General features: G+C 44.8%; 1 protein-coding gene across 1 annotated transcript; it reads right to left on the reverse strand.

The window, feature by feature from the left end:
* Positions 1-15,614: 15,614 nt before the first annotated feature.
* LOC116862527 (PDZ domain-containing protein 2-like) lies at positions 15,615-107,371 on the reverse strand. The gene is made up of 23 exons (XM_032849855.1): positions 106,871-107,371; positions 97,692-97,834; positions 94,625-94,757; positions 88,730-88,885; positions 64,443-64,554; positions 58,507-58,652; positions 55,369-55,488; positions 54,106-54,220; positions 51,538-51,611; positions 51,168-51,393; positions 49,903-50,020; positions 48,158-48,290; positions 43,657-43,738; positions 42,136-42,170; positions 41,243-41,399; positions 38,888-39,684; positions 34,477-34,621; positions 28,065-32,109; positions 27,207-27,324; positions 23,791-23,892; positions 22,871-23,132; positions 19,908-20,042; positions 15,615-18,601 (listed from the first exon to the last, which is right to left on the reverse strand). Exons 1-23 carry the CDS (start codon positions 107,324-107,326, stop codon positions 18,435-18,437), a joined length of 7,977 nt encoding a protein of 2,658 aa, XP_032705746.1. The 5' UTR covers positions 107,327-107,371; the 3' UTR covers positions 15,615-18,434.
* Positions 107,372-144,179: the final 36,808 nt, after the last annotated feature.

A 144,179-nucleotide genomic window follows, 5' to 3' on the forward strand; every position in this document is an offset into this window, starting at 1 on the left:
CTCTTTATCCTATTAAAAAATGCTACTGCATGTAGGCCTCTTTAAAGGAGAAATGGTAGGACCTCATGGAAGTAATTGTGCTGTGTTGCAGGAGCAGTTCTTTCACAGGTTTATGCCACTTCGATCCAAGAATCAGGCAGTGAATTTTAATATAATAAAACTTACATGAAAGCCTGTTGTGTAAAGAATCTGGTCTTTAAATTCTTCATATATTGTTTAATTGTTGAGTGTTCCTTAAAGTAACCTGATCTTTAACAATGTTCTAACCTGATCTAGAACCATGCTTCAATAGAAAGGAGAAAGGGAACTTAACTTACACTCTGTGTCTAGTCAAGTAGTCTATACCTTGTTTTGACCTCCCCAAATTACAATTACTGTTTTCATTTAATGAAGAATAAGATTGGAAAGGATGACCTGCCCATTCTCATATTACCTGGTAAGTGTTTGAACTTTTAACCCTGAGTGATTGAATAGTAGTTGTGGCATTCAACTACAATTTTTCCTTTCTTGTTTTGGCACTAGGAGGGGACTTCTTTTCTCTAATAGAGACAAAAATAGAATAGCAGGCATGTGAAGAATTCTCATGGTGGTACAGAATTCAATGAAAAAGGTATCTTTGCCTTCTTCTAATATCTTGGTCTAACGTCTATAAATTTTCTTTTGGGGATGAGAAAGTGGGTCAATTGTATATGTTCTTAGAAGAAAGAAACATTGTGAGATGTTGGCCAAGAAAGCACCTGACTTGTTGAAGTAGGTCTCAATGCCCAGTGGTCTCAGGCACGTTCCATCTTTCAGTTTTTCCTGTTTGTAAACAGATGGATGCACCTCTGAATTTGGTCAACACCCAAAGTAAAGTGAAAGGGGCTGGTGTTTTGGTTCAGTGGCAGTCTAGGACCAGTAAGTAATGACATTCAGCCTGATGATGACAAGGGTCCATGACTGCCAAACGTGGCTATCCTTGCCGCAGGAACATGGAAACCAGTAGTCACAAGTGTGTGTGAGGTATTTACCTTATGAAGTTTAATCCCAACTTTATGGCCTCCATCTTGTATTAATGTGTTAAATATATTTACAGATAGTGTTGCTCCATTTCACTTTCATCCAGATCAAGATGACTGACAGCCTGAGAAAATTTCCTATTTATTGTAGCCCACTGAGTCCTGAGACAACATCCTGGCTCTTGTGAATTTTGCACAAATTTCCTGTATTCTTTAACAACACCAGTAAGGTAGTGGTATTAATGTCATAACCTTGCAGGCAACCTTTAAAAGGGTCTGGATGGTAATATAGTTAAACTGATACACATACCTTCTCAGTCCAGTGTTAGAATGAGCATCATATGGTAATAGACAACTTTGTTTTTCCATTTACATTGTGGAGAGCTTTCAGAATAAGCACACATCATTCTTAGCATTTTTGGCTTCATTGTATAACTTTTCCCATTAATGAACATTTGGATTATTCTCGTATTTGTTATTATTACAAACAGTATTGTATGTTTTGGTACATATGTCTTTATATTTGATTTCCATAGGAAGAATTCATAAAAGTGAATTTGCTCAAAGAGCATGCCTTTGAAAATGTAAAAGATAAAACCAGTTTGATTTCTAAGGTTCATATTAACTTACACTTCCACCAGTAAAGTGAAGCTGGTTACTTTATACTTTAGCCAGTAATGTAGAAGGTATCACCAATTCTGGTCTTTGCCAACCAAGCTAATAGAGGAGAAGGATCAAATTATTTTAATTACTGCGGGGTTATCGTTTACTATCTTTATTGGTAATTTTTTTTCCCGGTGAGTTACTTATTCATGTTCTTCCTTCTTTTTCTAATGGGCATTGACCTGTTTTTTGTACTGATTCATCAGGACTTTCATATATTATGGATATTAACCCTGTGTCTGTGGTTCAGTTGGTTTTCCCCCAGCTTTGGAGTTGGTATATTGTAAGCCCTTTTTTTTTTTTTTTTTTAATAGTTTGGGAAAATGTATAGTGCAGTGCTCAGACATGGAATGTGTGTAGACCTTAAATGTCCTACTAAAGAGATCTTCCTGGTATCAGATTGGGATATGTATATATCATAAGAATTTGGGGGATATGACTACAATATCTAAAAATCACATAAATACATAATTTGTGAATGTGTATTATGTAAACATTTAATTTTCATGATTAAAATACAAATGGAAAATCACATAAGCAAATGTATAGGCTAATAAATTATTATTTTTTAAAGATTTTATTTTTGTTTATTTAACAGAGAGCCATCACAAGTAGGCAGAGAGGCAGGCAGAGACAGAAGGGGAAGCAGGCTCCCTGCTGAGCAGAGCGCCTGTTGCAGGGCTCAATTCCAGAACCCCAAGATCATGACCTGAGCCAAAGGCAGAGGCTTAACCCACTGAGCCACCCAGGTGCCCCAATATTTTTTTAGTATATATATATATATTTTTAAGATTTTTGTTTTTAAGGAAACTTTATACCCAATGTGGGGCTCAAACTAACAACCCTGAGATCAAGAGTCATGCGTTCTATTGACTGAGCCAGCTGGGTACCCCTACATTAATTATTTTAAGGCACATACACTTGGAACCATCACCTAGGTCCGGAGCTAGATCCTTGCCAGCTATCCAGAATCTAAGGCTTCCTCCCAATTACGATCCCTAACCTTTGAGAGCGATCACTGTTTGACCCAGAATGCTTCTCTAATAACTTGTCCCGTTTCATTTTTCATTTGATGTCATTTTAAGTCTCTTAATTTATAGCACCCCCCTCCCCGTTTTATCCCTTGCAAAATATTTGTTGATGAAATTGGGTCACTTATCCTGTAGACTTCTCTGAAGTTTGGATTTTGCTGATTGTATCTGCATGGTGTAGTTTAATGTGGTTTTCTGACTTCTGTACTTCCCAGGTATTGGTAGTTGATCTAGAGGCTGTCAGATCCAGGTTTATTTGGGCAGCACTGTTTCACAGGTGGTGGTGTGCTTCCATCAGGAAGCTCAGATGTCTTTCATTTTGTGATGTTAGTAACCTTTTAATTATTTTTTAAGATTCTTGGTGTATTCATTTGAGAAAGAGAGAGAGCACACTAGCGGGGGGAGAGGCAGAGGGAGAAACAGACCCTCTGTTGAGCAGAGATCACAGGCAGGGCTGTATCCCAGGACCTGGAGGTCGTGACCTGAGCCGAAGGCAGATGGTTAACCATCTAAGCCACCCAGGCGTAGATGTTATCTCCCTGATGTTAGTAACCTTCTTGGTCAGTTCTTACATCTTATGATTTATTGGGATTGCACAGTGGTGATATTTTAATTCTTAACCATTTGTTTATTATCTGGAGAATTTGTATAAAGAAGAATTTCACCTTAGATCATTAATACCATTATTAATATAGTTCATGGAGGAAGGGTAGGATCAATTCTGTTTTATTTATCAATTTTCAAAATAGAGTTGGTTCCTTAACGTTCTCCAAAGGTAACTGATTAGTTTAAGTATTGTGAACTTGCGGAAATAAACACTCTTATCATCATCATTTTCCTTGATGAGAGCCGTGATTCTTGATAAGAATGGAAAAGTTGGAGGTACAGCATTAAGGCAGAGGCAGAAAAAAAACCTTGGAGTTCTACGTTTAAATGGGAAGTATCAGTGTAAACTTAATGAGATACTTTCTTCCTTTTGTATTGTGGTAAAATGCAAAATTTACCATTTGAACCATTTTTAAGTGTACAGTTCAGTGCCCCGTTTTGTGTAGCTGAGCTGTGTCTGCACTGTGAGAACACCATTATATGCTGCAGTCTGCCTTTTAACTCTTACTTAGTCTGAACTCCTCAGGGAAATGCATATTCAATACTCATTACCATTCCTTATGTCATTGTCTGTCATTTTGGTTGTCTTGCTCATTTGCTCATAGATCATTCAGAAAGGGCTTGTGAGGGTAATAGTCCCTGAGTGAGTGATGACAGTTTATTGGCAGCCCTTCATTTGAAAGTCCATTTGGATAAAATTCTAGGTCATATCTTGTTTTTTAGTGTGTTTAAGTATCTTCTTTTTGGCATAAAGCATTACTGTCAATGTCTGATTGTAACATGGTTTTCTTTCCCTCATGAATGCCTTGTTCTCTTTGTCTGGAGCCTATGGGATTTTCCCCCCCAATTTTTCTTCAGCGTCACCACACTGTGTTTGGGTGTTGGTTGTTCTGGATCAGTATTCCCAAGTACGTGGTGTGTTTCTTTAGTATGTAGTGTAAGATCTTTTCTTATTCTCAGTTTCAGGAAAATTAAAGTTTTAGTGTTCTGTCCCTTTGGGTTTTTTCCTTTGGAGACTATGTTTTTATAGCTCTTCACATCTATCACTTCTGCTTGGGTTCTTCTCTCTCTTTATGTTTGATCTTTAAACCTCTCACGCTTTTTTTTTTTTTTTTAAATCTTCTTTCTCTTAAGATGTTATATTTACTCACTAGGAATTCTTGTTCTAATTTAGTTTTTTTCTGAAATTGCTTTTTCTGAGTTTTAATAACCAATTTCTGAATATTTTTCTAATTTCAGTTTTAAATTTTTTTTATTTTTTTATATTTTTATAAGTATATAATGTATTTTTAGCCCCAAGGGTACAGGTCTGTGAATCGCCAGGTTTACACACTTCACAGCACTCACCATAGCACATACCCTCCCCAGTGTCCATAACCCAATGACCCTCTCTTGACCCCCTGTCCCCCCAGCAACCCTCAGTTTGTTTTGTGAGATTGAGTCTCTGATGGTTTGTCTCCCTCCTGATCCCATCTTGTTTCATTTATTCTTTTCCTACCCCCCCAAACACCCCACATTGCATCTCCACTACCTCATATCAGGGAGATCATATGATCGTTGTCTTTCTCCCATTGACTTATTTCGCTAAGCATAATACCCTCTAGTTCCATCCACGTCGTCGCAAATGGCAAGATTTCATTTCTTTTGATGGCTGCATAGTATTCTAGTGTGTGTGTGTGTGTGTGTGTGTGTGTGTGTGTGTGTGTGTGTATACCATATCTTCTTTATCCATTCATCTGTTGATGGATGTCTAGGTTCTTTCCATAGTTTGGCTATTGTGGACATTGCTGCTATAAACATTTGGGTGCATGTACCCCTTCGGATCACTATGTTTGTATCTTCAGGGTAAATACCCAGTAGTGCAATTGCTGGGTCATAAAGTAGCTCTATTTTCAACTTTTTGAGGAACCTCCCTGCTGTTTTCCAGAGTGGTTGCACCAGCTTGCATTCCCACCAACAGTGTAGGAGGGTTCCCCTTTCTCGACATCCTCACCAGCATCTGTCATTTCCTGTCTTGTTAATTTTAGCCATTCTGATTGGTGTGAGGTCGTATCTCATTGTGGTTTTGATTTGTATTTCCCTGATGCCGAGTGATGTGGAGCATTTTTTCATGTGTCTATTGGCCATCTGGATGTCTTTGCAGAAATGTCTGTTCATGTCCTCTGCCCATTTCTTGATTGGATTATTTGTTCTTTGGGTGTTGAGTTTGCTAAGCTCTTTATATATTTTGGATACTAGTCCTTTATCTGGTATGTCGTTTGCAAATTTCTTCTCCCATTCTGTCAGTTGTCTTTTGGTTTTGTTAACTGTTTCCTTTGCTGTGCAAAAGCTTTTGATCTTGATGAAGTCCCAATAGTTCATTTTTGTCCTTGCTTCCCTTGCCTTTGGCGATGTTCCTAGGAAGAAGTTGCTGCGGCTGAGGTCAAAGAGGTTGCTGCCTGTGTTCTCCTTAAGGATTTTGATGGATTCCTTTCTCACATTGAGGTCCTTCATCCATTTTGAGTCTATTTTCGTGTGTGGTGTAAGGAAATGGTCCAATTTCATTTTTCTGCATGTGGCTGTCCAATTTTCCCAACACCATTTATTGAAGAGGCTGTCTTTTTTCCATTGGACATTCTTTCCTCTTTGTCAAAGATTAGTTGACCGTAGAGTTGAGGGTCTATTTCTGGGCTCTCTATTCTATTCCATTGATCTATGTGTCTGTTTTTGTGCCAGTACCATCCTGTCTTGATGATGACAGCTTTGTAATAGAGCTTGAAGTCCGGAATTGTGATGCCACCAACTTCGGCTTTCTTTTTCAATATTCCTTCGCTATTCGAGGTCTTTTCTGGGTCCATATAAATTTTAGGATTATTTGTTCCATTTCTTTGAAAAAAATGGATGGGATTTTGATAGGGATTGCATTAAATGCGTAGATTGCTTTAGGTAGCATAGACATTTTCACAATGTTTGTTCTTCCAATCCAGGAGCATGGAACATTTTTCCATTTCTTTGACTCTTCCTCAGTTTCTTTCATGAGTACTTTATAGTTTTCTGAGTATAGATTCTTTGCCTCTTTGGTTAGGTTTATTCCTAGGTATCTTATGGTTTTGGGTGCAACTGCAAATGGGATTGACTCCTTAATTTCTCTTTGTTCTGTCTTGTTGTTGGTGTATAGAAATGCAACTGATTTCTGTGCATTGATTTTTATATCCTGACACTTTACTGAATTCCTGTACAAGTTCTAGCAGTTTTGGAGTGTAGTCTTCTGGGTTTTCCACATACAGTATCCTATCATCTGCAAAGAATGATAGTTTGACTACTTCTTTGCCGATTTGGATGCCTTTAATTTCGTTTTGTTGTCTGATTGCTGAGGCTAGGACTTCTATCTAGTACTATGTTGAATAGCAGTTGTGATAATGGACATCCCTGCTGCATCCCTGACCTTTGAGGAAAAGCTTTCAGTTTTTCTCCATTGAGAATGGTATTTGCGGTGGGTTTTTCATAGATGGCTTTGATGATATTGAGGTATGTGCCCTCTATCCCTACACTTTGAAGAGTTTTGATCAGGAAGGGATGCTGTACTTTGTCATATGCTTTTTCAGCATCTATTGAGAGTATCATATGGTTCTTGTTCTTTATTTTTTTTTAAGATTTTATTTATTTATTTGAGAGAGAATGAGTGAGAGAGGGCATGAGAGAGGAGAAGGTCAGAGGGAGAAGCAGACTCCCCAAGGAGCTGGGATCCCAGTGCAGGACTCGATCCTGGAAGTCTGGGATCATGACCTTAGTCGAAGGCAGTCGCTCAATCAACTGAGCCACCCAGACGCCCTGTTCTTTCTTTTATTAATGTATTGTATCACATTGGTTGATTTGTGGATGTTGAACCAACCTTGCAGCCCTGGAATAAATCCCACTTGGTCGTGGTGAATAATCCTTTTAATGTACTGTTGGATCCTGTTGGCTAGTATTTTGGTGAGAATTTTCGCATCTGTGCTCATCAAGGATATTGGTCTGTAATTCTCTTTTTTGATGGGATCCTTGTCTGGTTTTGGGATCAAGGTGATGCTGGCCTCATAAAATGAGTTTGGAAGTTTTCCTTCCATTTCTATTTTTTGGAACAGTTTCAGGAGAATAGGAATTAGTTCTTCTTTAAATGGTTGGTAGAATTCCCCTGGGAAGCTGTCTGGCCCTGGGCTTTTGTTTGTTTGGAGATTTTTGATGACTGTTTCAATCTCCTTACTGGTTATGGGTCTGTTCAGGCTTTCTATTTCTTCCTGGTTCAGTTGTGGTAGTTTATATGTCTCTAGGAATGCGTCCATTTCTTCCAGATTGTCACATTTGTTGGCATAGAGTTGTTCATAGTATGTTCTTATGATTGTTTGTATTTCTTTGGTGTTGGTTGTGATCTCTCCTCTTTCATTCCTGATTTTATTTATTTGGGTCCTTTCTCTTTTCTTTTTGATAAGTCTGGCCAGGGGTTTATCAATCTTATTAATTCTTTCAAAGAACCAGCTCCTAGTTTCGTTGATTTGTTCTATTGTTTTTTTGGTTTCTATTTCATTGATTTCTGCTCTGATCTTTATGATTTCTCTTCTCCTGCTGGGTTTAGGCTTTCTTTGTTGTTCTTTCTCCAGCTCCTTTAGGTGTAGGGTTAGGTTGTGTATTTGAGGCCCTTGTTTCTTGAGAAAGGCTTGTACCACTATATATTTTCCTCTCAGGACTGCCTTTGCTGTGTCCCACAGATTTTGAACCGTTGTGTTTTCATCATCATTTGTTTCCATGAATTTTTAAAATTCTTCTTTAATTTCCTGGTTGACCCATTCATTCTTTAGGAGAATGTTGTTTAGTCTCCATGTATTTGGGTTCTTTCCAAAGTTCCTCTTGTGATTGAGTTCTAGCTTCAGAGCATTATGGTCTGAAAATATGCAGGGAATGATCCCAGTCTTTTGATACCGGTTGAGACCTGATTTATGACCCAGGATGTGATCTATTCTGGAGAATGTTCCATGTGCACTAGAGAAGAATGTGTATTCTGTTGCTTTGGGATGGAATGTTCTGAATATATCTGTGATGCCCATCTGGTTCAGTGTGTCATTTAAGGCCTTTATTTCCTTGTTGATCTTTTGCTTGGATGATCTGTCCATTTCACCGAGAGTGTTAAAGTCCCCTACTATTATTGTATTATTGTTGTGTTTTTTTGATTTTGTTATTAATTGGTTTATAAAGTTGGCTGCTCCCATGTTAGGGGCATAAAATATTTAAACTTGTTAGTCTTCTTGTTGGACAGACCCTTTGAGTATGATATAGTGTCCTTCCTCATCTCTTATTATAGTCTTTGGCTTAAAATCTAATTGATCTGATATAAGGATTGCCACCCCAGCTTTCTTCTGATGTCCATTAGCATGGTAAATTGTTTTCCACTCCCTCACTTTAAATCTGGAGGTGTCTTCGGGTCTAAAATGAGTTTCTTGTAGGCAGCATATTGATGGGTTTTGTTTTTTTTATCCATTCTGATACCCTGTGTCTTTTTTTTTTTTTTAAGATTTTATTTATTTATTTGACAGAGAGAGATCACAAGTAGGCAGAGAGGCAGGCAGAGAGAGAGGAAGGGAAGCAGGCTCCCTGCTGAGCAGAGAGCCCGATGCGGGACTCGATCCCAGGACCCCGAGATCATGACCTGAGCCGAAGGCAGCGGCTTAACCCACTGAGCCACCCAGGCGCCCCTCTGTGTCTTTTGATTGGAGCATTTAGCCCATTTACATTCAGGGTAACTATTGAGAGATACGAATTTAGTGCCATTGTATTGCCTGTACAGTGACTGTTACTTTATATGGTCTCTGTTCCTTTCTGATCTACTACTTTTAGGGTCTCTCTTTGCTTAGGGGACCCCTTTCACTATTTCCTGTAGAGATGGTTTGGTGTTTGCAAATTCTTTTAGCTTTTGTTTGTCCTGGAAGCTTTTTCTCTCTCCTTTTTTCAATGATAGCCTAGCTGGATATAGTATTCTTGGCTGCATGTTTTTCTCGTTTAGTGCTTTGAATATATCATGCCAGCTCTTTCTGGCCTGCCAGGTCTCTGTGGATAAGTCTGCTGCCAATCTAATATTTTTACCATTGTATGTTACAGACTTCTTTTCCCGGGCTGCTTTCAGGATTTTCTCTTTGTCACTAAAACTTGTAAATTTTACCTGTTCTTATTGATTTTGAGGGGGGTTCTCTGCACCTCCTGGATTTTGATGCTTGTTCCCTTTGCTGTATTAGGGAAATTCTCTCCAATAATTCTCTCCAATATACCTTCTGCTCCCCTCTGTCTTTCTTCTTCTTCTGGAATGCCAATTATTCTAATGTTTCATCTTTTGGTGTCACTTATCTCTCAAATTATCCCCTCGTGGTCCAGTATTTGTCTCTCTTTTGCTCAGCTTCTTTATTCTCTGTCATTTGGTCTTCTATATCACTAATTCTTTCTTCTGCCTCATTTATCCTAGCAGTAAGAGTGTCCATTTTTGATTGCACCTCATTAATAGCTTTTTTGATTTCAACTTGGTTAGATTTTAGTCCTTTTATTTCTCCAGAAAGGGCTTTTATCTCTCCAGAGAGGGTTTCTCTAATATCTTCCATGCCTTTTTCAAGCCCGACTAGAACCTTGAGAATCGTCATTCTGAACTCTAGATCTGACATATTACCAATGTCCATATTGATTAGGTCCCCAGCCTTCAGTACTGCCTCTTGTTCTTTTTTTTTTGTGGTGAGTTTTTCCACTTTGCCATTTTGTCCAGATAAGAATATATGAAGGAGCAAATAAAATAACTAAAAGGGTGGCAAAGACCCCAGGAAAATGTGCTTTAACCAAATCAGAAGAGATCCCAAATCGTGGGAGGGAGAAAGGGGATAAAAAGAAGTTCAGGGAAAAAAAAAAAATTAAAAAAGGAAACAAATAAAGAAAAATATAAAAAAGAAAAAAAATATATATATATTAGACTGTTGACTAGAACAGGGTCACCCACTTAATTTTGGGAGTATTTTGGTCTCTTAGAAGGAACTACCTCCCAAAATTTTAAATAATGAAAAACATATATAAGGGTAAACACAATGAAGGGATGGAGTATACCTATAAAGATGAAAAAAGAATTTTTTTAATTTCTAAAAAAGGATTTGATAAAGTAAATTGGTTGGGAACATAAAGAAAAAGTGGAGAGAATTTGTGCGGGCTGGAGACTAGAACAAGCCCAGAGCTAGATTTAGGGAATATTTTGATCTATTAGAAGAAGTTGTACCCCAAATTTTTTAGAAGAAAAAGTCCTATGTGTATATAAAAAACAAAGTTAGATATAATGGATAAAATATGACTATAATAATAAGTTTCAAAAAAGATTATTTTTTTTAATGAAAGGTATTATTAAGATAAACTAGTTAAAAGAGGAAAGGGTAAAAGTTTAAAAAAAAATTAGCAGAAAAAAATTAAAAAAAAAATTAATTAACTGCAAGACTAAAGGATCATGGGGAGAAAGCCATGAATTCCATGCTTTGCTTTCTCTTCCTCTGGAAATCCGCTGTTCTCCTTGGTAAGTGAACTTGGTCTTGGCTGGATTTCTTGTTGATCTTCTGGGGGAAGGGCCTGTTGTAGTGATTCTCAAGTGTCTTTGCCTGAGGCAGAATTGCACCGCCCTTACCAGGGGCCTGGGTAAGTAATCAGCTGGGGTTTGCGCTCGCTCGGGTTTGCTTTCGGGAGCTTTTGTTCCCTGAGCGCTATCCGTAGAGTCCGGAGGACGGAAATGAGAATGGCGGCTTCCTAGTCTCCGGCCCGGAGGAGCCCAGAGCCCGGGGCCCCACTCCTCAGTGCGCCCTCAGAGAACAGCGCCCAATTGCTCCCGTCACCCTGGCCTCCGGCCGTGCTCCGAGCTGACCGAGCCTGAGACCGGTTCAAGGTAACCCGCGTTTAGAGCTCACTCCTCGGCTCTGTCTCTGTAGCCGGCTTCCCCGTTCTAATACCTGTAAGCTCTGCGACTCTCAGACACCCCCGATCCTTCTGTGACCCTGCGGGACCTGAGGCCACGCTGACCCCGCGTGCGCTTCACCCCGGTTAAGCCTCTGGAGCGATGTCCCTCAGCGGAACAGACATTTAAAAGTCCTGATTTTGTGCTCCGTTGCTCCGCCGCTTGCCGGGAGCCGGCCCCTCCCCCCGCGGTCTATCTTCCGGTCGCTTTGGATTCACTTCTCCACTAGTCCTACCTTTCAGAAAGTGGTTGGTTTTCTGTTTCTAGAATTGTTGCTCTTTTTCTCTTCCATCTCCTGTTGGATTTGTAGGTGTTCGCAATGGGTTGATAAGCTATCTAGCTGATCTCCCGCTACCTGATGTCGTCTCAGCCTGCTACTTCTCCGCCATCTTCTAATTTCATTTTTTTTTAAGATTTTATTTGAGACACAGGTAGTGAGAGAGTGCAAGTGGAGTGAGGGGCAGGGGGAAAAGCAGGCTCCCCACTGAGCAGGGAGCCCCATGCGGGGCTCGATCCCAGGACCTGAGATGAATCATGAGATGAGATCATGACCTGAGCCGAAGGCAGACGCTTAACAGACTGAGCCACCCAGGTATTCCTTCTAATTTAATTTGAACATATTTTATGTCACTTTCTTGATGTATTCTAATTTGTTTCGAGGTATTCAGTTACACTTTTCACTGGTTTTCTGAGCATATCTCTCTGGTATGCTTTGTTGTCTGTAGGGATTGTATTTGCTACTCAGGCGCTTTTTCCTTATAATAATGTTGTATGGGATTTTATATAGATTATCTTCTCTTGCCTATTTTTTCTTTTAAAGATTTTATGTATTTATTCGACAGATAGAGATCACAAGTAGGCAGAGAAGCAGAGAGAGAGAGAGGAGGAAGCAGGTCCCCCGCCAAGCAGAGAGCCTGATGTGGGGCTTGATCCTAGGACCCTGGGATCATGACCCGAGTTGAAGGCAGAGGCTTTAACCCACTGAGCCACCCAGGTGCCCCTTCTCTTGCCTATTTTTTTTTTTCCTCTTGCCTATTTTTATATGAAATTACTTTTGCTGTTTTTTTACAAGGGATGTGGGTCAGGGCAGCTTTTCTAACTGTATTTATTCTCTATACCTTCTTCTTCTCTTTTGGGTGGAGTCTAAAGAAACAGGGCAGCTTACTTTCTGAGATCTGGTTCTGCTCCCCTATTGCTGATGCTGATTATGGCGGGGTATCCTTGGCAATCAGATGCCCTGTTGCTTCCTCTGCTTCCCTTGCACAGATCCCAATACCAAATTGATCTTGTTGTTAGTTTGTCCCTGCCTGTTTGTGTATTATGGGGTTTGGTGGGGGGTACTTTCATACGTGGTTTGTTTGTAGATGTTTACCTTGGTTTTTCTGTGCTGGTTGCTATGTTTGTGTATGGTGGTAGCAGGGAGAAGAGAATGGGTGGGATATGAAGAGACTGAAAAATTATCATTGTTCTGCCATCTTGCCTGAATCTGCTGGATAGCCACTGGTTTTTAGTTTGGATGTAGTCTGGGTTAAATTATGAGTCTGTTGTTTTATAGCTTCTGAATTTAGCCTCCTGTTCATTGTATGATTAAAAAAACAATTACGATACACACTTTAAAAATGTGTTTATTGATGTCTTTCATAATACTTTTTCTTTTGGGTCCTAACTTAATGAATAATATTCTTAAAGATTTTTTTTTTAAGGAGTTTATTTATTTACAAGAAAGAGAGCATGAGCAAGCATGAGCAGTGGGGAGGGGCAGGGAGAGAGGGACAAACTGATTGCCTGCTGAGCACAGAGCCCAATGGTGGGGCTCAATCCCAGGACCCTGAGATCGTGACCTGATTTCTTAATTTTCTACCATTCATGTACTAGAATTAATATCACTTAGACTTGATATTTTCTTTAATGTATTGCTGGAGTCTACTGTCTAACAGTTCATCAGGATTTTTATTTTATTGATGAATATGCTTTGCCCATTTTCATTGTATTCTAAACATTTTTCAAGTTCATCTTCAATGCCATTGACTTGGGTTTCTGCAGTTTGATTTGACTTGATGCGTCTGATATGGCTTTAGTTTGGTAAGGTGGGCTCTTCAGTTTCTGTTCTTAGTTCTACCAGATCCATATTAATCTCACCTGATTTTATTTCTTCTTTAATCTTATGTTTCTTAGAAGCTACATTCTCTTTAATTATATTGAGAATACGAAACAGTTTGTGTGTTAATTTTCTTTTGATGCCCAAGGTAGCCCTCCACGTTATATTTTTTTATCTGCCTTTTGCATAATCTCTTTCAGCATCATCCCCCCACCTTTGCCAATTCTGCCTTCATGAGGGGGACTCTTGCTGAACAAATTGGGAGAGGTGAGGGTTCCATCTAAGCCTGCTGTTTGCCTGGAATTGGTCAGTCGTGGATATATTAGATCTCTTGCTTACGTATGTTCAGTTCCTCCCTTAGCACGAGAGAGGAAAGTTGGATAGCAGCCAATATTAAGATTTTATTTATTTTAGAGCAGAGAAAGTGCGAGTACGAGGAGGGAGGAGCAGAGGGAGAGGGACAAGCAGACTCTGGGCTGAGCATGAGCCTGATGCGGGGCTGGATGTCAGGGTCCTGAGATCAAGGGGCTGAACCAGAATCAAGAGGTGGCTGCTTCACTGACCGTGCCCCCAGCGTCTCACTTTCGTCTTGCTTCAGATAGAGGTTTTCGGAGGATTGGGAGGAGAGCATGTGGAGTGGTACTCACTGTAGCCTTTATGGGGTGGCTGAGTTGTGGCAGCTAAACTCTTACTGAATTAGTTGATCCCTTTTGTGGTAGGGGCCTGTCTGGCAGGGATTCCTCTCAGCCCAGACCATTCCTTGTGTGTTACGCTTCTGCCTGCCTAGGTTGACCCACGTACCTGGAAAAAGTAAAACAATCCCCCGTCTTCAACCTCACCCTTACTGTCATTCTGAGGAGAGTTAATGGCTCCAATTATGAGTGCTTCCTGCTTCTTCTGGGGCCCACTTTCTCCTGTAATCCCCTTTCTCCAGGTTAAGAATTGGTGGCGTTCTTCAGAACTCTCATTTTATACCTCCTTTGCTTTCTCTCACTTAGAATTGTATCCCATTTCATTGTTCTTCGGTTTCGTCTTGGGTCTTACTGTACCTGGTATATAGCCTCCAACGTTCATAGAATGGGTGGTTTCTATATTGTATTAAAACACAAATTTCCCTCTTTGTATTTGTTTGGGTTTTAGAGAGAAGAGTTATGTGAACAAGTAAGTGCGCCCTCTCCCAGAAGTAGTTCTACCCAAGTAGGAGTGAGCCAGTCAGAATCTTACTTTTGGGGTATATATGGAAAAAAAAAATCAGGCAGGCAGCAGCTGGTATGTCCTGAGAAATTCTGTGATAGAGGCCAAAATTATGACAACAACATTCATAAGGTTTCTAAGAAAAGGTATGAAGAGTTGGAGGATAAGGTCACCAGCTGGTGGAGGGAGAAGTGGGTCTACAGAAACAGACCCACATAAAGCAGGGGAGTCTTATCAGCGGAGGGCACTGAGTGACCCACGAACCCCACTGTTCCTCCAGTCTCAGAGGCCTGGTCACATGCCGAGTCCCAGTCTTAGATTTCAATGAGATGCCATCTTGTCTTCTTCCTTCGGCCACTCTAGGTTGGTGACTGCATCTTAAAATCAAGAGAGCCTAAGGAAACTAGATGCTTTTAATTTTACTCTGGGAAGGAAGATCCCAGGCCACCCATGCATGTGGTGGGGGGAGGTGAGTAGATCGCGGTTTTGAGAAAAATGAGGAATTGCAGTCATCATAAAGAAGTGAGAGAAAAAACTGACAAGGAACAATTGCTGAGTAGCATGGGGAGTCCAGCTGTGGTTGGGAACCATGAATTTCTAGTAGTAGTATTCTGTGTGGTCGTTGGATTTTCTCCAGGAATAGGACTGTAGGAACCAACAAGCTGGGTAGCTGGAAGGAAGGATCATGGACTAGGTGGGACGAGGGTGCGGAGTCTGGGCTGGGTGGGGCTGGTGCTCTATCATGGGTCTAGTCTGAACAGAGTAGAAATGAAAGGGTGGGGATTCTGATGGGGAGAAAACAGATAGTGGTCGGGGATTAGAGGGCTTGCTGAAACGGAAGACTTAAGTAGTAATGAGAGGAGGGCGTGGGTAAGATCCAGGAGGTGAGGAAGTTGCAAAGGCATATGGGATATGTAAGATTGAAGGAAGTGGAAGGGCTTTAGATTGGGCCCATCCTCAGTGTGGCCCTGTAAGAACTGTTGATTTTCTGTTGCATTTGGACCGCTCACTCAATGATGTAATAATTAAGGTAATAATAAACACTTCTCAAGATTTTACAAGGTTACTTTATAGATGGCAGAATTAAAAAAAAAAAGTAGTAAGCAGAGTGTTTATTTTTTTAAAATTACTTAAAAAAGGTTGTTTACAGAGATGTGGATTTACATAACTTGGCGACAACATTTTAAAAATGTACAGGCTATTTCATATTATTGCACTTACTCTTCCATAATATATAAGGCATTTTATTTTACATAAATAAAGGATAATGTAGAATATCATACAACAGGTGTGGTGCCAATTAAGTCAACCATAAAATTAAATGAGATGTGTTTCGGAGGACAGAAATGCAATCCAACTTATTTCAATCTTCACAGAATATCCTTGCAACTACAGTTTACTTGTTACAACACGTATTTACCCTCATAGCTTATTGTGGATGACTGATGCATTAGAAAACTGAAACAATGAAAGTTTTAGTAGGATAATAGAATACCATTAGTGCTCACTTCAGGAAGTGTGGGGATTAGACTCATTAGAAATACTAGTCATGCCTTGAACACTGAAGACAAATAAGTAGCTTTCGATCTGAGGGTCAGAGATAGTTTAGCCTTTTGCTTTCTCCCTTAAGTTCCAACTGTTGGCCAGGGAAACCCTTCTGGCAAGATATACTAGAAGTGATGACTTTAGCCTACTTCAGTGAGTGAAAGGTCCACCCTTGTCCTTTTCAGAGAAGATGATCAGAGACTCGGAAGGAGACTGTTCCATTGCGCTGAACTGCTCTAGAAATTCCGGTCTGTTCACATAGGACTGTGAATTTCTTACTAGGAGGCACAGCTGGAAGAGTGGAGGCAAATATTCTTACCACTTAGGCAAGAAAGCAGAAACCACACCCCTGACCCCAGAGACTTAAAAACAATCTAGCATGCACCTTGCACTGACTGCCTACAGAATCCTACCAGGAAGTGTAGTGAAAAGTAGAAGTTACATGAGTCATGTCTTTCTAGCTAACTCTTGTACTACATTCTCTTCTGTATAACCTGTTTAAAAAAAATGAGAAGTCTGGGCTCACACCAGCCAGATACTTCATTCTCATCCGAGAGACCCCTGTGGGCCAACTCGGCAGAGGTTTTATGGTAAGGGAGGAGTCCCTCGGAAAACGATGTACAAAGGTGACAGCGCGAGCATCTCCGTGATGGGGGCAGGGGCGGGTGTACAGTGACCTCACTTCTGTTCTCTAAGCCACAGATCCAGGCTGCAGGTTACTGAAGGAAGCGTCCAGCACAAAACCTGGGCGGCGTCCCGCACGCAGTTTGGCGTCCTCACCCGTAGTCCCAGGACTGGAGCAGCTGGTCTGGGTCCCTCTCGGGTCGGGGTTGTGCAACACAGTTCTGTTTCTTTACCTTGAAAGAGTGACTCACCCGCATTCCCCGTTGTCTTCTTTTTACATTTTGGTAAGTGAAGCTGACGGAGGTTTGGAATTTAAGAAAAGAAGGTGCAGTACGAAGGAGAGGAGCCAGTTTTGGGACCGGGAGCAAGAGCATATTGACTGGGAGCGGCTACGGGGAGAAGTCATGCTTTGACAGGAGAGCAGCCGGGACCAGCTTCACGGGCAGTGTGAGTCACGCCAGTCTTCTGCAGGGAACAGTTTGGGCCAAAGGAAGAATTTGCAAAACAGGAAAACACCAGCAGCAAGCAGTCCCTGCAGGGGCGTCGTCACAGCCAGGTCAGGAAGGTGGGCTGGTGCTTAGAAAGGGGCCGTTTCTTAAGCTTGTTGGCCAGGGGGAAAACCAACCAACCAAAGTCCCAAAAGGATGATTTTTAAGCTCTGCCCTTTGGATTGTAAATGTAATGCCTATGTTTATAAATCCAAGGATGCTAAAAAGATTACTAAAAATTTAGCTCAGTGTTGGGAGTGCATGAAATATAGAAATGGAAACCCAGTGACTATAGTATTTCTGCCCACTCCTGTGTTGACTGGTCTTGAATTCAAGCACTTACTCAAGACAAGTTCCGAACCATGTGCAAGGTGCTTTCAGAGCTGGAACCCGCTGCTCGTTCTAAGCAGCAGAGTTCATGGCTAGTTAGTACGGTTTATCAGAACAGCGTTTCTGTAAAATAGCCTTACGACTTACACTTTCAGATCACGATCAACACTTCATGATGATCAGTAACCCACGGAGTGAACCCTGCAGCCACACAGTGCACAGGACACTCACTAAAAAAATACCACTTTCCGGATTTTGCTTTTTCATTTTTGGATAATTCCTGAGCTCAGCTTAACTGTTAGGTCAGAACTGATTTTTTTAAGTCTCACTTTCTTTTCACCATAATGTACAGACCTACAGCTCCTTCCACTGAATGTGCCTGAAAGCATTCTCTTACTTACAAAATTATATAAAACTGTAGTCCTTTATTTGTGACATTCGCGTCGCCCCTCAGACTTGGTTGGCTCCCTCACTACCAGGATTAGGTCTGCTGAGCGAGGAGGCAGGAAGGACGCGAAGGTCTTAAGTAAATATTTTGAATGAAGAAGGGCATGCCACATCTTGTGTCCCCATCAATAAACACAAAAAGGGAGGGAAGAGGCACCGGAAAAAAAGGATCCCTCCTGGCCTCGGTCATCCGGGTAGAAGGCTTCCAGAGGTCAGCGCCATTGCCGTCGCACACACAAGAGGTCAGCTCCACAAAGATGTAAAAACCTGGAGATTTCTGTTGTCCTTGCCTATACCAAGGTTCCTGTGCTGTTTTAGGAACCCAGTGTTGAAAGAAGTTGTTCTGATTTGCTAAAGTAAGGGAACTGAGAAAAGGAGGTGGTTGTTAAAAAATGTAACAAGCCCCACTCGTGAGCGTCACTCCTGGTGCCTGTTTCAGGAAGAATTCCTGTGCTTCCGAATCAGCAACTGCACGGGTCCCTCCGGGACTGACTTCATAATAGTCCAGGCATCAAAGTGCATGAGCCCCACCAGGGGTTTCCCGTTAATGGCAAGAATTTCATCTCCGGCTTCGATTGTTCCCGCTTGTTCGGCTGCTCCACCTGTGAGAATAAACAGACAGCAATGCCGGGGCAACCTCGCAGGATTTCAGGTAAATTCTGGGCGAGCTAAAAACTCAAATGAGAAAAATCTCTGAACGACACGCCCATGATTCTTAGGAAAGGGAAACAGTCCTTAAAACACACAGAGCGTATACCCATGAAAAGAAATTTAGCTATGTAAAAATACTCAAATTCCCTCAAACACGCTATGGACTAGGAGAAGGCAAATTTCAACATATATAATCAAAATCCAGACGGACAGTTGACGCAGGAAAACAGGTTCCGCCTCTATCCGGTATACTGTGACGGCCCCCCGGTGCCTATGGAGAATACTTACACGGCCCTACGTACTTCCCCATCACCGCTGTCTGTACGACAAGCTTGTGGGTGTGCTACATATACCACATATGGATACTCTTAATACTATGACATTACATAGAATATGACATACAGTAGATTTTTCTATGTACTGGTATTAGTATAATAATACTTTTTAGAAAATTGTTTAGAATTAGCATGTGTGAGAGCTGGGGGGTGAGCGGCAGAGGGGGAGAGAGAATTTGCAAGCTGACTCCCTGCTGAGCGTGGACCCCCCCCCCCCCCACAGGGGGCTCCATCTCAGGACCCTGAGATTAGGAACTGAGCCGAAATCAAGAGTCAACTGCTTAACCAGCTGAGCCACCTAGGCATCCCCAGGATAATTATACTTTTAATATAATTGTTTAGCTTGAGAACCTGAAGAGATTTGTGAGAACTGTCCAAGATCATAAAATGACTGATCAAGTTCATAAAGAGACCTCTTATCTACCACATGTTTCAATCATCTTTACTGCTCTCAGCATCCTTTCCTGAAGTCCTGTAATTGAAGTCTAGTATTCGAAACGAATACTATCTCGGTCCATGGTAATTACCCTGACAGGCAATTCTTGATGGCACTGGCTTGGTATGTTTACATCAGTCCCAGCTAACATTAGTTACGAACATGGAGTTTGGGCTCTGGTGTAGAGGTTAGGGATGCTGACCCTGGCGCCTGACTGCCTAGGTCCAAGCCTCGTTTTGCCCCTTCTGTCCGTGTGACCTTCGGTGCTTGTGTAATTCCCCCGTGGCACACACCGTCTTTTGTGAAACAGGGATAATCGTACCTATTTGATAGGATTATTGGGGGGGGGCAACAGGAGTTCAAACACGTAAAATACAACAGGGTTGACATACAGTACACCCTGTATGTGACAGAATGCAAACGTTTTCTAAATGGAAGGCACAGGCACACACAGGAGAGAGCCGCCTGGCTTTTCCAGGGCATTACCTTTGTATACTCTCTTAATGAACAGGGGCCCGTCTCCCGCCGTTGAGGATTTCCCTCCGTCCAGACTCAATCCCAGCCCAGCGGAGGTCTTCAGCACTTCGACACACAGCGCATCGTGTGAAGGAAGGCTTCTCCCTGCAGCAACGACATTTGGAAGGATGGAAATGACAAGGACACTCATCACCTCCTCTCCCATCCCCCAAGTGTCTTACCCTAGCACCCGAGTCCCATCTACCTCTGAAACCAGCGTGAGGATGGGTCTCTCAGATTTGGAGCTGACCTCGTGGCTGTGTTCCTGCTGTACCTGCACCATTTGCTCTTCGAGGCATTTTCTTTAAAGATTTATGTATTTATTTGAAAGAGCACGTGCACATGAGCAGGGGAAGGGCCAGGGAGAGAGGGAGAGATGCAGACTCCCCGCTGTGCTCAGAGCCCCACGCGGGGCTCGATTCCAGGACCCCAGGATCGTGACCTGAGATGAAATCAAGAGCCGGATGCTCCACGGACTGAGCCATGCAGGCTCCCCTCAGCACTTTCTGGAAGCATGGAGGTGGCTCTGGTGCCCAAGGAGAAACCCTCAAAGGCCAGACTGCTCATGGCAAGCTCCACGCGCTGTGGTGGTGTGTCTCGGTGAAGCCACGCTTGGGGAATCAGATCCGATCTCCTGCCGTGTGTCACAGGCCAGGACTGATAGCCTGCAACACCCTCACAGGAGACTGATTGTGGACCCCAGAGCTCCGCGCCTTCCCCCTTCGGCCGTGCATGCTTATCATGCACCAGCGGCCCTCGCCTCTCTCCATGGCAGGGTGCAGAGTGTGGGAGGCACGTTTCCATGGCGGTGGGTCCTCCACTGCAACCAAAGTGTGCCCGCTCTGTGTGCTGGTTTGGAGAGGCCCGGCTGGGATCCATCCTGAGATCTGAGTAGCGATGGTGAGCTTGCCTCTTACTCCTCTTCCTGACACACTGCGCTGGTGAAGGATTTGAAGAGGTGAGTGGAAAGGCATGCCGAGCTCTCTGGGAGGCAGGGGAGGGACCACAGATTGAACTGCCCCCTTGGGGCTTGAGGCCAAGGTAGCCAGCATCCCTGCCTTTGAACAGAAAGGTCAGTCCATTAGTGTGGCTTAGAGAAGGTCACTCCATGTTCTGCGGGGTCTGAAGGCAATGTGTAGACAGGAGCAGCATGGTTTTCAGTAGGTCAGTCGCTTGCTGGTAAACAGAACAGGCCTATTACAGTAGCTCTCAGCTCTGGCCCGGTTCTATTGAAACCCCTAGGCACCTTAGAAAGCTAGTGACTCAGGACCCCGGCCTCCGCCCTCACCCTTCAGGGTTTCTGATTTCATTGAGCCGGTGAATTTGCTGGGCAGGAGGATGGCCCTGTGCAACCTCCTGCCTCCGTCTCCAAGTGGGATACTCTCAGGGCACGTGAAAGGATAGTTCCTTGGGTTCAGGTGGAGCCCTGGGCAGGGGAATTTTAAGGAATAGGAATATGAAAAAATAAAGTTTAAGTCCTGAAAGTGCTTATGATTTGGTGACTCTGTAGAATCTGGTTCAAGACCAGATGTTCTGAAGGTGTCCCAGGAATACTTAATGATTATAAATAACAGGATAGCCTTCTGTATCCTGAGTACATGAGTCTTAAACATTCTGGAAGTTGCTGGGATTAAGCGCCAAGTGGTTTCCTGTGACGTTAAGTTTCTCGGATCCACTGAGAACATACGAAGTAATGGAGACAGCGCTGGGGCAAAGGTGAGCGTGACACGGTCTGATGACTTAAGGTGTTTACCAATACTGGGAAGGGTTTCAGTCTTCAAGCAGCGCAAAAGCAAGACAACAGAGGAGAAGGGTGAGAATCCTCCAGGCCCGTGGAGGCATCTGGACAAGAAGAGTTTCCCACCTGTTTGGCAGAAATGAGTGCTGTTTTCAGCAAAGCAATCATGGATGGCCCAGGCCACCATGAGGCCAAGTTGAAGAGAGGAATTCAGCTTCCCTTGACTTTATTAGGGAGAGATGTTGAGAAGAAACCAAAGGCCTCCTCAGAAGGAGGAGCTGAAGCCTGAGCTTCCACAGGTTCTTCTTGCTTTCAGGACTGAAGACATTGCTCCTGAACTCCAAGAGAGAAACCACCACAGAGGTCTGAAGTAGTTCTCTTGAAGGCCGCATTCAGCCCAGTGCTTCAGAAATAGAAGTGGTACTTAGTTCTGAGCAAATAGCTCATATGCCTTCCCAGTGAGCCTTGTGATAACAGGATGGACAGCGCTTAGGAAATCCACTTCTGAACCTCTTTATAAGTTCTGTTGGTTAAGGCTAGAGTCTGTTTTCAAACATCTGTGCCTCCTCATTTCCTTATGTTCTTCTAAAACCGGAAAGAATATAAACCCTGGTGTTTTCAAGGACAAACGGTAGTTCTGCAATTTCTGCATACTCTCCATGATTCCCCTTATCACAAGAGTTTTGTGTTTTACCTACTGGCCACTTAAGTCCTAAGAAGATATAGCTGTGAAAGGGCTTCCCTTTCCCTCACAGGCGGAGAAACCGTCAAACAGTCGTTAAGTCTTCAACAGTATGGCTTTCACTACAGGGGGCAGTGGTTTCTAACTTACTAGGAACACTTTTTTCAAGAAGCATCCACAAACATTAGACTTTACTACATTTGATTTCTTATTTCTTCTTTTTTTGAGGGGGGGATGATTTGGGGGGCAGTGGGAAGAGCAGAGGGAGAGAAAGAATCCCAAGTAGGGTCCAAGCCCGGTGTGGAGCCTGATGCAGGGCTCAATCTCACAACTCTGAGATTTTTTTGACCTGAGTCAAAATCAAGAGTCCAATGCTTAACTAACTGAGCCACCCAGGGGCCCCTCCATTTGATTTTGCAGACCCCGAGAGCAGTAGTTAAGTTCCTTTTTGTCCAGCCAGGATCTACTCTGCCGGCTGCCCACTCCCTGCCAGCTGTTGAGCTGGTGTCTTACCTAAACCGGGCTCCAGGGTGCTGGTCTTTCTGGAGAGCGAGCCCTTCCCGTTGGCTTCCTGCCTACTGGAGGGTCTGGGCTGATCGTTCCCTTTCTTGATGACCACGAGGACATCTCTGTGCAGCTGTGCTTGGTGCAGAATCTTGAGGACGTCCCCATGGGCTAAGCCAGCCAGTGAGGCGCCATTGACGGACAGAAGGAAATCCCCTCGGTTCACAGTCCCTTCCTGAGAAGCAGCCCCCTGAGAACACACCCTGTGCACCTGGAGCGAGGAAAGACAAAAGCCAAAGTATTTGGAACCTTCAGTAAAAGCAAGAGGGCCGATGCAAATCTGTAGTAGAGAACTTTCTACAGGCAAGTTTGCAAAATCCTACAAACGTTCACTGAAAGCCTATATGCAGTGAGGGATGGAATTACAAATGTCAGTGCCGGCATCTGAATACAATACATTTTCCCCTCAACTTCTCGCTAGCGTCTAATCTGTGTGTGGCGCTTCGTGGGGCAGAAAGGTCACAAAAACAAACAGGACCTGGTCTGGTCTCACGGGTAATCTCAGAGGCCTTCGAGTGATCTAAAATTGGAGGTGGTTCTTGAGAAGGAAGTAATTTCAGAAGCATATGCAGATCTGGTCAGTTAATTCTAGTGTTTTCCAGTGCTTAAACAAAATGTTCAGGTAAATATGAGGAAACTCCAGAAAACTGTGGTTATATATATTGGCATCGAATAGGTCACTCTGTGGTAAATGTGTGTTATCTTTGCCAGTGACTAGTAATGTCTGTCCCCTACTTTTCCATTTTTGCTCTATTAGGAGGAAACAAACACCAGCGTTCTTAGAACACACGGACAGGATTTTGTCCTCGTCACCTCTGAGGCTGCATCAGGAGTGACCTCCCAGAGAGCATCTTGATGTGGTCACTTACCACAATTGATTTTGGCTCCACGTCTGTCCCTCCTGCCACAGTGAATCCCAGACCTGAGCCTTCTTTTTTATTCAAGACTATGAAGCAAACATCTTCTTTATTCTAGTAAAGAGAAACAGAAAAAAGTCCAGCTGGCCTCTGAATAACCCGGGGGGCGGCTCACCGACCTCTGCTCCATCAAATCTGCAGAGAATGCTGACCCTAAAACTTAACCACTAATAACCTGCCATTGGCTGGAAGCCTTACTCAGAACAGAAACAGCTGGTTAATGCATGTTATACATGTTCTCTGTGTTGTATAAAGCTAGAGAAAAAGGTGATTAAGAAAATCATAAGGAAGGGGCGCCTGGGTGGCTCAGTGGGTTAAGCGTCTGCCTTCGGTTCAGCTCATCATCCTGGGGTCCTGGGATCGAGCCCACATCGGGCTCTCTGCTCAGTGAGGAGTCTGCTTCTCCCTCTGCTTGCCGTTCCCCCTGCTTGTGATTGATCTCTCTCTCTGGCAAATACAAATAAAATCTTAAAAAAAAGGAAAATCATAGAAGAATGCATTTATAATTCTGTAAAAATCTGGTGCATAAGTGGACCTGTGCTATTCAAGAGTCGGCTGTCTGTCCCTCGTGCCAAGGGTTAGGAAGCTCTGATGCAAGTGAGTCCTGGTGCAGGGCCGTCGAGCTGCTCAGCACAAACCCGGTGGTTACTCGGGAGCTTTCGCACAACACTGGAATGGGAAGAGCTTCGTCTCAAGCGTCCTGCACCCCTCCTGGGTGGTGCTGACAGGAAGGCGTTTTGAGGGACACCCTGTAGCTGCAGGTCCGCAGGGTGGACATGAACCAGGACGCAGCAGGGGCAGCGGACAATTTAGGAGCTCTTCCAGGCACCAGAGAATGCCTTCCCAAATCTGAGCAGAGCACATCATCTGATAACGAAGGGGATTCTTTATTGCACAGCTGTGTACGTCTACAGTCGAGCCAAGCCAGTGTCAACAAGAACAGAGAGAAGTAGTGCCAAGAGGAGGCAGGATGAGAGACACTGAGGCCACTGATTTATGTCCCTGTCCTGTCATGTTCAGTTCACTGGATTTCAGGTGCAGGTAAGGAACTATCATAAAATACAAAATATGTTAAAACATATAAACTACCTTAAAACTGTCAACTCTTATCGAGACTAGAACATTCCTAGTAGTGTCCTAGGGTTAAGTAGCAAAAGACTGTCCTATGTTTCAAGCACCAAACAAAAGATATTTTGAAATAAAATACTTCAGATAACTGAGTTGGGCTAATTATTCTGAATGGTGACTTCCTTCGCTCCCACACTATCTGATGGAGCACCATCTTAAAGGTCTGCATTGCTAGGTTCCCCACGGAGTGATATACAATCTGTCAGTTCAAGGTGTTCCCAGCCCAGCAAGAGAAAAGAATCTAGTAAGAATAACCCTTCAGTGTTGCTTTGATGAGAAAGAGTGAAAACACTAAACAGAGAGAACCATCTCCGTAGTGTGCTAGGGAGGGAACCCAGTATTTAAAAGAAAAAGAGTTCAGTCCTATTAGTGTGTGCTAAAGCGCAACCCCAAGCATTTTACACCTCCCGAAAGACGTTCATTCAACCCAAATCCCCACAGGCCGACACTAGAATATCGCGCAGACTGACGGTCAAGTCCAGCCGTTTCCGCAGTCAGACCCTGCTTGGTGCAGGGAATGAGGACCAGGCTTTCTCAGTGAAAATGGGAGCATGTGGTCTGGTCAATGACTTCTGTGTAGCTTCTGGGAGGTGATGCCTGATACTAAAATAGTACTTCTCAGAGACTTAAATGCCTTTATGGGAGCAAAGACAATATTTGAAAATGGAATTCTCTTGCATTCCAGGATACAACACCAAAATTTTAATTTACTCAAATTTATTTTCTACTCCTGTTTAAAGATACGAGTGTCAGGCCAAATCTCATCTCTAAGTAGCTCAGCACAGCATCAGGGAAGCTACATGCACTGAGAGCTCCCCAAGGTTTGGGTGTGCTGGGGTCAGAGGGGCCCAACTGATTTTTCTGCCTCTGATCTCTCACAGCGCCTCCATCAGGAAGCCGTGGGAATTGCCGTGCACAGTTCCATTTTTAGCGTCCCCACAAACCACACTCACTACAAAAGCAGGCAGGAAACTTCTGGGGTTGGTGGCATGAGCACATCTCTGCTCACGTGAAAGCAAGTGAAGACTGCAGGATTATAAGGGGGAAAGCCTCGTTCTGATCCAGGCAGGAATGCCCTTCCACAGTAAAACATAGTATGGTCTCGTGCAAAGTGTGGAACCAGAGCCAGGTGAGAGGGGAGGTGGGAGGCCCGAGAGGATGCCCCCCACCTCTCCTGGTGGCACTTGGCATTCTGTCCACATAAAGAGTCTCCCCTTTTGTTTGTGGTCCCTGAAAATGGCATCCCGTTTGTGAGCTGGTTGAGACCTTTTGATTTTCTCCTCCATTTTCTCTAACACTGTAATTTAGTCTGGAGGAAAAGGGACCCGGTGAACCGTGATCCCACCGTGCCACCTGGATTGGAGATGCCAGAACAAGACTTGCAGGAGGGCGACGCTTGCTTATTGTCACAGGTTGAAGGAAGAAGGGAGATGACAGACTAGTCCCTTTTACTAAAAGTGAAAATACTGGATGTCTCGAGGTTCACCGCACAGACCCAAACCAGTGGGCTGAGGACCAGAGGGAGTATAAGCTAAGGGCCACTGTCTCTTCCCCATCCTGGTTCACTCCTCAGTAGATGCCAACAGCACAGCCCTCCTGGGTAATATGAGAATTTCTGGAACAGTGTTCTCGGACTTACTAGTCGAGAAGATTTGTTCATAGTTCCTTCGTTTCTCTAAACAACTATTAGGGTTCAAATCTCTATGGGTAGTCCTGAGAAATTAATGTTCTTCAGCGACACATTCTAGATATGAACCCATGGCTTCAGTTTGTTGAAGGACCTCATCTGTAAGGACCACCGTGTCTCGAACCTCAGGCTTCAGAAGCTCCTGGGCTGCGGGCCCCGGCAGGGCTACACAGACGCGCTAACCCGCGTCCCCAGCAGGTGGCTCCCTTGACAAGTAGTTGAGGTCCAGGGATGCGCTTGTGGTCCTTCCCTCCCATCTCCAAGCCCCGACTTCCGTTCTGAGGACCCTCGGGGGACACACTCCAGACGTGGGGGGTGAGGAAGGCAGCTCGTCACTACTGGGGAGTCACACCAGCAGCTGCGCCTGGATTCCACAAGGCCTACCTAGCTCGAGGAGCGAGCCGCGGAGTGAGACCGCAGTCAGACCCCGCTGAAGAGCTCCCCGCACGGGACCCACTGCAGGTCCCGGGGCTCTCTGGGCTCGGGGGCCCAGTCTGAGTGCGCATGCGCGCGGCCGCTGCTCCCTCGCCCCCACTTGTCCGGTTTCGCTCACCTCCGATTGTGCTTTCGCTTCCTGAATGAGAGTGAGGACGGTAGATGGGGACCCCACTGATGACAGAACAGACTGCACTCTTTGCTGGTCCCCCGCTGAGATGAGAAGCTGATCCAAACTAAAAAATATAAATATATTTGAAGAACATTAAAGAAAAAAAGCGATTTTTCCATTTCATAAGGACATATTTTAAAAGATCTCCTTTCTACCAAATCATGCTCTCTTTCGTTCCTAACAACTCTCCATGCAAACCAAGGGGAATCCTGAGAGCTCTAATAGGAACTTATTCGCTGCCAACAGCTCGGGGAAGGACTATGGCTTCTGGGATCCCTCCAGAATGTTAGGGAACCAATCCTGGAGCTTAAAAGAAAATTTCTGACCCACTAAAAAATATTCTTTAAAATATGTTAGAAATTTTCTGCTGAACTCTGGTCACCTTCAAAGGCCCAGGTTCTCCCCCGAGGTGCATGGTAGGTGCCAAATCCCTTCCAGGCTCCTCTCCTGGGCTACAATCTAGCAAAGACTTTCTCTGCAGGCACTGTATGTTCTAGTATTGACATTAGAAACAAAGGGGCTAAACGTAATGTGGCATCCTGGAAGAGAAAAAGGGGGTTAGTGAAATTTGTTCGGTGAAATCAGAATGAAGTCTGTAGTTTAGTTCATCGTGTTCTGCCAGTGTTAACTCCTTTTGCCAACTGAACCATGAATACGTCCGATGTTCACATCGGGAGGCGCTGGGTGAGGGGTTCTTCACAGGAGCTCTCTGCGTTCTCTCTGCAACTTCCCATAAACCTAAAGCTAGTTCCTACTTCTTTTTGAAACGTTTATTTGAATAAAAGGGGAGAGGCAGATACTTACTTGACTGACCAGCCTTTTCCAGAAGGCAGATCCCGGGTGGTTTCACCCACATGATGGGCCGCACTGGGTCCCCCAGGCTCACTGGCTTTAGGGCTGCTTCTTCCTGGACAGGCCCCATCCCCTGGCTTCATGGGGCATGGAAGGGCGGTGGATCCACCGAGGCCTCCAGCGGGAGAGCCGAGTGACCTCCTGGGGACGATTTCCAGCTCGGTTTTGAAGAGCCCGGCAGTGGGCCTTGCCGGGAAATCCTCGCTGCAGAGCTTGTCCAGGTCTGGCATGCTCAGGGCACGCAGCTCCTGGAGCTTGGAGCGGGACAGGGGCGACGGCTGGGTGTGGCGCACGGAGGACTTGTTCCTCTTGCTGGGAGAGGCTGGAGTCACAGTGGGGGTGGGAATTCCAGAAGATTTCTTTGGGTCCAGGTCGGGGCCCTTGTTCCCAGCCTCTGCTGGGTTCTGCCGGGAGACTGTCAGCGTCGTGCTGGACGGGGACTTGCTCATTTGGGGGATGAGGGTGCTGGCTTCACTTTGGCTTTCGCTGCAGGAACTCAGGCTGCGTCTCAGTAACCTTGCTGTCACGTCAACAGGGTGGCTGAGGCCCCCCGAAACAATGCTGCCAGATGACCGTCTCCCGATGGGAGGCTTGGAGCTTACTGACAAAAAGGGGGACGCCCCAGACTTGGCCACCAGCCGGTCCGAATTGGCCAGGTTCTCAAAAGACTTGATCCTCTGCTTCACAGAGAAAAATGAGGTAGATTCATAGTTCTGCTCAGGGTAGTAATGTCTTCTGGTGACTTTGATTTTGTCTGTGACTAGACAGCTCCTTTCTTGCACTGAAAGGACATCCCCTTCATCTGTGGTCGGAAGGTTCCTCGATGTCTCCAGAAGGGGCTTTACGCTATATACGCCCTGTCCATTAGCCAGGCCAAGGACACTGCCTCTGGTTGCCTTGGCCTCAGGGAGGCCCCCACTTGTTGCAAGGATCTGGCTGTCCCGATGCGAGCGACCTGGGCTGGGCAGGCCATGCCCCTCCCGGCCAAAGTGGCTTGAAAACTGGGCAGGCATGGAGTAGGTCCTGGTCGCCGGCCTTGGTGTGAAGTATGGATGGTCATCTAGTGCTGGGCCCCCTGCTGCACCATTCCTGGGCATCCCTAGGGAGCCTGACGCCTGGCTTGCCTTCGGCTGGGAAGAATCGGCCTTTTTCGCAGGGAGTTGTGGGGAGGAGGAGGAAGAGGCCAGTTTTGCCACGCCGAAAGGTCGCTGGCTTTCCGGCTCCACCTGGGAGGCACGAGATGGGAGCGATGATGGCTGATGTGGGGTCGGCTCCAGGTACTGGTGACAGGGTCTGATTTCACTCTTGTCCTGACAGTTGCTCTGGGCCCAGAACCCTCCTAGTCTGTCACCCTCAGCGGGCTTGTCACCGCAGCCATTCTTTGGCATTCTCTCACAAGAGATTTCCACTATTTTCAGCTGGTTGGTTCTCTCTAGGGGATCGCCAGCAACTATTTTGCTTCCTCTGTCGCAAGTCACCCCTGGTTGGGCTGCCTGCAGTGCCGGATCCGTCTGGCTGGACCCGCGCCTCGCGCTTGGCCCTGGAGATGGGACGTCCTGCCCGCGGGCGGCTGGGGACGCGCTGCTCCCCGAAGCTGCAGGGGGCGCCCTGCTCTCTGGGCTGCACCGCGGAGACGCGGGGGCGGCTGCGTAAGGGCCGTCAGGCTCCGGGTGGAAAGCCGCCTGCGATCTACGGCATGCGCCTTGCTCAGGAAGGGTCCTGGGGGAGGTGTGGGGCGAAACGGAGGCTGGGATGCTCGTCTCGGACGCGGGGGGCTTCGGCGACCCCGAGGCAGCAGGCGGCCGGCTCTCCAGCACGCACTGCGGGGGCCTGGGGGCTGCTGTGGCGCTCTTCTCCGGCTCCTCGGGCTCGGCAGTGTGGAACCGGGGGGCTGCTCCCTTGGGAAGCGCTCTGTGGGAGGCCTGGGGCGAAATGAGGGGTTTCCTGGGGTCCATCCCACCGGCCTTGGCCGCAGGAGCCGCAGGGGCCTCGGCAGTGACCTTGCTCTTGCTTTTGATGCTCAGTCTCTTCAGCTTAGGGCCGGACTTGGGTTTCTGACCGTTATTTAACAGTGTTTCCACGGAACCTTTTTTAGGTGGGTCTTTATTTTCCAGGCTCACTTTCAGCTGTGGGGGGCTCTGAAGCCCAGCAACCCCCTTTTTGTGGCTGGAACTCGACCCCTGACTTTTGGAGTCAGGACTCCTGGCGGGCACCACGGGCTGCTCCTTTTCCGTTTTGCCCTGCGCGGCCGAGCCGTGGTTATTTTTGTTTATTTCTTTAAACCAGGCCATGATGGGCCTCCGGGAGATCATTTTTGGTTTCTGGAGCGGGTCATCCACGCCCTGACTTTCGGAGACGTGCAGGCTCGTCAAAACGGATTCTCCATTCTTAGGGACATCCGCGCTGAAGGGGGACGGATTTTCAGTGGCATTGACGTTTGTGTCTTGTTTTTTATTGGGCGTTTTGTCACCGAGCAGGTCATGTTCTAGACCGTTTACCACGTTCAGACTGCGGAGAGTGACCGGAAGGCTGTGGAAATGCCCGGCGGCCTTAGGGGGCCGGCCGCTCTCCACAGCGGAGCCCGCGCGGGGGGCTTGCAGGGTTTCTTCTTCACACGGGAGCCTGGGGTTCCGTGACGGCCTTCGGTCTGCATGAAGCTCCTGCTCCCGAGAGCTTGTATCCAAGGGAGAAAACGGCTGCGAAGAGTCTGGAATCGAAGGGCAGGAGGTGCTAGGGACAAAGGACGCTCTCTGGCGCGGGTTTCCCACCACCTGACTGAGCGCGCTGTGCTTCAGCGGCAGCACTCTGGCCGGCACCGGGCAGGGTGCAGGCTGGGCGGGGGCGGGAGCAGTAGCTGAGCGGGGGTTGGGGGAACCATCTGGAGAACAAATCTCGATTTGCTCCTCCTCAGACTCCGTAGTGTTTTCCTTGTGAGAAGACCGGCGAGAATGAGGGGGTGACCAGTTGTCCCCGCTGGAAGCTCGTGGGGCTTCGCTGAGTGATTCCGGGTCAGAAGACGAGTCCTCTGCATCACCATACATGGATGAGAGGGATGGCTCTGTGCTGTCGCCGAGGCCTGACAGGGACATGCTGTCTTCGTGAAAACTGCTGAAATTTCTAGAGTAGTTGCTCAGGAAGTTTTTGTTCACAGTAAAATGTTTGTCAGGATTAATGGAATCCAAAACGGAAGGCTGGGAGGCCCAGTGTGGGTGAGGGGGCTGGCCAGCAGCTGCCCAGGTCCTCCTCGGGGTGGGGGTCTGGCTCCCCAGGACTGGCTCGGCAGGGCGGGAACCTCCGCTTCCAGCTCCTGCTGGAGGCTGGCCCTGAGAATGTCCCTCTTGAGTCAGCTGGTCCCCTCTGTGAGGAGACCGGAGTCTTGGTTCTGACGCATCCAGCTCCTTGAGGAGTTTGTCGATGTCGGTCACCGGACTGCCCCCGCGTTCCCTGGTGCAGCAGTGGCCCGAGACACTGCCACACACCCCATCAGCCTTGTCAGCAGGTGATGGCAGGGTGGGGCTGGCCTGCGGGGCCCTCTCAGACCCAGAGTCCGTTCCCTTGAGCAGAGCAGAGCCCCGGGAGTTTTCGGGTACGAGGACTGCTGTTGTCTGTGGAGCCTTGCTGTGGTTACCGGGAACTTTCGGTCTCTCCTCCTGGGACGTGAGGTCTCGAGACAGGGCGGTACCAGCTGGAGATGCTCGCTCTGCCTCAGGTCCTCCCCCGTGGGCAGCTGCCTTCCTGGGCGAGCTGGCTTCTGGGGCTGCTGGAGTGTTGCTGAAGTCATGCCGAGCCGCTGCCGTCTTCCTGGGGGATGAGCTGCGCTCCAGGCCGAGTCCCACTTGACATCTGTCCTCAGACTCAGGACCCCTGGGTGCCACTGGCTCTCTGGGGTCCTCAGGCCGCCTGGCTTGCCCTATGTCCATGGAGGTCTCGCTGGGGTCAGGATGAGCTGTCCCCTTCTGCCCTGGGGTAGGGACGAGGTCTGGGGGGCCATCCAGCCCTGGGTTGAGAATATAAATGAAAGGTGGGGTGAGAATATAAACAAGAGGTGGGGTGATAGGGGAGAGACAGGGGAAAATGTGAGAAAATAGAAAAACTGGTAATTAAAAAAAAAAAAAAGGAAAATTTAATCTGTGTGTGTTTTTTTTTTCCAGAAAGACCTTCTACAACCTAAATGTAGCCTTCCCGTCGTTCTGTTCTTGCCTCTAAAATTACAGAGCACTCACATCTAACAAATTCCACCCTGCTCTCGATGCGCTGAAACCCCTCAGACTGGCTGGCAGGATAAATCTCTGTTTCTGCCCCTTTCTCCCTTGGTAATTTTTAAGGATGGGGACATCAGAAATCCTTCACTGGGTCTCTTGACACCATCTGCTCTGATGGCAAAAGCCTCAGGAGTCAGGCTCGTTCATCCCTTCACTTTGTGGTTCATTCTGCGGAGGTCTGGGGTCTCCGGTAGCGCTTGTCGTGGGTTTGGCCTCAGGGTTTGGGTCGTAAGCCGTGCAGTGTTGCACAGTCAGGCGCGGACCTTGGGGGACTTACGGCTCAGTGCGGGAGAGGAGAGAGGAGGCAGATTTGGGAAGACACAGGGGAGCCGCAGAAGGATGCAAGCTGGACCCATGCCTGGACTGTGTCTTGAGTGTGTTCAGAGGCCCGCGAGTACTGCAAGGCCACGTGACCTGGGAAGTGGGGACAGAGGGGTGGTGACCTGACGGGGGTTCCGGGGGAAGAGGTGGCCACACGGAGATGAGGAGGAAGATGAAGAAAATGGAATGAGAGCAGGGAAGAAAGAGCATGTGATGGGAAGGGTGCAGGGAAAGGTGTCAATGCCAGGGACGGCATGACATGGTCATTCCAGGAGGTGGGTCCCAGAGAGCCTCTGTCCTGGGGGTACCTCCTTGTAAGGCCCTGCACACCCTCAGGCTAATCTGTGCGCCTCTGGCCCATGGCATCGGATAATCAGGGGAAACTGGCATAGAAGAGAACAGTAGATTTGCTATTTTCTTAGGAACCAGGGGTTATAGTGACACAGTCACAATGAAAGCACCTGCTTTGAGAAGACTGTCTACCCAAATGTTACACTCCTTCCTCATCTCCCACGCAAATCATCTTAATTGCATATGCCTTTCCCCTCCTGAAGTCCCTGTGTCAACAATGAAGGACTAATTATTAGCACTGTGCTACGAGTTCCTCATGCACTTAGTTTTCCTCCCAACACCATGAGGTGGGTCTGGTCTCCATCTGCTTTGGAACAGTAGGGAACTGAGGCACAGCGTGGCTTAGCAATGGGTGCAGGACCACAGAGTGTACAGCCAGGGGTCACCTGGGAAGTCAGTCCCATAGCCTACCCCATTCTCTAAACCCTGACTGCATGACCTCTGTGTAGACAGCACCTGGCCACAGCAAGGTCGGCCCATCAAGACCTCGTGGAGACTGTATGTAACTTCCCCAGGCCGCCACGAAAGGCGAGGGATATGCCAAGACTTGACTCCGTGGGCTCCTGTCCTTCTCTGCTCAACCTTTTGAATTCGCTTCAGAATGACTTTCCTGCTTCTGCTGGTGCCAGCCATGGGGAACAGTCACAACGAGACAAAAGGAGGGGACGTGAAGGTTATTCTCTAGCTTCGGATCCACTTGCTGAGCAAACCCTAAATTTTTATTAACAATCTGACTTTATTGCAAAGTGTGTAACTGAAGAGCATTTTTGAGGGAGGTTAAGTGACACAGAGGCAGTTCTTGATGTCACCCCCTTCCCCAATCACATCATGGGAAGGACGATGACTCAATTATGGCACACGATGGGGAAGAGGGCCCGGCAGGCTTTGCAAACGATGTTGCAGGTACGGAAGGCCACGGCAGACGTGGGTGCAGTTTCCTAGCTAGAGTCGGTCACAGAGGTGCTGAGGCAGACGCATTAGTGCTCAGGACGGCTGGCCGGGCCCAGCACCAGTCACCCAGGCCAAAAGCATCTTACTGACCTCAGTATGCTGCTCAAACATTATATTCTGCGGATGCAGGAAGTAAAAAAATATTTCTCCATGCATTTGATTTCACGTGAGCCAAGTATTGAAATTCTGAAGGGCAGGAACTCCTCTATGTCATCTCATGTCTCATTCATGAAGGCACCCATCACAAAATAGTAAGGAGTGTCAAGTGGCTGGAAATGGACCACTCTGATGTGGAATTAAAACTATGAGTTCAGGCATGATGATCTAGTAAAGTTAAACGCAGGCAGCTTGTAAATATCACTAATCTGTGGAAGAGGTTTTTATCCCGCCCCCCTCAAATTTCTCCACATATAACATTTTTATTAGGGTAAGGTCTGCTCTCCCATCTTGAAGCTTAACAAGCAATGAAATAATCTTACCTGTCCTGGGTTGTTGACCCTGCTCTGGTGCAGCTTCGAGCAGGTTCTCTGGGCAGAGGCCGGCATCTGGGTGGGGCGGGGCAGCGGCAGGCTCCCAGTTGGCAGGGACATGCCCATCGCCGACAGTCAGCTTCCCCAGAGATTCCTGGCACAATGACAACCACGAGTCACTCTTGACAGCTTTCAGGTTTTCTGTGCCCTAACACATCACACATGAAAGCTCTGCTTTAGGAAATTTCAGAGAGCCCTGGACTAGGAGCCACAGGATCCAGATTCTGGGGTTAAGGCCGCTAGAAATTACATGGTCTTGTCACTCTGCCTAAGCCTCAGTTTTCTCAACTTTGAAATGAGGGTGATCAGGGAAATGCAAATCAGAATCACGTGGAGAATCACCCGCAAGGGTGGCTGTGACCCAAAACGGAAATAACAGGTGTTGGCGGGGATGGAGACGAATGGGAACTGTGCGCATTGCTGGCAGGAATGGGAAATGGTACAGCCACTACGGAAAACAGTATGGACGTTCCTCAAAAAAATAAAAATAGAAATACCATACGATCCAGATACCACATTTCTGGGTATAGACCCAGAAGAATCGAAAGCAGGTTCTCTAAGAGATATGTGTACTCCCGTGTTGATGGCAGCACTGTCTGCAATAGCTAAAATGTGGAAGCAGTTCAAGCATCCATTGAGAGATGAATGGATAAGCAAAATATGGAACAGACCTATGATGGAATATTACTCAGCTTTAGAAAGGAAGGAAGTTCTGACACGTGTTACAGTCGGGATGAGCCTGGAGGACATTATGGGAAGTGAAGTAAGCCAGTCACAGAAAGACACAGACTGTCTGATTCCATTTAGATGAGGTACTGGGAGTTGCTGACATCAGGGAGACAGTGGAGTGGTGGTTTCTGGGGGCTGGTGGGAGGGGATGGAGAGTTACTGTAGGACGGGCACAGAGTTTTCTGGAGATGGCAGTGATATTGCACATTATGAATGTTTGCCCCTGAACTGCATGCTTTTGTAATGTGTATTTTACCACAGTCAAAAAACTGGGGACAGGGGTGCCTGGGTGGCTCAGTGGGTTAAAGCCTCTGCCTTTGGCTCAGGTCATGGTCTGAGGGTCCTGGGATCAAGCCCCCCATTGGGCTCTCTGCTCAGCAGGGAACCTACTTCCTCCTCTCTCTGCCTGCCTCTCTGCCTACTTGTGATCTGTCAAATAAATAAATAAAAAATCTTTAAAAAACTGGGGACAAAATGGAGATAAGACTTGCTCTGTCTACATGAAAAAGTGCTCAACATCACTCGGCATCAGGAAAATACAAATCAAAACCACAGTGAGATACCACCTCACACCAGTCAGAATGACTACAATTAACAAGTCAGGGAACAACAGATGTTCTCACAGATGCGAAGAAAGGGGAATCCTCCTACACTGTTGGTGGGAATGCAAGCTGGTGCAGCCACTCTGGAAAACAGCATGGAGGTTCCTCAAAAAGTTGAAAGTAGAGCTACCCTACAACCCAGCAATCGCACTACTGGGTATTTACCCTAAACATACAAATGTAGTGATCCTAAGGGGCATGTGGACCCAAATATTCATAGCAGCAATATCCATAATTGCTAAACTATGGAAAGAGCCTAGATGTGCATCAACAGATGAATGGATAAAGAAGATGTGGTACATATATACAATGGAATACTATGCAGCCATCAAAAATGAAATCTTGCCCTTTGCAATGATGTGGATGGAACTACAGGGTATTATGCTAAATGAAATAAGTCAGAGAAAGACAATTATCATATGATCTCTCTGATATGAGGAATTTTGGAGGCAGAGTGGGGGGTTGCAGGAGGCAGGGAGAGAAAAAATGAAACAAGATGGGATCGGGAGGGAGACAAACCATAAGAGACTCTTAATCTCAAGAAACAAATTGAGCATTGCTCGGGGTGGCGGGGGAGGGATAGGGTGGTTGGGTTATGGACAGTGGGGAGGGTATATGCTATGGTAAGTGCTGTCAATTGTGTAAGAGTGACGATCCACAGACCTGTACCCCTGAAGCAAATAATACATTATATGTTAAAAAAAAAGACTTGCCCTGTTTAACTCATAGCGTTTCATTTTATTTAACTTTTTTTTTTTGAGAAAGAAAGAGAGAGCACACGTACAGTGGGGGAGGGGTGGAGGGAGACAGAGACTCTTAAGCAGGCTCCACGAGCAGCACAGGGCCTGACCCGGGGTTTGATCCAACGATCCTGAGATCATGACCTGAGCCAAAATCAAGAGTCGGACATTAACCAACTGAGCCACCCAGGCACCCCTCATAGAGTTTTAAATAAAAGAGGATTAAGTGAACCATTATAGAAACCAAATGCAGCCCACAAAAGGCTTTCTAGGTGTAAGACATTATTGTCTTTATACTTGCATAATGATATCCAAGACTGTAAGATCAGCTCCTCAGTTTGGCACTTAGGGTTAGGACTTATCAGAATAAATGAAATTCACATTTACTATTTCAAAATTTCACTTTAGCCAAGTGTCAATTACTTTATCTTCCTTTCTTCTATCTAAAACCTACTATAAAATAAGAAAAGTCACTACGAAGTTATATCAGCTTTATTTAAAATTCGCCCTCTGAGTTAAGTAGTCAGAAAGTGGCCCAAAGGTGGCAGCAGAGGAGAGAGCTGAACTGTATTTTAAAATGTTTAATCTTGTTATATGATGTTGGTCTCCATTTAAAAAGTATTAAATAAAAACAGTAGAAGACAACGAAGAAGAGTTAAACTTCTGTGCAAAAGTTTTAAATGCATCTCAAAATTCTTATTGGGAATACTCATTCACAATGACAAAAGCTCTATATAAGTTATCATGAATAAAACCCGTGGTTTATATAGATATCCAAAACGGGCTGAGGATACTTTTTGAAAGAAGGGCTTAACCTATTAACTTTGCATTTTATTTTATTTTATTTTTTTAAAGATTTTATTTATTTATTTGACAGACAGAGATCACAAGTAGGCAGAGAGGCAGGCAGAGAGAGAGGAAGAAGCAGGCTCCCCGCCGAGCAGAGAGCCAGATGCGGGGCTCGATCCCAGGACCCTGGGACCACGACCTGAGCCGAAGGCAGAGGCTTTAACCCACTGAGCCACCCAGGCGCCCCTTAACTTTTCATTTTAAAACACATATGGTAAGGGGGCCTGGGTGGCTCAGTTGGTTAACCTCTGACTTCAGCTCAGGTCATGACCCGAGGGTCCTGGGATTGAGCCCCTCATCAGGCTCCCTGCTTAGCGGGAGACCTGCTTCTGCCTCTGCCCCTCCCCCTGCTTGTGCTCTCCCCCTCTCTCAAATAAATAAACAAAATCTTAAAAAAAAAAAAAAAAAGAACATATGCTAGTTGGAACCAATAACATTTTTTAGGAGGATGAAAAAAGATGGATGTTTCTATTTTTTCTATACAGTTAACAAAAATCCCTTCTGCCTAATACAGTTTTTATGACTTCATATTTTCTGGGTCTGTTTACACGTATGTTTGTATAAAGCACTTGAACACGCATCTTTATAAACACGGCCTTACAATCACCTCAGAGAGAAACTATTTATGTTGAGATCGTAAACAACATTCATTTCTCTTACACTCTCCTTGCTTAAGTGGAAGTTTACTGATTACAAATGAGCAATTTGACAATTCTACATCGTTGTAGCATATGTGCAATAAAGCTGTAACATAAATAATATTGACTTGCATCTAAAGTGGTGTGTTGTAAGTTTCTTTTTTTAAGATTTTATATTTAAGTAATCTCTACACCCAATATGGGGCTCACACTTAAAACCCCGAGATTGAGAGTCACATGCTCCCGACTGAGCCAGCCAGGCGGCCCAGCGTGTGATCAGTTTCTAGCGTGCCCATTATTTCATGTGATTCTCACAACGAGGGTATGAGTAGCTTTCATTCCACATAATCACCAAAGTCTGGAAGAGATAAGGGTCGCTCAGAACCTCATCGACTTGAGGGAAGCACTGTTAGGCTATGTTTGATGGTCAGCCCGGGTCTGGGAGACGATCTGGGTCCATAACTTGCCTCCGTGGTCCCCCACCTGCCAGCGGAGCAGACCCGGTGCTCTTCGCCAGTCTCCCGCCACCCTTCCCTCATCCATCATGGCCCCGTGTCCAGGCAAGAGAGTGATTTCATCATCCGGCAGGCTGATCGATGACCGGATCCCTGGGCACGGGCCCCCACCTGCCTGCTGATACGCAGGCAGGCTCCCGAGCAGCCCGTGGACGGCAATGGATGACCACTGCAAGAGAAGCGGCCAGCCACTGACCCTCTTCCAGGCGGGTTACGCACTCACACACCCCATCCTCACTCACAGGGTAGTGACTCAGGTCCCAAGTTATGAAGAGGAGATCAGTTACCTTTTCCGCAGTTCCCCCTGGATGAAAACCAGTCCTGGTCTCTTTGCTGGCAGTGGCCCGGACACAGGGGATGTTGGCTCCAGCGGTCAGGTGCACTGTCTCCGAGGTGCTGGGCCTGGCGTCAGCCTCGGGCCTTTTGTGATGTGGGCTGACTCTGGCCACTGGTTTGTGCCTGGACCCCAGGCTGTCATTCTTCTGCTGGGTGGACCTGGGGGGATCTGTGTTTCCCAGACTCTGGGTGCCTGTGTCAGCTTTGTATTCCAATTTGGGGGAACTCTTCGATCCAGAGAGCTCCTTCCTCCCTGAGCAGCCAGGGCCACCCCTGGAGGCTCCTGCAGAGGACAGCAGGTTGGCTGCTCGGGAAGAAGTGTCCCCCACACCCTCTGGGACACTCTCCTCTAAGTCCAGTGAGCGGCCAAGGAGAGGCACCGAGGAGGCCTTGCTGACCACGGTTTTCCGGGGCTGTTCCCCCCGGCTATTGATACCCATGACCTTGGAAGAGGTCATCAGGATGTGCCTTGAGTCGTCCTCTGTCAGAGGCCTGCTGGGACCGGGAAGGGTCCCCGGGAGAGAAATGCAGTCCCCTTCGCCATCAAACTCTTCCTCATCGCTAGCATCGTCTGTGTCATAGCAGCCCACCCTCCTCTGGCGGAGGAGCGGGTTCCGGGGGGGCTGCGGGCTTCCAGGAAGACTGGCTTGTCTGGCAACCGTCACCTGCTTGTGGAAGAGCCCAGAGGACCGCTGGCTTCCTAGTGTCACAAGGCTGTTGGCTCGGGGTTTTCCTGGCTCCTTGTGAGCTGGTGGGGATGGGGAAAGAAACAGTCAAATGAATAGGGTTTCCTGTCTGACCTCGTTTTATAAATCCCCCCCTCATTACACAGGAGCATTCGCACCCTCAAAACTGCTGGCCATTCAGCCTCTGGCCACTGATCACCCAGATTCAAGGATGTGGCCTCCTGGGATTTGCACCCAGTGGACAGCCGGCTTCTCCCTCTCCTTTTCCTAATGGCCTCCATTTTTGTTTGCTTAGTTTTATTTTACTTATTTTCTTAACCTCAACCTCTGGATTGTATGCTGCCTAGAGACAGAAATGTTTAATTCAATGTCCAGGATGCCTAACACACTGCTGGGGTTCAAACCAGATGCTGTTGCTGGGAAGTCCTCTTTGGGACGATGCCCGGAGACCAACCAGCCCCACACCCCTGCACCTTCTGATCACAAGAGGCCCTTCTTCATTTGCAGAGACGGCTGGGGGCGGGGAGGGGTGTGTGGCACATAGAAGCTCCTAGAGCACGGTACAGGGAAGCCTGAGATTATTATCTATGTAAGTTCCAAGCAGGGACAGGGAAAGCCCGTGCTGCTCAGCAAATCCTCCAGAGCTTGCTAAATGTACGGAGAATTACACCTGCCTTCCACCGTGTGATAGAAATGCTTCTATCAGGGGTGCCTGGGTGGCTCAGTGGGTTAAAGCCTCTGCCTTCAGCTCAGGTCATGATCCTAGGGCCATCGGGCTCTCTGCTCGGCAGGGAGCCTGCTTTCCTTCCTCTCTCTCTGCCTGCCACTCTGACTACTTGTGATCTCTGTCTATCAAATAAATAAACAAAATCTTAAATTAAAAAAAAAAAAAAAAGAAATGCCTCTATCAGAGACAAGAGTAAGCTTGTCAGCTGTTCCAAATGAGAGCCAGAGCTGTCAAGCCTGCCTATCCTAAGACAGGGATGTTCTGGTGCACACAGTAGAAACAAACAAACAAACGAACGAACGAACAAAAGAAAAGAAAAGGGAAAAAAAAAAAAAAAGCGAACCACACCAGTAGAAGCCGGAGGAATCAGTACGGTTCGCATCAGATCATTCTCTCATAGTATAGTGAGAGCGTGATCAAGGGGATTTAGAAGCAAACAACTGTTTGACAACATTGATCTCTTAGGAGTTCTGAATCTTTCACTCAACTGCCTTATTAAAACAATTCAGTTTGGGCCTGGTGAGGGAAGGGACCTGGGATTTGGCTAGGAATCCCTAAAACAGAAGGCTGTTAGGTGGTCACGCTGATTTCATGCCATAAATGTCAAGATGATGCTACATACGTAGGATCTGAACACTGACCAGGTGAGCCACCTCCAACGCTTGGGTACAGAACGTGCGCCCGGACCCTTTGACCCAGAACCAAGGGGCCAGTCGGTGGGGGGACGGGGGCTGCATTTTCCAAAAATAAATTCAGAATTTAGTCAGGGTAAAAAGTCGGCTTCTAGGCGACCAAAGCCATGGTTTCCAGGTCCCCGTTACATGTCCCCAGGACATTATACTGTCCTGCTACATAAACTAAAGGGACCCGAGTCGGAGAATAGCATTGTTTACTGGAGGTTTTGGCTGGGGGGCCACCGTCCTCAGAGGTGCTGCCGCCGCTACCCGGAGGGTCCTCATCCTCAGAAGCAGCCACCACGACGTCTGACAGGGAGCCTGGGACACTGTGGGCAAAGTATGGGGAGGCTTCGGCTTCAGAAGTCAGGGTGTCCTGTTGGAGGAGACGGAGCGGGATGAGGAGGAAGGCACGCCAGAAGGCGGTTACCTAAAACAGTAATTCCTGGCTTTCCAAGAACACTCTGTTCTCACCCATGGCCGTGTGCAGCAGTGGTGAGAGCAGACGCCCACTCCCGTGGACCCTAGGACGGCTAAAGTAAACAACTAATGAAAAAGGCAACAGTTGCTGCCAGACAATGTTTTTAAGAGACTTTTTTTGGCCAAATGTTTAGCGATGACCAGAAAAGCCACAGAAGCAATATATCAACCAACCCAGGAAAAACACTGGGGGAAGAGACAGGAAAATGGGACGCCATTCCAAGCCACTGGTTCAGCCTAGTGATGGAACAGAAAAGAGGGGAGTCTGAGTCCTGTGCTCTGATCCACTGGGACTGAGGCATCCCCAGCTGGGAAAGATTCCAAGTCTCCTTAAAGTCACAGGTCCCCCCAAAACCAACTGGGGACCCCTTTATCGTGGAGCAGTTTGAAAACTGCTTCTTAAATTGCAGCTCAGTTCTTTTATTGTTTCTCTATTCTTTCCTTAGTTGAGTATTTAATAAAAGAAACACCCATTTTTGTATCTTCTCAAATTAGCGGTGTTGTCATCATCTGTGAAGTAGCCAAAATGACTCCTGGACAAAGGCATGGGCTGGGCCCTCAGGGCTGACTTATGGGCTCCAGGAATTGGTTCATGATCCAGCGGAGTGGCGCAGCAGTGTGCCTTGACTCACCTTTTTTGCAAGAGAGGGACTCTTCAAGGGGGTACCTGTTGGAGAGAAAATTCACCAGAATGTCAAAACAGCAAAGCTCACATCCTTACAAATATTTTACATTCTTATCCACAAAAGACGGAGCCAAACACATTAATCCCCCTTTGCTTTACTGACACTGATGGGCCAGGTGCATATGTATAGACAGCCGTGTTCTTGACCTGGGTACCCGATCCCTACTCCATGCCACCTCCCATTTTCAGCTCCTGATGATGGGATGATCCCAGTCAGAAGTAACTTCTGAATCTTGAAAGTCTTTTGTATTGCCATTTCCATACACACAGTATAACTTAATTATAAGTGGATGCCCCTCATCTCCCTTCCTCAACTATGAAATGCTGAGACCTTTACTGATCTGACCCCACAGTGCTCAGCACTACACCTGGATCTGGGGAGTATTCAGTGCTATCTGTTGAGTGAACCTAAGGATCAACGAACAGAGAAACAACACACAGGAAACTCACGAAGGAACTCGGAGGAGGGCTGAGTACCTATTTTGGTTTTCAGTAGAAGGATGAAAAGATTTGGCATCGAAACTTTAAATTATGTGCCATGAGCAAAAAGATCTTGCGCATGAATTTCACAGCTTAATAAAATTTCATGAATGATGGCAGGGGTATGCCACGGTTATGAGGGGACAGCTCGCAGGCAGGTCAGGAGAAGGAGCCGGCCGAATAAAGAGCCCATTATGGCTGTGGCCACTCTAAATATATTAATTACAGATGTAAATAATCAGGGTATTACATGGCTGCCAAAAAATCCTATGCCTTCCTTTTCCTCTGACAACCAGTAACTCATATCTCAGTTCCTTTTTCTCCTGACATCAATCTTGACATCGGCAATATCTTGAGTTGAGACATGTTTGCAGAGTCCCTTTGGATTTCCATTCTACGGAAACATTACTTTTAAAACTTGATGCAATGTTTCCCATTTGAAATTCATAGGAAATTCTTACTATCTCAATCCTTCTCTGCCTGAACTTTTCCACTTAAGAAGGCGGAAATCATGATTTGGGGAGCTTCTATGGTTACCCCTCCTAAGTTGAAACCTAAAAAAATATCTACTTATTACTGAAGGAAGGTTGCCTTACTGGGTGGAAATCTTTAATTCACGTAAAGAAACCCCAGGCTTTGGGATAGAGAACACTCTGTGTCTACCAAACAACCGATATTTTGGTATTACTTTTCCTCCTCGGCTATTTCAGATGAATTACACATAAACGCGTGAAATGCTGTTAACTCACTTTTGCAAATCATCTCATAGTGTAAGAAGCATGCATGATTAGAACTTTAATAAAGCACATTAAGTAACAACAGAAATAAAAAACAGCAGCTGGGAGAAAGCATAGGATCTGCTTGACAATGACTTCTGGCAAACCCGATGATGACAAAGAATCCAGTAACCCGGCATGGGGCAGGGCCCCCAGGGGAGCTTCCTGAGAAGCTCTGCTGAACACTGAATGAAGACGTGCTATTATAGTACCTGAGCCAGGAGAGGAGCTGGCCTCCTTGCTCTCCTGATAAGTGCTGCGTGCGATCACTGCATCCATTTCCTGCTCGGAAATCTGATTTTCAGCAGAAAGCACAAATTAGATGGTTTTATTTATTTATTTCCCCCCAATAAAAGTAGCTAGGACCTGAGTCAGAGGCTGAGTGCAGATAAGGAGGGAAACCATAAAGCCCATGATTATGCCCACCCTCGGAAGCAATGACTCAGGGCATATAAGGACACCAGGTTAGCCAGTCGCTTCCGATGGTGTGTTTGGAACAAGGTCTTCGGCTGCTTCCCAGCGTCGTTAATGCTCAGGTGCCACAGTTACCAACCATGGGCCGAAACCTGCCTTTCTCTAGAACTTTCACTTCTAAATCTTTTTTCCTCTAGATTTTATTTAAACAATTGCCAACCTACCTAAAGCTTGTAAGAGTAGTGCAAAAAGAGGGTACTCTTCGTGGTTGTTGGTTTTAAACATTCTGCCACATTTACACTCATGCTCTTTTTTAAGACTGATTTGATATATATATATATATATATATATATATATATATAGTTTATTTATTTGACAGAGAGAGAAAGAGGGAGGGAGAGAGAAGGCACAGGAGGGGAGGGAAAGCAGAGGAAGAGGGAGGGATAATCTGAGCACAGAGCCTGATGCAGGGCTCGATCTCATGAATGCGGGACTATGACCTGAGCCAAAACCAGCAGTCGGAGGCTTAACCAATTGAGCCACCCAGGTGCCCCACTCATGCTCTTTCTTCACACACACACACACACACACACACACACGCACACTGCTTCACTTTTTACCAAACCATCTGGAAGTTAGCTGCAGACATCAGGAACCTTCACCCAGAAATATTTTAGCATGTGTCTCCTCAAAACAAGAACATTCTCTTCAATAACCCTGGCACTATTGCCATTCTAGGAAATGTAACACTGATACAAATGACCATCTAGTTTACATATCTTATTCCAATTTAGCCAAGTGTCCTAACACTATCCTTCAGAAATGTCTGTAGATGGAAGTAGTTCCTAAGAAGTTTGATGCCAGCTTGCAACGAGACAGGTTTTTCCTCCAGAATGCTTTCCAACACTCAGTTTTTCACCACCAGTGTGTTGCTGGGCAAAAGTGTCCCCTGAACTGAGCAGTGTACATCGTGATGTAACTGATTTGCATTCTGGTACAAGCTTGTTATCTCATGGATCTTAGTAGACCGTCACCAGCCAACACCCTTGCGTAGTAATGCTTCAGAGAAATTTCATTTTTGGCAATCTGGAATTCAATTCAGGGTCTGGTTGCCATGTCTTTTTAGACTCCTTTAAGCCAGAACATTGCTGAGCCTTTCTTTGTCACAATGCTGATATTTTGGAAGAAACTCAGGCCAATCAAACCCTTGGTTAGGATTTGTGTGATAGCGTCTTCATGCTGAGATTTAGATGATGCACTGTTTTTTTGGGCAGAAAAACTACAAAAACTGTTTCCTTCTCAGGCTTCAGGGAGGCATTTGGGGTCAATGACTCATGTTTCATGACTGGAGATAACTTTGACCACTCGGTTAGGATGGAGTTCACCAGATCTTTCCACTGGGTTTTTTTTTTTTTTTTTTTTGGTCATCAGTGAGTGATCTGCGAGGAAACAGCTTGCAACAACATCCATATCATGCTCCCAGTATGTTTTTACTCAATGGTTTTAACATTATTGATCATTTTTACTTGGATCAATTTTTACAATGAACTTTTCAAAATAGTCATTTTCTAACTTTTTTTCTTTCTATATTTACTGTTATCATGGTAGATTCATGGATTTTCTCCCCATCAATTGTTACCCATAATTGTCCTTATTCATAGAAAAGATTTTTAAAAAGCCTGAGGTATGCTGAATTATGAGATATTTTAAAAGGCCATTACCTAAATTGCATAGAATTTCTTTTTTTTTAAAGGTAAGAATACTGTAAATTTAGAGTGGTAATTTTGTGTGGTAAAATAATATTTAGCATAAATAACATTTGGATAAGCATAGCAATTTGTCTTAGTAAGTACATAAAGCTATGTAGGATTCAGCATTACATTTTAACCTAACAGATAAACCATAATCACATCATGTTTATGTAATACTTTCTGGTGGGCCTTACAGGAAATAATAATAACAAACACACATACATGCACACAGGGATATACACTTGAATACACACACACACACACATACACACTTCATAAAGCAAGAGCAATTTTGTATGAATGAGTCAGGAAAATATATCAGCTTAGACAGTGGTTGCTACTTTTTCTTGACATGAAACTTTCAATATTTGCAACTATTTTTCTGAGCGGGAAAAAAATGGTAGGGTTTGAAACAAGTGAAAGACTTCTTGGGTAATTCTATTCATGCTGAGAGCCCCAGTACCAGCTAAAAAAGGATCCCCCTGACCTTCTTTTGGCAAGTCCAAGTCTTAGCTTGTCTAGACCTGGAGGGTTTGAATATCCCAGTTGGGCAGCCACTGCTCCAGTCATTATGAGAAACAGAAGAAAAGCAAATCCTTGTGGTATTTCTATTGGAACAACATGAAAACTAAGGAAGCACATACATTCAGAACCAAAATGTACTATTGGCATGAAATGCCGGGGTGAGTGGAATAAAAATACATTAAACATAAAGTGGAATCTTGACCAAAAGGAAAATACAGGGTGGTGTTACAACTAAGAACACCACGTTTACCTACGAAGAAATGTGAGATCTAGTCAAACAAATACTGAAATCTGGTTTTGCGGGATGTATCTCTAGCACCGTCATGATGACCATTTTACTGTGGCTAGAGGCATGAATCAACCTGGATTCAGCAGGCTCGCAGACCACCAGTCCATCAGGATTATTATGTTTTGCACTGAAATGCCATTTTGATGTTTGATTATATTGGCAAATTAGGCAGATGCTTTTGGGCTGAGAAGAAGCAGACCTCCACACAAATCGTGACCTGTGCTACGCTGGAATGGATTCTGAAGTCAGACATGCCTTGAAGCCAGTGACTGCAAACCATGAGAACTTACAATTTTTTATGATGTTGCTGAGGGACGTGCTAGGTCAGCCCCAGCTTATTGGGCTGCTTTGGAAGGGGGAAGTGGGGGTAGGGGGTAAGGCCATGCAGGTGATGGAATCCAAGAGAGGACCTTGGAGAAAGGAGCCAAGACCACTCGAGCTGTGAGTATGAGGAGGAATGCTATTAAAAATGACCCAAAGAGAGCCATGGGGGCAGGTGGGAGACAAAGGAGAATAGGTTTTAAAGGAAAGTGTCAAAACTACAAAATAGAAAGGAGGAAAAATAGGAAGGGACAAGAGAAAAAATGCAAAAAGGTAGAAGGAGGACTTGATTTTATATTAATGATATTCAAGAAGATTTTCTTTAAGACATATATGAGAATGCATGTAGACGAGAGAAAACAATCTGGGAAACAAACAGTAGTGGAGTTGACTTTGAATCAGTCTAATGGTTGACCAAGCACTGTGGAAAACCAGTGCAATGGACCCCACTGAGACACGAAACATGATGCCATATAATTTACATATGAAGAAATTTCACACAGGGGAGGACCCGCCAGGTCTCTCTGCACAGACGTCTCACTCTCAGAATGGCACGTGAGTCCATCATATGGCCTGGGCCCATTTAGGACATAACAGTACAAATGATGCAGAGGAGGTGGTCATAGGACAGGCACAACAAGGGCTAATGTCCTTAAGGAGCATTTGAGTTGTTGGAAGAAAAGATTAAATTTCATAAAGATACACCTGATTGTAATACTAGAGACAAGCTAACTTAAAAAGACTTTTACATCAAGTATACTCGAAACAACAAAATAATAGTGCTCAAGGCCAGTAGAGTCCAATTTGCTAAAGGCCTCTGGTTAACCTTAAAAAATTCAAAGCAACTGCTTCAGTATAGAGAAGATACAATCAAATATCAGCAAAGTCCGAGGAAACAGGGGTTATGATGGTCTGCAAGTTCAACAATGTGATATCGATGCTGAAAAAAAATTAGTGGGCTCCTAAGCCTTAATTATAGAAGTATTCTGCTCAGGTCAAGGATGGCCTGGACAGACCATTTAGTCCAGTGCTCTCAGATTTTCTGGATACAGAAACCCAAAAAGGTTCAGTATCTCACCAGAGATCAAACAATCAGCTGGGACGTCCTAGGAACCCAGTACTCTTACCTTCTACCATATTTTATATTCACCAATAACAATGTCAAAATTTCCTCATAAAATTTCTACGAGTGTAAAGACGAAGAAGTCCAGATCCATGACTTGTTTCCCATGGGTATCGGTTACCCTAGTTGCCGTGTGACCACAAGCTGCTGATGACCACGCCCAGCTGGGTAAACTGTCTCACCAAAGAGCGTGCGTCATCATACGATCATCATAGGAGCACGGGTCTCACTGCTGCTGGACAAACAGCCACCCTCTCTGCCCCTACTCCGAACAGTATGAAATACTTCACCTTTGGGTTAGGGTGCCGGCCGATGACAAGGCGAACGGGTCCTGGGGGGCATTTGCTCAGGATGGTATGGACCTTGCTTAAAGCAGCGTGGCGGACGTTGACCGAGTTCACTTCCAGGATTTGATCACCACGGCTAGGGAAGGCAAATGACCAGCACTCTGTGGTAAGAGCTTTTTACAGGATCTTACAAGAGAGGTTTATCACATGAAATCTATTCTGAATACCTTAAGCAAGCAAATGACATCCTTTTGTCTTTTCATATGGGTAAAAAAGCAACACATTCATAAAGCATGTTGGATATTAAACTGGCAAAGGAGTCATGCATATCTGAGTTAAATAAATTGATAATGGGACAATAGCAAGGGTTTTCATTTCTTGAGCTCATGGTGTAGACTGGGTGCCCCTATGAACAATTTACATAGCACTACTTGGACTATGTATTATTATTCCTATTATTTAGATAAGGCCTGAGGCTCAGAGAGGTCACCCTGACGTCACACACTGTTGAAGTCGGGTCTGTCTACCTTTTCATCACAAGATAGCCTCTTGACCACCATCATTTTCTTTTTTCCTACCATCTTGAAATGATTATTGTAATATAATTCGAGGAGGAAATATCTCGAGCTCAAAGGTTACCCAAGAGTTTGTAAAAACGTTTTAAATTTGAAGAAATGAGAAATTGGGGACAAGATGCCCATTTTGACTTGAAATTATAGGCAGAGAACTCAGTATGAGAGAACAAAGACTCTTTATGTGGGGTTTGAAGAATGTTCATTTGGCAGGCTCCAGACATATGGAACCATTCAAGAAAGAAACATCATCTTGGGATGTCATTAAAGGATTTTTTTTCCTAGGGTTCTAAAAGTATATTTTCTTTAATGTACTTTGGATGATTTGCTAACTTTTTTTTTTTTTTTGTATGGAAATTCACTCTGATGATTAACTAAAAACATAATCTATTGACAGGGCCCCAGAATGGCAACCTCAAGGAATGTCATTTTGGACAATTCCTCAACTGCTCAAGGACTTGGAAGCTTACAGGGGAGAAAGGTGATACTGTTTGCACAGGGCGCTTTGTGCAATATGTGTACTTCTTGTGAAGTTTAGGTGGGCACAGACCCACTGCAATTACTGTAGGACAGAACACCTAGACATCTCTTGTACCAACAAACACCCAGGCTACCGATCAACTAGCCGAACTGAGAAATCAGACACGCAGTGATTTCAGACAATAAGCTTCTAGACAACATCACTCAAAAAGAAAGGAAACAACAGGAAAGCCTCAAGAGGTCATGTTCAATCACAAAGGCCTCCTGTTGAAGGAAGGGCAGGATTTCGGGACTCTTTGTATCTAGTGATCATGAACTGTTAGGAGCGGTTCCCCGCATCACATGTGAATTTTGCATAAGTGAATATAAACATGAAAGGAAATACTTAGATAATCATAGATATTTATACAGAGTTGTATTCTGTCAAGTTTCTGAAACTGAACTTCTGAGTTCCAACAGACCAAAACAGACAAGCCAAGATCTGGAGTTCTCTACGTCAACATTACTTTCATTTAGATTACCTTTTCATCTTTCAGGAAATGCTATTAATTGTAATCTTGGCTATGTTAGTGCCAATAATACAAAAGTCGAGGATCTCACACAAGGATGTTAAATAGGGCAGGGTACCTCACATGTACACTCATTCATTCATTCATTAACACTCGAGAAGCCCGTACGATCGGCTTCACAACGAACCTCAGGTTGCTCTCCATCTTTGCCACGGATCCGGGGGCCAGGCTGTGAATGTAGATCCCTGGAGGGCTGTTGTCCAGAGCCAGGCAGCAGGCACCGATGCCTAACCCAACCCTCGGCTCTGTGAGAGGCATCGGTCACAGAAAAGAAAAAAAAAAAGTATAAGTGATCTGAAGCTGCATTAATGTACATTCAGACCAATAACCATTTATTTGTGATCAGACTCAGAATGGAAATCCTGCTTTTCTTTGTCAACATCATCCTAGACTGTAAATGAAATGAGTCTGCATGCAGAACCGGGGGGCTAACTACGGGCCGTGTGAATCATTCTCTGCTTCGTCTTAGGAGCCTCCGCAAATCTGTTTTTGGGAACAGGGAGAGTCAAAGTAATACATATATTTTAAAAAGATTTTAAGTAATCTCTACACCCAACATGGGGCTGCAACTCACAATTCCGAGATCAAGAGCCGTGCGCGCCACCGACTGGGCCTGCCGGGGGGGCCCCCAGTATTTGTTATTCTGGATACACAGCTTTAGGTTTTCTTTCATTTGCCTTTTTTTTTTTTTTCCAGCAACTAATCTCCTAGCTATTTAACTGCCAACCATATTTCCATAGTAGGTGTAGAGAAAAAGAAAGTTGAAAAGCAGTAAGATTTGGTGAAGGCCCACAACTTTTAGTTGTTGTTACCTGTTTTCTTAACTATAATCTTTGGTTCTTTAAAAATTTTTTGAAGATTTTTTATTTAATTGAGAGAGAGAGAGAGAGAGAGAATGAGCACACGAGAAGGGGGAGGTGCATTGGGAGGAGAAGCAGCAGACTCCTGGCTGAGCAGGGCGCCCCATGCAGGGCTCGATCCCAGGACCCTGGGATCATAACCTGAGCCGAAGGCAGATGCTTAATCGACTTAGCCACCCAGGCGCCCCTGTTCTTTAAAATTTTATATTAGCCAGAGAATTAAACCAGTCTGTGATTTTTTTGTTCTTTTGTTTTTTGTTGTTTTTTTTTAACACAGGTTTCTGACACACAGTGATTCATCTGGGGAGAGCTTAAAAGACTTTGTGCTAGTGGTAACTTCTTTTCATTTTTTCAGTGAAAGGACTAAAACCTCTACTTTTGATCCCATTGTCCATTTAGAGAATACCATATGTTGTTGGCAGATTTTTCCAAAAGAACAACTTACAGAAAAAATAGAAAAAGTTAACCCAAGCACAGATTGCAAATTGTTACTCAAGAGAATACGATGAAAGTGGGGAAGAGCTGGTATCACCTTTGTTCAGTGTTACTTCCATGACGATCCTGTCCTTGGGCCCGGGGGCCTTCCGACCCAGGGACAAAGAGCTGCTTTCCTCGGGGCCTGCCGCTGAGCTGCCCGCACTGGCGTTGAAGCTAGGGGAGCTGGATCTGCTCACGTGTGTGGGTGTGGAGCAGGGCGTGAGGCTTGGGCTCAATAACTTTGTGCGTACTGTTAAGACAAACAATCCACTCCGGATTTGCTGGAAAGACAAGAAGAGAGGACGGCTAAAACAGTCAGACTGTTCCGAGATCAAAGGGTAGGGGAAAAAAAAATCTCAAACCCAAACCAGAAGGAAATAAAGGACAAAAAATAAAGAAGACAAAAGAGATGAGAATGTTGTTACCTTAAAGGTGTGAATGGCTTCTTGGAACGTCAAGCCCTTGATTGGTATTCCGTTTACATCGAGGATTTCATCCCCTGGTGACCAAACAGGATTATGTTAACATAGAGCTTCAGAAGAGGACAGCATATAGAACCTCATTTACAATTCTATAAGATGATTTTTATTGTTCCAGTGTGTTTCCATTAGCTTAGCTCCCGGGAACTTCACAAAATGGGACAACTAATAATGCATATCCTTTCTCAGTATTTCTGCATCTCCATCTTTAATGAAAACAACCAGGGGAAGTACCCAGACCTTATTGTTTTGTCATTGCCGAGTTTGATAATAAGTGTCCCAAGGTTAGAGATCAAAACGCAATAATAAGGCCCAAGTCTTTCCTCATAGTATCTGTTTAAAAACGTAAGCCAACAGGCAAGAAAGCATGAACACACACAACACGTGAGAAAGCCACTTCTGTATTTGCAGAAGACAAGATTTTTGAGCTTGGAGAACCATCCTGGGGTGTGGACAATGGTTTTAACAACAGAGACAAAAAACTTTTGAGATACTATTTAAGAATGGCAGCCCTGCCTCCAGAAATAGTCTGGATGCTGGGGGTTACTGAGGCTGTTCCCGGTTCCCAGTCATGGAGCTGCTCAATTACTCCACGCTTCTATCTAAGACATTATCGTGGGTTAATGCCAAACTGCTCTCTCATTCATTCTCTCTCTCTCTTTCTCCCAAACTATCCTGGATTCATCCTCATCTTCAAGCCCAGGAAGGTACAGTCAGGTCATTTTTCCAGCTGTTGATAGTGTCTGCTGAGAATAGAAAAGAACTTGGACATCCTGTTGACTTATCAGAGTTTGTTTTTGGTTTGTACTCTTGTAACATGGTCTGTGTTTTGGAATAACAGTTCATCAAAAACACTACGAAGGGGCCCCCAAGAGAAGAACAGATGAACTTTGTACAGCAGTTCAGGACAAAAGAGGGACTTCCCTTACCTATAACAAAGAAGTGTAAATCAGCGTCAGAACACATTTTTCACCTCTCATGGACTGTGGACTCCATTTAAGGAATCCTGTAGGTGAGTTTGAAAACGTGGCAGTAGCCCAGGCATTTGTGTGCCTTCTCTCTAATGCAATTACAGAGGTTGTAAAAGAAGTGAAATAATCTGTTTAAAATAATCACCTAACTAGGTGAGGTTCTGGTTTGCTTCCACATGGGAAAAGGATACGATCATTAAAATGATTGTTCATGCTCTTAAACATCTCTATACAAGATTTTTAAAAGATCATTCAACACATTGGAAATACATTCCAATGATTTACCTTTATGGTAAATGAACATGTATGAAAAAACAGTATTTAGGAGAATCAAGTGCTATTAACCTTTACTATTGATTTTTCCTCCATTTTTCTCCATTCTAACAGTTACTGTAGGATGAATTTCAACCAAATGAACACATGGCACATCCATTATAAAAATGCTCTGTTAGAATTTTACATTGTTCTGAAACTAGCTACAAATATCACCTGGGAGTTAATCCTTCCTCTAAGAGAGAGAAATAAATATTCTGTCCTCACAATAAGCCTGGTCACGTCTGAACATTAGCATACAGGCTCCTAGGGTAGCTCTGCCTAGAAAAAGGAGACTCCAGGGGATTCTTATCAATTTAAAAAAAAAAAAAAAAGCCGGCCGAATATAAGAGTACCCACAATTTGGGTCAGTTGAACTGAGCAGTTAGAGAATTTCTGAGGGTAACTACAAATAGTGTGATTTAGTCATTTCATGAAGGAAGTGTGTTAAAAAGGGAGGAAAAAAAAATCAGGACTCGTGAATAGGTTCTGGGGATCTAATGCCCAGCATGGTGACTATGGTTAGCAATACTGTGCTATCCAGTTGAAAATTTCTAAGAGACTAGACCTTACATGTTCTTACCCCGTCCCACCACACAGTCATTATATGATGTGATGAGGTGTTAGCTCGCTCAATGTGCTGCTCATTTTGCAATATATGTGCACATTAAATCATCATGCTGTATGCCTTAAACTTACACGATGTTATGGATCAATTACATCCCAATAAAGCTGGGAGGAAAAAATGCACTCATTTAGTATCTTTATGCAAAATGGCAAAATGGCAGGGAATATGGAGAATATAAAAGGTACACACACACACACACACACACACACACACACATATGCACTCTGGCCCTGAGGCAAAAATGGCCTGTAAGCTCTTAGGAATTTTCAAGGCAAGGAACATGATTAAGAACCAAGGGGACAAGACAGACATTTAAAGACCCAAATAAAAAATATCAAATCATTCCCCACATCATCTCCTTTAATCCCCACAATGACTCCTCGAGATAGGTACTAATAATCCAAAGTTTACAAACTAAGGAAAGTGAAGCTCAGGTTACATCAACTGTCCAAGGTCATGATGTACTAAGTATTAGATTCAGCTCAGGTCTACTTGACCCCCAAGCCCATGGCCTTAGCTGCTGTGCCACTGGCTTCACATCTTGCACGGGTGATGGAATCAGAGCCCACCACCACTGAGAACCACCGAGAGGCTTTCTCCTACCTTCTTTAAGTCTTCCATCCTCTGCAGCTGAGCCATTTGGGAAAATGGTCTTGACAAAAATCCCCATCTGTCCTCGAATGCAGTCTCGACCTCCAGCAATGCTAAAGCCAAGGCCCTACACCCCAAGCAGAAAGGTTGTCAATGCAGTATTTAACTGAGGGCATCTGCTCTTATTTCTATTTAACTGAGGCCTCCTTCCCAGGTAGGCTCAGGATTAAGCTAACTGGCTATAAATTTAAATTTGCATTCTCTTTTCCACTTCCTTCCTCAGGTCTATTTGCACTGTACTAGCTACACATTACATTAAAGGGAGACAGTTTTAGCTTGAAACAGGTGAACTTGCTAGTATTTGACAACCTATGATCTTCAAAAACAGCAATTTTGCATGGATCAATGAATAGCTCAAGAGAGTCATTTCGTACAATTTGGGTGCCATATTTATTTTATTCTTTGGTGTCAGTCTTCCCGTTTTGGGTAATATCAAAATGGATGGTTTGGTATTTGTATAATATCAACTTATTTGTATTATTCTCTGTGATAAAGGCAATGCTATGAAATTCATTCAGAAGGATAATCAGGGATATATCCCCAGCAGCTGCAGGAGTGGCTTTTCTTTCAATAGTCGTAAATGTTGGAGCATTCAGTCCACCCCACCCTGTCCCCTGACTCCCAGGACAAGGTGACTCCTTATGTCGTGAGGCCAAGAGGGCGTGTGTCACTCAGCAGCCCCTGGGAGAGGAGGCGAGGGAATCCCCTCTAATCTACACAAAGGCCACTCAATCTATTCCTCTTTGTATCTTTTAATTTTATTTCCATTAAAAAAAGTAATAAAGCTAGGGTGCCTGAGTGGCTCAGTAGGTTTAGTGTCTGCCTTCGGCTTGGGTCATGATCCCAGGGTTGTGGGATCGAGTCCTGTATCGGGCTCCCTGCTCCTTGGGGAGCCTTTCTCTCTTTCCCTCTTTCTCTCTCATGAATAAATAAAATAAAATACATTAAAAAAAAACAAAACAGGGGCGCCTGTGTGGCTCAGTGGGTTAAAGCCTCTGCCTTTGGCTCAGGTCATGATCTCAAGCCCCGGATTGGGGGGGGGGGTCTCTGCTCAGCAGGGAGTCTGCTTCCCCCCTCTCTGCCTGCCTCTCTGCCTACTTGTTATCTCTGTCAAATAAATAAATAAAAATTTTAAAGACAGTAATAAAGCTAACCATGTAAGAAGCAGATGCTAACATTCACCTGGGCCAAAAGAGTGAGCAGAAAGGAGCTCACCTTCCCCTTTTCTTTGTAAAGCCCGATGATGGAGATGACCGAAGGCCGGATGAGTCTCCACGGGGACTCCACCTGCGTGGTGCTTAGGGAGCGCGTGGACTTCTTTACAATGTGATATTCCTACAAGTCAGCATAAGGCAAGGTCAGGGATAGTCGTGTGTACCCTTCTGGGGCCTCTGGCATAGAAATATATTCAGATTTTGAAAATCTCAGTTGTCTTTTGGGTTAGACAACCATTTCTCCCTGCTCCATGTCTGACCGAGCAGCGTGAAGGAGCTGATGGACACCATTAGAGGACCAGCCCCTGCTGTCACACGCCACATGGTGCTGCCCTTGCCACAGAAAGAGCCGCCTGGAGGCTGCAAGCACCCAGTGGTGCCCTTCCTTTGATGCTACCTGGCACATCCTCCTACTTGCTTTCTGGAATGGAGTCAGGAACTGGAAGCCGAGAGACCTCAGAGACGTAGGAGGGCTATCCTGTGGTCAGGTTCTCCCTGGAAGCTGCTCCCTACCCCCACCCCGTTCACCATCATGGTTAAAAAGTATCTTGCCATTTTAAGCTGAATTCACTCAACCAAAAACGTAGCAAGCCCTTGTTTCTTATTAAAACCCAAACCGCAAGCCCCGACAACTGTTATTCCATATAAAACACCCCACTGACAAAGGGCAGCAGCTTCAGTTCTAACCCCTCACATGTGGAAAATAAAATACTTTTCCATCAGCTACCCTTTCCCCCCGTGCTGGCGCGCAGGAGCTCACATCTCAATCCCTTTGCTGTCCATCACCCACACGTACACGTGTGCAAGCAGGGTTCACCGTTTAGAACATAAACAAGACTTTAAGCAAATCTGTTGCTAAAGCACTTCTACAATCTATCTTCTTGCTATTCTTCTTAGAATAATAAATCTCTGAAACGAGACAGATAGTCCAGCATAAGCAAAAAAAAAGAAAAAAAAAAGAACGTTGTGCTTAATCTGAGAAAAGAGACATCAGAAAATAGTTTCTAGCCTTAATTAGTATATTCTACATCCAAAGGTAGAAATGAGTTGTCTGCTAATGATATTTTTGTATTCCTGGCAGCTTAGAACAATTCTATTTTGCAGTTTTACAAAATATCTGCTAGCTATGCTGGCCTCCCAGACTCTAATCTATTTAAAAAATGTTGGCTTGGCAGGGTTACTGCCCTTTTACTGAAACCATCATGGAGATGGCCAGACATAGCCTATGGGTTTCCAGCCCTCAAATATGGAGTTCATGTGTGGACTTGTAAGGGAACTCTCTCTCCAGCTGCACCTCCTGCCATCTCCCCTTCGGGAGCCCGTGGGAACCAGAGGCCGGCTCACTGTCTTATTCTCTTGATGAGCTTCAGGGGTCCCACTGCACTTCTTAGACCTCCGCTGTCCAAGATGGCAGCCACCAGTCACCTCTGGCTGTCTATATTTAAACAAAGATTAAAATTAAAAATACACTCCTCAGTCTCACTGCCCATGTCTCATGTGCTCAGTAGACACAAGTGGCTACCATACTGGACAGGACGGACATAAGATATCTCCATCCTGGTGGAAAGCTGTATTGGGTAGCTCTACCCTCCGCAATGCTTTGTAGGGGAGGGAGAGAGAACAAGGGAAAAGAAGGGTGAATCCTGGTAGAAAAAGAAAAGAGCAGAAAGGAAGAAAAGAAAAAGGACATTTTGACAAGGGGAAAAAAATCTTTCCTCTAAAATCTCACCAGCCTGTGCTTTCTAGGAGCTTTGTCAGAAATAGGTATTTCTGGGCTATAAGTATGGTCAGGTTTCTCAGCAGGTCACTTAAGAATATCACCTCAGAGCTAGGCCTCCTTGGTTGTGACGGCAGGAGACCCTCTCTTACTTTCTGCACTAACTAAAACAGCCTGACAAGTGGTTCTCCTATGACTTTCTGGTTTACCTCCTGACTGTTGGTCCAGCTGGATCATTCTGAGCAGGTCACAGGCTTGTCACCAGTCACGGGTCTAGAGGAGTTTTAACGAGTACCCACGCAGGTTTTCTGCTCTGCCTTTTCCCCATGTCCCAACTCAAGTTGTCTTTGGGTAGATTCCACACAAAATAACCTGATCAGCAGCTGCCTCTGGAACACGGGCGCTTGGTATTTGACTGGCTAGGTAAAATGTTCTTCCCAGGGATTCTGGCAAATCACTTTGAGTGAAATACTCACTCTCTTTGAGATTCACTGGCCTGTCTGTAAAATGGTGATAACACACCCAAAGGAATGACTTGACCCAGATGACCTGCCCCAGGACCTTTTCATCTCTATGATTCATGAGTCTACATGCACTTAAGGATGTCACTGCTCCACCCTCCATTTCCATTGCTGCTTCACTGTAGGCAAGATGCCAATGGTTTCTCTTCAGCCCTCTGGCTGACGGTGCCAGGACTGCAAGAACACTCCATGAGTTCCCCAGAGATTGAGCCTGCCTTCAACTAGGTTGGGAGCTCTCTACACACTTGTAACTGGACTGAGGATAATGTAATTGCGGAAGAGCCCTGTGAAGAATTAGGGATCCCTGAGCTCTTCTGGGGCGGGTCCTGGAATATTAACATCATTGCCTCCTTTACCCCCAACTGCAGTCCTCTGACCTTGTCTATTTGAACCACTACTAAGTAACAGATAAAATACTAGACATAGTATAGGCACATACATGCACTCCCCCCACTTCACACGACCCAACACTCACCCACCCACCCAGTGGTTACGCTGACACCTGACGCGCCCATTGAATAAGCAATGGTGGTTGACCACAGACCGTGAGGCGCCATTGTCTCCTGGCAGTTGAAAGCAGCTCTCAGGTCCAAAACACACAGTAGGAAGGGGATCAAGATGTCGAGATCCAACAAAGGATTATTTTTCTCTACTGCTTTCAAATCCTGGGCTGACTTCTTCCTAGCCTCCACAGATAGACCTCGTTCTCTGTGCTACATCTCTAGTCCCAAATACCCCTGCCCACACAGGTAGGCAGCTCTTCCCCAGAAGGATGCTCTTGTTGGTCTCTGAAAGAGTGAAAGAAAGCCTCAAGACCCAGGGGTAGAAACATGCTCTTACATCCCTGACCAGGCAACTCTGACAGTCTGAGAAAATGAAAGGCTCCATGGTACTGTCCTACCTGTGATGTCCCAGTAGAGTCCAGCAGCTGGGGAAGAGAGTGCTTTCGGCCATCTCGGGAGACTTCCAACATCCTGATCCTGGGGTCCCCATTTCGCACCATCAGCTCATTATATTCTTCAACAGACTCCAGACGGTGTACACCCCCTTGTGAAAACATGGAGAAAAACATGGCGTGATATGGGATGGAAAGAATGTTATGAGTATCACAGGCATAAAGTTGTTGGATTTACCTCTACACTACATGGTCTTCAGAAAGCCTGGTGTACTTTCAAAGTATTAGATGAGCTCAGTAGCTCATTGCTTTCTACCAATAAGCTCTGCCTAAGCTGGGGGTCTGTTGGGGCCATTAATGTCAGATAATGAAGCAAGTGCCAGTCTTTGAAGGAACCAGACCGGATATGGGAAAATGTACACATTTCATCTAAGTAAGATGTAGCCAGCATTGACAAGGCAGTAAACAACAGTGAGAAAGCTACCAGTAGATGGTTTTCTAGTGACGGAGGAACATTACTCTGTTTGGTACACTTCCATTGTTGGGGCAGGTGCTTTTTTCCCCCCATGTAATGACTTGTTAAATAAACTTCTTTATTAAAGAATAAAATCTCACAGAAATTTGCACAAGTTGTAAGTGTACAGTTCCATGAAATTTCACAAAGTGAATGTTCCAGAAACCAACAGTCAGACCAAGAAACAGATATTTCTGGTACTCAAAAGCTGCTTTGGCACCACTAACCAGCCTTCATCCATGGTAACCATTATCCCGACGTCCAACATCAGAGATGACTTTTGCCTATTTTTGAACTTTATATAAATGAATACATAAGATATGTACTTTTTGCATCTGGTTCTTCACTCTTAGCATCTATTTGTGAAAGCCCCCATGTTGGTGCTAATAGTCTGTTCATCCCATTTCTGTATACTACTCCATTGTATAAACATACCACAGTTATCACAGTTTGGCTATCCATTCTGTTGCTGATGAACACTTGCTTTGTTTCCAGTTTCAGTTCTAGAACAAGGGTCAAGGGTCAACTTTTTTTTTTTTTTTTTTTTTTTTTTGGTAAAGGCCAGATAGTAAATGTTTTAGGCTCTATGGGCCACAGATGGTCTCTGCTACATATTCTCTCTCTCTCCACCCCACCCTTTTTTTTTTTAATCCACTGAAGATACAGAAAGTACTTCTAGCTTGTGGTCCATACAAATACAGCTATGGGTGGTAGTTTGCCGACGCCTGATCTAGAACAGACTGTTATGGAACATTCTCATAGGAATCCCATGTGTGGGGTGCAGACCTAGGCAGAGCTGCTGAGCCTTGAGTACACAGCCACCTTTCCCAATGCTGGAACACCACCGTATGGGAGTCCTAGTTCCCCCACATCATCGTCATACTTGGTGGTGCCAGTTTTTTAAATTTCAGCCAATCTCATAGGTACATAATGACATTTCACTTCTTCTTCTTTTTTTTTTTTAGATTTTATTTTCAAGTAATCTCTACACCCAATGTGGGGCTTAAACTCATAAGCCCAAGATCAAGAGTCCCACACACCACCAGCCAAGCCAGCCAGGGGCCCTCTTGTGGTTTTTAATTTACATTCCACTGATGACCCATGTGACTGAGCTTCTTTCAAATATTCGTTGGCTATTTTAACTTTTGTAAATTTGTACAATGGCTTTTTTTTTTTTTCCTGATAAAGTTGTAAAGTGCCTGTTTTGCTTATTCTTTTAATGGGTTTCTGTCTTTTTGTTGTTGACTTATAGGAGTTTTTATTTTTCTATTGTTAATGTTTTAGATTTGAGTCCTTTATGGGATCTATGTATTGAAGATATCTTCTCCATGTCTGTGACTTGCCTTTTTCACTCTTAATGGTATTTTTACATGAACAAAAATTCATAATTTACGTATAACGTATCGATTTTTCCCTTTATGCTTAGAAGTTTGTGTCTTAAGAAATTTTTGTAGTAATTTTTAAAGACACCTTTATCAATACTTAGTTTATATTATATGCTATTTTAAAATAAGATAAGGGAATTAATTTTAAATGATGGCTCAATTACACTGAATATAGCTATAATCACATCACAATGTTTACATGATACATTATGAATGTATCACACGTGTGTGTGTATAGCTATATACATATACAGATTTTTTGTAATATCAAATTCTCTAGATGATGTTTTATTTGATGAACTAAAATTCAATTTACTTAAACAATTTTCAGAAAGTTTTTCATGAAGTAAAACAGGATGATTCTGTACTCTTTTAAAAACAATATATTGAGTCTTTAATGGTGAGGAAAAGTTGGAAGAGTGCGGATACAGTTCTATTAACATGAACATCACTAAAAGCCTGGTGTTTCAAAAGCTACATATTAACTGTGATACAGGTTTTCAAACACCTGAGACTCCTTTGCAATCAAAGAGAAATTTCCATTTAAAAAGATCACAAACGTAGGGTATTAACACAGATAAATCAAAAATACCAAAATTAAAAGGGAACCCTGCTGGCAAAAAAGGCAGTATGAAGTAAGGAAAATTCAGGTTAGGATATCAGGAAAAATGTTCTATAAAATCACTTTAGTCATTCTGGAGCCAGACTAGGCAAAAATCTTAGTGGAGATGACTGGAACTTTTTTATAGAACCTCCTTAATAATTCAGGATTTACTAATTCATGGCCAGATTACTCCATCTTGGCATGCTTACTCATCTGAAAAAGATTTATTAGAAGAAAGTGCCTTTTGAGCTGACAGGGGGGCACTTGCCTCAGCAGAAGAGAAACCACATACGGTAGTGTCTGTAGATAAGATACAACACACGAATACCAGAGTGACTCGCTTTTAGAAACTAGGAAATAAAAATCCAAGTTTACAGGACAAATTAGCAGGTGATCACATTAAAATCTGTATTCAAATGTCTCCAGGCTGAACATATTTCACGGCACTGAATGAAGACCCAGCTCCGTAAGCCGCCTTTCTAGGTCTCAAATTACTTTTCCAGCCCTATCTCCCACGGCCCTGCCCCATGAATTCGTGGCTCTGGCCTGCTGATTCTCAAAGGAGAGGATCTGTCCTCCTCCCACATCCTTTCCAAAACCGGGGAGCCTATAAATATCGCCTGACATTTTACCTCACTTTGCCGGCACCATCAGCCCCCTCCTGGAGGGGCTCCTTACCCCTAATCTCCCTGACAAGCTCTGCTGGATTCAATCGTGGTTCCTGTTGGATTACTGGATCTTTCGGAAAGCTGAGGAGGAAAAACAGTTGCTAAAAACTTCTCTAACCAATTTTCCCTCATTGTCCATAAACATTTCTGGTGCATTTTCTCCCTTGTCCAGACCACCGTTGGCTTCCTCTTGGGTTCTGTCAAATCTTGCCAAGGCCCAGGCCCTCCTTCATCCTGTGTCCTCTGGATGCCTCCCCTGAGCACCACGACCCAGACAGACTTCCATCTTCGTACCTCCTGTCGCATGCCTTATCACCACCTAAAGTTCTCAAGAATACTCCTGTCTGAAACTATTCAAGCATCTTCCCCTCTTGACAGGGAAAGAGGAGACAACGATGATAATAAAGTTGGAAACGACAGTGACAAATGTGATGTTAACGTCGGCAGGGGTGGGGTGGGCCATCGCTGCCATACCTGCAGGGGCAGCGCCACATTCCCTCTCTCAACTCCATCTTTCAACCGAGATGGGGCACTGATTTAGAGAATAAATGTACAGTATAATCCTCACTCTACACCCAAAGAAACAGAGAACCCAGAGAAGTCAAGTCACTGGTCTCAGGTCAAGTCACAGCAGGGCTGAGAGGTGAACACAGTTCTCCCCGGCTTCATGCCTGTTATACAAATTTGCTTATTATGGCCCCAGGTGTCTGGGAAGGACAGGAAAAGAGGGTGACCTCCATTTGTGGCAAACAACAACCAGCTGTGGATTTTACTCAGCTGAATGTGCGGCTTGTTCTAAATTAATAGCATAAACAGCATTAGAGAATTATGATTTGAAAGGTCCCCAGCTATCTCCCCATCCCCATGTCTGTATCCATATAGCCCCAGCCTGGGGGCTAGGATTCCCATCAAGATTCTCAGGAAGCCAGGGTGGCTAAGAAGAACTATCTGGGAGGCAGATCTTTTTGCTGGCACTGAGTGAGTGACCTTTGGGATTCCCTTAACTCCTCTGGTCTCATCCATAAAATGAGGAATGTGACCGTATGGGTTTCAAAGGTCCCCAATACTTCCCCAGAGCTCTGTGGCCCTCCTGGGGACTGTTGATAAGGTGTTGATTAACTGTGCCAAGACAGCTGGCCTAAAGCTCTTCATCTGCTACGCCCCTGTGATGTCCAGGCCCCAAACACACACAGGAATGAAATGCATTTCTCTCTGCTGTTCTCAGGGCTTCGGGGGAGCTGGGCGGTCTCTCTGCGTGAGGACCTCACGATGTCTCCCCTCCAACTTAGCCTCTGGCCATTTCACTGGTCACCACCCTGTGTTCTGATAGACACTGCCTAACTATTTTGAGTTATGATCAGACTAATTCACTTTGTTACACTGGTTTGTTAAAAGAACAGATCTGTTTGAGGGTCCTATACCAGTCGCTTTACCTGAGAACAGCTCAGCAGAGGGCCAGGCAGTGGTGACAGGGGCGGGGGTGGCAGGGGTCCTGGGTGGCAGGGGTCCTGGGTGGCAGCACAGACAGCACCCCTCCACACGGGTTTGTGTCCAAGAGGAGACTGGCATGTTTTGGATGTTGACACACCTTGTGCTTCGGCTGGCCACTCCTGTATGTGTTTTGTTTTTTAATCTGCTCACCCTTTCAAAGTCAGGATTATTATCTCCTTTTCTCAAGTGAGGAAGAGGAAGTTAGGGACTTGAACGCAGCGGCCCAAGGTCTCATGAGACGCCTTTCATGGGTAGGCAGCCAGGGCGGGCCTCTCCGTCAGGCCAGCAGACACAGTGCAGAGGGCCCATAAGAAAGTTTTAAGTGTAAACGTCATGGTAATGAAGAGATAATAAAGAATCCAGCTTGTACCTTTATACCAATGCAGACACAAAATGTAACTTTCAGGGTTTTTTGGTTTGTTGTTTAATAGGGGAAAGAGCCCATCAGGGAGCGGGTGCCTAGGACCCTCGGATCATAATAGGTTCTTGTATGTGGCCTCTGCTTGCTTGCTTTCTCTTTTTTTTTTTTTTTTTTTTTTAAGATTTTATTTATTTATTTGAGAGGGAAAGAGTGAGAGAGAGAGAGAGAGCGCACGAGAGGGGGAAGGTCAGAGGGAGAAGCAGACTCCCCACCGAGCAGGGAGCCCAAATGCAGGACTCCATCCTAGAACTCCAGGATCATGACCTGAGCCGAAGGCAATCGTTTAACCAACTGAGCCACCCAGGCACCCCATGGGGTCTCTGCTTTCAACAAGAACTTTCTGTCTCAGAGCACCGGCCAGCTGCTGAGGCTATACCCAGGAAATGTGAAATCTCTGTTTCCAGAGCTGTAGCTCCCATCCTATTTTTCAGCCTGCTTCGTTGAGATGCAGATTTCGTATTAAGTCAATAACTCTTTGCCCCTGGTTCTGGTCAACCAAGGGCTGGGGGGAGAGGGCCATCTGCCGGGAAGACAGGCCACTAGGAATGTTCCACAGGGCACGGGTCACCTGGAGTTCTGTGCAAGTCAGTGAACCACACACACAGGAAATTTAGGTTTGAGCAGAGACAAACGGAGATGCTGACATTCACTTCATTATGACTCAAATAAAAATATTCACTTAGGCAGCCCGGCTGAGGGCAGTTTTAGGCTTGGGGCATGCACTTCCTAAAGGGAAAATAATTTTGAGGCTGTAAGGGGAGGGGGAGGCGCTCATTCTGTTAATGACTCTCCTCTTCGCACTCCTGAGGCTAGAAGCTCACTTTCGGGCAGGCCGCATCAGACACGGGGCTCCACTCACCTGAAAGTCGACTTTTGAGTTTCATTTTACTGCTGCCCTGCTTGGGACTTTCCAGGTTTCCCTTGGATTCCTCGGGGCCGCCCGAATCTTGGGACTCATCTGTCCCGGGCATCTGAAATGCAGAGAACACGGAGCTGACGGGGGAGGCGGAGCAGCGATCACTGATGAGATCCCCTCCCAGCAGTTATCTCCAGGCTAGAGGCCTCCAGGCTAGAGGAGCAGAGCTGCAACACAGGTATCACGTGAGGAAAAAAGCTTCCTGGGATCAAAGCACAGCCCCTCAGATAACCTGGAACCACACAGCTTTATGCCGGCAAGTTCCTCCTCAGCGAGCAGCCCTGCACAGCATAGAAATAGCAGGTTTCAAAGTGGAAATGGCCCCAGAGGCCGCTTCATTTCTGGAGGAAACTTGTTGGTCAAGATCACCCAGGGGGTCACAAAGCCACAAAGACAGCCCAGGTCTCTTGGCTTGTGGCTAGTGCTTTTTCCCAGAGTGTGAGCTGCAAGAACTATGAAACCAGAAATTAATTAATTAATTAATTTATAAAAAACAATTATTATTATATTTTAAGATTTTATTTATTTATTTGACAGACAGAGATCACAAGTGGGCAGAGAGGCAGGCAGAGAGAGAGAGGAGGAAGCAGGCTCCCCTGCTGAGCAGAGAGCCCGATGCCTGCCGGGCTCGATCCCAGGACCCTGTGATCATGACCTGAGCCGAAGGCAGAGGCTTTAACCCACTGAGCCACCCAGGTGCCCTGAAACAAGAAATTTAAACTCAATTCTGAAATACAGTAAAACATTAATTTGGGGGCAGCCAAATAACTACACCCCTTGGGTCAGCCACACTGTGTGCCACATTCCTGAGTACTAATTAGCACTGCTTGGGCCACGTGCAGGGAGCCCCAGAAAGTCAGCCCGCACGTCTGTGCGTTGTACGCCTATGCTCTCAGACCCTGAGGCGTGGGGCAGAAAAAGTCCCAAGGTCTGTAGAAAAGCCAAAAATGCTAAAACAACAACAACAACAAACGACATTTATTAGAAAAGAAAAGGTGACGTACATGCTTAAGAGTTCATTTAAAAAATTTGGGAAGTAAATTTATATGTATAAAACTTATGAAATCAAACAAAGAGTTTTCCAATTTGAAATTTCCTTTTCCTTGGCGGTTCTGGAGGGAAAAAAGTCATTAATTACAGCAGGTAGGATTCATGTGAACAAACATACATGAATTTAAAAAGACAGAAGATATCCTTTAACACTTCACAGTCATTGAAAAGTCACATAATTATAATGTAAAAAAACCCCCAAATCCTGAATGTTAACTGATAATAAAAATTAGACACTATTTCAAATTCAGTATATGAAAATGCATAAAGTAGTCTCCCAGGTAAACTCCACCTCCTTCTAAGAGGTTAAGTTCATATGGAAATCTTTTTCTTAAATATATAGATATATTTGTATTTTAAGTAGGCTCCACACCCAACGTGGGGCTTAAACTCATGACTCTGAGATCAAGAGCGCCATGCTCCACAGTCTGAGCTAGCCAGGCACTCCATATGTAAATCTTACATGTAATATAGGAGGTTTGCAAAATTCCCTCTTCCCCTTCAAGTTCAAATATCTCTCCAGATGAGAAAGAGGGGAAAAGAAGGTCTGAGAAATGAGGAGATGCAGGCGAGTTGAGGAAGGGGCCGTGGGAAAGCAAATGAATCCCGATACATAAAACAAAGATAAATTTGGTGAATCCCTATTACAATGTTGGGGATTGGCAGGTCTCCAGGTTTAAATTATGAAGTAAAGACAAGAATAGAATCCTGAGGATGATTTTAGAGATTCTCAAGAGGGAGGTCTTTCCCAACCCCAAACTGTAACATTTAATTCATACCCAGTGCAGAAGAACCCTCTTGGAGACTGGCCAGAGAGCTGAGGCACAGGAGGAGACATGCAAATGAGAATAATCCAGAGAGAAGCCTCGGGGCCTCCCCCTTTGCTTAATTTAAAAGCTTTATGGAAAAAACCTGTCTCCGGAACATAAACAGCAATTACTGGAGACTGAGTTAAGTTCCTGGTTCTTTCTCTCGGACCACCTGACCCAGGCTCAGCTTGTAGGTCATTACCTCCTCGGTGCCCAGTCAGGGCGTGGGTTACTCCACAGCTGCCAAGGCCCAGACCATCAGAAAGCACGTCAGAGGAGCTCCTGTCAAGGGAAGAAAACGATCCCGACCCACTGTTTCCAGACTTCGGAAGTTTCCTTCTTCCATTTTTCCTCTGTTTTCCCAGCATGGCTCCAGTTCTCGCAATCGGAGGAATTTTGGAGATGACATAAGCCCTCATATGAGTAACCGAAAGGAAAGTGACCTGCCCAAGGCTTTTCAACTCATTACAGGCAAGGCTGAGACTCCTCTGTCTCCTGATTTCCAGCTTTATGCGTCACGAGGATTTTCCCTTCCTCCATCCTTAGATGCATTTTAATTGAGTTAACATGTTGGGCGATCAATACCGCACCATACTGTGTAGTTGGTATTCCTGACATTTTTCCCATTTAATGTTGGCAGCAAACATGTGTCCCAAGGTAAAAAAAATGTTTTCTCCATCGACAGATGAGGAAATAAATAGAGACCCTGAAGTAATTAATACCTTTTTGTGTCTAACATATATCCGAGACCTGGGCTGGATCACGTGCGCAGGGATGGAGCGTGGAGTTTTACAAGAGCGAACATGCGCTGTGTCAAAATCTGTGTTCTTGTGATGCGAGCCCAGCCGCAGCCAAATCTTCTTTATTTTCAGAATCTGAGAGAGGCAGTTTAGAAGAGAATCACAGCCTTGAGGAATAACCTTCTTCTTCTTCTTTTTTTTTTAAATCTCAAATGTGCCAAAGAATGAGACGACATTTGGTTTCTGTGATCTATAAAATACTGATACCATTCCTTGTACCAAGGAAATCTTACGCAAAAGATGGTGTGTGTTACATGACCACCAAAAGCCCAAGATTAAACCGGTCAGAATGGACCTAAAGGCACTGCAAAGAGGCACAAATGTACACTGTTGAGCTCAAGGCAGAAGCACAATCTGATTTCAGAACCCCTGGAAGGTGTCTGCACAGGGTTCTGAATTTAAACAGATCCTTTTCCTCTTGCAACAGAAAATAGTCTGTCATGATTTGAGGTGGCGTGGAACTCAAGGAACAGAAAGTAACAACATACAAATTGCAATTAAGATTACAATGTGCCTCTCTTCAGTCTTCAGAATATTGTCTGAAAATGTCCACACTCTAAAGAGTCCCTTTGCTGTATTTTTATTTTTTCAGATGCACAGAACAAATCAAACTGTTCTGGAAATGATGTCATTTTAGTTGTTCTAAAATGAAATGTGCAAAAAGTTCTCCTGGAAAGCCTTTGGTTCAGCTGGTATAATCTATTATTCATGATCAATTTCTAATGCATGTGTTATACAACAATGCCATTAAATTAATGGAATCTAATATAATTTGCCAATTTCCAAGTTAGAGCCCTTCTGTTTGAGCAGTTTTCGACACTTGTAGCCTATGAGATTCTCTCTCACTGAAGAAGAATCTTTAGCTTCTGGTTTTGCAGTGAGGTGGTAGAGCAGAATGCTTAAGAATCCAGCTGCCTGGACACAAATTCTGGTTTTTAGCAATTTAGGCCCATTAGTCATCCTCCTTGAGCTTCGGTGTTCTCATATGAAAGATGGGGTTTGATTTCAGAATTAAGTGACAGGGGCACCTGGGTGGCTCAGTGGGTTAAAGCCTCTGCCTTCGGCAGAGGTCATGATCCCAGGGTCCTGGGATTGAGCCCCGCATTGGGCTCTCTGCTCAGCAGGGAGCCTGCTTCCTCCTCTCTCTCTGCCTACTTGTGATCTCTGTCTGTCAAATAAATAAATAAATAAAATCTTAAAAAAAAAAGAATTAAGTGATAGTTGGTTTTTTATTTTTTTAAGTTTATTTACTTATTTTTCAGAGAGAGTATACAAGCAGGGGGAGCAGTGGGCAGAGGGAGAGGGAGAAGCAGGCTCCCCTCTGAGCAAGGAGCCTGATGCAGGAATCGATCCCAGGACCCTGGGATCATGACCTGAGCTGAAGGCAGATGCTTAACCAACTGAGCTACCCAGGTGTCCCTACGTGATAGTTTTCTGATTAAAGATGACAGATTTCCTTCCTTTGTCCCCCTTCATTTGAAACCACACTCAAATGAAAGAGAAGAGATTTTAAAATGAAAGACAATCCCACAGGCAAAGAGAATAGCAACAAAATGTTGAAGACAACAGCAACAAAATTCTGGAAACCAGTAAGCAGATGAATATGTGGTAATGGATCCAACTTGAGAAAACGGAATTCTAAGCTGGGGTCAGAGAAAGCTGAAATGCAACCCAGTTTGAACAGAAAATCTCCCCCCAACCCCCACACCCCAAAGCTCAGGAGTTGCCCATAAAGGGTCTCTGGTAGTAGGGATGTAGCAAGGCTAAGCAATGGTGAGAGTGGAAAGTGGCTGGCACAGGTATTTAGAAAGGATCTGATTTTGTCCAGGCATTGGGAATGACCTGGACAAACTCTGGTGTGCAACAGAATCACCCAGAAAGTTAATAACGAACGTGGACGCCCAGGCTGATGGAAGTGGGGCAGGGCCTGGGGCTCGGTGGTTCACTATTGCCCTGGTCCAAACAGAGCTGGGTTGAAAGGGTTTAGGTGTTAAAATTATCTGGTAATGATCTAACAGGTTTATGATGAGGATTTAGTAACAATGCACTTGAAAGTACTAGCAGAGAACCTAACTGTACCCCAGAAGTACCGTGAAGATTCAGCCAAACAAAACCCCTCCAGCTTTCTCCCCACCAAGGCTCAGGGTGCCTCTAGATTTGATGATTACACGGGATTATAGCTCTAGACTGCAGATATAAACATTTCCATTTCCTACCTATAAATGGCAATACATTTAATGAATGAACAAAGCAAGACAAACAGTGACCCAGCATGGATATGCCATCTTGCTGGATTCACGATGAGAAAAAAACTCCATAAAATTACTGCAAACCTAACAGCTTAGAACTGTTTCAAATGCATGTTCTTGGAAATGTATGCTCCTGGAAGCCGGGTCTGCACGGGACACCAAGGATGACCTGAGAACACATTCTGGTCTCAATCCGAGCAGAAGCAGTGGCAGACAGACAGTCAAGAAACATGCAGATTAACCAGAAGAAGAGCGAGTCTTCTGTGAAGGAAAAGCAGAGATCCCAGACAACAGGCGGTGCAGGTCTGAAGGGGAGAGGAGGCTGTGAGGTCTGGGAGGCCAGTGCCCGACCACAGTGAAAGTGGGCGTCACACGAATGGGGAGACTCTTTAGTTTTTACTAGATTGGAAGGCATGACTGGGGACTAAAGAAATCCACCCGAGAAAAAGAGACAAAACCACAGGAACAGAATGCAATGAGGCTCCGATGGCTGCTTCAGGCCCAGAAGACAATGAGAGGTGATTTAAGAACAGCAGAGCTTGAGTAAGAGGATTTGGGATCAGAAAGGGATTGAGAGGGATCAGAAAGTTTGTACAGATCTGAAGGTGAATGGTAAAGAAGCCCACGAGGAGATTTAAAAAAATTCCTGGGTCAATTTGAAAGGGACAGTTATTTTTGTTGTCCTGACGGAAGTGGCCTGAGAAATGTCGGGATTCCAACTGGCCAGGAAGTAAACATGAGACCTGCTGAGGGGAGCTAAGCAGGATGATGACAAGCCAGAACTTGATGTTGGTCAGGTAGGAGCAAATTTCCTGGCTGGAATTAACCAGCTTAGAGGTGGTGGTGGTCCAGATGCATATGAACAAAGGATACTTTAGAAACATAGCACCCGGGACGCCTGGGTGGCTCAGCTGGTTAAGCAGCTACCTTCGGCTCAGGTCATGATCCCAGCGTCCTGGGATCGAGTCCCACATTGGCCTCCTTGCTCATCAGGGAGCCTGCTTCTCCCTCTGCCTCTGCCTGCCATTCTGTCTGCCTGTGTTCGCTCTCTCTCCCTCTCTCTCTCTGACAAATAATAAATAAAATCTTAAAAAAAAAAAAAAGAAACAGAGAACTCATTGATTACACACACCTTTCACAATGATGAGCCCCACGTGACAGAATCCAGACTAGTATTTTAGGAAAAAAGTCTATGTCAGAAAGCAAAGAAACAGGGGAAGTTTAAAAAACAAACAAACAAAGCAAAACAAACAAAAAAAAACCACCCAGACTCAGCAGGCAGGGCTGGGAAAGAAGAAAGGAGTCCATTTAAACAGCAGATTAAACAGAAACTCAAGGGAGTCTTCCCAAAAGGAGATAGAGATGAAACTCTAGAGACATATCCGATTGCTACCCCAAAATATGTAGCCAAAAGCCATGTTCCTCAACCCCTGGAACATTCAAAACCCGGAGGAAAGACAAATCTCAAGGAGCAGGTGGCAGAAGCAGCAGCCTTCCCGAGCTCATTAGGGGGGTAAGCCTCAGAATCGTCAGCAGCGGGTCTGGTCCATGAACCTGCAGAGGGTGTTTTTCCAGCTGAATCAATGGGGAGGAGAAACGCAGCTTTCTCTAGTCTAAGCCCTTCTCTGCATTTCTAAGAGGTGGTGGACATGGAAAACGGGGGCCCCGGACCGAAAATGGCTGCCCCAGAGAACACAGAGCCTCCGTCAGAGGCGCAGTCCACACCGCCCCCCTGCATGCAGTGGAGCAGGCAGCCCGCTACTTTCTTCTCAAAGTGCAAATGCAAATGAGGCCGATTTTGAATATAAACGAAAAGTACTTTAAGTAGAACCAACTTGATTTCCCCCCTCCAGATTGGGAGGAGGATTTCTGCCAGCTGAGTTTAAATTCATGGTCATGGACTCTAAATAACCACCACAGACTGAGCTGTATTTTGAGGAGACAGCACTATTTTCACCAGTGGTCCTTTATTTGATATGACTGGGACTCTGCTATGCGCCGCCAGGAGACCATCCTCCAAGGGCTTCTCCCATTTCTATGTGGCTTGAGAACTGAGGCACAGGCTGTTTTTACTCTGGATTATCTATCTTTTCAAAGCAAAGCACCTTGAAAGTCGGAGCTAGTGTCTCTGGAGGAAAAGGCAGGTTTGTTTATCGTCCAGTAGAACAAAGATAATGTCTCTCTGTGGAGCACAGAGCAGTCAGATCTGCTTGGAGTTTGTCATGGAACATGCAGGTTGCCAGCAATCCGGGTTCCTCAGCTGCGATACAAATCGGCTGCTTGTGCATCTGCTCGAGCTCCTCAGTATCATTCCTACTGGCCTTGGGGATGCAGGGGAACAGCGTGCAAACACGATGCTCTAAACCGGGATTGAATCCTAAACCGGGATTGGAGAAAGCCGAAAGCTACTTGCTGTGCCATCAGTAACGAAGTCTTTTGTCTCTGACCCAGGAATCTCATGTCTTGTGGCAGCAGCCATGAAACTGTAGTGGGAAATCTCAGACGTTTTATAGTTCTTGATGTGGTCTTTGGGCAAAATTAAATAAGATCCTGGGAACAAGAGTTTGCCTGGGACAACTGTCTAGGCATGAGGGATTGGCTCATTTTTCTAAATGTCAAGGGTGTAGGTCCATTTACTCTTTGTCCATTCACATTTCACTAAAAGAGAAAGCATACAAGAGACTCGCTGTTGAACAAATGCAACTTTCTCGGAGCTGAAAGAGCCGTATTTGTTGCAATGAGAAATGGCCCAGGCAAAAGAAAGAATAGGAGAAATTGAAGGAGGCCATTAAGTGCTTTGGTTTTTAACTCAAAAGGTGAAGGAAATTTAAGACTGGATGTTAATGACTTTTGATTTTAATGTCTTTGGATTATGACTTACAAGGAGGTTTGAATTTGTTGGGATGGTAATGATTTGAATATCATTATTGTATTGACATTTTCTCTCTTTGTAGCCCCTCTGAAAAGCTGTACTGAACAGTGAGGCTAGAAATAATTTTGTAGGCGAAACAGCCTAGGATTGAGTTTTAGCTTCTGGTAAGATTTAGTCTTCTGGAGGCAAGGAGCAAAGCATCATTACCTTAAGAGACAGGCCCCCTGGGTCCAAGTTAAAAGTCTAGTACTTAGGAATGGTCTATAACTGCCGTCCAAACCATTTACGAGATCTCCTTAAACACACTGTGACTAATATAATGTTGACTCCTGAGCATCATCTGTCTTTCTCAGCAAACTTTTGAAGACTTACAAACAAACCGTGCAAAGTGTGGCTTTCATCTCCAACCATCTCCACTGCGCAAGCAAATCTGATCCCAAGGAAAACTGCAGGAGGACGGGTTGCATCCAGTTCATGCCATGTTTTTACAGTTTCCAGCACTTGAAAAAAAAATAATCTGCAGATGTGACAGAAGACATCCAAGCTCCAAATCCCTAGGAGGCTGTGCTGGCTCATCCCCCTGGTCTGTGTCTATGGGACAGTGGAGCGTGGCGATTTCCCTTTTATGCTTCACTCACACTCAGATTATTTTTAGGCTGCCAAAGGAAGCTCATTTTCCAGATCTCTGGGGCAGATGTTTGAGTGACCAAAGGAGAACCAGATGGCCATCAGAGAGGCCAGGGCTGGGAATGAATAACCATTCAGAAAATGGGAATCAGAACAACAATAAATCAGCCCAAAGCAGCAAGAAGCCTATGAGTTGACTGCAGAAATTAAAACAGAAATCCGCTGCTACGTTAGAGTCACTGCTTTCCAACAAAGCGGACTTGGGACTGAAGAGGAAAACAGTGAAACTGAAAAGTAAAACTTGCCAGACCCCAGAATGTTCTAGTACACGTACAGCGTGTGTGCAGAGCGTCAGAGGCAGATGGGGAGAAGCCGCAACTGATGGGGGACCCAAGCGTTCGGGCTGGGGGCCTGAAAATGAAACAATATTGTCCTTGTTCAGAGCCTGTTTCTGGTTTCCTCCCCTTGATCATCCCCAAACAATCTGAATGGGCTTAACATGCTTGGTTGCTGATTATTTGGATGATGTTTATGCATACACATTAAACAGATTTCTTAGTCCCTTGGAAAGTTGAGGCAAAGAAATCACCTTTAGGATGTCAGAAGGTCATCAGGCACTGGTCCCCGTTTGCCTCCCCCATGGCAGGTTTGTAGGTGTCACCATCCCAAGGAGAGGACAGTGTCCTCAAGCGACTCAGTTCTTCAAAAATAACAGGAGATGCGGATCGCAAGGGGAATCGGCACATGTTCCTCCTTGGTACTGATTTCAAACTCAGACAAGGCAAGTGCAGACACTCTCTACAAAGCAGGAATCTATCATTCTCTCCGTGTTCCATGACCTAGTGGGTGAGAAAAATGTGGACTGGGAGCTCTTCTTTGGCTTGTGGGATGGCTACTATAGGCAGATCTTTGGGTCATTTCTCAGCAGGAGCTGGCTGCCTGCTCTCCTTCGACATATTTCTGGGAGCAGGACAATGAATTTTTTTTTTTTAAGGGAGGGAAAGATGGAGGAGGGGAGAGGGAGAGAGAGAATCTAAAGCAGGCTCCACACCCAACACAGAGCCTGATGGGGCACTCGATCTCACTATCCTGAGATCCCAACCCAAGCCAAAATCAAGAATGGGACCCTCAACAGACTGAGCCACCCAGACACCCCTGATATTCTTTGTCCTCAACTCCAGAATGATAAAATCGTGTGTGGCGGGGGACAATCTCAAGACACACAAAAGGTAGAAGTGGGTGAGCGATCAGAAAAGAAAGGCATGGGGCACCTGGGTGGCTCAGTCATTAAGTGGCTGCCTTTGGCTCAGGTCATGATCCCAGGGTCCTGGGATCGAGCCCCACATAGGGCTCCCAGCTCAGTGAGGAAGCCTGCTTCTCCCTCTCTCACTCACCCTGCTTGTGTTCTCCTTCTCCCTGTGTCTCTCTCTGTCAAATAAATAAATGAAATATTTTTAAAAAAGGTATGTTAAAAGAGACCCAAGAAGTAAGTGGGAGGGATGGAGGAAAGAAAATAAGGTATGAATTAAGACAGTCCCATACAAATGTTTTCTCTCTACAAATGTTTCTCTAGAGAAAGTTTTATATGATTATCTGGCTTAGAAAAATAGAAGATCATTTTGACTGAACACACCATGTAGGCAGGTTTTAGATGGAGAGTAACTGGTTAGGCTGTAGACATTGCCGCTAAGGGTTGATGTGCTGGCAGGTTCCGGGGGGTCACCCTGAGGTCTTCTGCTGCCTTTTCCAGATCAACAAGATTTGTACCCTCCACTCATTATTCTCCAGGACTGGTACTAACATCACGCTTCTTTGCTGATGTCTATTTCTAAGGGTATGCCCTTCTTGAAGAATCTGATTGGAAAGCTGGGGTGTGTTCATGGGAGCCCACATAGGAAGCAATAAGAAGAGAGGCTGCCCCAGGCTCACACATGATCATCTGTCGAGGGGTTGGCAAACTGCTCCCTGGGGGCCAAATCTGGCTCCAGATCTGTTTTTGTGAAGTTTTAGTGGAAAACAGTCATGCCCATTAGTTTTCTGATTGCCGATGACGGCTTCTACTCTACAAAGGTGGAGGTAAACGGTTGCAGCAGAGACTTGCCAGCAAAGCCTGAAATGCGTATGATCTGATAACTGCTGACCCCTCATCTGTAGGAATAGTTCAAACCCTAGCCCTCTACTGCCCACCTCCATCCCTAACCAAAGTCACTGTGAACAGACCTGAGAAGTTTTAAGAAATATAACTTAGTAGGGGCGCCTGGGTAGCTCAGTGGGTTAAGCCTCTGCCTTCGGCTCAGGTCATGATCTCAGGGTCCTGGGATCGAGCCTCACATCGGGCTCTCTGCTCAGTGGGGAGCCTGCTTCCTCCTCTCTCTCTCTCTCTCTCTGCCTGCCTCTCCGCCTACTTGTGATCTCTGTCTGTCAAATAAATAAATAAAATCTAAAAAAAAAAAAAAGGAGACATAACAGTCAGCTGAAGGGAAGGTACTGACAAGAAGAGGCATCTTAAGGAACCTGCTACTGGAGACCAGGCTTACTGATCTACCATAGAATTTCCTCTAAGGACATCTTCGGCATCCATGCTTTGTGATTTTATCTTTAAATTTCATTTTAAAATGATACTGGTAAGAAACTCATTTGAAATAACAAGGGTTCTCTTTTTAAGATGCACATAGTTTGCTAAGTGTCACAGAATCACTGGCCACCACTGAGAGCGGTTTAATCAGATTGCTTTAATAGCAAACATACTGCTTGGAAGAAATGGAAATGATTTTGCTTGTTGGATAGCCTTTTATGTTATTCATGTTGATAGCAAAAGTGGGGGAGATGACGTGGAGAAGAAGGATAGAGGACTTCTTGGAGTCCTGGAGTCTCCTGGGGGCCAGGGAGGCTGTGGGTACCCTCAGTAGGGGAGCTGAGAGCAATAGGAGGGCTCCGGGCTTCAGGAAACCTGTGAAGACAGGGACTAGCAACTGAGAAGGAGCAGAGCACAGGAAGCTGAGGTTTCGAAGGTAAACAAAATCCTATTCCAACTATTGGTTAGGATTAGTCCTGCCTTCACGAAAAAAGGTGGAGAGGAAATTCTCATCCTTCTTTTCTACCACCAAGCACCCCTTGATCGCAGAAGCCAGCCCTCAGCCTGGTGGGCTGGGCCTGCTCCCTTCCTCCACCGACCCGTCAGTCACACTGCCTCCCGCCTTTCCACCTTCATGGCCACCTTTCCTGCAGCACAGGCTCTGGTCACTTCCCAATGGGGCTACTGCAAAGGCCTCCACACCTGTGTGAGCTTCTACCCCTGCTCTGCTTTTCTTCAGTCTCGCTGTTTCTCTATGTCACCGTTGGAATAATCTTAAAACTAATACTCAGACTCCGTCACTCAACTTGAAAACCATCACTGACTCTAGTACTTGGAAGATAAGTCAAATTCTTTAGTCTGCAACTAAAAGCGTGGACTAAGTGTCTGTGTGTCATAGACTATTTGTTGATTCTTGAATGGGCCATAAAATTTCTTATTTGAGGACCACTGTGCATGTTGTTCTGCTCTAGAAAGTCACCCATTTCTGTGGGTGTTCCCCACAGATGGAGTAGTCAAACACCACCCCATCTACTGAACCCTCCCAGATTCCTGGGAGAAATCTGATGTCCCTCCTCTGGGTCAATATGGGATATGGCTCTTACTATACAGAAGAGGGGAATATGAAAAGTTTAGTAATACCTATAGTTCATTATGGAAAACAATAAATCCTGTTAAGAGAGAAAGACTGTGTCTGTTATCTCTTTGTACTCCCTGGAATCCCCAGCACAGCTCTCAGCAGCATGCAGATGGCAATGTTAGGCTGGCTGTAGTCCAGTGTTGGCTCCTTCCAGGACCTGGCTGTGGGCTCCTGCACGGCCAGGTTACCAGCTTCTGTGGTTGTATCTGGTGTCAGAGCAAAGAGTGTCAGGAAGGATTAGAGATGTCCTCAGCTTCTGGAGCTGAGGACAGGAGGTATGTGCATGTGTGTGTGATGTGTAGGTTATCTGTCTGTCTCTACTAGCTTAAAAGACAATTCCACAAATATCTACTAAGTAAATATGTCTTTCCTAGAGGAAATAAGTTTGAATATCCACACAATAGCTTTACAAAAAATGTTTTAAAATCATCTATCCCATTTATAAATCAGGAGTGGTCTTTCTGATTTTAAGTGCTATGATATGAGAAACAGACAAATGAAATTGGCAATCAGAGACAGTAGAGATGACAGAAGCTGGCACTATTAGAAAAGACTCTTTGAAAGATGAGGAGAGCTTCAAAAACTTGATAGGCAGAAGCAGAAGGAAGGATATTTCAAGTGAAGGTATAAGAGAAAGAACCAGAAGGGAGAGGCATGGTTTTCATTTTCTGCAAATGTCATTTACTGAGATCAGCCAGTACATAAAACACCGGGCAAGGAAACAACAATATCAGTGGGGGTGGGGAGAACCCCATCAAACTTAAACAAACCTATTCCTTTGAGAAATGTCTGCCCTGGATTCTACAGGGGAACTTCTGATCTCTTACATTTTGCTATGTTTTTATTTCTAGGCTCTGCACTACCATTTTGCATAAGACATAGTGAAAAAGGAAAAAACACCCTCAAAACTCCAAATCTTCCATTGCTCATGAAGCCTTCAAGTGAGGTGTGTGTGTGTGTGTGTGTGTGTGTGTGTGTTTCCTACATTGCCTATTTGTCTAACTCATCTATGCACTGTCAAAGCGGTTTTGTCATTTTCCTAAAAAAAACCAACACAATAACTGGAATTGAACCTAAGTGGGAATATCCTGTTTCTCTTAAGAGAGCAAGAATCTGACTGTATCAGCACGATCTCCATTTACAGTCTCAAAAGACACGTACATCTCAAGGATTTCTGTTACTTTCAAGGCTGAGTGAAGCTCATAAACAAGTAAGATAGATTTCCTAAGGCATACGGTGCACAAATGAGTCACACTGCCCTGTTCTTCCCTCCTGTGTAACTACCATCATTTTGGCTAGGGCAGAAAAAGTTTTCCTTTCAGTTTCATTTCTGAAACACATTTCATTTACCTTCCTCAAGTCTTAATATACTCGTCTTTATATTTCAGTGTGGATCCCAGATTTAAATTCCCAAAGGACATATAAAACTAAATTACTAGGGGTGATATTTATAAGAGGGAAATTCGTATTGGGGGGCAGGGCTGAAACGCATCTTGGGCTGCGGTAATGGAAAGAATACACAAAGACAGGAACCAACATGCCTGAAGTTGTAGTCGCCTCACGACTTCTAGGGTGTTATTTTCACAAAAGAAATTAATGAGAGGGCAAATAAATTGTATTACATGCTCTAGTGGACCACATTCTATTTTCACTGAAATTTGAAGGAATTTTTCAAATTTAGAAGGCGATAACAGCATTGACTGCACGCTAAGATTCGTAAATTATAACCCTATGCTACTGTGCTAATGTGTGTACACTGTAAAACCCGAAACAACCTAAAATGAAATAAAATCTATACACGTTCTACTACTTTCCGCCTATGCTCCACAGGATGGTCTGGCATCCCCCACTGGCTGTGTACACCCCACAGTGGAGACCGCTGTGCAGAGAGGGTAGACACAGTATTTGCTTTTTTTAATGCAAATCACTTGAGCTGTTTACTTCCTTGAGAAGTGCAAACTGCTCATTGGGAAATGCAGCCAAGAGCCAGGTAACGAGTTGGAACAGGCCCCAGAAAATGCACCGCGGGGACTCAGCCTAATGCAGACTTCAGCCGTTTTCTGGGCAATTTATCTAGGCCCAATCATTACTCTTATCTTCCTTCCCCCCACCCATTTAAATAATCAGTTCATCTCCTTAAGCATGAAACCAAAACAAACGAAAAACCACCCCCAAATTTAAATCTCCTTTTCCTAGACCAGCAATAATTACAGCCTTGTCTTATCTTGTACTGGCAATTCTGCACCTCACACTGGCCTTCGTGTAGCCTCTAACACGTGGCCCGAGCCAGCTGACGTCTGGCTTAGGGAACATCTGAGTGAGAGGAGACCTGTGTGGGCAAGTGTCGGACTCTGGAAGGGAAAGAGAGGGTAGTTCACTGTCTGCGACCGTGGAATGAAAACGTACAACTCCGGGAACTGTGGATCAGTACATGTGTTGCTGCCTGCTTCGGGCTGGTGCTGAGAACACGTGGTCTGTGCGCCAGGACCTGGCGTCTGCAAAGGCAACAAGGAGCACTACGAGATGCACGCAAGTCTCTGCTCGCGGAGGATCCAGAGTGGGCTGGGGGAGTCTGTGTTTCCAGGTTTCCCACAGCACCTCAAACACATGGCCTCACTCCCTCATCCCAAACTATGGAAAGGAGGGCGCCTGTTGGGGGCCTAAACCTTCCCCTTGTCCCGAAGCCATGGTCAGACAGGTATGAGGGTTCACGCAGCCCCCATCCGGGAGACTCAGGAGCCCTGCCACCTTGCAGCCGGCCCCGGACACTGCCACATGGCCAACAAAGGCTGTATCCGAACCTGCCACTTCCGACAGCAGTCACCTGCTCCCCCAAATTTGCTTTTCAAAATCTGGGTGGGCATCAGAATCACTGGGAAGCTTCTGAAGACGAACTCCTGGGCCCTACCCCACTCCAGCCAGGACCCTGGAGATCTGAGGACCAGCTGAAACCATGCCCTCCCCGTGCACTGGGGACACAGAACGCGGGGCTTTCCCCGCACACTGACGCGTCTGCAACACACACCCAGTCCCCTGGCATATTTGAGACGTGCTGTGAACGCCTCCCTGAGGACATTCACCTTTTCTTTCCCGGCTCTTTTGCTTTACCCTCGTAGCTGCCTTGAGCCATCAACCTGACTGGTCTGGGGGGATGAGCAGAGTTAAGCAGGCTTCTCTCTCACCACACATTTCTAGCTTATAAAAGGCACAGGTTGGACCGGCTGATCTCCACGGTTCCCTGTAGCTCAGACACCTTGTAGTTCTGTTCATGAGAATCCCCAACTCTGAGACTCTCCGTTCCGTGCTCTTTTCCCTGATACCTTTTTGGCTTGTCTTTTCACTTACAGTCCATGTACTCCTTCGCCAACTCCCCTGGGATGTTTAATCTTTTGTAGGTACTGTTGATTTGCTTAAAAAAAAAAAAAAATCACATCCTAAATTCCATCTCTGGCCTGCAGCTTTCAAACCTTAACTGAACAAAAAGTAAAGAGATCTACTCATTTGTTAATGAGGTGCTACCACGGATGTCCTATTTTTAGGGAGCTATGCTGTGTTTTCCCCAATGCTATACATAGAAAAATGATTTCTCTATCATCGATACTCCTATGCCAGGTGGAAAATCCAGAAGGAAGAGGCAGATAAGGCTTCCTAGCTCGCAGAAACAAACAATAAGCGCCATGCCCGTTTTAAATTCATGCTGTGCTGGTGAAGGTGGACAAGTCAGTGGGAGATGGCCAAACATGACGACGGGGGACGTCAACTATCCACCTGCTCCAACATCCTTCCATCCCATACATAGGTGCACACTGAGAGCCAGCAATGAAGCCCTGGGGTACATGAGGAAGCAAACTTGACATGGTCCCTGTCCACTTGGGTCTTACATTAAGCAAGTCGGCGCATGCGTCCTTATAATCTGTGTTAAGGACCATGAAGGAAAATACAGGCCCTGTTATAGGCTGGGGGTCCAGGCATGAAGGATAAGTGTATCTGGGAAGACTTCTAAGGAGAAGTGAGTTCTGATGTTAGACGAGGAATAAGAGGAAGCCCAGAAAGAAGGGAAGGTCATATCTGACCCAAGGGAGTGAGCCATCTCAAAGCAGTTGCTCAGAGACAGCCTGAGGTGAGCAGCCCACACCCCTGCGCCTGTGCGAGCAGACTGTCTTAACAGCCTCTCCTCAAGGCTTTAGGGAAAGAACATCTGCTCCCCTTGCAAAAAGGGCAGGGTGCCCTGTTGTCAGTCTCTGTGCATTAATAGTTTCATTCTGTGAAGATCCGATTTCCAGACAGATATGGGGTCTCCCCATTTTAATACTAATTGCAAGTTTATGTAGTTGGTGCTCGTGGTTCCTTGCATAAGGCTCTCTCCTCAGCATCACCAGGAAAAAAACCTAGCTTAGGCACAAAACAAGAGACCGTTTCCCACCAAGGGCAGCTCGACTCAACCAGAAATGGTACTTCTAGACACCGCAGTACAAGTTCTCGGTGCTTGGACACTCAGGAAACTAAGGGCTGTCACTTTATCCGCTATTCAATCCAAACAAAGCACAAGAGGTCCTGTCCTTTCTTTCCATATATAGATTAATACCTACCCCCAAAGATACCAACTCTTCCAGAAGACTGGAATTCAGGTTCTCCCACCCCATGACTATCCCACCGACACAGAATCAAAGGCCAATTTCACTCACAGAATTTTAAGATCCAGTTGGGCTCTTCTCGCCTTCTGAAAGGTGAAGTCCTTTATTTTCTTCTTAAACCCTCCTCAGCCAAAAGTTCTCTAAGATTTCCCCGAACTGGTGATTCCAAAAACGTTAGAACTGATTCCCTTGATGTCAGAGGAAGCCGGATACAGGCCCAATGATTGATGTGCTAAACGAACTCTTCCCAGCTGAGCCTTGACAATCGCAGGTTTGGCAAGACAATTGTTACTTCTGGTTTTGTTTTTGTTGAAATTCAAAGAGGCTCCCAACTCCTTAAGAGGTATCCCCCGTCCATGCCCTGTTCTAGTAAAACTTTTCTTCCCTCTCTTCGTTTTAAAAGAGAGGAGCCACTTTCTCAGGAGGCTAGACCTGAGAAAGGACACATATGTTTTGGAATAGCCAATAACACAGTTGCCACCCCTTTTACTGGAGGGCCCTGACGTTCTCAGATGTCAGCCTGGGTCCAGATCACCTAGAAAGCTTGTTCAACTGCATTGCTGGCGGCCAGCCTCAGGGTTTCTGACTCAGCAGGTCAAGGGTGGGACCTGAGGAGGTGGGACCCGAGGATCTGTGGTTCTAACAGATTTTCAGGTGATGCTGCGGCAGCTGCTCCGGGGACCATACTTTGAGAACCACTGCTCCAGGGACAGCTTTATGATCAAGAAATATGTACTGAGGAGTACCTGGGTGGCTCAGTCGGTTAAATGTCCGACTCTTGATTTTGGCTCAGGTGATGATCTCAGGGTCATGAGATCGAGCCCTATGTTGGGTTCTCTCTCCCTCTGCCCCTCTCCCCTGCTCATATGCGCGCTCTCTCTTTGTCCCTACTAAAGAGAAATATGTACTAAGTACTGAATACAGGGTACTCCAATGGATACTGAGAGCCCAAAGAGATATACCTGACTTCAAAAGTTTACAAAGTTGGGGCATCTGGGTGGCTCAGTGGGTTAAAGCCTCTGCCTTTGGCTCAGGTCATGATCCCAGGGTCCTGGGATCGAGCCCCACATCGGGCTCTGTGCTCAGCAGGGGGCCTGCTTCCTCCTCTCTCTCTCTGCCTGCCTCTCTGCCTACTTGTGATCTCTGTCTGTCAAATAAATAAATAAAATCTTAAAAAAAAAGTTTATGAAGTTTAAGTATTTTCTTTCTTCCCTAAAGAGATAAGCATCCACAAGTGAAGAGACAACAGCACCTGCTAAATGCTCAGGGAGCAGTGGTCAGCAGATTCAGCACAGAGAGAGATGTTGATAGATGTTTTGAGCAGAGGGCAGCCTTGGAGATAACTCTGAACTTGATCTGGTCCTTGAGAGGAAGGTTAGCATTTAGATATCCAGCGATGAGACACACGTGTAATGCCTCAAAGCAAAGCATCTCAGTTCCTTTCAACACTGATTCGCCTTTATACAGGGAGGTTGGCAGCGATGAGACACACGTGTAATGCTGCATCTTGGTTCCAAGTGCGCAAAACCTGCACCTGACTCAAGACTCCCTCAACTGGGCACGAAGACCAGAAGGGAATTACTCTTCCTGATTCTCCTGCCAGCAGCAAGGCCAGATCTTGCAGCACTGCAATGCCCCACAGTGTGATACCCTCAATGGTGGAAGAGGCAGGGGCAGGGGCGAATTTCTCTGAAGAACAGACAGGGAAGGGTGCAGGCAAGGGCATATGTTGGGGGCAAGAGGAGTAAAGCACCGAGTCAGAGGCTCATGGACCCAGGCTGGTACCTCAAGGACATAAGAGGACCAGGTGAGCACTAAGGGACAGATAAGAAGTGGTCAAGGAATGACCAGAGATCACAGGAGAATCCTTCCTCTTGTCAACCTCCTATTAGATCCCAGACCTGCCACCATTCTAGGGTGACAGAGATGCTTAAGGCATCATGGTCTTTGCCCTTGAAATGTTTCCACCTAATAAGGAAGACAGAAGAACAGAAAGATCAGTTATGAAGGCAAGAGGGTAAGCACTCTGGAAGAAATCTTCGTAGTGTCATGCAAGTGCAGAGGGAGACCATAGAACTTGGGGGGCTCAGGGAAAGATTTGCTTATGGGGAGAAGCAACATTTGGGCTGGGCTGAGGAATCTCTTCCAAGTGCAAAGAGGAGATTCAAAGGCACAAACTAGTGGAGAGTTCTGGAACACTGGGGAATGTGGAGCTCACGTGCTAGGGGAGGACTGTGTGTGTGTGTGTGTATGGCTGCTGGGAGCATGTCCAGACGTCAGCACAGGCAGGCAGGAGCTGACATATTCCACGTTAAGGAGGTGGGATTTTAACCTCAGTGTGATTGATAGTCCCTGAATAATTTTATACCATTAAGCGATATGGTCAGATCTTAATTTACAAATTGTCATTGCAGAGCAGAAGACAGTGGGGAAGACAGACTTGAGAAGGAATGGCCAGTCACATGGACCAGGACGGCAGCCGGCATGGCGGAGGCGGCAGCCTTCCACACTGGATATGGAGGGGTGAGCAATGGATGGTGGAGAGGGAGCCCTGTCACTGAAGCCAGACCCCTCTGAGATGGACGACAATTATGCAAATGACCATAGCATTTCACTGTCCCGCTCCCATTCCCTTTTCCCTGCCTCTACTCTTCAAATTTGATATCCACCATGTGGTTTCATTCCAAGCACAGCTGGACCGTTTTGGAAGGAAAATCTCCTTGCTGTCCATCGCAGCCATGAAAAGTAAATCCTAAGGGTGTTCATCACACAACCTCAGCATTTGTGTTACATTCGCTCAGCCAAGTGCTTGGAGCTCACCGTGACTTACAGGTGCAAAACCAGTCAACGTCTGAGTGCAGTCTGGCAGCGGTCTAATCATTATCATCTGTGAAATAAAAGGCTTTTGAACTTGATTAAACAGTACCAGGTTTCTTTCATTTAAATAGCGCATTCGTATTTAAAAAATGATGAAACAGAGGTGCTGTGTTATAAACATAGAACGGAAAGAGAATTTTTCTCCCCACAGTGGTTCAGTACGTTTGTAAGGCACTGTGGGGCAGACCCTGGGCACACCGTGAGATCCAGAAAGTACTTCGCATCAGCGGCCCTCCAGCCGGTCCTGCAGGGCTCTGTCTCCGCCTCCGTTCTCCTGGCTGAAGCCAGAGCGCAAGAGGATGGTGACACGTGACTGGTGTTGCGGCCTTACTGGGGAGCCAGGGAGAAACCCAGGTGTCCCCTCTCGGGGAGTGCTTTGCGGAGAAGCAGAGCAGAAGGCCAAGTGTGCGAGGTGGTGTTGAGGCTCCGAGAAGGGAGAACTGTTAAGGCAGGATCAGTTTGGGTTTCAACGGATAATGGATTTGGGATTTGTCTATGAAAGCCCCAGGTGATGTGACGGAGGTCTCCTAACGGACGGCACTGAAACACTGACTTGTGGAGAGTTAGTGCTGGGTTTTCCAAATAAATTATGTTCTCACATAACGCACTGACACGCGTTTGGCAGAAGTACAATAAACATACAAAACAATATGATTAATCGGTAAACCTTTTTTTTTAAGATAATGTTATTGGTGATGATGGGAACTGGCCACTGCTAGATCACTAAATTAGTAATAAACAACCTCTCTGGAGAAAACCTTTGACTATGCAATTCTGCTTAAGCTATTTAAGAAAATAGGAAAATAAAAAATGTGCACAGAGGTATATGGGTGAAGCTATTCTGTATAGCATTCTTTATAACTTTGAAAAAATCAAATATACATGTGATTGATGAAAACAGAATTTCTGGTAGAAAACTGGTGAAATAAGCTATGGCACTTCTATGTTGTGGAATATTAGCCATTATAAATCATGCTTCAGAAGCCCCTTTAGTGACACGGGGGAAATGTTCATGATTATATCACTGAGATCCTACCAAGTTTCAGAAGTTAATATAAAATCAATTAAAAATACACATGGGCTGTGGCATCTAGGGGGTGCAGTTGGTTAAGTCTGACTCTTAGTTTCAGCTCAGGTTGTCATTTTGTGGTTGTGGGATCGAACCCTGTGTTGATCCTTCTGCTTAAGACTCCCTCTCCCCCTCTGCCCCTCCCCAGTAGTCCCCTCACCCCCATATGCACACATGTTCTTTCTTTCTCCCCCACAAATAAATCTTAAATATATATATGTGTATATATATATATATATATATATATATATGGTTATCTACAGATTTAACGCAATCCCTATCAAAATACCAACAGCATTTTTCACAGAACTAGAACAAAAAACCCAAAAATAGCATGGAGCCACAGAAGACTCCAGAGAGCCAAAGCAATCTTGAAAAAGGAGTAAAAAGCAGGAGGGATCAACAATCCCAGATTTCAAGATATACTACAAAGCTGTAGTGATCAAAATAGTGTGGTAGCACAAAAACAGACACCTAGATCAATGGAACAGAATAGAAAATCCAGAAACAAAGCCATGACTATATGGTCAATTAATTAATGACAAAGGAGGCCAGAATATGTAATGGGGAAAAGAGAGTCTCTTCAACAAATGGTGTTGGAAAAACTGGACAGCAACATGCAAAAAAATGAAGCTGGACCACTTTCCTATGCCACACACATACACGCACACACACACACACACTTGTGGCTAAAGACCTAAATGTGAGACCTGTAATACTAAAAATCTGAAAGAGAACACAGGCAGTAATTTCTCTGACATCCGTCATAGCAGCATTTTTCTAGACGTGTCTCCCGAGGCAAGGGAAACAAAAGCCAAAATGAACTACTGGGACTTCATCAAAATAAACTTCTGCACAACAAAGGAAATAGCCAACAAAACTAAAAGATGAGCTACCGAATGGGAGAAGATATCTGCAGATGACACTCAAGCTGCTTTCATAATTTGACTATTGTTAACAATGCTACAATAAACATAATGATGCGTATTTTTTTTTGAATTAGTGTTTTTTGTATTCTTCGGGTAAATACCCAGTAGTGGAATTACTGGATTATATGGTAGTTATATTTTTAACGTTTTTCCAAAGTGGCTGCACCCATTTGCGTTCCCACCAATAGTGTGTGAGGGTTCCCCTTTCTCCACATCCTCCCCAACACTTGTTTCAACCTCAGCAGTTCTGACAGGGTTGAGGTGATAACTCATTGTGGCTTTGATGTCCATTTCCCTGATGATGATGATGTTGAGCATCTTTTCAAATGTCTCTTGGCCATCTGCATGTCTTCTTTGGAGAAACATCTGTTCATGTCTTCTGCCCATTTTAAAAATTAGATTATTTATGGTTTTGGTGTTGAGTTGTGTAAGTTCATTATATATGGACACTAACCCTTTATTTGATAAGTCATCTTCAAAGAGGTGGTGGGGAGAAGACACTGGGTGCTCAGGTCCATTCAAGGCTTATTCAAGGACCGTCCCCTGCCTAAGGGGGCTAGAATGTTGATAGGAACCCAAGACCCTTTGAGGCTGCCAATGCTGTGGTCAGTTGTGGACCTTGGAGTAAACAAAATTCTTATGGTGGATAAATCCAGTCAGATTTGTGTGTCATTTTCATTAGCATTCAATGAACACTCATTCTGTTGTTTGTTTTTAAATTCATTTCGTTATTTATAACTCAGTACCAGATGTAGTGGGTAAACTCTAGAGATTCATCGGGACCCCAGTCTAGTCATCACGTTACCTCATGGAGCTTAGAACTGGTTGGGAGAAACAGATCTTAATCAAATAATCACAAACCCAAGTGTGACAAGTGGTTCACAGGAGAGCCAGCCACCTACTCATGCTGAGGGCAAAGAGATTTAATATACATGGGTGCATTCAGGAGAAGTTTCTCTGAGGCAGTAACACTATGAATAGGAATCATCAAAGATGATTCAAATTCAATTCCTATTCAAAGATGAATAGGAATCATCTTGTTCAGGCAGAAGATTCCAGAAAGAAAGAGAGAGAAAATAGCATTTGCAAAGGTCCTGTGGTAGAAAAGCATGCAGTCTTCTAGAGGGTCCACAGGAAGGGTGGTGTGGTGGTTGCTTAGGAGTGATGATGAGCTCAGTGAGAAATAAGTTTTGAGAAGTTAAGCAGGCGTCAGAGAAGCAGTCTAGGCCACGAAAATTAGTTTGGTCTCTGCCCTTACTAAACATAAAATTAAGGGCAGCCACAGAATGGTGTCAAAATACAAAGAGATGGGAATAATCACGCGGTTGTTTTTAAACTGTTCACCTTAACTTTATTCATTCAGTTCTGATTTATTTACTTTATAGGTTACTGTTCTGAGAAAGTTCTCTTTTGAAGGAAAAGCAGCTAGAAAAATGTTTCAGATCAACAATGGGCTTATACAGTGCCTGTGGGCAAATTACAAAAAGGTATCTCTTCTTTGAGCGGCTTTCCCTCCTTGACTGGAAAATTGTCCCAATATATTGAATTTGTTAGAACAAAACTCTTTATTGCCATCTTTCAGAAAATTGTCCTAATGAACAGAAAAGCCTATGATGTTTACGAAGTGAATGGTGCTGCTTCGAGGTAACACACGTGCAGCCCACAGCCGCACAGCCGTGCTCGGTGGCCCTGGATGTCCGGGGATCGAAAAGAAAGGAGAAGAGCAAATTTTCTTCCTTAAAATAAAATGGCATATTACATATGCCATACAATTACATATGATGTAAATGTAACAAAACATGCATTTTTTGGTCTTCTGAGGCCCAATTATAACCACAATAAATTTTCCGATGCTCACCCATGCTGCCTGGGTTTAGCGCTGGTGGGAAAGACTACGGGGCTCCAATGGCAGAAGGGAGTCCCCACCCCATGGCTGGTTGGGGGGGGAACAAGAGCTAACAAGAGCTGACGCTAAAAATGCCACATCTGTCAGATCTGGGATCCAGAGAGGAAACAGGGGGCCACACTGCAACCTCAGTTTGCCAAAAGCCGTCCTGACCCCGCGTGCCCGGTGCAGCAGACCATGGGGGTGTGAAACGCACAGGCTGTGTTAGGAAGAGCCTGGCGAGAGTCCTGGTTTCCTTAAAACCGTAAGACTTATCCACACCTCTGTGCCCGAACGAGCTTTGCGCCTTTGGAACATTCCACTCTCGACCACAATCTCCCCGTCTAAGTTTAAATTCACAACCAATCATTTTCAAACACTACATCAAAAAGTAGCAATAAAATCCTCTTGTATATATGAATGACTAAGTGTCCTAAAAATTGATACGTGCAGTGCACTTAATATGCAATTGCTCTCTCGTCTCATTTCCAGTTTCAGTGTTTTTTTCTTAAATGGAAATCATTACCCTCACAGGTTTGTCTGGGAAGATCCTGATTAAAAATAAATAAATAAATAAAATAAAAAGAACGCCCTGTGGCCCACTCCCATGCCGGTCTCTATCCTACTGTCTTAAGCTATTATCTCTGATCCTGCCATCACCATCTTTGGGGAAACATCGTTCCAGCACAGCAGCTGGGGAAACCAGAGACACTTACTGCTCCCCGGACAGAAGACGAGCCGGGTCCTTCGTCTTCTTCCCCGTTTGGCTCCTGGTCTTCGTTGTCGGTCCAAGAGGACACGTCCTCTACTGAGCTGGTCAGATCAGGCAAACTCTTAGACGTTAACCTCAGGAGGTCCTCAGCAGAGTTCTCCTATGGGGACACAATTAAAGAGTCGTGAATTACCCTGTGGCACCAAGTAGCTCTGGGTCAAAGAAAACCCAGCAGAGCCTGCTGGGAGTGCTCATGTGCTCCGAACCTACAGGCCATAGGGGAAAGTAGGTTCCACGTTTCTAGGTTGGTAAGGTTACTTCATATGTCAGGGCTGGAGACCCAATTTAAACCCTAACCAATTTTTTTTTCCCTGAAAAATCTGTGTTTCTTAGCTATTTCTACAGGCAGTCCAAATTCCCTGAAATTTAGGTCCTTTGAAATCCTCTCCTGCCATGTGTTCAGGGTAGTTTAAGCACCCTCATGGACAGGCCACCATCTCAGAGCTGCGGCCTCTGCCCAGTGCTCCAAACACACCTCCCTCCAGTCTCCCCTCCAACCCACACCTTCCAGTCCAGCCATACTGACCTTCCAACACACCAGGCTCTCCCCTGCCCGGATTCCTTTTCTACCAGCAGCTCCCTCTGCCCAGCGAGCTCAGCTTCCTGGCTCAGCACCCTCCCCTGTAAGCCCTCCTGGACCATCTCAGGAGGCATCCGGTTCGCCTCTCCCTTCTTCTTGAATGTCCTTTACTGCTTCTTTCGTCACCTGGCACGTACGTCTGAATATACCTCTCTCTCCTGGTTATCTGAGCGTTCCTCAAACTAAATGTCATTTCTACTCTTCGTTGTGTCCCCAGGCCCAGCCCAGAGCCCTGATATCCACGTGCTCCCCCCCTCACGGCTCATCTCACTAGCATACGCTCACTAGAAAGAAATTAGACTGTTGATTGAATCACGCCAGTGGAGACTGATAACGAATGTCTCTTCAAAGAAAGCAGCCCTTGAACAATTTTTAAAGGTCAACAAAATACATGGAATCAGACTTCATTAAGATTAGACTATAAAGAGGCCTCCACCACAGCCCTTCTTCCTTCCTGCATACAGACAGGGTCACAGGGGTTGGTGGGAGGCAGGCGAGGTCGCTGGGGCCACGTGACAATCCTCACACGCAGAGGTGGCACACTCAGCCACCAGGAACTCTCGGGGAAATAGCACAGCCCAGGAGGCCAGGGACCAGGGCTGTGGCTGACCTGAGGCCAGAAAAGAGAGAAATGTGTCCTCCCTTCTCTCACACCAGTCATTTTTACAAGGAAGGAAGCCTGTGGAAAGCTTTGGTCGCCATATTCCCCGGGGCTTGACAGAAAGGAGTATAACAGAAGACACCCATCTTCAACAACGGGTGTTATTAAAGACCATTTGTGAGTGGGCGCCTGGTGACAGTGACGTTTGTTACTAGTTTGACACGAGTCCCACCTTGTAGGCACCCAAAGCTCCTTCATGTCAGGTCAGTAAGTGTGAATACTATAGTTAGATTCTACCTCAGGGAAGGTAAAAGCTATGAAGCAAAAAGTGAGTTCAGCCCTCTTCTGTGAGGTCAGCTCTACTAGACCATTAATGGAAACGAGTTTTTAAAAGAGATGAAGGTCCCAGCTCGTGAGTAAATGGCACAACAGCCACAGGATAGAAGACTCCACGGTCATTAGAACTGGTGCCACAGAAATGCACTTTCCGATGCGGAAAGATTCTTATGGCATGCTACTTAGTGAAAAAGCAGGTGAAAAACAGTATTATCATTTTATTAATGGACATTAACAATTAGCTGGGTGTCGTAATATGTGATAAACATTTCTCTAAGTGCTTCTTGCAACCAGCTGCATTGCTCGGGCTTTTACATTTCACTTAATCTCCCTGACATTCCATGAAGTAGTTACTGATTCTCACCGTCCGGGTGAGAAAACCAAGGTTTAAAAAAAAATGCAACAACTTGTTCAAGACACACAGCTTTTAAAGGGCTGTGCTGGCTCTGATGCCCAGGGGCATTCTGTCTCGTTGTGCTTGAGTCTGTTAAAAATAGAAAACACGCCTGGACAGACAGATCAGGTAATGGGTAGAAGTACTGGTGGTGTTATGAAAACGTTATCTTCCTTTTCCTCTAGGTTTTCTACATAGACATAATAAATGCATATTACTTGCTAATAAAATCTGAGAGTGCTAAAGAGAGAGAGAAATCTGTGTGGATAGCACGTGCTTCCTGGGATAGCAAAGCACACTGGGAAATTCTGATTTCATTCATTTGACAAACCTTTCTAAGTTCTTATGCACAAGCAAACAACCTATTTGTATGGAGACATGAGACAGCCTGTCCCGAAGACAGTCATGGTTATATTTTCAAAACAATGTCCTAAAGTTTGGTGACAAAGTGACTACTTCCTACAATAATAATTTACATTTTTTATTATTCTTTGTACTCAGCAAATCAAATGCTCCCCCCCCCCCCTTCAAATGTGAAGACAAAACAAAGACTCTGGATTGCGTGCTCTTGTTGGGTAACAAAGAGGCACGGATGCCAAGAGGTGTGGAAAGACTTTTCTCTCCAAGGTGGTTGAGCATCTTAAGAGGGTGGGGATTCAGTTTAGGAACAAACAGTGGGCAGCTGCTATAGCAACGTATTGCCGTGAGCGGAGCCTATGGGAAGAAATGAAGGGTATTACCTCTCTGCGGTCTGGTCATCTTTAGGCCTATTGCTCAGTGCAGTTGGTCAAGGACAGTAGGTCGAGTGCATGTCCCTAAAGTCAAAGCCTCCGGCAGGAACACATGACCCTTCTCTAATGCCATTGGCTCCGTGTCCTTCATATCTTATTTGATAAGAGGCAGCTTTCCGTACAGGAAGAAGCATGAAACTTATGGGTCCACGATGAAACCTGTTTCTGCCCCCCACTGCTTGTGTGATCTCCAGGGAAATGAATTAACCACTTAGATGTTAATGTTATCTTTTGAATAAAAAGAACTAATACCTCTCTCATGGGGTTTCAAGAATTAAATGAGATCAGAGGGAGAAAGCCCCTGTACCCTGTGGATACCTGATACATGTTAATGTCCATTCTTTGAGCCAGTGAGTGAGATCACAGATCAGGCATCATCCAGGAAACCAGCTTTCAAAACCCCCTTATATGCTCCTTAATTATGCTTACCCATGAGTTGACTTTTTATTATTTAAATTTTAGGTAGCGCAATACTGGTTTCTGGAGTGGAACGCAGTGATTCATCACTTACACACAACACCCAGGCCTCATCTTCACAAGTGTCCTCCTTAATGCCCATCACCCCTCTAGCCCATCCCCCACCCATCTCCCTCAGTCAACCCTCAGTTTGTTCTCTACTGTTGAGTATTTTATGGCTTGTTTCCTCTCTCCTTTTTTCCTTTTCCTCCTTCCCATATGTTTATCTATTTTCTTTCTTAAGTTCCCCATATGAATGAGATCATATGGTATTTGTCTCTCTTTAACGGACTTATTTCACTTAGCGTAATACATTCTAGCTCTATTTCTGTCATTGCAAATGTCAAGATTTCATTCTTTTTGATAGCTGAGTAATACTGCATTGTACACACACACACACACACACACACACACACACAAACACACACACGAGCCCACATTTTCTTTATCCATTCATCAGTTGATGAACATCTGGGCTCTGTCCATAGTTTGGCTATTGTTGATAACGCTGCTATAAACACTGGGGTGCATGTACCCCGTCAAATCTGTATTTTTGGATCCTTTGGATAAATGCCTAGTACTGCAATTGCTGGACTGTAGGTTAATTCTGTTTTTAACATTTTGAGGAACCTCCATGTTGTTCTCCAGGGTGGCTACACCAGTTTGCATTCCCACCAACAGTATAAGAAAAGTTTCCCTTTCTCCACATCCTCGTCGACATCTGTTGTTTCCTGTGTTGTTAATTTTAGCCATCCTGACAGGTGCGAGGTAATATCTCATCATGGTTTTGACTTGTATTTCCTTGATGATGAGTGATATTGAGCATCTTTTCATGTGTCTGTTAGCTATCTGGATGTTTTCTTTGGAAAAGTGTCTATTCATGTCTTCTGCCCATTTCTTAACTGAGTTGTTTGTTTTTATGGGTATTGAGTTTGAGAAGTTCTTTGTAGATTTTGGATACTAACCTTTTATGAGATATGTCATTTGCAAATTTCTTCTCCCATTCTGTAGCCCACCTTTTAATTGTTGATTGTTTCCTTTGCTGTGCAGAAGATTTTTATCTCGATGAAGTCCCAATAGCTCATTTTGCTTTTGTTTTCCTCGCCTGTGGTGGCGTGTCTAGTAAGAAATTGCTACCGCCGAAGCCAAAGAAGTTGCCGCCTGTGCTCTCCTCTGGGATTTTGATGGTTTCCTGTCTTACATTAAGGTCTTTCATCCATTTTTAAATTTATTTTTATGTATGGTATAAGCAAGTGATAAGTGGACCTTTTTTGTTTTTATTTTATGATTTGTGTTCATGTGTTTGTGGGGAACAGCTTGACCTAGAAAAGGTTTTCTCTTCCCCATTTTCTGAACTAGCAGGAGAAAGAAGTCAGTATAGAAATAAAGGTTTGGTGGCCATGGTATGCTTGTGCAGGAAACCCCGCCACCCACACCCCCCATTCTTGAGCCACAGACTGTGGGGAGGTGGGCTGTGCAAACACAGGCCTCAGTCTGTGTGAGTGTTTAAGACCCGATGGTGCTTTTCAAACCCCATCACCTCTGGCTGAAAGGGAACTTGCTTGTCCTTCCCTTCCAGCATTTCCCTCTTATGGAATTCAACAGACTGAGAGGGAACATCCCTGTTCTGCTCTCCTTCCTGTCCCTAGTGAGGAGACATCAGGGCGCCCCATGGTATCTCTGGGAGGGGAGGAGGGGGCCTGTGAGTGGAGATGGTCTCAGCCCCTGTCTCCAGGGCCTCAATGCCAACCCTTCTTCCCAAGTCTGTGCCAAGGCTCTGTGTTGCTGTTGGAAGCCCGAGAGTCCAGGTTAACAGACTGGTGACAGGTGTAAAAGGAGGAAAACAGATTTTTCAGATAGTTCAAAATATTCTAATTATTAAATACTCCAAAAATAGGCAACATACCTTGTAATCTAAGAGAGAAAATATAGAAAAAACCTGTGGATGTTAGGTTCAAAAAAATACTAGGAATAATGAGGAAAGAATGAGTCCTACTGGCAGGAGTGTGTTGCTGTGAAGGGTTAGGACTGGGATGGCTTCCCATCAGTGCTTCCATGCATGAGAACGAAGCCTAGTTGCTCCCTCGCACTAACTCCTGAGGCCTGTGGGCGCCTTCCTGTCTTATCAACAGCAGAGGGGACCGTGGAGCAGAAGCAAGTGGGCTCAGGTCCTCCTCTTTCTGGTCACACTACTGAAGAAGCCTGCAGCCTTTATCCAGGGCACTGAGGCTGGTGACACCAGGGGACAAAGTGGATGCTGGGGGCCCAGGACATTGGCACCCTTTCCTCCTCCAGGACCTGGGAGAGGTGCAGCTCCACACCTTTCCTGCACCCCTGCCGCCCAGTGGACATCCATGTCTCCTCTTTGGCTTCTCCCTGGAAGAGGTGCTACTCTCTCTACCTTGTCCTTCTGTCCTCCCTACCACCCCCCCGCCCCATTTCCTTAGTCCTATTACTGCTCTTCCTTCTACTAAATATTTCAGCTCAAGGCTGCTCACATGGGCTTGTCCTGGAGAATCACGGCCGTTTAAATGGCACCGGTAAACTTGCAAGTAGGTGTGGAGTGAGTGTGTGTGGCACAAAGTGTGTGTGAGTGTGTGGGGGGAGGGCTCAAATCCAAATTCACCACCGATTTTAATATTAAAAATATTAAAAACTAAAACCAAAAACAAACTACCTACCTTGCTGGCTACCACCAGCTGAACCATTCCAGTGGCGGAGCGGAGAATGGCCACCGCTTCCTCATGGGAGAGCCCCACCAGTAAGTGACCATTGATTACCAGCAGCTCATCTCCTAAGGACAGTCTGCCGTCCCTGAGGAAATGGAGACGGGGGGGAAAAAAATCCCTTGTCAAGATATTCTGGACTTGAGAAGGGACATTCTCCTGGAGCTGGGGAGGGTCGTGAGAGGGCACAGTTAAAATCAGGCTAAGGAAAAAGCAGAGATGGCCAGCAACAGTTTGGGCTGGGACGTTTCCTTTGGTCTGGCTGGGTCCCGATGCCCACCTAGGGAAGCTCCATGATTTCACACGATCACCTGGCAGCGAGCAAGCTCTTAAGTCACTACCATTCCCTGCATCAACCTTAATGAAATGCCTCCCGTCCAGGGGGACACAATGACAGAGGAATTGAGACCCCCAAGGTTTTTGGATAGTCTAGTCATTCCATCCATTCTCAATCCTAACGCCATCCTGTCCTCGCAACTGAGTTGGCAGCTTAGTCACTGAGCTAAGCGCCCAGACAAAGGTATCTTAGACTCAACAGAAAGCCTTCTCTAACCTGCTGTCCTCTCTCTTTCCAGGTGACATGGCCCTGGCCAGATTTCCTCTGTGGCACCTGGTGCGCTGCAGATGTGCATGTGCTTGTGGTCCCCCCGCTCCCAACACACACACAGAGTTATAGGACCTTGAGGATAGAGCCTCTCACCGCCATTTCCATCCTACAGCCTGGCTTCCTCAGGAGGATGAATACAAAATTGAACAGACTGACCAATTGACTGCTATTGCAGGTATCAGACCTGGTCTACAAATGTGTTCCTTTATTCCTCCAAAGTAAATTATAACTAACTTAAAGCTTCCTTCCCACTGGGCTGGGGCTGCCTGCACTAGGCGGGGTCAAGGTCCTGGGGTGGCACACTTGCCAGGGCATCGTGCAGGTGTCCTCAATCATGATGGATCAACAGTCCAGTGGGTTCCCGTTGAACCTCCAATGGTCTAGTTCTCCATGATCCCAAAGGGGCCAAAGGTTTTTCATCTCCATTGTTAAATATGGTACAGGAAATCTGAGGGGGGTGATCCCTAAGCCTAGGGTTCCACCATCCCCCCTGAAGGCTTTCCATCAACACCCAAGGTGCTGCTTGGGGACCTTTGCCTGTCTGCAATATTCCTAGATTCACGCAGCTTTCTCTCCAATCTGTCGACTCTTTCCACCTTGGTTTCTTTCAGCAAATCAACCAGCTTCTCTCCATCCTTTCCTCCCTCATTAGTTTTCCTCTCAGTTCTCTAGGGCATGCATTATAATCTTTTCCATGAATTTAGGCTTTCACGAAGATATGAGGCATCGGAGACTTCTGATAGCCTCTGATTTCTGTCCTTCAACAATCCTTAAAGCAGAAAAATACTAAGAACCCTTTTAGTTGCTTAGACTGAAAAGAGAAGGGGAATAGGAAGCCAACAGAGAACCTCAAGGAGGCATGTGGGTGGCCACCAAGAAAGAGAGGGATTCAGGACTAAAACAGAATACAAAGTTCTGACCAGTGTTCTTGAACTTACTCAAGACCATCCCTACCCCCTTCCTTTTTCTTATTTCCCTTTTCAATTCCATTCGTCTCATCTCCTTTTATTAGCTAGAATGCCCCACATTTGAATTATATACTCCAGAAGCAGAGAGATACATGCACACAACTCCAGGCTAAGGGTGAAGAGAAAATGGTGAAACCCACTAGAAACAGCCCAAATAGAAAACAGACAAGAACAGTTCTATATAAGTTTATCTCTGGGAACAGGAATTTCCCAATTGTCAACTTTCCAAAGACATGCTAGAACCTAAGACCTAGGATTAATGGGAAAATGGTTATCTGATGGGAGTTCCTCAAAGCATATCTCATGTGGGAAATTTAGTGATGCTTTTCTGGATAAAAACTAAGGTCTTAATCCTTCCATAATGACTGCTGCCCAGGTAACTGACAAGTGCAGTCATTCTTATCTCTAGTTGTTAGCATCTTACTCTGAGACTAAAATTGGGACATGACACACATTGATAGTTTGTACCCTTGACCTCTCCTTTGTCTTCCAATCTTTGCCTCTGGTTCCTTCAGGTCCACTTCATGAGATATATTTTTCAAAGCCGTCTCGGTCTAAGGCAGGCCAACGCCACTCTGGTTTGCCCTATCCCCCTTATAGCGATGATACCTGGACTGAACCCCAAATTCCCAACTAGGTTTACCTCCCTCATCTGGGAAACTCTACCTTTATACACTCACTGCATATGTGAGGGCACACACATGTGCATCCACCCCAGCGTGCCTTGCCAACAGTAGACACCCCATATACACAGAAGCAATCAGCTAGCAAGGCAAAAGCACGCGTACAGTTTGGGACAGTTACATCCTTATAACTCCAAATGGACTTCTTTGTACATGCTCTGCCTAAGCACTGTCATTCTTCCTACTGAAGACGATAGCTAAGATTAAAAAAACATGTTTTGAAGTATGAATTGTTCAGGTCACAAGGAGAAAAATTCACATTTACTTTTTTCCCCTTGGCATCTCCATGACACACGTATATAACTGCGTGTTGAATCCTGGTGGACCTGACACAGCACATGAACTGTGGTCACATTTAAAAGCAATTACTTTCTCAAGTCATTAGCCATGATCTTATGGGGGTTAAGATGTCAGGAATGTGGTGTTCTGTTGCGTAGCATGATTTTAATAGGGAACCACATATTACCAGTATCTCAAAAGTCAGGATAAGTAGCCATCACTTGAAACTCAAAACAGATTAGAAAGAAATCTGATCTCTTCTTCTGATTCAGAGGAGCCTGCACCAACTCCAGCAAATTACCCACTTCCTGTGCCCAGAGGTGTGTTTAATTGGAACTGCTCATGCCTGATTTTCTTCCATGCTCCAGCATATTTTATATGAACTGTAATTACCAGGGCTTTGACCAAGTGGAAGAGTCCTATGCCCAGAGGAAGGGAAGGGAGAGGATAAGGAGGCAGAGAAAAAGGGAGAGTTATCTAGTCACCTGTGAGCGGCACCTCCTTCCTTCACTTGAGTGACAACGATAGCGTGAGGTGAGCGCTTTGATCCTCGGCCTCCACTAACCTGAATTCCCAGCCCATCCGATTCTTTAAGCAGCTCCATCTTCCATATCCGGCCAACTTCCTCCTTCGAAGAAAGAGTGAGCACACTATGAAGTATATGGACAGACACATGGCGTTGACCCAGGAGAGTGGAACTGTTAGGTCAAGCCAAATACCCATCAATTGTCAACAGGTGTTGCAGATGACCGCAGAAGAAAAAGCTCCGTGTGCTGGATCGGAGTCTCTAGCTGCCAGTCCTGTCTAACAGAATGTTCTATGATGACGGAAATGTTCTATATTTGCATAATCCAACAGGGAGTCACTAGCCACATATGGCTATAGAGTGCTTGAAATGTGGGTAGTAGCAACTGAGATGCTAAATGTTTTACTTCATTTGGTTTTAATTAAATTAAATAGCTACCTGTGGCAAGTGGCTAAATATTGGATGGCAAAAGTGATTATCCAATTTCCTGACCGGGATGCTGTTAAATAAATCTTCTTCTGCCTGAAACCTGGACACCACTGTGTGTGTAAACGCTGGCTGTGTCTGGGTTCCATTTATTTACACACAGCTACTAATTAATAAAGGAAGATGAAAGAAGATGAAAGGAGGGCAAAGATAGGCCTTGGTGCTGGGAGACGTCAACTAATTTGAGCCCAGCTCTGCCACTTAGTACTGATGAAAGTCTTTATGCCTAAAACCCTTTCCTTGCCTCTAAAGTGGGGATAATTATGAATACTTTCAGGTTTGTCATTAGGAGTAAATGAGATGTTTATGGAAGCAGCAATGCTTCTGGCACCTAGTAGAGACATAATAAATGTTGACTGGTAACGTTATATTATCTGTATATGCACATACATATGGTAGAACCATCATACTGTAATATATCCAATGGTACTGTAATAGTGCTGCATTGTAACAAATAGTAGCTACAGTTGCGGTGAGTGTAGCATAATGTGGAGTTGCCCAATCACTACGTTGTACACCTGAAACTGATGTAACATTGTGTGTCTACTATACATCATTAAAAAAAAAACAAAAACCCATCATGTTGAATTGAATCTCAAACCTCCGTAGAACATAAAAATGAGATCTTTGGTGGGAGAAACCAAAACAGGAAATTAATTGATGAGCTTGTTATTGGCTTCTGTAGACATTGGTCTATACACTCTTTAAATACATTAAAACATGCTTCAACCCTTATAAAAATCTATTCTTTAAAAAAACTCATCGTGTCTCTAAGTCCTCTGGACTGCTGGTAGTTTTTCTGCTTTGGTTAATTCTTCACTTGACTCCCTATTTTACCCTGAGGATGCAGACATGAGCCGATGTAAAATGTTTGAGTTCCTTCAGATACTTGCTTTTTCAGAGAAATGAAAGCAAAACCTCCCAAGGTGATTTACTTTGGGGGGGGGTCTTATGTTAGGCTAACTCCTGTAAGTTCTTTTTCTCTCTAGATCTATGGGTATTGGTCACAATGCATTCCTCAACATATAAAACAAAAACCATGTCCTTTCCTCATCCATCACGAAGGTCTGATGGAACCATTAAGGTCCAATATGGACAAAGCCATCCTCCTCCTAGAAAGAGGCAACCTTCCCATTTAAGCTGCATACAAAACAGGAAGAATGTGAGGTATTCAGAAAATCTGAAATACACACCGTCAGAGACTAAAATGAAACTTTATGCAATAGTAAAAAAACCAGATGTTAAACAGTCATGGATGTGCAGCAATAGGAATGTCTGGGGAAATTATTAACAGACAGCGACTTGCTGGATCCTCTGCTTTCTCCAGCACAGCCGTGCTCCGTGGGGGTCCACGGCTCCGGGAACGTGCAGTGGTGCCAACGGTCTCCCTCATCTGCTGACCACAGACAAACGATGCCTGTCTGGCCAAATTTAACTTCAGAAGTCACTGGCTTACCACACTCGTTCATGAACTTGTCAACAATCCCTATATCATCCAGTCACTTCACTTTGGACTCCATGGTTTTTGGTTTGTTGCCTCTGACCTCTGGAACACCTTTTTCTCTTCTCCATTCAGAAATAACGTCCCTGGCCTTCAAAGCCTCTCACAGCTCCACTATTTCCAAAAAGCCATCCTTGAGAGTCAGTGCTACTGATGAGATGGCAAATTTCAACACTTCTAGTATATGAGGTGCTGTGGCCGAGTAGATAGCCCAAAGGGAACAAATTCAGGGATGTGCTGACTAGCTGTTGTCCTGGCTTACTGGGGTCCCACTTTAGCACGAGGGTAGACCTATGGCTGCCTCCCTGGGCCTAACAAAGTAGCTGAGAAACTACGGCATAAAGGTGGCTTGAGATGTCCTTTCCATGGAAGATATGCCATGGCTACTAGGGTCTTAAAGATATGGGACAGTGTTCCTTCTTTGCCCAGTACAGAAAAGCTGTGAAATCCTTTCCCCAAAGCAACAGGCAACATTATTGGAGTCCAGAAATGAGCAAATCCATTGGGTTTTTGCCCAAATTAGTAAAAACCTATCCATCCCATTACAAGCTGCACCATCATCTCCCCCATCTTACTGTCTTTTTGTTAAACAGAACATGTTACGTATGGTTTACAGAGTATGACAATACTTGATACACAATCCTTTCTCATTTTTAAATGCTTTTAGAAATAGAACTTGTGGTAAGAGACATGCAAAACTATGATCATGGAGGAAGAGTAATGACTTAATGTATCCTCGTTATGAAAGAACTAAAGACAGTTTTCATTAGGAGCACTCACGTGTCCTCTTCATACCCATATACACATAAATGGCTGAATGTAAAATAAAACACATATCTAAAAAAAAAAATGGCTTCAGAGGGCAGGGATGACCAATCTGTAATACAGCCCCCAAGTACGCTAATCAAGAAGCAGATCTTCGTTTTCACTTTTATCCAGTAGCATGAGTTTTTCCCTCCATAACTGAAAGTAGTAACTCAAGCGGGGAGTTCAAAGAAGTCCATGCAAGTTTCCCTGCTCTGGAATTTCTTGATCATCTAATGAGGAGTTCAGAGGTACACAAAGGAAGGCACAAACAGGAAGAAAGAGGCAGATGTTATCAGTCTCAATTGTCCAACTGTCGGCATTAAATCTAGCTGCCCCCGGCTAAAAGCAGTGTTCAGTTACAAATAATATCGGCGTCTGAAGTTTATGAGGCTAAACCTGGCACTGGCAAAAAATCAACAGGCCAACTTAAATATGATAATATGAAGTATATTTCCAACTGCCCCCTTACAATTCCACTTGGGTATCTAATAACACACTTCAGAATGGTCAAAACAGGACTGCCCCCCTCTCACTCCTGGCTTTCCCACCTCCAAGGGAAAGGCACCATCATCTGCTTAAGCTAAAGAGGATATGCAAACTAAAAGCCCACAAGCTATCCTTGATTCCTCCTTTGATTTCCTATATGCAAATCATAAGCAAGATCTGTGGGTTCTACTTGCGAAACACACCCACATCCATCTACTTCTGCTCTCTGGCCACCACCGCTGCCAAGATCATCAATATCTCTAGCTTGGGTTAGTACAGTAGCCTCCAATCTGATCTCCCTTTTTATTTTTTGTTCGCCTACAATCTCCTATTCTCCATTATACATCTAGGGTGAATTTTTTTTTTTTTTAAAGATTTATTTATTTTAGAGGGAGAGAGAAAACATAAGCGGGGACAGAGGAAGAGAGAGAGAATCTCAAGCAGTCTCCCCATTGAGCATGGAGCCTGATGTGGGGCTCGATCCCAGGACCCAGATATCATGACCTGAGGTGAAATCAAGAGTTTGCGGCTTAACTGATTAAGCCACTCAGGCACCCCTCTAGGGTGAACTTTTAAAATACATACATCATGATGCACTCAGCTTAAACCTTCCAACAGCTCCTACTAGACTCAGACTGGGGTCTGAATCTTTGAGATGGCGCACCCAAACCTCTCCATCCAGTCCCGCCCATGCTCCCAAACCACCTCCTCGTGCTCTCTCCACACACACTGTGCTTCGGTCTCTCTGCCCCCGGGGACACTCCATCACTCCTGCCTAGGACAGCTGCAAGGGCTGGCTCCTCCCTGGAAATATTCCGCCCCCAGATTTTGCAAGGCTTCCCTTTCCTGACACTCAGGCTTCAGCTCAAACATTGCCTCTTTAAGGAGGTCTTCACTGGTACCTATTTCTGCTAACTCCCCACCAGGATGCAGCCCAGGCACCTTTCACTTTACTGCTTGTTTCATTTATAGTACCTGTTTCACCACATAATGTTTAGGTTCAGCTATTTGCTTGTTAATTGCTTGTGGCCCCTTCTCTGTGATAAATGCACCGGGATAGAACCTTGTCTCTCATTTATCAACGGGTTCTCCAGCAACTAGAACAGTGCCTAGCATATAACAATATTGCATAAATTCCACGGAATTAACAAATACAGGATGTTTATATACTAATCTTATGGTTTTTCAGAAGTTATTGAGAGTGACATTAAGAGGCTTGCCCAGATGGGAAACCTGCATGTTTGCCAATGTTTAGTGTGTGAACACCCAATCCAGTTGTAGAGACGACTGAGTTCTGAAACAGATCCTGTCTAGACAGATGGCTCAAGCCTTTGCTTCCTTTTACACTGGCTTAAAGGGCAATGAGACTCTGTCAGCCTGTTGAGAATAAGCCAAACCACGCAAAACTGGTTGCCATGGACTTTTGTATTAATGCTGTCAAAGTGCTACCCTTTCCTATAAAACGGCAATTACTGTGTGATGCTCACACAGGCATCTCTTCAGAGAGGCAAAAAAAGAGAAGGGATTTATTTACAAAACAGAGGTGGTACATTAAAGGGAGCTGTCTCAGCAGCATTTAAATGACCTCATCTTCTGCTGGAACCAAAAATAATATTTCACAATCACATCTTTTCTCCAAATGTGAGAAGAAACATCATCCAACTAGAATTTTACTGCAGCATATCGTCTGGCGCTAGTTGCAGACTTAGATTCTGAGGCTGTTTGTCTGTCCCTTCTTATTTACAACTATCAGTCAGAAATGAAAAGATATGTGACCCATGTCAGAGCTGTGGTTCTGGAGTCATCAGACCAAAATGTTCAGTTTATGGGTGAGGAGATGGAAGCTCAGAGGAAGAACGGGCAGCCTGATGGCCACAGAGTGGGGGAGGAAGAACTAGGGGTAGAACCTGGTGTCCCGTCTCTCAAGCCCGGAGCTTCCAGATGCCTTCATTAATAAACATCTGCAGAGCACCTACAGGTGCAAGGCAATGAGCCAGGACACAAAGACAAAAAGGTCCTTGCCCTTCCAAGTCTACTGGCGACACGACAAGCCACATGGTAATTAGAGTATGTGGGATTCATGCATTGAAGAAGACCGAGAAGGGGCACCGTAGGAGCCCAAAGAGGAGATATCTAGAGATGGGACAGATGGCAGAAGGGTCACGGAAGCCTCCTAGAGGATTGTGTCATGGTGTTTTGTCCCCCAGAAGCGGAAGAAGCTAAGCTGCACGGGGGAGGGGAGGAGAAACCGGATAGCAAGAGCAGCAAAGGTTCAGAGGAGACAGTGAGCACAGTCTTTTGGAAAAAATTGTGGCTAATTCAGCCCAAACAGGGCAGGAACAAAGCAGTGAGAGACTAAGGCAAAAGGTTAGGTAGGGATCAGACAGTGAAAGACCTCCTGAGCCTCACCGAGCTACAGAGTTCAGGTATTACTCTGAAGGTAAAGTGGACCCACCCAGAGGGCTTACGCTGTGGAGTGTGTGAGCGCGCACGCGTGCGCCTGATGCGCTCTTTAGAAAGGTCTCTCTGGTTGCCGTGGGGACAGCGGATGACGGGATGACACTGGACAGTGGGATGGGCAGCAGAATACTATGACCGCCCACGTGGGAAATGAAAGCAGCTTGGCCCAGACAGAGAGCTGCGGGAGTGGGAGAGAGGAATGAGGTGTGTGGGGAGATCCCAAGGGGAGCCGGGACGGACAGGACTTGGTGATCAGCCGGACAGGGGGGAAGGAAGAGGGCAGCATTCCAGTTGACTTCAGGATACCAACTGTCCCAATTTGCTGGGATGAAGGCATTTCCTGGGATGTGGGGTGGTCTACACAAAACTAGGGAAAGTTCTAGACAAACCAGGTGAGAGACTGCTAGTTGGAATCTCAGGTTTCTGGCTTGGGCAACTTTACAGGTGGCAGGACCTGGAATACCGGTGCCGGCTTGGCGGTGCGGGAAAGTCATGCATCGAGTTTTAGGCATGATGTGAGATATGCAAGATGGAAATGTACTATAGGCTGGTGGTGGAAAGCTCGGGGTGGAGGGCACAGGAGAGAGGTAAAGGAGCAGACACGGACTGAGAAGAGACATTACCACATAGAAGGATAGAAGTTCATCCAGTGACCATGGAGGGGCTTACTAGACTAGGGCCATCCTCATACTGTTTCTGCTTGATGCAAACATCAGGGAGGACTCAGGAGATGTCCTGGGTGTGATCAGGGTGAATTACAAGTGTTAGGGGGAGACCACAAATGGACCCATAGACACACACACCAGCTATGAATAAATCTGCCTGGCTGGCAAACAGTAGGATTCTTTTTTTCACTGTGATGTGACTAAGTTGTATGTATTTTTGACCATGCTGCATTAAAAAAACACACATCTGTAGTAAACAGGCTTGCAAGAACTTTCCCCTTGGATGAGCAATGGTCTTCCCTAGACAGGGAGTAAGGAACTCTGACCTCAGTTCTAAAATTTCTTATCTATGTCCTAAGAGATTATGTTTTAGACAATGGGCCCACTTTTATAGTTTAAAAGATTAATCTGGTTGCATATGTATTATTATGTGTTAATATTTTATAGAAACATATGGCTTTTTAAAAAGAAGATATTTATTAGAGGAAACGTGTCCTATAATTCTGTTAAAGGGAAAGAGGATATGAAAACAAAGACTGAAGATTTATTTTCATGTTACAAATAACAGTCTATGAAAAAGAAGCATCTGACAAACAAAAATGGGCTGAATGATTATAAGCCTTTTCTGTAATTTATTAAGTCTTTGTAGATATATTAAATCATTAATAAAGCAGAAACAGAACAATGCTGACATGTTTAATCTCCCATTATTCAAATGGAATGGAATTTTTTACCCCAAGGGCTTAAGAGGTAAATACCTAATTTTTGTTTTCCTGGAAATTCCATTTTAGTATGACCTTGGGCTCATCCCAGAATAAAAATAAAAATCTCCTCAGCCCAAGAACCTACAGGACCTTCTGTGATGGTCTACTGGTTCCAATCTGGGTGCTACCTGGATGTGGGGGAAGCTGTGAAGACCTACTTCTTGCCAACTCAATCAATCCGGGGTACGTGCATCAAACGATGATGCTTCTGGGGTTGAAAAGGGTGCTAAAATTTATTCATGCCTGAAAGGATGTGTGGCCCATGCTGACTTTCTAAGATGGAAAGTATAACCCAGGGTCAATATTCAGCCTACAGATTACGGACAGTTATGAAGAATGCAAATTCCAGAGGGCAGGTCTCTTCTTTCTGTTGGCACGTGGTTTTAGAAAAATGTCCCCAAAGCAAAAGACCTAGTTTTTTTTTTTTTAAATCACCATTTCATTTATATCTTCTTGAACATTTGACCTTGAGTGCAAAAACCAGGCAAAGAAACTCTGATACGTGTAGCCTTCAGATAGTCTAATCCAGAAATTCAATTTTATGTTACAGCCTTTAGTTAAGATGAGCAGAGAATAGTAGCCTCTTAAACGCTTTTTTTTTTTTCCTTTTAAAGTCATTTCCAAATTATTTCCAAATGAAATCCTGTTCTTTGGACTATATATGAGATTCAATCTCTTCTGGAACTTAAACCTTCAAAATTATTAAGAGAACCAACACTCCCTAACTTACTCACTCTAGGCTTTCTGTGTATTCATAATTTAATCATTTGGAGAAAAAGTCATATCCAAGTAGAGTATTACCAATAAGAAACACATTATAATCTTATTGCCCTTAATTCTTTTTTGAGAGGGACCATAAAGTTTGTAGAGAATCATTGATAGAGACATTACTTTTTTCTTCTCCTTCATTTACACATTCCATCTACAAATCATGCCTCCTCTGGGTAAGGCTTTATGAAGATCACTGAGAACCTCCGAAGAAGGAACACGGTCCTCCGAGAGAGGGGTTATTTTAATTCCTCTCCTCTCATTAAACAGATCAGCTGTGATTACAGAGAGATGTGTGAAACAGCCTTACTAGAAATTCTATTCACTGCCAGGGCACCATTTCAGCAGTATGCAAAGCTGAACTTGATACTTCTTCTGTGCCCATTTTCTATCTTTCCAACTTCCTCTTCCATCCCAAAAGGGTGTCTCATGGAGGGACTCAGAGAGGAAACCAATCAGAAACCACGTAGCAAGTAACTGCTTCATTAGGAACCCACAAGAATATGTGCCAAGAGGAATCTTGGAAGGAACATGCTTACCCTAGAGCTATTTCACTTCAAGAGAGAATGCAGGTTATAACGAAGGAGGTGGTTTGGGGCTAGAAGTGTACCCAGCACCATTCAGAGTATACCACATCTGCTTTGCCTTTAGGGAAGACTAACCCTGACCATCACAGCTGGATATCAGAGTATCAGAGACTTCTGTGAAATTTCTAAACTTCGCTGGAATTCAGCAATTTAATAACATGAACCCATAAAAATGTCACTGGTTTTGAAGTGTTAAAAAGAAAAGCAGATGCTTCTCTGCATGGTGAACATCCTTCCTGTGTAGTGCTGAGGCTCAAATGTTCATGCTATCAGCTGCCACCACGAATCCTTGGCCTTGCCGTGGCAATTCCACTGGGGACGGTAGTGATAAATAATGATGCGGTTCAAGTACTTTATCTGGGGCTCATATGACTCAAATTATGCCACAGAAGGCTTGAATTTTCCACTTAGCATCATTCAACTAGCTCTTTATTTAAGTAGGACAAAATGATTTGAATTTTTTTTTTGTTATTGTCTGTCCTCCGACAATTTATCATAATAAATGTGTTGGCTTCTAAATACAAGGCCATCTTAGATATATTTTCTAAGCCTTAAAAGCAACTTCAACAGTATTTCTTTTAAAATTCAGGCTCTATAATCAAAGCAAAGCTTACCCGTGCCAGGCAGTCACTCGATTGGAAGTCTGTCTTCCCAGATTTTGAGAAGCGGCGTTTGTCATTGCTTGTGGGTAGAGAAGCATCTGTCTTTGGAATGCTATGCTCCGTCCCTCTGTCTGCTTCTGAACTGTCTAGATGGGATCCGGCCAGCTCCTTGAGAGGTTCTGGGCCATTTTCTAGTTCAAAAGCATGACCATTTCCAAGTTCAGGGTCTGGGCCATTGTCCGACTCAGAGATGGGGTCATTGTCCAACTCACAGCCAGGACCGCTCTTGGGTTCTTCAGTGGCCTTCTGGGGAGAAGGCCTGGAAATGACTCCAAACTTTCTTGCTCGTTTCCCCTTTTTCACAGCTTGGTCACCCAGCTCCAAGGTCGGTGTCTCTCCTGGTTCAGAGCTGTTGCTACTGCTGCCATTGTAAGGAGAGTGGACTTTGTGCTTGAACCGGCGCAGCATGATCAGGTAGATGAAGCCGCCATTCCAGCACTGTTCAGCCAGGTAACTGCAACAAACACAGACGTGCCGGTTAACACCCCCAGAACAGCGTTCTTGACTGGCGCATTGGGCTGGTGCACTCAGCAGCCCACACGGGACCCATGTGATTAACCACCTGCCCAGGTAACCGAGGTACTGAGCTTCCTACAGAGGCTCAATATGCCATTGTTTTAATCTACATAGTTGCTGATGTGAAAAAGAACCCCCAAACAAACCAAAACCCCCATGAACTAGATGTTACTAAAGAAAACACCCTACAGTAGGTAGTCAGAAATGGACTTTTCTAGTCACAGAGCCAATCTTAACACGGGATTAAAAAAAGCAGTAATTCTCCATTTCCTCAACGATGCCTTGTTATTAGAATTATGCAAGCCTCGCATTTACATAGTTTATAAAAAATTTTTTTTAAAGACTTTATTTATTTATTTGACAGACAGAGATCACAAGTAGGCAGAGAGGCAGGCAGAGAGAGAGGAGGAAGCTGACTCCCCACCGAGCAGAGAGCCCAACATGGGGCTCGATCCCAGGACCCTGAGATCATGACCTGAGCCGAAGGCAGAGAGGTTTTAACCCACTGAGCCACCCAGACACCCCTATAAAAATTTTTTTTAAGTGAACCTGCCCCATGTGAGGCTTGAACTCACAACACCGATATCAAGAGTCGCACTGAGCCAGCCAGGCACTCCTCCATTCATATGCTTTTGCCACAATTACTCTGCAAGTCCCTGGGGGGAAAGAACAGCTGAAACAGACTGAGGAGAAATGTGAGGTTCTGCTCTTAGGATCAAAGTATCAGCTGCAGAAGAAGGACCTCTGCCTCACAGCACTGAAGTGAGAAGAGAGCAGAGGGGGAGGGTGCTGGCTGGGATCAAGATGCAACCGATAAGCGGTCAACGGTCCGCTACACTGAACGCACGTCAAGTTCACTTCCTGATAATGGTTCTAGTTCGGGTGGTTCCTGGCGCACAAGGAGTGTCATTTTCAGTCGGGGTATCGCATTAAGAGGAACCCCAACATAATGAGAAACATGCAGACATGGGGTGACTGGGACCAAGAAGCCTGTTGGAAACTGTGTCAACCAGGAAAAGTGAGAGGGGAGAGGGATGCTTAGCTCAAAGCAGACAAGCCCGGCTTGGGTTGCGTTTCATGCACTTGAGGAGCAGCAAATGCTCAGAAGCAGGAAATCACATAAATGAGATGAAGCGAGTGAAGCCTGACACACAAGAACGGCTCCAAATCTCAAGGACTAACTGTAGACAGAACACCCAACGAGATAAGTAATTGGTGGTGTTCGGGACCATTAAAGCTTCAGCAGAAAAACCCACACTTGCTCCAAGTCAGGAAACCAGGCTAGGCTAGACCCTCCACTCACGCCGCCCAAGCTAAGGACATGCAAACCCCAGATGAACCCAGGGAAATGCCTTCACCATGGAACGCTGTCACATTCTACACATCACCCGGTCACAAGCAAAGAATGTCAACAATCAAACCCTTAACGAGTTGGACCTGCTTCCAGTCTTCATGTGCCCGCAAAGAGAAAGCCAATGTCCTCAATAAGTGAGAAGCGGAGAACTTTTTCAAGTATGCCAAGCTAGCTGCTCTCTCCCAGGCCTGCAGCTCAGACCTGAGAGCTGGGGCAGTCCATATGCAAGAAGGAGCCAGGTTATAAGGAGAGGTGATCAGCTGTGTTTGAAATGTACTAAATTCTGGGCCAAAGCCATGTTATCACCCACACCTAATGGTCAGGTTAATGCAATGACAGTGCCAGTCTCACTGAAGAAGAATTTTTACCACGAAGTAGAGTGAACAGAGAGAGGGGTCCTCAAACCACCTCCAGAATCAATAAAAACTTTCTTTGATCCTGGGTTATAAACCATGGTAATGAACTTATATGTGAAAGCCAGGTAGATAAAGGGTACCACACAGATCTCAGGCTGTTCTGTGTAATACAGTGAGATGAACAGGTAAAAGCAGTCCACTGAAGTCTAGTAAATGAAAATTAAACTTGGTTCTCAGCACAATTTTTCTACAGCGTTTAGATTTCATTTTGTTGAGTTGTGTATTTTTTTTCCACCCTGGAAAAATTTCCGTAATTCCGTAAATTTCCGTAAAATCTTCTAAGAGTAGTTATTAGTCAGGTTTTAAGGGTTTCTTTGAGCAAATCACTACTCTTAATGCAACACATATGCCAGAGGTTATGAAAAACAGTGTTGGGGTAGTAAAAATAGGACAAGGGAGAGAGTCAGACACCCAAGTTCTCATTCTGGCTTTGGCCTAGCCATGTAAAACTATGGGGATTATACCAAATTTCCATCAACCTACTACTAGATAAACAAAATGTAGTATATCCCTGTAACGGAATATTATTTAGCAATAAAAAAATGAAGTATACACTATAACTTAAGTGATGCTAGGTTTAAAGACGCCAGACCACAAAAGGCCATATGTCATTCCATTTATAGGACATGTCCAGAATAGGCAAACCCAGAGAGACAGGAAGTAGATCAGTGGTTGCCAGGAGCTAGGGGGAAGGGAGAACTGGGACTGCTAACAGGTACAGGCTTTTTTTAGGGGTGATGGAAATGTTCTGGAATTAGAGAGTGATGATGGTCACACAGGACTGTGAATATACTCACTGAATTGTACACCTTAAAATAGTGAATTTTATGTGATATGAATCATGTCTCAATTAAAAAACAATAGCAGATATAATAATTCTGGCCAAGTTTTGAGTTACTTCTTTGAGTTGGCGCTCCTTAAGAACATTCTTTACAGAATAAGATACTGAGGTTCAGAAATATTTAATTATGTTCCCAGGTCCACATAACTGCCAAGTGGTCAACCCAGGCCCTCCTGCTTTCCAAACCACATGTGCACTGTGCAGTTGTGTTGTTTCAGTTACGCTTGTGTCCTCATCTGTAAGACGAGGGTGTTAAAATGGGTCATCTCCAAGTTGCTTTTACAGTTTAATAACTGTGAAATGGTAGTTTCTTGGGAAGACTTCTGGGGATTAAAGTAGCAGGCCATCCTGAAGGTACTGACCCAGTGCCAAGGACAAAACAGAACCCTGGAAAAACAGAAACATTCCTTGTACGTCCAAGTTGTCCTAGGTCTCCTGGACACTTACCATCAATCTGAAAAAAATCCCACCTGGAGAGGCAATTCCTTTACAATTGCTTTAGGGATTCGATCTTTTGCATTAGAACTCTGAGCCGTTGGGTGTGTTCTGAGCAGAGACCTTCTTTTTCAGGGCTGAAAAGGCGGGCCTATTGACTCAAAGTATAGGATCTTAGGTATTTCTACTCTCATGGAAGCTTCAAGAGCCTTGTGACTGAGATTATTTTATTCTTTCTAGGCCCATGCTCAAAAAATTACAAAGCAAGAGGAGTTTATCTTTAGTTTGGCACCATCTCCCCATCGTCTCCAGACTTCCTAGCAATAAATAAGGCTCTGACACCTTCAGGGAACTCTATGACACGGAACTCTGGAGACAGGGAAGTCTATTTTATTCCTTCCTGGACACTGAGACTTCTAAGGTCATCCCAAAGACAAAGTGTAATGAATGAACTATGGATATCACAGCAAATTGGTGAGAAGACTTTCAGGCAGGGGTAGTTTTCTTGCAATTCTTCCAATCACCTTATATGTAATGCTTCCCTCTCCATCTGTACCGAAATGACTTACCTAACTTTTCTAGCACTTTCCTAGCTAATTCATGCTTCCAAATCTCTGTTTCTATTCAAAAGAATTCCTACCCACCATTAGAATCTTTAAACTTCCAAGTAAGTCTTTGAGAAAGAAGAAATGGAATACAATCCTGGTCCAGAAAATTAGGTCTTCTCTTCAACAATGACAGGTAAAATTAACCTTTTGGAGGCTTCTCTACCATGTAATTATTATTATTTTTCTGTTTCTTCCCAAAATGTAAAACTGTCTACTGGTATGTAAAGTTATTAATTCAACTCAATTAAAATTTATTTGATTTTGACCCTCCCAGGATGGTCTTAAGATAAATGAGGAAAGACGAGCATATCCAGAAATGGAGTTCCAAATTCCAGCCTAGAGCCCTCCCTTTGAAATGTGTTGAGGTTCCTCACTTCACTTGGTCTTTGCAAGCATGTTTGGTGACTAAATCCCCTTCTACTTCCCTTTCCCCTCAGACTGTGCTTTAACAAAACAAACAAACAAACAAACAAACACAACAACTTTTGAGCACCTCCTGTTTCTTGATGATCTATCATAATTCTGGAGTCTGGGCTCTCTAGGTATGGGAAGCCTAGGAAGGGTCACAGGGGAGGTTGGGTGCTAGGAAAAGCTAGAAGGATGAAGCTGCCTGGAGTTTGAAGAGCCAGGACAGGCAAACAGGAGATAAGAGAGAGGAAAAGACAGACAGGTGTTGTAAGGCCAATGACACACATTATATACCCATGCCCCAATTCTACCAAAAAAAGGCTTAGGGCAGCTGAGCAATTTTGATATTCTAGACTGTCTTGCCAATGTCCTCTGAAGAACCGATCTCCAGATACCTTTGAAAAATCCTCCTGGGCATTTGGCCATCAACTACGGATGCCTGGTAAACATGTGAACCCACAGAGGGGTGCTGCCAGGCAGAAGCACTGGTATATATGTGTGTGTAATTCAGAGTAAGTTGGATTGCCACCCCTGGGCATTGGCCTGTACTACAATGCCATGAAAACAAGGTGTAACTCAGACAACATAAAAGAATTCTAGAACTCAGACTTTTCTGCAAAGCAGACATTCTTACTTCATCTGAGTAAGTCTGGCCCCCAGTATAGGCAACAGGAGAGCAAACACCGGCTGCAAGACATTTCTAGATGAGTTCCTAGGATGGGTTATGAGTTTTACAGAATGGGACTAACTGCTGATAGCCACTCTAACGCACAGGATGAACGGAGATCAGTTGTTCTTGCCCATGACTGCCCCTCACAGAGAGCAAGGGGAGTCTAAAAAGCTGTTTGTGGTCCTTTGAAAACCTGCTAAGCCTAATTAACCCAGAGGGCTGTCTGAGGTTATAAATCTGTAGGTTCCCAGAGGAGAACGGGTTGAGAGGAAGTGTTAAATATATACAGATTAATTTCCCAATGAAGTCTTGGCTGGGAAACAGAGGGAGGCAAGCTCGGACAGCTCCGTAAGAGGGGGTGGGAGGATGAGAAACATTTCCTGGAGAATCAGATTCCCCAAGATCAGTCTGTCTCAGGTGCTACCTCCCAGCTACTTGGAATTTTGGGCTTGCTTCTCCCTGATTCCACAACCCACCCTGGAATGAGCCAAACTTTCTTCTGGGGACTCTGTAGGCAGAACTTTTGGGCTGTATATAGTGCTGAGAAGAGTGACTGCTATCCCTGTGTGTTCACATGGCCACTTTCTAATCAGTCCCGATTATGTGGAGGAAGATGGGGCTCAGGCACCAGTAAGGCACTGAAAATAGACCAGAGTCTAGGCTTAGAGCATAAGGGACTGAACACCTTATTCCAACTGCTGTATGAGAGAGGTGACTGCCCAGTTCTGCTCATTCTCACCTCCTCATCCAGCATAAACAGCTGGGGTCAGCAACTCTTTCCTCTTCCCCCTCATCTGGGGCCAAGAACAGAGAGTATGAACACATGAATCTGTCCTCTTTTTATGAAATCTGTATTTAATTATTTTTTTTAATCATACAACTTGGATTGGGAAACAGGTGGGTAGTGAAAAATACATATATTCTTAGGTATATAGGTATATAATAGGTATATAGATAAGTATTTATGCAAAAATTTTTTTGGACCTATGATACAGTATTAGACATTCGAACTCAACCCAAATTATCAGCTGCCCAAACTTGCTATAACCATAGAGCTTAGTGGTCAAATTTAAATCATACCCGTCTATCCACTGGGACAGAGATCCATGTTGCCCTGAAGGGAACTGGGGCACAGATGCTGAGAATCTGGCTACTGCTATTTCTATGAATAATAAATGATCTTTCATCTTTGATCCCAGAATCTCATGCTTTCTGCCCGCATTCATGAAACTGTGGCAGAACAACTTGCGTTAGCTTACCAGTAAAGTAAAATCACGGTTCTTGCTTTGCAGCAGGATAATCCACACAGTAACTCAGTTTATAACTGGTCCTGCTCCCCAACTTTGAATGTATAGAAGGAGCTTAATGATATATCTTTTCTTGACGCCAGCGAGTAAGAAATAAAAATAACTATGCATCTTAAACCAATACTGCGTCTTTCTTGAAGGCATATCAGACACAGGTGAAAGAGGAGGAAGAAAAAAGGTAGGTGTTCTACCCTCTGATTCTACAAACACTGATTAAATTCAGTGCATCGCCTCAAAGGCAGAAGCCACATTTGTGTCCAGTAGTGTTAAGTGGACTCCCTTCTGCCCTTTCCCTACTTGAATTCCATTTCCTGCAACCCTTTGCTGCAATATCTACTTCTGTGTGGAAGCAGAGCTGGTTCTTTTTCTCTTTCCTGCTAAGAGCTTCTGGATGTAAAGGGATTGGGGTGGCAGAGACATGGCAGAAAAACACTGGATAAAAAGCAGCTAAATCATGGAAAAAGTTGTTCTGATTTCCCAGCAATAAGGTATCATTGATTTTTGTATTCATCTTAGAAACTCACATCGCAAACTAATGAGCATGATTGAAATAGCTCCTATGTCAGGATGCACTACACATTTTCAAATCCAGTGTAGCTTTACAGCAAGGAAGCAGAGCTGTGGTCCTTTCCAACATATAGCAACAGGTTTACAAGAAGTTCTAGTTTTCCTCAAAAGTTTTCATGCAACTTATGTCTGTGCAAATCAATGTGTTTTTTTAAAAGCCACCATCTACTTTGTTGAAAACAGAAACTCAGAAGCTAAATTAAGTAGAAAATGCGTGATCAGTGATGAGAATGGACCTAATAAAACATACTACAGAGATACTGGCCCTTAAAAGAGAACTTCCAGGCTTCTCTTTGCAACTGATTGCATTTCTTTATTAAATTACTGTGAATGAATCAGAGTTTCTTATAACTATATGAGATCAGCTTGCAGCCTATACAGAATCAAATCAAAACTCTAGCCACATAGCTCGGCTAAGTCATCCTGATGACGGTCCCATCCCCCCCCCCCGAGGGCTGGGGGGCAGAAGGAATGCTGGGAAAGTCAGACTTTGCTGTGCATGAATGAGTCAGTCTCACCTCATGAGCGGAGTGATGAGCTAAGAAAATGTGCATGGGAGCTCATCACTTTTCTCTTTTATGACATGAAGCTGCTGTTTTTGTTTATAAAATCACTACTTGCTCATTACAAATTCATTCATTCATTCAACAAATAGTTGCTGAATACCTATCACACGCCAAACGCCGGGAGGCACACGGGGGTACGGCAATGACAAAATGATGCCTGTCTTTGTGGCGCTTACTATCTGGTAGGGGAGACAGGCGATAAACAATGGATCTGTTAAAGCATCCTGTATCATATGTGAGAAGGTGAGACATGTTCTGGAAAACAGAAAACACAGGATAAAGAGGATGAAGCATGCCAGGAGCTGGAAGAGCCAGGTGGAAATTTTAAGGGCTGTGCCTGAGGTGGCCCCACTGGGAAGAACACACCGAGCAAAGACTTGAAAAAGATGAAAGCGTTGGCCATGCCACTGCCTGGGGAAGATTGTTCCAGACAGAGGGAAGAGCCAGGGCAAGAGTGGTACACTGGAAGCTTGCCCGCTGTGTTTGAGGAACTGGAGTGTTGGAGACAAGGGGCAAGGGAGGAGGAGAGCAAGAGGAGACAAGGTAGCAGGGACTGGTTCCGGGAAGGCTGTATATGCTGCTCTAAAGATTTTCCTGTGAAATGGGGAGCGGTTTAGTTTTAAGCAGTGGAGTAATGTGATATGTGCTATGTTTTAAAACAATCCCCTTTGTTCCCCTTTGTTCCTGTGTGGAGAATAGACTGGGACGGAGACAAAGGTAGAAGGAGGGAGACCAGACGGAAAACCATCTTCCAAAATTCCAGCAACAGCTCAATGAGAAGCCATAGGGATGGTAAGAAATGGTGAGACTCATGATCAGTTTTGAAGACCGAGTCAACAGCCTGTGCTTTTGGAACTGACAGACGGTGTGAGAGAAAGCAAGAGGTCATGTATGGTGTCTAAGTGTTTGGCGTTAGCAACGAGAAGGGTGGCGCTGCCATCACCTAAGCTGGTAGAGCCGCCTGTGGGGCTGGGGGCTCTCTGACCGATGCTGAATGCAGGGAGCCATTCTGGAGTTCGGTTCTGGACATGCCGAGCTTGAGATGATATCTGAATCTGGATTTTGGAGCAGAGGACTAGTCTGGAGAGAGAAATTTGGGAGATGCAAGGCTATGAACAGTATTTTAAGATCCCAGAAGATAAATTCCTTCGGGGAGATTTTCTGGGTCCGAGGTTCTTCTTGCTGGACCAAAGCATATCCAAGGGTTTCCTACGTAATTCTAATCTGTCCTCTTGAAAGGGGTAACAATTTAGAATCCCAGCAGTAGTGCTTTAGAGAACTGTTTGTTCCTGAATATTGTCACTTTTTAATCTTGGCCAGCTTGAAAGTCAAAACCTACCTCATGTCATAATTAGCAAATGATGACTAGTGAGGTCAAAATTCTTATTAGTCACTTGCTTCTTTAAAAATTGCTTACTTACACCCTCTTTAAAAAAAATCTTTATATTTGTACCCCACTAGCATGGTGGCTGTCACTTATTAAGCATTATAATAAAAATGACAGGTCAATGAGAATTTCTATTAAAAATTCTTTTAAAAATGACTTTGAGGCAACTTTGCACAGCATATAATTCATCCATTTCAAATGTACAATTCAGTATTTTTAGGACATTTACCAAGCTGTGCAACTGTCACCATAAATCAGTTTTAGAATATTTTCATGACCCCATTAAGACCCTTCCCGCCCATTAATGCTCATTCTCCATCCCAGTCACCAGTTTCTTTCTATAGGACTGCATCTTCTGGCCATTTCATATAGATGGAATCATATAATACGGGGTCTTTTCTGTCTTGCATCTTAAATACAATTCCTTTTTTACTAGGTTCTTAGTCACCAGTCTTTACCTCCTTATGCATTCTCTGCCATTTACCCCTTACAAAATCTTGATTCATGTAGACATGCCCTTTTGATGGTATCTCTCTCCCTTTCCTTGAGATCATACCCAGTTGTCCTGAGGAGATTGCCCTCATGCCCTATCCTGCCCTGTATCTTCTCCCACCATACCCACCACTCCTTCTAGTTTAGACTATGGAAACCCCCGGTAGCCTCTCCTATCTTTAAAAACCCTCATGTGACTGCACGTGAGTACGTACCCCTTCCCATTTAGTCTCCTAGATTTTTCCCCACTGTTCCACTGATACCATAAACCAGATCTGCCTCCAAAGGAAATCTTTCTAGGGCACCTGGGTTCCTCAGGCGGTTGAACATCCAACTCTCGATTTCAGCTCAAGTCATGAGGTCAGGGGCATGGGACAGAGCCTCACTTCAGGCTCTGCTTGGTGGGGGATCTGCTTGAGATCCTCCCTCTTCCTCCCCCTCTACCCCTCCCCCTGCCACTCTCTCTAACATAATACATAAATCTTAAACATTTTTTTTCCTCATTAACAGTAACTAGGCAAAGCTCCAAATATCATGCTAATGCAGTAGTATATAATATGTATCATATGTTAATATATTCAAGTTACTACATATTCACATCAATAGCATTTCATTTTTTAATTTTCTCCATGCTATTTTTGTCCAGGCCAGGTTACCAGCACAAGATTATTATGAGACCCAGAGTCTTTTCTGTACTACCTTTGCCTGGAATGCTGCTAATGAGCCTTCCATAGCTTCCCTATTCCTTGCTCCCTGGCCAGCAAAAGACATTTCATATCACAGAGGTCTTTGCTAGGATGTGCCCCTGAGAGCCGAAGATGGGCCAGGTCTGAGACACACAAAAAGCAGGGAAGCCTTCTGCCTGTCTTGAGTCTTGCCTGACCTCCAGCTTCCCAGCCTCGCTCAGTGCATTTCCTAGAGCAATTCCTATGTTTCCCTCTGTGTGGTGCTGCCCTTGGCCTTGCCTGGAAAGAGGCTATGATCAAGGTAAAAGGATACTGAAGCCACACCATGTCCCAGAGATTATGTTCAATTTGCTTTTTAGCTTCAAGGCCACCAAGCCCTAAGAAATGTGTCAAAGATGACACAGAGGGGCGCCTGGGTGGCTCAGTGGGTTAAGCTGCTGCTTTCGGCTCAGGTCATGATCTCAGGGTCCTGGGATCGAGCTCCACATCGGGCTTTCTGCTCAGCAGGGAGCCTGCTTCCCTTCCTCTCTCTCTGCCTGCCTCTCTGCCTACTTGTGATCTCTGTCTCTCTGTCAAATAAATAAAATCTTAAAAAAAAAAAAAAGATGACACGGGGACTCAGTTCCATATTGCCCTTGCTGCCACTTCCGTGTCCCTCCACGGTGAAAGCCACTGGAAGCTGCGAGACTTAGTAATACACATTCTCCCTTTCTTTCCCTCTTCCCTAAAACCAGCTGAATCTGCGATTTCACAACAGCCACTCATCCTCAAACTTCCACACTGCACAATTAGCAAGGCAGCCACCCTTCTCCCCTTCCCTAAAGGTGATGCTAAAAGAAGGGGTCTACACATCTCACAACGCACGTGAAGCTACTCACACACTCACTCAAGCACTGATGAAATGTCTGGACCCTCCAGTTTCCTCCCCTTTCAAAGGGCTCCAGCTCCATCTTGAACCAATTTCCTCGGCTTGCCTCAATCCTTCCAGGGTCTGTTCCGCGGGCTTGGCCAGAGCCTGCCCTCACCTCACGCCAAGGCTGGTTTTGCTTATGTCAAAACAGCTTCCATCAAGATAGTGGGCTTCTTTTCCACGTTTTGTTCACTGTTTTGAAGTTGGCAGAGAAGAGATACTTAAGAAATTGCAAGATGAGTACCTCTATCGGTGTGTTCCAGCGAAAGTCACGCACTGTTCTTCTCTTGAATCTCTTCTCTACAGTGTACTGAGACTTTTTTAAAGCCTGATTTTTCTCTTCTTTTTCTTTCTCTTCCAAGGCGCTCTGGCAGGCAGAGCTGGGCTGGACAGGTCTCATAATCTACAGAAGTTCCTTTACACTGGCTTTGTAAGTTTGGCAACATTCTCCGCTAAGCAAAGGGATGTTCCTAAGAAGCTAGATTTGTTGGATATTTTCCCTCTTGTTCATCCATCTGCATGAGCCTCTAGGACTCCTCTTGGTTTGGAGGACTTCGACTGCAAGAAAGCCAGAGCAACAGAACCCTGACCTAGAAAAACAGGTAAGCCAAGTCCTTACAGATAGGGACAGAACAATTAAAAATCTTGGCTTCCAATCTGTGCATTCTTCATAGTGACCAATGCGAACTGTGGCGTCACGGACTATCTCTGTGGCCTCGCTTCTTAGTTCATGTGCAGACAAGGGACGTGCAGAGGCATTTGTACTTATCTACTGAGATTTTAAAGATAACTGCAAGTTAAGCCTTAAAGAAACCTTAAATTATTGGATGTACAAGCATAGACGCTGATACAAAAATGTAAAACTTGCTTCTAATGGTGTGTTTCTTTTTGTTTCTTTTTAATTATTATTATTTTTAAAGATCTTATTTATTTATTTGACAGAGATCACAAGTAGGCAGAAAGGCAGGCAGAGAGAGAGGGGGGAAGCAGGCTCCCTGCTGAGCGGAGAGCCCGATGTAGGGCTCAATCCCAGGACCCTGGGATCATGACCTGAGCCGAAGGCAGAGGCTTAACCCACTGAGCCACCCAGGCACCCCTAATGGTGTGTTTCTATTAAAAGTTCCCAAAACTAACGTGAATTACAATAGACAAGGGGGTGAATGCCAATATGAAGTCGTAACTACATGCTGCGTACGGAGTTAATGACACACACACTTTGCCTCATTTCAGTAGAAAGCAACCCTGTTAAGGTTGACATTATGAGTCATGTTGTAGAGAGGAGCAAACTGGGGCTTAGAGAGAATAATTTGCCCAAGGTCACAGAGCTGGCAGGCGTGGAGCTGGGATTCAATTCCCATCTGACTACAAACAATCCCAGCCCGTGACCTTGGGATTCACTGTGGCGAAGCCCCATCCTAATGCTGGGTATTATGATAAGGTTTAAATGAAGGAAAAGAGCTACAACTTCTAACAGCCAAGAGAAACCTCTCCCAACTTTCATATCACAAGGGATTCCATTTCCGTGGTATGTTAACACCCAAATATGTGCTACACCCATAAGAAAAGGGCCCCAGGGAAAACAAGAGGTATTTCCAGGCAAGCCCAGAAGGCAGGTTAGTATTTGGGAGGGGTAGGGTGGTTTCTTGGGGTGTGGATAGACGTGGCCAGCTCTAATTCCATTTCTCAGGTATGAGCTGAGACAGTCCCCAAGATTTCTGGAAAAGTAGAGGCAATATTTGCTTCCATTAGCTAGAATCAGAGGATTAAGGAATCAACTTGGCCTCCAGCTCAGCCAAGGCCAAACAAAATGGCTAAACCAGCTACGCCCTGCACTGCCGGCCTCTCTTTCAGAGGCATTCTGGAGCCCAGTCATCCCTCTCCCTCCCTAAGGATCCTCACTCTAGATCAATGCTTGTCAAGCAGCACTATGCACTGGACACCTCTCCTTCCACGAGGAACGGCCCCTCCTGATCGCAGGCGGTCTGGGCACACCTTCAGGCCCTAAGCAAGAGGTGTCTTAATACCATATTCTTTGTTCCTGTGGATTGTTCATGGGAGATAATGTGCCGTCAAGTGGTGATGAGCTGACACGGATTAGAATAAGGAAGAGGCAGGCAAATCTCTGGGCTGAAGTAGGGCTCAGATGTCCCTTCAGTAAGGACTTGTCCAGCCGGTGAAGAGTGTATTAGCTCAGGACCTCCCGCTGCAATCTTCAACAGAGTCCACCTTGGCTTTCAAGTCAAGGTCATGCTGGGGCAATTCCTGGCCAATGGTGAACAAGATGGTATGGGGCCAAGGGCAGGATGGCCTAAGATGGGCAACCTGGGTGTGAAGATTATTTTGAGTTAAAAGACAATTAAAACTCCTAGATTCAGGAAAAGCTCCCTACCTCCACCACAACCGCCTAAAAAGAATTTAGATAGACGACCTGCTCCTGGAAGAGAGCTATCAGCATAGATAACTACATTATACTATGAACTAGATATGGGGGACAGGGAGGAACCTACCAAGGCCTGTTTGATCAAAGCCTCTATGTCCCATTGTTTCTGAGTGGCCCAGAAAACATTTGCTTACCAAATATTCACTCTTTTTCATCTTCCTGTGAATTGCATTCCTTACTTTTGAAATCCCAGACCCCTACTTCCTTCTGCTTAGTTCAGAATGATATATATATACTTCATTGTGCCTGTCTTTGGAATTTACATGTCTGTGTGGATTCCTAGGATGCTATTAAATTTGATTTTCCCCTGTTATTATGCCTGACGTCATTCTGATTCTTAGTCTGGCTAGAAGGACCTTGAGATAGGATATTCTTGCTTCCTGACAATGCGGAGATGAGGGCTGATCATTTCCACCCAGTGTGGGACTCCCACAGGCATACTTGGCCTAGAACTCCCTGTTGGACAAACGGGCTTTGTCAGGGGGACAGCAGGGTGTGCGGCTCCCATGTCCAGTGCTGCTTCCTCCTGTTTCCTTTCACAAGTGTTATCCCCACAGACATTTCACACTCTTAGCTCTAACTTAGCATCTGCTTCCTGGAGAACTCAATGTGAGTGAAGGCAATATAATGATATTAACAAAATATGTCCCCAAAAGGAGATGATAGAAAATAACAGTAGCCAAAGAAGGTCTGTTAGGGATGGGTAGGACTCAGCTAACTGGGTATAGAAGCAGCCAGCAGAGCATTCTTGAGAAGACAAGTTAGATGAATGGAATTCACAAAGATTTCCTTTAAACCTGTTGGCCAGTAGCAGGAAAAACCAAATGGCAAAAGGCTTCTTCTGCAAAGGAGCTCTTTTGGATTAGGACTCTCTTTACTCATTATCCAAACAATTTCACCAAAATTCACCCCAGTATCAAGTATCTGGAGCAAGATTATGCTTGGTTCAGGTGTCAGCATTTCCACTTGGGCCTGTGGGCAGGACACTTAACCTCTGAGACTAACCCCTCAGACTCATAGACCTATGGCGTCACGGGGAGGATTGCAGAGGATAACGGACTAAGCAGGCTGGTTTCCCGCTTGGCACACAATATATGCCAGTGTCAGCTCCTTGCCTTTTCAGAAATTTGCTAGGTAATCACAGGTCGACTAGTTAGACCTGTCTGTTGCCCCTGTCCGGTCTGAAAGCCTGGACAGGGCAACTCAGAGAGGAGAGTGATCAAAGCTGATTCTATGGTCTGAGTGCAGCAGAGAGAACCACAGTCAAGTCAGGGAAAAGGAGTCTCTAGAAAAATCAAATTCACAGGGACAGGCAGAGACTCAGAAATGATTCCAAAACTGAAGATCTGGAAAGGCAGGGCAAATGTGTCCTAGACACAGAGCTCTCACAGGGAGGCATTCTGAGGGTCTCATGGACCGCTGTGTGTGTATCCTGCGTGTGCTGTAGGGGATCAGGCAAGCACAGGCAACCAGCACCAACTGCAGGCCATCTTCTCTGCCAGAGAAAGAAGAGACACATGTCTTTCAGAACAAAGACCAAGGGTGGCCTCTTGTTTTGCTTCCATGTCCATCTGGCTGGGGTCAGAGCAAGTCCCAGAGCAGTTGCAAGCTTTCTGGCCTGACCTGAACTCTGAGGATGGTCCCAGAGCCCCTGGAACCACCCCAGCACTCTGGGTGGAGCCTGGGAGGTTGCCCAGCCCAAGCTGTGAGATGAGCTGACCCCTAATATTTCGTAAAACACGTGGGCTGCTTACACTGACACGAGCAACTGCCACAACGAAATCAGATGCACGTGTATGTGTGCGAGAGAGACGCTGCCTCTTTCAGCACTCACTCCTTCCTGATGCACCTTTCTGCTATTTCTCACAGAAATATGGACAACCCTCCCTTTTGGCTCAGCTACCTCCTTTAAAAGGGATTCTTTCACTTTTTTGAGGCAGGGATTTCAAAAGCCCAATTGCTTTTAATATTAAATGTTTCAACATGTTACAATGCCCTTAGTGAACATTATGATATTTTTTAAAATGTTTGGAGAGGGTCTCTGTAGACACAGGATTACAACTCTAGGGGAAAACACCCCTGGCATGAAGAGCCAACTCTGCTTTTGTATAAGGTGCAAACAGGTGTGGGTATTTGAGTCACAAGCATGTCTTAGAATATGAGGAACTCACTTTGTTACCAAGCGTTCTTAACAGGAAATAGCTGGCAGACGGTACACACTAAACTTGGAACCCTCCAGCTCAAAGTGAACGGAAAACATCCAAAAACAAAATCAGAGCCATGGGCCGCCTAGAAAAACAAACACCCCAAAAAGTTATTTCTTGAATTGCACACCAGGAAGAGCGTGATCTGGAAGACTGTGGAAGTGGGAGAAACAAAAGCACTGACCAGAGGACCTTCTCAAATCTCTGAGGGAAAAAAAAAACATGAGTTTTCCTCTGTGGCGTTGTTCCATTTAGACTCAAACATTTCTGACAGATAAAGGGGCATCTTCACTTGTTCTGACTTCCCCAAGTGAGGACAAACCACAGCCACTTTTCACACAGACTGGAGCTTTATGAGGCCGGCAGGGGTCGCAGGTCGGGGTTCAGGGCACCCAATTCACCAGATACTTAAAGAGCTCCACGTGGGCTCAGGGAAAGCCCCAGGACACCATACTGTCAGAGAACACAGCAACTCTCCACAACTAGGGGATTTTTTTTTTTTTTTTTTTTTTTGCTGTTATTAACACCTTACATCCTGAGCTCTCTTCAGACATTTCCTCCTAAAGAGACTTACTGTACTCTTTTAAAATTTGCTTTTATGGTCTACTGAGAGGATCAACATGAGATTTGTTTACCCTCCCTGTCCAACTTCCTCAAAGGATTTACATATTGGCATCACCTCTTCTCACAACGTACTTTGGCTTTGGGCAAAAGGACATGATCTCCTGGATGACTTAAGGGAAGGAAAAGCTAAGTCTGATGAAGCAGATCTGTGGAAATTTCAATATTGCCGTTTCTTCAAGAACTAAAAAAGAAGGATTTTTAAATTATCAGGCACAAAGCTTACAAGGCCCAATTTCACTTTGAAATAACTTCAAAACCTATAAGTAAATACACTTCAAAGTCCAAAGGGGCCTCTCACAGACTATTTCTTTTTTAATTGTGTTATGTCAGTCACCATACAGTACATCACTAGTTTTTGATGTAGTGTTCCATGACTCTTTCAAATGGCTTAAGTTCCAGATCAGAGTCCTCAGACCTGGTCTGTAGAAAATGTCTGGTTTTTAAAACTGAGATGTCCCAATTCTCTCTTTCCCTGGGGCAGAGATGAGAGATAGAAGGAAGAAAAAAAAAAGGAAAGAAACTGAGGGGAAGAACAAATAAGAAAAGTGAGTTTTCAGATTTCATTCTTGTCTTAAATCCCAACAGGGCCAATGAATAAAGCTGTATTTAAAATGCCTTGCCTTGGCTTTCAAGACAATATGGAGACACCCCTCACACAACACCGAATCCGATCATAAATCACTCCCCAGCTTCCACGGGTGAATGTGGAGGCTGAAGAGAAAAAACACACAACTATTGCCCCAGCCCTCAACACTCACAAGGGGAGTTCCTGGGAGGCATTCACTAAGCAGACCCAGAAGGGAGTCAGACTTGTGCCAAGGAACAGATTTTCTCTGAAAATTAAGGGGATGCTATGAAGAGAATAAGGTTCAAAATTCTGAGTGCAGGCTTGCTGGCTCAGTGCAGACAAAACAGTGAATAAGGCAGCTGATTTCTGCCCTCACAGATTTTCAGTCAACCTATAATTAATGTTACAAATTAATGTGTCAGTTTTCTAATTAACTTTATATAATTATTATAGTGTATTATGAATTACATTGACAGGTTATATTATTTACATATTGTATTATTACATAATTAACATGTTATTAACATATATATAGTGTTATATCATTATTTATACTATAATAAATTATATATTAACATATATAACACATATATTAATATGTATATTATTTCTATCATAAAAATTATACATTACAGAAATGAAATTTTATATAAAATAGTAATAAAAATTAATAGATATTAATAAAACGTATTAGCTACTAGGTAAATATTTAATAAAATAATATTGATATAAAATAATAAAGATATATAATGTGGATTTATATTCTCTACATTTTAAAATACTAATTATATGAAGAATGTTCCAACAGAAGCACAGGTTACTTCAAAATCTTCTAAAAGAGGGACTGGCCTGCTTTGGGGGTGGATGTGGACAGACAAGGTTTCCAAAAGTACCTGGGGTCTGAGGTCCAGCAGACGTTAGCTAGGCTGGGAGAGGTCTGGATTGAGGAGAGAGGGTCCAGGCAGAAACTAAGACCATGTTTAAGGCCCTGTGGTGGAATCTGACTATGAATTACAATTCCTCCTCAAACTGGAGATGTAGTAGTGGCAAGTCTCTGGGTGGAATAGTTCCCTACACCCACCCCCCCAAATTCACATCTATCTAGAACCTCAGAATGTGACATTACTCGGAAATAGGGTCCTTGCACGTAATTACTTGGGGATCCAGAGGAGATCATGGTGGATCAGGGTGGGCTCTGAATCCAATGAAAGTGTCCTTCTAAGAGACAGAAGAGAACATACAGATACCCAAGAGAAGGCAGTGGTGTGTAGCTGGGCCTGGAGGTTGGAGTGATGCATCCACAAACCAGGAAATGCCAGGGACTTCCTGCAAAGACGGAAGCTGAGAGAGACGCAGGAGGTGCTTCCTCCCTTGGAGACTCCAGAAGGAACCACCTCTGCTGACAACTTGATTTGGATTGCTAATCTCCAGAACCGTGAGAAAAGACATTTGTCCTATTGTAAGCCATTGCATTAGTGATTTTTTTTTTTATGTCAGTCCTAAGAAATGAACACAGCCTCCTTCTGCCCCTTTCAGCTTTTCCAAGACTTTTTGACTCTTGAACTTCTTTCACAATAGGATGAAATCTTGTAAAACCTCTAAGACCTGCTTAAAATAATTTCATCATGTTTTTCATGGTCATATAACCAAGTAATTTTAAATAAATATATTAGATATGCTCTTAAAGAGGTTTAAAACCCGTTTTAATATAATCTTTAAAAATATCAGGGTGTATTTCCCTGTTTCCCAAGTAATGCATGCTGTGTCATTTACTTCAGATTAATCTGTAAGGACAAAGACAATGTACTGACTCGAATTTAAATAACGTGCATCATTTTAAAATATTTAAAACATACATTTTAAAATACAGAGAAAAACTACCTATGGGATAGTTGTGGTATCAATAATAGGAAAAGTAATAGCCTGCTGTTTTAATTATTGATCTTTAGAATTTTGCATCTGAATTGTATAAAATGTCCTAGTTTATTTTAAAAATTATTATGTTTGGTATTTAGATGACAACATGAGAGATATTTCCAGCTGCAACTTGTAATCATTTCTCCTTATGTAATACATTGGGGGGCGAATAGTCTTTACTCCAACAAACAGCAGCAACATTTGCTAGAGCAAGAGACAGAGGTTATGTGCGCATTTTGATCAGATGAGCGGAACCCGAAGATCTGGTGAAGGTCATCTTCAGGAGAATCATCACTGTGACATTCCTTGTTTATATGAACCATCAGTGCCCTTATACTCCTTGTCTTTCACGACTTTTAAAAGGCATAGCCACAGGGATGTTACCAAGCAGGGGAAATGATTTAAGACCATACAATGGGCAAAACCACTAGGGTGGCTAGAGCTGATCTCTGTGAGATGAAGTTGTCTGGGTTTCTGAGTCACAAGAACACCAACTGTTTTCCCATTCAGAATCTGCTCTGAGATTCTTTTTTTTTTTTTTTTAATATTTTATTTATTTATTTGACAGAGAGAGACACAGTAAGAGAGGGAACACAAGCAGGGGGACTAGGAGAGGGAAAACAGGCTTCCTGTCGAGCAGGGAGCCCAATGCGGGGCTTGATCCCAGGACCCAGGGATCATGACCCGAGCTGAAGGCAGACGCTTGACTGAGCCACCCAGATGCCCCATGCTCTGAGACTCTTAACCCATGCTGGAGGGAAAATGTTTAAGCAATTCTTTTATTTTCTGATTTTGAGCAAGGCCACTGGGCTTGACTCCATGATCTCCTTTAACAACATGACCTCAGGAACACCACTGCCAGTTCTCGGTAACTTCCCAGTCACAGGTTTGTAATGTGCGACCTCCTGCCCGAGGGTGGGGTCCTGTGGTACAGTGAGCTTCAGAGAGCTCAAACCACTGAGTGGTGGTTTCCCCCTGGGTTGGAGCCAACAGGCATTAACTGCTGTCATGTCAGCTTCTCTCCTCACTAAACATGCCTCAGAAGCTATTTAAAAAGCAAACAAACCCAATAAAGATGTCAACGTGTATTATCCATGTTTCCCACAGGTTTCTAAAGGACCCTAAACTTTGGAAGGGGCTCGGTTTCGTCTGTGTCCTTTCCCCTACGGCATCGGACAGGTTACCAGAACGCAGGCTTTAACCTGACAGCCACTCCTTCCTTTTCTTGTAGCACTAGAAGTGGACCGCCATCTTGTCGGCCACGCACAGACAGGCATGCTACCTAACGGCATTACAGGCTCAAGCCGTTCGCATTGTTCAGACCCCACCTAAGAGTTCCTGTGAAGAGGAGAGTCCCCAGTCATACCTGCTTTCAAACATCCCACATTTCTAATGGGTGCCTTCATCTCACAGGACTATTTTCCCTTCCTTGTTCAATAAAGTTGGAATTGCTACTCGCAGCCTTCTGTGGAAAAGAGAGTGGAAGGAAAGGTCAAGAGAATTGTGTCAGGCAAAGCACGTCTGTAGAGGGATAAAAGAGCTGGGATTACACATCAGGCACTCACTACGATCATTAATGCTTCCTTACTTTGTATAACTCTACATCTTTCCAAAGTCAGTAACAGTCGTCCTATCGTCATCACTATCTGACCACTGCAAACTCGTGAGCTGGGTAAGGAAGATGCGCTGCCACCCGTCTGTCAGTGACAGAATTGAGGAATGACAATGATGGAGCTGCACCGAGCCCATCTGGACTCCTGGTACAGAGCACCTTCTTCCTTCTGTACAGAGGGAAAGAGATGGTAAAACTGTTGCCTTAGGAACAGGCTGCACTATGGTCAGGAAGATCTTCCAGAAATCTCCTGTGCCACAGGGAGAAGTGATGCTCACTGGGGAACGGGCTGGGTTAGACCTAGCAGCCCATTGGACAGAACACACGTTTTGGAGCCTGGCAGACCTGGGTTTGAATCCAGATTCTGTCACTTGCCTGTTATAGGACCTTAAAATGAATTATGCATTCTTTTTCTTTTTTGCCTCCATTTCCTCATCTGATATGGGTTGCTTTGAGAATTAAATGACATTTAGATATAAAGCATGACACCTACAAATGCAATACCTGACATATGTTCATAATGACTACATCCAAGCCCGCTGGGCTACATAGGCAGACAAATCAACTAACTACACATACAAATCCCCACTGGTGAAGGCCAAGAAGGAAAACCCACATGATGAAGTTGAATGTGGCGGGGAAGTGGATACCAGCCCTAGGGCTCTGTCCCACATACTCAGAGAAAGTTGGCTTTCCTGGAGCCCCCATGAGCACGCCAACTTTCTAATCGAGCATTCTAGAGTATCACATGTGAATCACCCCAAACTCAGAGTATAGGCTCAGCTAGAAAGATGCTCGTTTCAAAGGAGCAAGAGGACAGGGAAAATTTCCAGATATGTCTGTCTACCATTGTTAAACTCCTTGATTCACCTCTTCCCAACCCCTCAAGAGGCTGGTCCCCTCTGAGGTTCCACAGAACACAGGTGTTAAGACATCCTCCAGTACCAAGCCTCGGGCCAATTACATTCAACTTGGCATTTGATGATAACACTTCCCCAGAATGTACTCTGGCTGTGTCCACGTGCTTGTCATGTTGATCAGCAAGACCATGTACACCTTAAAGCAGGTTCATGGCTCTTTTACAACCTCTCATCCCTGCCTCCCATGTTCTCCCAGAGAATGCAGCGGATTCCCAAGCACACTGCAAGCCAAGAGTCACAACTTATTTAATAACAGAATTGAATCCTTTACCCCTGGCACTGAGAAATAATGAGAAAACAGCATTTACAGTATCAGCAACAAGGCAATGGTTTTCAAAACATAAGACAATTTTACAAAAATATACTTAGACATGGAGCTACACTTTCGAAACATGAATCACTGCAAGTAAGGAAGGGGTTTAGAACTAGTAATACCTACCCAAAACTGAGATGCACGTGCCACGGTCCACACACGGCAGTGAGCATGTTGAGAAACTTATGCAGTTTGTCAATATGCTCTTCCAAAAACTCACATGGCAGAGGAGGAGAGAGAGACATGCAAGTCACTCCTTCCTATCGCCCTCCAAACCATTCCTATAACGTTCAACTTACAGCTTCTCTGTAAGTTTAATCTTCCTTCTCCTTTACGACTTCTTGCATTCATGGTCTTACTTAGGAGGCTTCCCTGCCCTAGCTGATACTCTATTTTCTTCTAATATTTTCACAGATTTCATTTTTTTAAAGATTTTATTTATTTGTCAGACAGAGATCACAAGCAGGCAGAGAGGCAGGCAGAGAGAGAGGAAGGGAAGCAGGCTCCCCGCTGAGCAGAGAGCCTGACGTGGGGCTCGATCCCAGGACCCTGGGATCATGACCTGAGCCGAAGGAAGAGGCTTTAACCCACTGAGCCACCCAGGCGCCCCACAGATTTCATTTTTACATTTAGCTTTCTACCCCATTTGGAATTTATTCATCGATTTTTAAGGCAGGACTTAACGTCACAGTCTCCTATAAAAGTTTTAGCTCATTATTGCAATAAAATCCACGAAGCAGACTGTCATTCATCCTCCAGTTTTCAACTGCGTCCTTTTGCACACACCAAATTTCCTGCCATACATGGGCCTATCTGGGATTCCTTACTTTGTGCCACTGATCTATTTGGCGATCTCTGTGCCACACTGCTTGAATTACTCTAAGTTTAAAGTATAGTTTGCTCTCTGGTGAGAAAGCCCACATCCTTCCTCACTGCTCTTATTTTCCCCCAAATTTCTTAGCTATTCTCTCACTTTTCCCCCTTCCAGAGGAGTTCGGGTTCATCGGTCAAGTTCCAAAATAATACTTTCCAGATTTTAATGGAAAGTGTATTTAGTTATAGATAGGAAAGGAAGGCAACAGCATCTAGTATCCTTAAAGGGCTGTCTGCAGAGCTGTAGTTCGCTTAAGAACCGTGCTTACAGATACATAATCTGAACAACTGTTCTTTAGTTAAGGATGCAATAAGTTAAGATCGGCCCCATTAAAAAGCAAACAACAAATTCACCCTAGCCAGCCCTAGCTTGGACTCTTTCAAGTAAATCTCCCTGCTGTAATCAGCAACCCACAAGTTCTCAATTGAGGTCATGAAATCCAAGAAGGCTTTCTTTAGAAGTAATTTTTACCAAATTATAAATCAAAGATATACAGAGGTTATGAATTCAGACGTTCCCATCACATAATTATTTCAAATCACTCTCTCCCTTCTCCATTCTAACCTGAATTTCAGAGTGCAGTCTTTATGACATACTATATCTCCTGGCAGAGATATCTCAACATGATTACCATAGACATTTAGTGGAACGCGTCCAATTTTAAAATGAAAACAGTACTTTAAAAGAGATTTTTAAATTCTGGCATCCCTGTTTATATAATAATTATAATTCAATAAAAAAGTCCTAATATTAAAGAAGTGACAGTTTTCCTTTAAAGAAGGTGACACAGATTTTTTCTTGAAAAGAAGCAAACAGACAAATAAATGAAAACCAAAAAAATAAGAAGAGTTGAAACTGGCTTGAAAGTGTAATAAGAGCTAGAAATAAGATCTCTATTTAAAATAGACAAAAATCTAGTACTGAGGCTTGTGGGCAAAGAAAAAGAAAACACACGTCCTCTGTCTAGTCTACTTTCCATATTTTTTTCCAGGCTTCAGGAGACATTATAAAGATAATGATCTAGCATGACTGAAGAACAGAAATCACATATGAGAGCAGCAATTTCTCTGTCCAATAGACTGCCTTTGGTGAGAGCAAAGGGGCACAAATCCTCTTTCTAGAGACATTACACAGACCTTGCTCTGACATACCGACACATTCAAGGAGCAAACAGAGAAACCCACTGTGACACATTTGCACAACCATGGAAGGCTCCTCCCAGTGGAAAGGAAGGGCTACTGATACTTGTAACTAAGGTAAATCTCAACTGTGTGAGGCTAATGAAAGACTTACATGGCTACCGGCTGTAGGATTCCATTTCCGCAACATTCTGGAAAGGCGAAGTAATAGGGACAGTGAACATATCAGTGGTTGCCAGAAGCTGTGGGCGAAGAGAGGGTTTGGCCACAGGGGGCCACTTTCTAGGGTGATGGAACGGTTCCTTTTTTTTTTTTTTTCGTTTTTTATTTTTTATTTATTATGTTCAATTAGCCAACGTTGAATGGTTCTCTCTTGACTGAGGTTGTAATTTACATGACTCGTGTTTGTCAGAATTTATAGACTGGCACAACTGGAAAGGTCTTCCTTTAGTTTCTTTGTTATATTAGCATAATGTCTCAGTTTTGTACTTGAACATATTGCATTTAATCTTTTCTTCTGGAATTGGGTAAAATTCATTAGGCTAAAAGTGTAAGCAAATTCTATCTCAATAAACTTGACTTAATAATAATAAAGAAGAGGGGCACCTGGGTGGCTCAGTCAGTGAAGCATCTGACTTTGGTTCAGGTCATGATCCCGGGGTCCTGTGGTCAAACCCTCAACTGTTTTGAGATGGAGCCCCATGTCGGGCTCTGCGTTCAGCACAGATTCTGCTTAAAATTTTCTCTCTTCCTCGGTCTCTCCCCACACTGCTCATGCGCACACTCCTTTAAAAAAAATTTTTTTTTTTTTTTGCAAACCAAGCTTTGTGTTTTGATACCATTTTCTGTTCATCAAGAGCGTGTTAGCTATTTATTTCTATAGGAAGGATCTACTTACTAGAAGTAAAGTGGACAATACTGGGCCTTCTTGCTGGTTTGTGTTCTTCATTTTTCCAGCATCTCGAACTCACCTTCTCGGTCTTTCCATAGAGGAATGTGGGATTTCTCTCACATGAATTTAATGGTATTAAATGCTGGTGCCAGGATGGTGGTCCTAGGCTCCTGGGTCAGAATCTGATCCTATGGGGGTATTTTAAACAAGCCCCACGTAGCTTCAATCCAAATCTATAGGTTTTCATGGACAGTCAATCTCATAACAGAACCAACTGAAGGCATTTCAACATTGTTACTAAGAGAAGTATACTGTTCACATCAAAGGAGGCAACAGTTCTTTTCCCATAAGATTGCACATAGAGAGTTTGATTCAGTTCAAGGATGAGAAAATGGCAATCCTCTTACGATGAGCCGCTGAAGAGACTTAAGGAGGCTTCCCCTGGAGAAGATGATGGAGGGGGTGTAGGAGGGATATAATGGTTTTATACACAAAGACATGAATGGTTATATGAGGAAGGGGTAGACCACTTCAAGGTGTCACAGCTTACAGGGGTAGTTCCCATAAGAAAAAGATAAAGGATGGAAGATATTTGGCTTTAAAAGACAACGATGTTTTAAACACCTAGGACCACCCCGTGATGGAGTGGCTGCCTTCGGAGGCAGGGATGCTGTAGGCAGGGCTGCGGATGTGGTGGTGAGCTGGATGAAAGGGCCTCCATGAAGAGAGGTGACCAGCACTAAACCAATCACACTGAGTTTGGTGGTTTATCAGCTGTGCCAATGCCCGAGAGAGAACCGAGTATCTGGGAAAGGCAGTGAAGGAGGAGAGGAAAGGCAGGGAAAGGAAAGGGTGTGGACACATGGAAAGGAGGTAGTGAAGGAGGAGACCATCTCTCTAGCTCATTCTGCCTGCATGGTCAGGGGGCTTTCTGTCATTTGATCAGCCTTTGGATTTGGAGACGCTCCTATTACATGAGGGGTGGTGGAGAAGGGTCATTTATTATCTGTCTCCACTCCCGGGAACCAGCCCACAGGCACATGACTTAGATCTGGCCCACTGGAGGCTCTTGTCTGGTGCTCTAGGACACAGGGACAGATAAAGGCTAGTCACAAGGGTCTAGTAATCGTAGTGGTGGCAGTTGGGGTATCTGAAGCAGAGCGTTCCTGTGCCATGACCTTGGGTGTGTTCTTGGCTACTTGGTCCTTGCCCATTCTCTTGAGTCCATACCTCAACACTGCTGTGGGCTTCTGTGAGCTACCCAACATTCTGGCACTCAATTTCTTTTCTGCGTAAATGAGTCAGAATTGGTTTTTATTACCTGCAACCTCATAACTCTGTTAGGATCACACAAATTGGGGAAGGAGATATTTTTCTTTTCTTATTTTTTTTAAAGATTTTATTTATTTGTCAGAGAGAGAGACAGAGAGACCACAAGCAGGGAGGGTGGCAGGCAGAGGAAGAAGCAGACTCCTGCTGATTAGGGAGCCCCGTGTGGGGCTCGATCCCAGGACCTTGAGATCATAACCAGAGCTGTAGGTGGATGTTTAACCGACTGAGCCACACAGACATCCCAGGAAAGGGGGTATTTAAGAGCTATTTTATATTATCCATCTGTCATATATGAGGATCAAACTCTTTAAAAGTTACATGGCTGGCTCATATTATTGGTTGCATTTGGAGAGCTTAAAAAAAAAAAAATCAGGATCTCTACCTTTACCACTACCCCTAATTGCTTCCAAGGTTCTAAAATACTAAATCAGGGCTAGGGGGTAGCTGAATAGAAGCCAGCACATTTCTTCTCTCTAAAGTTTTCCAGGTAATTCTATCGTCTATTTTCGGGAGTCTGGCATTTGGGTTTCTAAGCAAATGAAAGTAAGTTGAACCATTAAATAATTTGTCTGGTTTACTATAAAGTCTTTTCAATCTCATCTGTTTCAGCCAAATCTCACTAACCTATAAGCATCAACAAGGTGACTCTCATGTCCCCCTCTTCTTGTTAGCATAGGACTTCTTCCACAAACACCTGCTTCACACCCAGCCTCTACTCTGGACTGTTACTCTCCGGGAGGGAACTTCCTATTCTCTGCCTGCACATCCTACTTATGCATCAAGGCCCACATAAGAATGGCCTCTTTCATGAGTTCTTTCCCATCCATTCCAACCTAGGCTATTTGTATAAATGTATAAATGAAGTATAATTTCAGAGTTGGAATGTCCTCTAATAAGGACATGCCATATATGTAATGTCATTAACTCACATGTTCCTTTCTTAGAATTAATTTCTTACATTTTATTTCAATTTTCTTTTTTCCTTTTTTAGATTTTATTTATTCATTTGACAGAGAGAGAAAGAGAGACAGACTGACAGACAGACAGCAAGAGAGGGGAACACAAACAGGGGTACTGGGAGAGAGAGAAGCAGGTTCCCTGCTGAGCAGGGAGCCCGATGAGGGGCTTGATCCCAGGATTGACCTGAGCCAAAGGCAGATGCTTAACGACTAAGCTACCCTAGTGCTCCTTCTTTCAATTGTCCTTGTCTCTTTTATACCTTCTTTCTCCAAGCCCTTAGGTTTTTTTCCAACACGTCTATGGAGACATCACTGGTGGTTAATATCACTAAGGTTACATTACCATACACCGAGCTCCCTCATTCCCAAGCAGTGTTATTTCTGAGGCAGAAGAGTAAAGTTTAATCCATTCTAGAGATTTCTCTCTGTTGGAACAGATGCAGACAGTTTTACAGATACTAAAATCTGTCTGGTTCTTAATCTAGTCTGGAACACAAGGTCAAAAACCCTGCCATTCTCAAAACGACAAATCTTGAAGCATTTTCACCACCCAGCGCAGCAGGAGAGGCATGAAAGACAGTCCCTGCCTTTGAGCAGACAGAAAAACATCCTGTGACTTACACGTACCAACTTGCTTCCCCAAACAATTCCTGGCTCTCAGTACAGCTGGAAAGTGGCCTTTGAAGGGCAGAGGGTGTGAAATGATTCACTAATGGGCCATTAGAGCGGCTTTAATCAGGAAATTCAGAAGTGATAGATTTCTGTGGGAATCCTGATTCTCTACCCCGCAAAGTAAGCCTTTCACTGGGTTATAATAGAATAAAGCACTTATTCTACCTGGAGTGATTCTATTTGGAGCCTCTCAGCAGAAATAGAGCATCTTTGGCGGGGGAGGGGGACTGGTAATATAATATCAGTGATGATGAGACCACCTTAGGATTATATAATGCTTTGTATTTTTACTCCCAAAGCCCTCCACATACATTGTTTTGTTTGATTTGCACAACAAGTTTATAAAGGGGCTAGTGCAGACAGAATTCACCTCATTTTATAGACGGAGAATTTGAGGCACCGGAGGTTGAAGAGCTCTAATGAGGAGATGGGGTCCCCTGGGCATTCTGGGGGCCTCCATCTGTCAGCTGTGGAAGCAGCAGGATGGCTGATGTCACTGACATTTTAGTGCTAGAACTGGGGACAATATTTGGGTGACATGTGGTCTGGCACCTTGCACATATGGGGATTAGATTATTGTTGCTCTATGGAGACACCCCAGAAATAAGGCCGCTGGGGCTGAGCGAGTGGCTCTAGCCAAGGAGCAGGGAGACTATTGGGTGTGGTCTATGTACATGTACCCAGAGGGCAACTCTTCCCTTCCTCCCACCCCCTCAAGACAGCCAGTTCATGTGGGAAGCCTCGGCTTTCTCATCCATGAAATGAGGCTCTAGGTCTGGGACAACAGGTCTGTGGCAATGGTTTCAAGCTTGACTGATTCTGATTCTAAGAATCATCTGGGAAGCTTTTTATCCAAAGAAGAAAAAAAGAGATCGCCCTGTAAGACACCACACATTGATTACATACAAGATTTAAGCAAAAAAGAGAAGTATACGTAAGAAATAAAAGAGATCTCCAATCCTCCTCCATCGCTGACAGGACAGCCGTGACACAAAAACATTCTGAAACAGGGGGCCACCATTTGAGGGGTTCCTCTACTCCTGCAGAATGTTTTACAAGCATAACTCTAGACTCTCACTCAGAATGCAGATCGGGGCTCAGCAGTCAGTATTTTACGACCTGCCTCTTGTGACGCAGCCAGATTCACAGGCTGACTTTTGGGAACCAGGGTGTTGATGATAGTAGATAAGGAGTCTTCCTGCAGAGACAGGTATGAACTAACATGTTTTTCAGGGAGCAGACTCCTGGTCGTGAGGCGTCATCCATGTTTCCTCAAGGCTGGGATCGCCACTCTTGGGACTACAGGGAATTGGCCCCGAAAGTAGAAATAGTAAGAAAGAGTTAAAAGAAAAAAAGGGAGAGAGTAGAAATAGTACGAGTCACCTTGTAATGGCTGGGCACCTGTGCTGTTTCACCTGCTGCATAGACACACACACACACACACACACACACACACACACACACCCTTCCTTCCTCAGAGATGACCCAGGAATGGGGAGGGTGAAACGACCCAGCCCGGGGGACAGAGGTGGTCTCAGGCAGGCAGCCCCAGGAATATGGAAGCTGAACCAGAACAGTTGGTGGGTCACCACACTGGAACCAGGGTAGGGAAGGAGTAGACCCAAGGGATGCCAGTCAAGGTGAGTCCAAAAGCTGAGGGTATCGTGGTGTGGTTATTCAGTCCTCCACGTGAGAGAGAACACTGAATGTAGGTCCTGGAAACTTCCTTAAGACTTAGTCCATATGAAGTCCTCAGGCTCGGTGACCTCTCTCCTGTGAAGATAGGGCTAAGACGGCAGGAACAAATGACAAAGATGGCAGACCATATTTGGCGACTGCGAGGCCCCTTTCTTCACTAGGAGTCAATAGACTGAGTTTGGGATGCCAGTCTCCTGGGAGGTGATTAGCACAAATCAGTCTCCAAGCAGCTGATAACCTCAGGTATATGGACAAAATTGGATTTCCAGACCTCTGTGGCAGCTCTAGGAAGCCACCAGCAGGCTACATGACATATGTGGTTTGACCAAGGTCAGCAGCACACTTAGGAGACAGCAGGTCAGGACTGGGGGCCCTGGGTTATTCAAGAAAATTGCTTGGGCCATGGAGGCTCAGTGAGCTTTTCCCCTTCATACTTGGCCAAAGGTCCTTTCCCTAATTTGCAAACATCTATGAAAATCTTACAAAGATACATGACTTGCTTCATCTAATTACACACGTAATAAATAACCCTTGGGGAATCAAGAAGGCCACCCACCACGCTCCTCAGTGCAGAGCATAAGGTCAGCTTGTACACAGCAGCCCCAGGAGCTCAGGAAACAGCCCCTCACGGGGCCGCTGCTCCCCAGACGAAGCCTTCCCATGACATAGTCACGTGGCAGACATGCACCTGCTACTGGGCCCTTTACCTTGGCTCTTTCTCTTAGGCTGAGCCTCCACCAAGTTCACTCGGCAGCCTGGAAGCTACCCTGGGCTCCCAGAGACTGAGTGTAGGACACCTGGAAGCACGTGTGGTTTATGAGAATCTCCCACTTTCCCTCTCCTGGGACATCTTTTCCCATAGATAAGTGGTACAATAGTTAAGCTATTACCTATAACAAAGAGTGCTTGAATCATTAGAAGTGAGTTTGGAAAACATTGGCCTTAATTGGATTATTATGGGCTACAGCCATCCACCCTGAGTTTACGAAATGCAGAAACCTTAGGCTCCACCCCGACTCACTGCATTAAGAATCTACATTTTATCCCCAGGTGATTCATAGGTTGGAACACACCCTCCTGTCCTGGGTTAATATTTTTCTTCTGGTAAATGAACGTCTAAATATCAAATGGTAGATTGTAGGAGAGGCAAGCTGGCTGGCTTTCTTTCCTTCACCATGGACCTCTCATGGACATCTCATGGACATCTCATAATAACATCTTTAAATGCATAAAATGTCTAGGATTACAAAGAAAACCAATTATGTTGAAATAGAAAACCCTAAATATATTTTTTAAAGATTTTATTTATTTATTTATTTGACAGACACAGATCACAAGTAGGCAGAGAGGCAGGCAGAGAGAGAGAGAGAGCAGGAAGCAGGCTCCCTGCTGAGCAGAGAGCCCGATGCAGGGCTCGATTCCAGGATCCTGAGATCATACCTGAGCCGAAGGCAGAGGCTTTAACCCACTGAGCCACCCAGGCGCCCGAAAACCCTAAATGTTTTAAAATGTATACCATTCTTTATTTTTTTATATATTTTTAGAAGATTTTATTTATTTGAGAGAGAGAGAAAGAGCATGAATGGTGGGCAGAGGGAGAGGGAGAGGGAGAAGAAGACTCCCGACTGAGCACAGAGCGTGTGTCCTGCGGAACTCGATCCCAGGACCCCGAGATCACAACCCAAGCCAAAGGCAGACACTTAACCAACTGAGCCACCCACGTGTCTCTGTGCTTCTTTATTAACACACTAAATAAGAAGATCTACCAGCAGGTTTATTTTTTTATTATTTTTTTAAGATTTTATTTATTTATTTGTCAGAGAGAGTGAGAGAGAGAGAAAGCACACACAAGCAGGCAGAGTGCCAGGCAGAGGCAGCGAGAGAAGCAGGCTCCCCACTGAGCAAGGAGCCCGATGCGGGGCTCTACCCCAGAACCCTGGGATCATGATCTGAGCCGAAGGCAGCGGCTTACCCAACTGAGCCACCCAGGCGTCCCTACCAACAGGTTTATTAACTGATGTATTTTCAAATTTGTAATGAGCAGAATATTGGAAGATATCTGCTACAGAAACTATGCCTCATTTCTACTGGTGCTGGACAGCTAACACTACTGTGCTTTGTTCCCTACAGCCATTACTGAACGGTAGTGACAACAAACATTAAATTTTCCTTCCTTTCAGGTTCACAGTTGCACTGAAATCTATTATTAGAATCTAGGTTAAAAGTAAGAGATGCTTAAGGATCTCAGGCAAAAGGAGGTAGAAAAGTTGGGCTCCATCTCTGTCTCTCTGTCTGATCTTAGTTTGAGCACAGCTGGTTGGATCACTTCCTTCTCTGACAGCAACTGCATTTGCCTTTTTGGCTTCTGTCTGCCAGCTTTGATGTGAGTTCCTACTAGAAGATGAGCACTTAGATGTTTCAGGAGTACTTTTTTTTTTCAAAGATTTTTATTTATTTATTTGACAGAGATTAGGCAGAGAAGCAGGCGGAGAGAGGAGGAAGCAGGCTCCCTGCTGAGCAGAGAGCCCGATGCAGGACTCAATCCCAGGACGCTGGGATCATGACCTGAGCCGAAGGCAGAGACTTTAACCCACTGAGCCACCCAGGCGCCCTCAGGAGTACTTTCAATCGAATCTTTTCGGTTGGAGTCCCAAATATTTCTGAAACAGACAGGCCAGGCTCCGTTCTGAATACTATCACACTGAGTAACTAAAATAATCCCATTTTGCAGGAAGCTGCCTTCTCCATCTGCATAGGTGCTTCCATTCAAATGTGGATTTAATACAAATTACTGACTCTGAAACATTCTCCCTGCTCTGCCCGAGGGCCTGGGGCAGGCTCCCTGTCTCTTGGATCGTAAGCAAGGCACCTTTTCGCGGTGGTTTTCTTGCCAAGAATAAGCAACACTTCCCACAGCCAAGTCAACGGTGGTTCTCAAAATAAGATCCGTTTTCAGAAAAAGCCAACACTGATTTGTCTCTGAATTTCAAAATTGTACATCCAAGCCATCTACGCCGGCTCTGCAGGCCATTTCCCCCTCACACTAACAAAAGTGCCGTGAAAGCAAAATGGAACTGAGCATATCAGCCCTGGGGAATTCATGTGACGCTCGGTTTGAACTCTCGCAGAAAAGTCGCTACTACACAATGAGGTGTTTCTCCAACCAACACAAATCAAGTGAGCGTGTTTCAGACACGTTTACAAAAAGGAAGAGAGACCTACAAATTTGAGCCACAGTCTTCCTGTAAGATTTTTGCTCAAAACCAGCCACGTCTCCAGCTCCATGTGAGTGTCATGAATTAATTTCTGCTTGCTGCTCTTCTCCAAAATGTACACGCACACACTGCTCTCGCATGAGTTTGTCTTGGGCTCGGCCTGCTCATCTGAAAAAGACGGCTAAACCTTGCATCTTGAACACCTGTCAATGAATGAGTTGCATGACTTCTATCTAGTTCCCTGTCCCTCCTGGCTCAGGGGCCGATGACCTGGGATATGGTTCTAAGAAAGAAAATAGGCTGAAAGCAGGAGAAACTTTGAAGATTTTGAGGGCCAGCCTGCGGATGATAGGAGTCTATCGCAGTCAATTGTATCACCGTAAAACTGCTTATAAAATTCAGCACTGTATTATTCTCGGTCATCGGGCCTAGGAAGGGGACTCTCTGGAGGCTTTGAGATCTTAGCTTTGAGACCACTCTGGTTCTGGAGTAAGCTAGACGTTGTCGGAGGAGTGGATGAAGGACCCACAGCGTAAAAACTAAAGCTGAGGCAGATTCTCCCCCCCGAAATCCCAGTGGCAACAAATGTAATTAATTAAGCCACCAGAATGCTGGAGCGATGACTCATGTTTCTCCCAGTGAAAGTTTGAAATAACTGACTCTACTCACTTTCAAGATGAAGTGTTGAATTTTTGTTACCATTAGAAATGCCTTAAGAATGTCTAATTAGTTAGAGACAGGAGAATGTCTAAGGTCTCACCATTATGAAAACAGTAGGATTCCCACCACGCAATGTCTGGTTGGGCCCCTGGGACCTTCATAAAATCCTCACCCACCAAGATGCCCCCAGGTACATACTCAGCTCCAGCATTCCGTCCTCCAACATTCCTTGACTGAGTTGAGGGAGAAGCTGAAGTCAAGCAAGTTCTAGCCTGTAAAAAGGATTGTGCAAAGGACTTAGCTTTGCAAACCCAAGCCGTACCCTTCATTTCTGCCACCTTCTCCCCTGTGGCGCCTAGAGGCAATTTTCTGTTTCCTCTCCAGGTCTTTATCGTTCCCGTGCCAAGACTGTCTTGCATCGGTTACAATCAAATACCTACGATGTTTTCCAAAGCCCGCAGCTTATTGCCAACATTCGGCCCTCTACCCCACGGGCAGATGTCTGGGAACTTTAAGCAAAGTGTTATAAGATGAAGACTAAGGTAGAATTTGGTAAGTAGAAGGCAAAGGCGTGGTTCTTTGGAAGACAGACCCTCCACTGGGTGATGGAACCAGCCCACAGGAGAAAAGAACACTTTATCTGAAGCAGCAGAAACTAGAGCAAAAGGCATGGGTACAGGGTTGCTCTTCCAAGACCACCATGATGAATCTGGAGACTCACGCTATTTAAACAAAGGTCAACTATGGTGCCTTTGAATTCCCTCCCACCTCCCCCTGGATTGAGCACTGCTATTTGTGTTCTGATTTGTGTGGGAATTCTAAATTGTTCAATGCAAGACCATTTTTTTTTTTTTTTTGGAGGGGGAGGGAAGACAGTCTCTAAGAATTTTTAAGCTTCTGTTAAAAGGGCAAGGTTTGGGAAGATATAACATGGAAACAGAAGGCCACCTATCTACCCTTTAAGGGAGAAATCTGCAAATGTTCATTGCCCTGCCCCCCAAGTCTGAGGAGTCCCACTGAAACGGAGGCCTTTTAACTGAACTGCTTCTCAAGGGCCACTCTGGTCATTCCTTGGACTTGCCCTATTTTGCCAATTTCCATCTTCTAATTTGGGAAGAAGACGAGTGGAAATTAGGCAAAGAAGATAGTCCAAGTAAATCTTGCTTTAGGTACACCTGATAGCCTCTGAACCTCAACGTTACCAAAAGTATAAAATAAAGCTTCTCTTTTACCAAAAGAATCACTTTGGGTCAAGTTCCTCTGGTGCATGTAGAATACAGTTACATTGTTTCTTCAGGAAGAGATCATAAAAAGGGAGGCAGATCTAGAGCCCAGGTCCATTCCTGCCATGGCCCGACTCATTGCACAGGGACCTTGTATCTAAGCCGAGACTGTGAGCTCAACCCGTGCCCTACTGAGGCCATCTACGGAACACAGTGTAGTGGGGCTACATGACCCCCCACACACAGATTTAACAAACCATTGTAACCTAAGGGAGTGGGCCACCAGGGAGAGCAAAGCCATCAGAAGGTGTCCTAGTAGGCCACACTCAGCCTCCTCCTTTGCTAAGCAGAGCAGGTGTCTTGTCAATGGAGGAGAGATGCTGCCATCTTATTCCCTGGCCACAAAAGAAACAGCTGAGCTTCAGTTAGGACTTGCAAGGTGAGAAGAATGTGGTGTCCCTGGCCCCCACTGCAGGATATGTCTAGGAAGGATATTTGGGTGCACTGCCTACAGAGGTTCTTAAGAGGGACAGAACCTGTACGTGAACACAAAGCCACACAACGGGATCCCTGCCAGCCTCTGAGATGTGAAGTTACCGATTCCCTTTCATGGACACGATCACAAGTCTCCCTTTCTAGCTCAGGATCATAACTTCTATTAGGTTGGCTGTTCCTCTCTTCCAGATTTTCATACTTTTGCACACGTAGGCACACATTTAGCTCCGTCTTTTATCCTATTCACCATCAGGAAAAAGCTTATGAGTAGAGTTCAGATTCCAGCCCTGTTAAGATAGCCAAAAGGAGGGGGGAGATGCTCTAGCTTCCAGCGGACACACTTGCCCTCCCGATATGCTATAAACGAGTTGGCTAATTAAGTGCAGCTCGTGTCTTATCCACCAGTTTAGCTCATGATCAGACTTTGCTTGACGGTTTCTGTCTCCTTATGAGCCACCTTGGTCACATGGCTCAGAAATGAAAAAAGGTCCCTCATGCTACTTTGGGATACCAGGTAGTTCTAGAGCTCTTAGATACATATCACCCCTCACGCAGATGAACACGTGACTCGCCCTCTAATCATGGCCTGCTGGGAACCCAAAGGTGACCCTTCGCCCCAGAGCCTACCCCATTAAATCTGGCCACACAGCACTACACCCTCTTGGGCAAGCTTCCTAAATTCCCTCAAGTGCTGTGCTTCCTAACTGCTCCTTGCTTGGGGAGTCCAGGCCTCAGTCTGCTCGGCTTCTAGTTGAGCTTCAGCAGTTACGCAAATCAGGTTTCTGACTACGTCTGAGAAATTCCAGCGCGTACAGGAAGAGCAGGTTACTTAATCTCTATATTCAGAGCCAAACTCCTTTCTAAACATAGGCAAAGGTGCTGCCTTGCTCATAAGGTAGATTAAAGGACCCACCCTTGCCAGCTCCGACAAGTTGACTTGACAAGTGCATCGCCGCCATCTTGTTTTCTAGCCCTGAACCCCCACGGGACACCAGCCTATACATATTTTCATACTTCCTCACTGGTTTTCATCTGTCAAACTGGACCCCACCCCCATTCTTCTCCACTGACAGCATCCAGTTTCCAAATACAGGATACTAGATGGCTGAAGTGTCTTGGAGAAAAAAAAAAATTAATACTGGCTGTTTTGTTATCCTTCTTAAACTGCAATCTCCTTGTGAGAAACTTTTCTGTATTTCTGCAGTGGACAATGAGCTTCTTACAGAAGTCTGCTCCACATCCAGGCCTGCAGTTCTGACACAAGTTAAACATGAGCAAGGTCACCAGATTTTCCTCTTCCCTTATTAGAAATGACATTAACAATGAAATACTGTGCTGGGTGGAAGAGAATTGCATGTTCAGGGGAAAGGCTGGTAGACCTAGAGTAGGATTTCTTAGAGAGCAATAAAGGAACATTGTTCTGGATATGAGAAAACATGACATTCACTTAGTTCACTATCTTTTTTTATTACAGAAAATATCTTTTTTTTTTTTTTCCCCACAGAGTGGCAATACCAAACAACTCAGATCATAGAATTCTGGCCAGCATTTGGTCCACAAAAGAGGAACAAGGAAATGGATCATTTTTGTGTAAGTAAGCAGGGTGTTTTGTTCCCCATCAGTTCCTTCCAGTGGGGGGCACGATCAAATATGGTTGGTCTGTCTCGTAGATGGCTTTGCCAGCAGGTCCACCAACAAGGGGACTGGGCAAAATCCAACCATATTGCACAGTTTGTCTGACGTTTCTTTCCCACTGATCGGACCCTGCAGAAAATCCTCCAGCTTCCCTGCTCCTGATCAACCCTTTTGAAGGCAATAATGCCATTTAACAGACTGATGAATGATAATCAGTTTCCAAAACAACAACTAGTGGAAGCTGTGGAGGATTTGAGCTGTGTCAACCCATTGATCATTCTGGTCATGAATGATGTTAAAAATCAGAGGTCAGCAACTATTTTCTCTAAGAGGTCCTAGAGAAAATATCCTAGGCTTTGCAGATCGTATCTGTCCCTGTCCTATAGTCTTCTTTGTTGGTCTCTTCAACCCTTTAAAATGTAAAATACATATTTAGCTCCTGAGCCCCACAAAAACAGGCTGAGACAGGCTGGATTTGGTCCACAGGCCACAAATGGCTAACCTCTGACTGCTTCCAGAATGGACCCTGTAAAGGAGTCTGTCCCCCAGCTCACCTTAATTCACTGCAAAAGGGGCCCCACCCAACTTCTGGAGAGCAGGCCGGAAAGAACAGGAGTCAGGGGTGGTGGGGAACAGGAGAGGCTGTTTCGTACGCCCCCGTACACTCCCTCCCCACCGCCGTGGGCTTCGCTGTGGAAGGCAGAGA

Source organism: Lontra canadensis, unplaced genomic scaffold (genome assembly GCF_010015895.1).
Source record: "Lontra canadensis isolate GAN:19392208 unplaced genomic scaffold, GSC_riverotter_1.0 scaffold253, whole genome shotgun sequence".
NCBI classification, from domain to species: domain Eukaryota; kingdom Metazoa; phylum Chordata; class Mammalia; order Carnivora; family Mustelidae; genus Lontra; species Lontra canadensis.

Bases quoted from the DNA above. Each gene is read 5' to 3' on its own strand.
- LOC116862527 (XM_032849855.1), bottom strand. From the start codon at position 107,326: ATGCTGCGCCGGTTCAAGCACAAAGTCCACTCTCCTTACAATGGCAGC. The intron at 54,221-55,368 runs GTGAGCTCCTTT...CTTGGGGTGTAG, and splicing joins TTTACAAAGAAAAGGGGAAG to GGCCTTGGCTTTAGCATTGC. The intron at 23,133-23,790 runs GTAAGTGACCAC...TCCTCGCTCCAG, and splicing joins TGGAGCCAAAATCAATTGTG to GTGCACAGGGTGTGTTCTCA.